Raw genomic sequence first — 125,853 nt, 5'->3', positions numbered from 1 at the left:
CAGGGGCGCCTGGGTGGCTCAGTCGGTTAAGCGTCTGCCTTCGGCTCAGGTCATGATCCCAGGGTCCTGGGATCGAGCCCCGCATCGGGCTCCCTGCTCGGCAGGGAGTCTGCTTGTCCCTCTGACCCTCCCCCCTCTCATGTGCTCTCTCTCTCTCATTCTCTCTGTCTCAAATAAATAAATAAAATAAAATCTTTAAAAAAAAAATTTTTTTAAAAAGGCTGTTACAGCAGCTTTGGTTGTTTCCAAGGTGCTTGGACGACTTGCCTCTGGTTTTAGCTTCACAGGGAACCTGGGACTGCGGTTGAGGGAGGTGGTTTTCCCCTTGGGACAGGCGAGAAGTGCAGGTGCCCGGGGGAGGGGCGGGGGGTGGTGATGAGCACCGAGGTCTCGCAGTAGAAGGTGAAAGAGCGAGGGCTTCCATTGCTCTGCCAGACCAAAAACCGGCCTGCCCTGCAGAACTTTCTAGTGCCCCGACCAGCGCGGCAGGCCCAGAAAGTGGCCCAGTCCAGGACGGGGGTGCAGCCTTTCTCAGCCTGCATCCTGTCCAGGGGCCCTGAGGGAAGGTGTCACCATAGGCTGTCACCGGGGAGTGTCCCTGCCCAGCGCAGGGGTACCCCCAAAGCTGAAATAACGCTCATGTGTGCTCCAAAACTACTCTGCTGAAAGCGCTAACCAGCCAGCACTGGAAATAACCCCGTCTGCTGGCTTCCCGCCCAGAGAAGTCAGGGTGGAGGCAGGGAGCCACACTTCCGGTCCCCACACCCTTTTATTTTGGGAAAATCAAAGGCTCCCCCCCAGGGGCTGTCTGTGGAGGGAGGGGTGGCACTGTCCCCTGCAGCTCTTGCTGGAGAGCGGTGGGGCCCTCCCTCCACCCACCCACTGGCTCCTTTACCAGCTCAGCTGCTCCGTCACCCTCAGGCGCGAGGCACGGTTCCAGGCATCAGGGAGCAGCCGGACCCCGGACCCCGAGCCCCAGGGGGGATCTGTTCTGCTGCTTACATGCTGTGACACCATGGGGACCAGCGTCCTCTACCAGTACAATGGGGACAGACTGGGGACAGGTCTACCGTGAGGACCCAAGGGGATGCGCGATGCAGACAAGGTCAGCGCCCCACGGACCGCCCTCACTGGGCCTTGGCCACACACTTCTGTAGGACACTTCTGTAGGATCACCTGCGGGCCTAGCTCAACAGACCGTGGGTTCCTTTCAGCAGCCTCCGACCTGCTGACCTCTGACCTATCCCCCTTTAAGGTCGCCGCCCCTGCTCCAAACCTTTCTCATTCCTCTTAAACCCCACGGCAGGCCCCCGCCTCCACCCCCTCCTGCCATTGGCCTTGGCTCCCTGTGGACCCCCTTCTCACCTGACCCCCCACTTCTGGCCTCCCAGCTCCTGTACCTGGCTCAGATGCTTTCTGTCTGTCTTCTGGAGCAAGCACCTGCCTCCTCCCCGGACCCCAGCCTCCATCTCTTCCTCCGTGGGGGCCCTGAGACCTCCTCCTGAGGACGGCGCCTGACCGTCTTGTTTTTCCCTAGTCCCAGCGCCTTTCCCAAATCACAGGGACCCTAGAACCAGCTTGGCGGGTTTGCCTTCGCCATGGACCACCTGCTCTTCTAGTTACTTAGCTTTTTCTTTAAAATGACTCTCTTTCCTCGCTTAATTTTAAATTAAAGAGAAAGCGTGATGTCTCCACCACAAAAGGAAAGCAGCCTGTGCCCGATGGTGCTAGTGTCCCCAGCGTCTGTCCACACCTTCTTTCCGGGAGGGCCCTGATGTTTAGCTGAGGCGTGGCTGCCCAGACTCCAGGCCCATTTCCCAGCTCACCGTGCAGCCGAAGCATGTGGCTGGAGCGGGAGGTGGATGCACGCTTCAGCAGCCCCTTCTTCTTCCTTCTGGAACGCAAGCATGATAACCAGAGCACTGGCAGCTCGGCTGGACCATGAGAGAAACAGCAAGAAGAGGGAAAGAGCCCGGGCTCCTGATGGCGGGGGAGCCTCTCCACCAGCCCTCGGAGTTTTATCTCAGGACTGCATTTGTTTGAGAGAAATAAACTTCTCTCACTGAAGCCACGGTGGTTCGGGGATTTCAGAAACACAGTATCACTTGGGGTCAGCAGACAGTGACTGTAGAAATGAAGGAAAGAATAATATTCGAAATTGTCCATAGAACCGGCTGCCTGTCGAGGCTCTGGACGCAAGGGCTGTTGTCTTTGTGAAAGAAGACATAAGTCATCATTAGCCCGAGACTGTCTCCGTGTATTCAGGACTGACCAGTAATTGAAACGGGAGCGACTTTCTCACCATGTGACTCCAAGCGGGTTAGTACCAGGTGCCTTACCTCACCGCTCCCTAAAACCAGCGGGCCGGACGCGCCCCGAAGGCTGGAGGCTCAGCGCGGCAGGAGAGAGCCTGCCTCCCTCAGCACCCCACCGACCGCCCCCACTTGCCACCTGGGGCCACCGGGCCGTCCGCCCTGCCCGGGGCCCGTGTGCTCGGCTGTGATGAGCGGCCCCGCTCCGAACCGCGGACATGTCCGTCACTCTCCGGAACTCCACGTCCTGCCTCTCCCTCGGCCGTGCGCCCCCCCCTCACGCCCCGCCCAGAGATGATGATGGTTCATCATCTCACACACACTTCTCAAGCACTTGCTGTCTGTGGCTACGAGCATCAGCCCCGGAGCCAGACCACCAGGCCTGCCTCCTGCTGGCTGGGGCACTGGGGGAGTTATGTCGCTTCTCGCTGCCTCAGTCCTCCCAGTCTGTAAAATGGGCCTGAAGGGTTAAATCACTCAATATGTATCAAGCCCTTAGAAAAGAGCCCAGGACAGGCTAAGCCCCCAGGACACACTGTTATTGTTATGTGTCAAGCGAGGGCACCACAGCAACAAGCCGGACAGGCAGGGAGTCTGTTCTCCTGGGGGTGATGGGGTGACCTGCCAGAGCCTCTCCACACACAGCTTCACCCTGCCTGTCAGCACGACTGTGCAGGGAAATCTATTCACCTTTGACTCGAGCGCCTAGCAGGAGCCTGGCATACAGCAGGTGCTCAGGAAACGGGACCAACAAAGCAATGAGCCCTCCACCCCTCCCAGCCAGGTCCCCAACCTGAGCCCAGCACTGTCCCGCAGAAGGGGCTTCCAGTGGCGTTTCCTTTACTCACGTTGGCGGGTAAGTTCAAGTGAGAAAATGTTAGCACTGTGGAGCCCGGGCCTGGAGGTCCGCACACTGGCTTTGGATTTGGACTCTCCTGTCTGTTTGCTGTGTGGCCCTGGGCAAGTTTACCTCCGCTCTTGAGCCTCATCTTCCTCAGCTGAGAAATGGGCTGACGGCCCCATGATCTGTTTGTGCAAGCAAAACTGCAAGACTCAGTGGCTTGAGACACTGACCACGCTCCCGTCTCCTGGTTCCTGTGGGATGGAACTCAGGAAGGGCTCAGCGGGTGGTTCTGGCTGCGGGGCTCCAGTCCCGACCTGGCGGCCCAGCGCTCGGGCCCGAGGCAAGGGCGAGTCACCGGCCTGCCCAGGGTCAAGAAGAGGGAAATGAGAGTCCCCTCTTTGATGGGGCTGTGGGAAAGTTCCAGAAGAGCATATGGGAAAGTACACTCACGCTGGCCTTGGAGGGCTTGTGGGTGGAAACACCTGAAGGCTTTGCCACGTGCCCGCTAAGTGATGTCTGCAGGCAGGGCAGCCCCGTTATTATCAGCTCGCTCTTGAAACCCGCCCCCGCTCCTCCTCCCCCGCTCAGGTCAGGTCGCATCCTGTTTGCGGCCCCCAGGAACCGTCAGGAGACAAAGACCTGTTGGTTCCCTCAGGGTGGCCAGGCTGCTGGGTGGAGGGTTGTGTGGGGCACTTGGCCAGCAGCGGGGCCCCCACGCGGGAGCCAGGCATTCCCGTCGAGCAGGTGAGCTCACCTGATGCTCCGTCCCCACCCCCAGCGTGGCAGCCTCTCCACAGGCAGATCCCGGCAGCGCCTTGCAGAGTGAGTCCCAGCCCCGCCGGCAGAGCGGCACCGAGTTAAGAATTTCTGCCTAAGGGAGACTGAGCGGCAGGGGCCAGAGGACGCCTCGCTGGACAGCGTTCCTGGCGTCCGGCCTGCCGGCCCTCTTGGTCCCTGGTCACGGAGAACATGAAAGGCTACAGAGGCAGGGAACCCTAGCTTGGGGTCCCTTCCACGACCTCCCTCACTGGGCTGAATGGTGTTCCACAAAAATTCACATCCCCCTGCGACCTCCGAATGGGACCAAGTTTGGAAATGGGGTCTTTGCAGTGTAACCAAGTTGAGATGAGGTTGCCCTGGAGTAGGGGGGACCCTAAACCCAGTGACCGGTGTCCCTATAAGAAGATAAATTTGGACAGAAAGACACACAGGGGAGAACACTGTAGGATGGCAGAGGCAGGCGCTGGGTCCATGCAGCTATAAGCCAAGGATCGCCAAGGACTCTCAGCACCCTCCAGAAGCTGGGCCAGAGGAGTGGAGCACGTTCTCCCCGAGAGACTCCGGAAGGAGCCAGCCCTGCTGACATGCGGGTTTTAGGACTGCTGGCCTCCAGACTGTGGGAGGATCCCCCTCTGTTGCTCTAAGCCATCACATCTGGGGGCTTGGGCTCCAGCAACCAGAGGACACTCACACATGCCTGCCCACCCCCTGTCCTCTGTGCCCCCGGCTTGAGACCACCCACTCAGCTGCTCTCTCTGGCTCACCAACCGTGGCGGGAAAAAAGAAAAAGCCATGAGTCTTTCAAAAGCCCATGGAAGACCAGATGCCGACCAAGTGTGACCGTGTCCACCATGTGATGGTCTACGCAGGTCACAACTACATTTGCTCGTGCAGCTAAGAAGCCTTGCTTCGTGCATTCCCTGCCTCTGCTCCTTAGTAGAGCGGGATCACCCCCAGGAAAGTATCCGGGTCAGACACGCCACATCAGTCCCCTTCTTTAGTGACACACACCTAGGAGGAAACCTATGGTTTTCTCATGGACAAAGCAGGACTCTTTGCAAGGCAAATTCCAAGATGGACTCACTATCAGGGGGCAGTGAGCCCTGGGTGCCAACCTTCTCAGGGAACAAGAATCAAGGGACAGACTCTCTCCTTGAGTGGAGAGAAGAGGGATGGGGCAAAGCCCGCTCTGTCTCCCTCCCCACCCTATCCTCCAGCCATCTGGATAGAGAAAACCTCGATCCCAGCAGACCCTTCTTTACGGTCCTGTCACCCAGAACCTCAAGGTTGTCCCATACTCCCCACTCTAGCATGTGGGTCAGGATCAGTGGTTCTGAACCTAATCCCCGCCTTTTGTATTCTGGTAAAATGCGCATGACCTAGACCGGACCATCTAAACCATTTCAAGCGGCATCAAGCATGCTCACACTGTTGCGGCCACCAGCACCATCTGTCTCCAGAACCTTGTCTTCCGACGCTGAGACTCTGTCCCCATTGCACACTGACCACCAGCCCCTGGTGCCCACCGTCTGACTCTGTCTCCGTGAATCCAACTGCATGAGGGACCCCGATGAGTGGATCCTACAGGATCTGTCCGCTGGTGGCTGGCCTGTTTCTCAGCACAGTGTCCTCCAGGGCCACCCACGCTGCAGCGGGGGTCAAATTCCCAGTGTCCCCTTTTATGACAGGCATCCCCTACCACCCTTTTCACCCTCCTGAAATGGGATTCTAGAATGATCTAGCACCCTGCCCCTCCCCCCACTAAATGTCGATAGAACCCGCACTCACCACAACAAGCAATCCCCATCCTGCATTTCCAAACGCCCTCCTGCTGTCCTGTGTGGCCTTTCCTGAGAGGTCAAGTCTCCTTGCTCCTCGTCCCCTCCCTAGGTCTCGGGCCCCTGACACCCCCATAAAGGCTCCTCCTTGTGGACTTCTTTCCTGTAAGCAAATCACATGTGCAAAAGGATGCAGAGGGCAGAATTGGCCCCACACCCCATCTCAGCAGAGGCTCAGCTGGGAACACCTCACAGATTTACCACCATCTTTAGCAATCACCCCCATTTCAGAGGTATGGTCATTGAGGCCCAGAGGAAAGGAGGCCCTGGGACTAATTGCACGGTGTGCCTCCCAGGCGCTGCAAACTGTCCTTACTGCTCACGGCATCCCTAAAGAGACACGTCGTCCCATTTTACAGAAGGAAACGCTGAGGCTCAGAGAGGCAGGCTCACATCACAGAGCTCCTTGGTGGCAAAGCCAAATCAGGAGTGAGGACTGTCAATTCTAAGTCGTTACAACCTCCCAGCCTCTGCGAGGAAGGGCCCAGGGGCTCAGATGCCCCTCATCCCTGACAGCGGCTGCAGGGCCACTTCCAGCCTCAGAAATGGGGCTCCGGCGAAATTCCTCTCTGCTCCCGGAATGTGCCATGACTTTAATGCCTCTGAACCTTTGTCTTTGAACCCCACCATGCCTCTGCTCCCCACCCCATTTCTCCACCTGGGCTGACAGGGCAGGTCTGGAGTTAGAGGAAACTCACTACAAACCCTAATTACAGACCCTAACATTGCTGACTTAGCAAGCTGTGGGACATTGGACAAGCTCCTGAACCTCTCCGAGCTTCAATTGCTTCACATGTAAAATGTCATTCTATTCAATACATGTTTATTGAGCTCCTACTATGTCCACAGCAGTCTGGGGATTCAGCAGTGGGGAAAGTGTGTTTTTTACTGTCTATCCTTTTCTACCTTTTAAATGCTATATCAAATGCCAGTGATACTTATTTAAAATTTGTATTAAAATATTAATTACCAATGACAAGGGACCTACAATAAGGGAAGGCATTTCACTCCAAGGGAGGGCTGCCATGAGGATGAAAGGAGGTATCACATGTAAAGTGCCAGGAGGAAGTGATCATTAAATTGCAGCTGTCACCAAAATGCTGCCCTCAAGTCCTCCAGTCTGCCTCCTGCAGTTAGACCTGACCCCCACCTCCTCTAGGGTCTCCTGGCACCTTTGTACTATTTCATCCATCCATCCACTCATTCACCCACCTATCCATCCATTCACCCGTCCATCGATCCACCCATCCTTCCATCTATCATCCATCTATCCATCCACTCTCCTATTCATCCATCTACCCATCCATCCATCCATCCATCCATTTTTCCATCCATCCATCCATCCATCCATCCAACCATCCACCCATCCATCATCCATCCATCCACCCATCCATCCATCCATCCATCCATCCACCCATCCAACCATCCACCCATCCATCCATCCAACCATCCACCCATCCATCCATCCAACCATCCACCCATCCATCCATCCAACCATCCATCTATCCATCCATCCAGCCAGCTAGCCATCCGTCCATCCGTCCATCCATCCATCCAACCATCCACCCACCTACCTATCCATCCATCTATCCATCCATCAACTGTCCATCCATCCACCCATCCACCCATCCACCTATCCATCCACCTATCTATCCATCAACCATCCATCCATCCATCCATCCATCCACCCATCCATCCACCCACCCAGGCCCAATACATTAGGAGATAAAGACAATATGGTCTCAGTCCTTCCCCTCATGGAGATAACTATCAGGTGGAAGAGAAATGCCATCAGAAAGTATTTACAGCATCTGAGCTTTGATAGATCGTGTACAGAGCACATGGTGCAGATGCATGACTTGCAGAAAGGGGGGCATTTCTAAGTTGATACCTGAAAGTTACAGGCAGGTGAAGATGAGGGACGTCCCTGTGAAGGGTAGGAGATGAGAAGGTAGGTGGAGAGTACTGCAGACCTGGAGAAGTAACAAAGGATCTTGTAGGCCATTTAAGGAATTTGAACTTTGTCCTGAGAACAGGCTTGCAGGGCTTCAAGCAAGGAAGGGCATGATAGGCTCTGGTTTTGGAGAGATCAGTGCGGCTGCAATGTGGACAGTGGGTTGGAGTGGATTGGAGGCAGGGGCGAGCAGGAATGGTGCAAGGAAGTCAGCTAGAAAGCTGGAGCAGAGATGGCCCAGACAGCAGCAGGTGGTGGGAGTCTGGAGCAGGGCACGGGCAGTGGGCTCAGGAGAATGGGCTGAGCTCTCCCCTCCACATCTCATGACATAGATGTTCACCCTGCTACAAGATGAAAGAACAGTTGACAAACACTGTCTCCACCTAGCTTCAGCAACCGTTAACATGTTTCTTGTTCTTTTGCTTTCTCTCAATAGGCAAATAGCAAGGCAGGGAGGTTTCCTTTTTCTGAACATTTGAAAGTAAGTTGTGGCATGATGATGCTCTGGCCAGGCCCTTCGGCTGCAGCTCCTGGAGTAAGGGCACCTTCCACGTTAACGACAGATCAGTGTCACACTGGAAATTCAACAGCAACAGCACGTACTGTCCCGTCTCTGTTCAGACTTCCCCAGTGACTTCAGGGATGTCATTTACAGTTGGGTTTTGTTTTGAAAGCCAAGGATCATCAAGTTTCCAGGGTTGCATTTGGTCACGTCTCTCTGGTCTGCAAGAAAGACGCGGGAGATGGAATGCACTAGGGCTCGATGAGTCACTGGGGGGGCAGGGGGAGGGCAGGGAGGGGTCCGGTGATGGCTGGGCTCTGGCCTGGGCAGCCAGTGGTGCAATCCCCCAGATGAGCAGTTCCAGAGAGGGAACAGATCTTGAGAGAGAGGAATTATCTGGCAGGCAGGCGGAAATGCGGGTGTGAAGTTCAGGAGACGGGTCGTGGCGGGATACAGACTAGGGACTGGCTTAGTGTCCCAGGGTGGCCGTAACAAATGACCACAAACTAGGTGCCTTAAAACAACATCTGGAGACCAGAAGTCTGAAATCAAAGTGACGGCAGGGCCACACTCCCTCCAAAGGCTCCAGGGAGGAATCTGTCCTCGCCTCTTCCAGCTCCTGGTGGCTTTCAACAACCGTGGGTGTTCCTGGCTCGCAGCTGCGTCCCTCCAGTCTCTGCCTCTTCAGGGGCACATGGCCTTCCTCCCTGTGTGTCTTCACACGGTCCTCTTACGGAGACATCAGTCACTGGGTTTAGGGCGCGCCCAACTCCAGTGTGACCTCGTCTTAACTAATTACATCTGTAAACACCTATTTCTAAATAAGTTCATATCCTGAGTTTCTAGGTTGGTGTGAACTTGGTAGTGGTGGGGATCACTGTTCAATCCTGGGATTTGGATGCCATTGCCCAGGGGGTACAGAGGAGAGGAGAGGCGGCTCGGGACCTGGAGCAGATATGGAGTGCGTGCGTGTGAACGGGCAGGCGACTGGGGCCTGGCCTCCTGGCAGGTGCTGGACTGTCATCTGTCCCAGGTCCCCATCATGGGAGAGGGCACCCCTGCCCACTGCTTACCCCATTACTTACCACCTTCACTCTCCATCCCTGGGACAGGGCCACACGTGCGGAGCATGGAGTGAGGAGTCCTAACGATGGTGGACCTGCCCCTCGAAGGGACACTTGGCTGCAGGGACCCTTGCAGAGAGGACCCGGCCACGTGATGGCTCTCATCCACCCCTGTGCGCAAGGCCTCCTTTTGACTTCTGCAGCTCCCAGGCCGGGCCTGCGGGGCACTCAGCCTCCCGAGAGTGTGCTCTGGGCCCCTGGGAGCACCATCCCCCGCAGGCACTGGCCCCACCGTGGACCCCTTGCTGCAGGCGGGTGGGGCACCGCGTGCACGCCTCCCTTGCGTGGCCTGGCACTATCGCTGCTCCTGCCCAGCGGCTAAGGAAACCGAGGCACAGAGAGGCAGAGTCACCCACCCACGGTCACACAGGAAGGGGGATGAGCTGGATTCCAGATTCAGACCCAGTGCCTCACAGAGCCACAGAGAGCATGGCCGGACTGACCCCTGCCACTCGTCCTCCTCTAACGGGCTGGAACGTCATCGGCCGATTTCAGGGGGACCGCGGAAGCCACCTTGCCCCGGCCCGTGGATCTGCTCCGAGGTTCCCAGGAGCTGTCTGGGGTCTGGCCTGGCCTGGAGCTCTGCCCTGTGCCCCCTGCGCCCAACGGGGGACAGGCCTGGGTGCTGCGGTCCGGGGGGCAGGTGTGGACCTGAAGCCAGGTGCCTCCAGGCCTCCGTGTGGCTGCGAGCTTCTGGAGCTGGACTTTGGCCCTGCCGCTCAGCCTACTTTTCCTTGGGTTTAGGGCGCGCCCAACTCCAGCGTGACCTCGTCTTAACTAATTACATCTGTAAACACCTTTGGCCCTGCCGCTCAGCCTACTTGTCCTTTCTCCACCTTCTGCCCCAGATGGGCTTTGTCCAGGGAAGGCACTGGAGAAATCACTCCTGGCTTTTCCCGGTTCTCACTTGTGCCATAGTGGTGAGGGGGTCTGGGCTGGGCTGGTTTTCTCAGTCTTTATTAGAAGGTTTCAGGACATTTCCCACGAGGGACTGAAGGCTGTTATCCCCGGCAAGTTGCTGCACGGCCAGTGGGAGGGAGCCCTCCCACACTCCCCGGGGGCCGAGCTGGTAGCTGGGGTGGGGTGGAGCCCGCTGTAGGCCGTGGGAAAGGGGGCCCCAGAGAGGGGTTGGCAGGGAGGAGCCCCTTCTCCCTCTTGTGGAATTTCTCTTCCCCAGATCTTTGGGAAGCAGGGATGAAGGGTGGAGTCGACTCCCAGCCTGGGAGAATGCTCGCCTCCCAGCCTTTGGGCTGGCTCGTCTCTCCGCCCGGACCTCCTGCCCCACTCTCCTCACAGGACTAACTCTTACTCACCCTTCCTGTCCCGCCTTCAACGCTGCTTCTTCCAGGAAGACCGCCCTGCTTCCCCTGAGCCTGAGGTGGTGACTTCCCCTGTGCTCCCAGAATACCCTCTACCCTGTCTCCCTACCCTGCTTTCTGTCTCTGCCAATGGAATTTAGGTTCCTTGAGGGCTGAGGCCATGCCTTCCTGCCCACCTGGTGTCCTCAGCACCTGGCCTCACACAACATCAGAGGCTTGCAATAGCTGGGACAGGGGTCAGCCTGTTATCTCTCTCTCCCCTTCCCCGGTGGGGACGAAGCTCACTGCCTCGCTGCCTGAAGCTCCCAGCTTCTCCCTCCCCCACTGGGACCGCATCCAGCCAGGAATGACGCAGAGGGCTTCTGTGCCACACAGAGCAGAAGCAGAAAGGCAAGGGGGACAAAGGGGGCTACGGGGCAGAGGGACTCCTGGAAGAGTGACTCGATGGTGTGGGAAATCAGGGACTGGGCGATGTCAGTCATGTGAAGGGACTGCTCAGAGTTCTGGGCAAGGAGGAGCAACGTGCAAAGGCCCTGGGGCAGGAACCAGCTTGGCAGGTTTGCGGGCCACACAGGCCAGGAGGAGTGGAGCCAGGCAAGCTGTGGGTCTTGTTCCAAGTGTGTCAGAAGCCAGGCAAGAACGTGCTGTGACTCAGCCCGCAGGCCGGCTTTCCTGGCGCCAGGGTGGCTTGCTGAGCTTGACAGCGCTTGGGGGACTCCCGGGGGTCCCATGGCCTCCCCTGCCCCGGCCACCTGGGCCACCCTGCTCGTGCTGGCTGTTGTTGGACATATTCGTGAAAGGCCCGGCCAGGAGGACAGCGTCCAGAGAGGGCGGCGGGGGCCGCGGGAGCATTGCTCACCTTCCCGTTCCCAGAGTTGACATGACCTGGCGAGAAGTAGGTCAGGGGCAGAGAGAACCTGTTTTTCAGCCACCCACAGGGATGTAGACGTGGCTCAATGAGCATTTTAGCCTTTGAGCGAAAGGGCCGAGGCCCGCCTCTGTCCAAGTTCGCGGCATTTACACAAAGATATGAGTTATATGGTAGAAAGGCATTAAGTCCTATGACAAAAAGGGCCATCCCTGTTCCCGCCTATTAGAAAGGACCGTCAGGATGCCGCCCTCCCCATGGGGTCCGACCCCGTCCCTGGGGGACCGACGAGGCACACCGACTGCTCCACTTCCCCCCACATGACCAGTGAGGAAGGAAACTGAGGCTCAGAGTGCTCTGGAGACCTCCCCAAGCCACAGGCCAGAACGCGCAGAAAATGAGCTGAGCATCTAACTCCGCGTCCTGCGCTGTTGAAAATAATCCCTTTTCGTGAAGTAGTTCATTCGCACAAGAGAACTGAGAGGGGAGAATAAAGGGGCACGGACACCGCATGTCCCCTCCCGCCTAAGACAGAAGTAAGACACGCCAGGACCAAGCAGCCCGGCTCCTGCCCTGGCCGGCGGCCACTCTGCCCCACAGGTAACCACCCCAATTTCACGTCAATCTTCCCCTCCTTCTGCGCCCCTCCCGCTTGGGGCCCGCTGCTTTCTGGTTTCACAGTGAATGGGATATTAATAGAGAGTTTGTGTTTCATGGATAAACACATAAATAGACCTGTATTCGGGTGTTTTAGCTTCCTCTAACAAACTAGCACACACTGGACAGCTTGAAACAACAGAAACATATTCTCTCACATTTCCGTGAGGCTGGGGGCACGAAATCCAGGTGTGAGCAGGGCTTCTTCCCTGGGGAGGCTCACGTGGCCTTCTCCCCGGCGAGTCTGTGTTCGCTCCTTTTTTTTTTAAAGATTCATTTATTTATTTGAGAGAGAGAGAGCAGGGGGAGGGGCAGAGAGAGACAGAGACAGAATCTCCTGCAGACTCTGTGCTGAGCACGGAGCCTGACATAGGACTTGACCTGTGATCTTGACCTGAGCTGAAATCAAGACTTGGACGCTCAACCAACTAAGCCACCCAGGCGCCCCTCTCCTCTTTTTCTAAGGATACAGCCATTCCATGTGGGACTCACCCTAAATCCAGGATGGTCTCACCTTGACATCCTTAACTTGACCACCTCTGCAAGACCTGTATTCTAAATAAGATTGCACTCACAGGGACTTGGGCTTAAGACATGGATGTATCTTTTAGGGGCTTCTGTTCACCCACTACATAGAGGAATGTGCTCAAAAATTTACTTAGTTGTTGGGGTGCTTGATCAAACAGTTTAGGGCCCCGATAGAGTGAAGATGTCCCTGGCACTGCCTGTCCTGGGGGGGGGGGGGGGGTACATCTTGTGTCCCTTGGTACCCTAGCTGCTCAGTGGGGTGGAGGAGGAGAGATGTGGTCCATGCTGCTGGGAGGTTCCTCAGGAGCCGGCTCGGGTTTAGGATGTGGATGGGCATGGAGAGGGGTGGCCAGTTCTTCCCATCTGCACCTGCCACCCACAGCACCCTGCTCTTGCCCACCACCCTCCCCCTTCAGACTAGCCTGGACTGTCCGGTGCAGTTTGCCACAGCCCTTGGTCCTCCTTGCATCCTGCCCTGTCCTCTGGGGCGTGTCTCGCCTTGTCATTAGAGAAATGAGGAGGGTAATGACTTGTTTAGGGCTCGTCTCCCCTGCCTTGCAGGCCCTCCAGAGGTCACTGTGGACCGAATGCATGATCCAGTGTGCTTGACCCAGACCCTTCTTAGCCTGGCCCAAAGGAGACTGCGTCGTGGGCAGGGTCACAGTGGGTGCCCCACCAGCCCAGGAGGAAGGGATTACTCCAGGCGGTCTACTCCAGACCTCTCCTCCAGCAGCCGAGAGGACCAGGCAAGCCACGGTCGCTGTCCCTCGCCCTGCCCCCTTGACTGGGCGGTCAGGAGGCTTCCACGGGCAGCAGCTGCTCCATACTGGAGATCAAGATGGAGGGACAGATGGCAGAGGGACAGGCTGCTGCCCCTCGGGCCCCTTCCCTGCCTGCTATAACCTTCTCTTGGCTCAGACTTGGGGAAGGACTCCTCCCTCCTCCGCTCTGCACCTCCCCATGTTGGGAAAACTGCAAGTCCTCGTAGAGAGCCCACATGTTCTCCTTGTGCCTAATGCAAAAAGCCAAGCCTCACAGCAAAACGCTATGAATTCTCGCGAACAGACCCTTGGCGGCGAAGCTGAAGTACCAGTGGGGAGGCAGCGCCCAGCCTGCACATTCCCGGGACCCGCGCTGCGAGTCTGCCCGCTTCTCTGGGAATCTGGGAATCCGCTCTTGGAAATCCATTGGCATAGCTCTCCCGGTACAACCTCAGCGTTGTTTGTGTTCGGTTGGAGCTGTCCGGTGTCGGCTGGTTGATTGGGAGGATGAGGCCCTCGCTTCTCCAGGAGCTCGGATGCCCCTTCCCTCAGCCCTGCCTCCCACAGCAGCTCCTCGTGTCCGGCCCGGGACCTCCGGCCTTTGGGGCTTCATCAGGACCCGGGGACGCGGCAGCCTTGTCTGGCTCAGGAGAAGCACTCTTCATAGGTGGAGATTTCCACCCTAATAATAATAATAGTAACAAATCCCCACCCCCACTGTCCAAGGATCAGGCCTCTTTCCCTTCCTGCATTCTGAATCCCAGCCAGCAGCTTCTGAGAATGTTCTCCCTCTGTCTCGGCCAAACTGGAAGCCCTCATTTCCTCATCATGGGGCCAGGAGAAGGTGCACAAGCCGCGGGCACCAAGCAAGGCTGGAATCGAAGGCAGTGGGCAGGGGAGGAGGGCGCCCGCATGGGAAGCCTGCAGCAGGCTGTGAGGCTCCGTTGGTGGGAAACACATCTGCCTCACACAGGGACATGTCTTTTTTCTCCCATCGGATCTGACCCACCCAACTATTTGGACCTAAACTCACGTGCTCCCTAAGGAGGCAGCCTGGAGTAAGCATCAGATGTGTGAAAATCAAGAAAGCCCAAGAAAATCACAGGTTCCTCCCTAAAGACACTGTGAACACACAATTAGAGGAAGTCAACAGCTGGGATAAAGAAGTTGCCCGCCAACTACCCATCAAGGCAAATCGTCACTAACTTATCTCTCCTCAGCGTTGAGCGAAGAGCACAGAGGGGCGCCTGCGTGGTGCGGTCGGCAGAGCGTCCGGCTCAGGTCATGATCTCAGGGTCGTGGGATCGAGCCCCAGTTGGGCTCCGTGCTCAGCATGGAGTCTGCCTGGGATTCTCCCTCTCCCTCTGCCCCTCCCCCTGCTCGCTCTCTGTCCCTCTCTCGCCAGAATAAATAAATAAATCTAATTTATTTTTTAGTTTTTTAAAAAGATTTTATTTGGGGCGCCTTGGCTCAGTCGTTAAGCGTCTGCCTTCGGCTCAGGTCATGATCCCGGAGTCCTGGGATCAAGCCCCGCATCGGGCTCCCTGCTCAGCGGGGAGTCTGCTTCTCCTTCTCCCTCTGTTTACCACTCTGCCTACTTGTGCTCTCTCTCTGTCAAATAAATAAATAAAATCTTAAAAAAAAATAAAATAAAAAGATTTTATTTATTTATCAGAGAGCAGAATGAGAAAGAGAGCAGGTGGAGGGAGGGGGAGGAAGGGGCAGAGGGAGAGTGAGAAGCAGACTCCCCGCAGAGCAGGGAGCCCGATGCGGGGCTTGATCCCAGGACCCTGAGACCATGACCTGAGCCGAAGGCAGACGCTTAACCGACTGAGCCACCCAGGCGTCCCAATAAATCTAATTTAAAACTAGATATTCTTCAGGTGTGAGTGAAAATATAATTTACTAATGAGGACTTAAGAATCTGCTCCCGGCTTGAGTGTTTCTAGATTCATTGTTACCAGTCTCTCGAGGCAGTAGAGAGCATCCTGCAGCCCTCGAATGCCACCCCGGTCCATCCAGTTCACACTAGTCAGCCGTCACCCCGAGACACTGGGAATGTGGGGGAGAGGCAAGAAGGCAACACTGCAGGTGGGGGAAGGACTGTCGATAGCAAAGGGCCCTGCGGAAGTAGGCTGTCGGGGGCTGAACTGTGTCCCCCAAGTTCCTAGGTTGGAGTCCTAACCTCCAGCACCTCTAAATGTGACTGTATTTAGAGTTGGGGTCTTTAAAGAGATGATTTAAGGTAAGATGATCTAAGGTCACTAGGGCGGGCCCTATCCAACATGACCGGGATCCTTACACGAAGAGGGGATCAGGACACAGACATGCACGGAGGGACGACTCCAGGAGGACCAGGGAGAGCACGGCCATCCACACTCGAGGAGAGAGACCTCGGGAGGACCCCGCCCTGCCCGCATCTGCATCCCCGGCGTCGGCCTACAGGACCGGGGGACGGTACATGTCTGTTGTTTAAAGTGCCCAGACTGAGGGACTTGGTGACAGTAGCCCTAGCAAACTAATACACAGGCGCCAGTCGCAAGCAAAAGGTTTTTCAGCTTCCCCCATTTGTTGATATATAAAATGCTAAGCCCTTGGTTCTAAATTAACTTGGTATTAGCCGTGAAGGTTGACAAGCGGGCTCTCCAAGACAAAGATCCAAAATGCACGTAAGAGCTCTTAGCTTGACAGATGGACTCATTAGTTAATCGACCCTGAGTTCACATCCATCTGCCACTCTGGCTTCTCCCCGGAAGCTCATTTCCTCTTCCACATAATGAGAGACGCAGAAGGCTGGAGAGGAGCCTGGAGCCACACGGTAGCCTCAAATCCTCTTCTTGACTCAGGGGATCGGCCGATGCGAGTCTGTCTCAAGAGCTGTCACTGGCCCAAACACACACTGTTTTCAAAGCAGATGCAGATTTTTTGCTCATTCATCTCTTTCTCCACCTGGACATGCACCAGATCGTTCACCCGAAGATGCTCAAATGTGACGCTCAGCTAGTGTTCCATGGAGCGAGGCCGCTTGGCATGGCCTCTCAGGGTGCTCCTCTTTCCCGGGTATGGCAGCAATCATGGTTTCCAAATTCTCAACACATACTCACCTTTAAGGCTTGGGAACCTTAATTATTCTGTAGCTTTCAGAACACTATATTTATGTGCTTTTAAATGATGAGTGACCAGAATACACAGGTTCACAGGTTTTCTGTAAAAAAAAAAAAAAATCACAAACACATGGCTTCTTCTTCTTTTTAAAAATATTTTATTTATTTATTTGACAGAGAGCAAGAGAGCTCGAGAGAGCACAAGCAGGGGAATGGTCAGAGGCAGAGGGAGAAGCAGGGTCCCCACTGAGCAGGGAGCCCAATGCAGGACTCGATCCCAGGACCCCGGGATCATGACCTGAGCCGAAGGCAGATGCTTAACCGACTGAGCCACCCATGAACCCCCCACATGGCTTCTTCTGATTACAAACCATTATTTTGACAATATTACATATTTTAATAATGTGAAAATGACCTCCATCTGTTAGACATTTAATAATAGCAAATATTTAAAGAAGGAATTAACAAAAAAATAATTACCAAATACAAATCATTAAAAACACTTAAAGATGATTCCACAAATGTCTAATACTTAAAAGGTGAGTTGCCCTATCTAATAATCTTGATCCTTTGTTTCATGACAAATATTTCAGTCGTGGAAAAATTTCTTTCACTGGGCACTGATACTGGTAAATCTTTAGGAGTCTGTACAACGCATCATCAAGTTGGGCAAGAGCAGGAGTCCTGGCTGCTTTTTTTTATTATTGTGGTAAAAAACGTATAACACGAAATTAACCATCTCAACTATTTTTAACTTCAGAGCTCAGTGGTCCGAAGCACATTCACATTGCACAGCCATCCCCACCATCCGCCTCCAGAACTTTCCATCTTCCCAAACTGAACCTCTGTCCCCCTGAGACACCGGCCCCCACCCTTCCCCCGGCCCCGGCGCCCACCGTCCACTCTCCGTCCCTGTGAAGTTAACCACTCCAGGGACCTCTTCTAGGTGAAATGTGTCCTTTGGTGACAGGCATATTTCACTCAACGTAATGTCCTCAAGTCTCACCCACAAGGCCATTTTTTAGTGATGAAACTATTTCATCAGCTTGACAAGGAACCGTAGCGTATGGTGAATATTCGAACCCTGGAAGACGCCCGCAAGCGTAACGGGGGGGGGGGGGGGGGGACGCAGATCCTGTACCATTTGGATCCCTCAGCGAGCGCCAGCCACAGCACAAGGCGGAAGCAGGCACCACTGTCGCCAATTTAAGTTGCTCTGCTTATTCCTTAAAACACCACTCATCGGCTTTGTTTGAAGTAGGCTGTGTGTATAAACTCCTTAATATTGATTTTATTTGCAAGAATGAGTCACCACTGGCAGAGGCCGGCGGAGCGCAGGTACCCACCCCCACCCCCATGCCACAGCCCCAAGCCAGCGAGACCGCCACCGTCCCCCGCGCCCCGAGCCGGAAACATCCCTGGTCTGCAGCTCTCTGCTGTCAACCTCGCCCTTCTGGTGACTCCACATGGCAGCATTTCCCGTCCTCGCTTTGACTGGACCAACCAGTAGCCCCTTCGTGGTGATCAAGTTTAACTCTACGAAGACAGTTACCATACTTTTCCCTTTTTCCAGATTTCTTTTCTTTTTTCTTTTGTTTTCTTTCCTTTTCTTCCTTCCTTCCTTCCTCTCTTCCTTCCTTCCCTTCCTCCCTCACTCCATCTTCCTTCCTTTTTCTTTCTTTCTTTCTTTCTCTCTCTCTCCTTTCTTTCTTTCTTTCTTTCTTTCTTTCTTTCTTTCTTTCTTTCTTTCTTTCTTTCTTTCTCTCTCTCTCCTTTCTCTCTCTCTCTCTCTTTCTAATAGGCTCTATGCCCATCATAGAGCCCAGTGCGGGGCTTGAACTCATGACCCTGAGATCAAGACCTGAACTGAGATCAGGAGTCCAATGCCCAGCTGACTGAGCCAGCCAGGTGCCCCCTTCTTTCTGGATTTCTGAACGGGTCTTTCTGGCTATTTGGGGTCGGGAAACACATAACCTTCCCGAGAGACAGTGGGAAGAAATTCCTGTCTGGAAACACGTTGGGCAGTGTCTCGGGACGTCTTGTGGCTCTCACAGCTGCCAGCCAAACATCCTCCAGGGCAGGCTGCAAACGGGAGAGGGCAGTGGCCTCGGGGCTTTCTCGGTCACCACAGAAGAAAACCCCAGAAGATCCTGCAGGCTGTCCCTTATGTGGCACTGATGAGAACAGGGGCCTGGGCCCTCTCTCAGCCTATCGGGGACAAAGGGGAATGAGGTACCAGTGGACTGGGACCAATCCCGCTTCCCTCCAGGGGGGTGGGCAAGGCCCAGATACAAGGGACTTCCGCTGGTGATGATCTCCCATATAGCCTTTCCTGACTCACTGACCCCTCACAGCCACCCTCCGAGGCGGCACTATCATCCTCACTTCAGGAATGAGGAAACTGAGCCCAGAGAGGTCGAGCAACTTGCCTATGAGTACACAGCCATGGCCAAAAGAAGCAGAGCCGAGGTTTGAACCAGACCACCTGACTCCAGAGTCTATGTTCATGACTACTGTGTGAAAGCACCGTTCAAAGAGGGGAAAGGACAGGGAGGTCACCCCAATGGGCATCCAGGGCACTCAGTCACCTCTAATTTCCAGCCATGAGTCTCCCAAAGCCCCATCATGGTGGTTCCTATGGCTGTTATTATCCCTGACAGATGAGGGTATTGAGGCTTAGTACATGTTACCACGTACCTTGCCCGAGGTCAAGGTAAAGGTAAGGGCTGGGGCTCCAGGGGCTTGAACTACCTCTATGGGCCCTTCTCCCTACAATAGCTGGGCATTGTTATGAATGTGATGAACACAATGAAGTTGTCAAGAGACACAAGTTGCAAGAAGTTTATGACTTGCTTTTAAAATATAATCATATAGAAGAAGGAGACAGAAGTCTTCACAACCGTGTGGGGAGCCTTGGGATGCTCCAGGAGCTGGAGACTCCCTGTGCTTGGCACTGTGCTGGGACGAGGTGGCCCACAGACCCTCGGTGGGCATCGGAATCAGTATCTTGGTGGTCCAGCACTGGTCCAGGGGGTTTATCTCCAGCTTTGGGGGCCTGGGGACACCTTTTGATGGAGCATCAAGAAAACTGTCTTTGGAGGCAGTCTTAGGTTCAAGCCCAGCTTCAGTGGAATCATAAACTGGGTAGGTAAGTTCATCTGTGGGGTCTCAGGGTCCTCATTGTACACCCATGAGGGTCGAGTGAGGTTATATGGGGGGAAGGGGTCTCCATAAATGTTCTGCAAATGTGATTTTTCCCTCCTGTGTTCTCAGGGATGGACACACCTCAACCAACCTCCCAACTGGCTCACACATGGATCAAAATTCCAGACCTGGTTAACAATGAAGAATAGAACTGCCGTGGCAAATGGAACACTCTGATTGGTGATTTTCCCAGCTCACCAGCCACTTGGATCTCTGTTTCCTCCTCCGTATAGTAGGAAGGATACAGGACAGATTGCGAATTACTTTGAGAACGAAACAAGAAAAGCAAGTACAATGGTTCTCTTTCTTTCCCTCTCTCCTCCTTTACTGCCTGCCACCTCAGCAGGGACACATGGGAAACCCAAGCAGGGTTGATGTAGTGGCTGAAGTCACCAAGCCTAGAGCCCCCCACCTCTTCCGAAGGGGACTGGACTACTTGGGCAGCACTGGAGACCCACTGATAGAAGGCTTACTCTTTGGTTGTCCCTTAAAGAGACCACTCTTTGGTCCCAACAGCATAGCCACTGGATCAGGAATCAAGAGCCCCCGGTTCACTCATGGCTTCAGTTCCATCTCTGCTCTAAACTAACTGGGTGCCTGTGGGCGAATCCTTTTTGGGATCCAAAAGGAAACTGGACTTCAGTTTCTTTCTCTTGAACAGAGGGCGACATCTTCTGCCACCCACCCCCAGCTCAGACCTTTGCCGAACTGTATTGTCACACCCCCCTTCATTAGGTTGTTTTCCATACTCTAGATAGATTTGGGACACACCCAGATCTCTAGGACAGAGGCAAGGCCACACTCTGATCTTATAGGAATGCGCCTCCTGAGCTGCTTACATCTCTAGAGAGGAGAGGTGGCCCAGGTCATGTTCAAGGTTGACAAACAACTACATCATCCAGAGAGCTGAGCTGGTGGGCACATTTGTGAAAACACAACCCTGGGCATAATACTGAACTATCTATCCCCTCCCCTCCCATGTTACCGGGTTTTCTTTATCAAACCTTCAACAGGAGAGCTGGGAGCGAAAATATTTCCCCTGTTCATTTTTTCCTTACAAGGATGCCACCCAATCTCTAAAATATTTTTCGGATACTTTGGGGAAATATTTAGTTGAACTGTATAGATAGACACATAGAAAAGGCATTTTAGCTTCCCAAAAGCCAGTTTTCATGATTCGTGCTTGCCTAGGTTTTACTAAAGGAACATCTGGGGGTGGGTCTTGCCTAATGATAGAAATAATGCGCATTTGTGATGAAGTATCTGGAAAGCACAAACCAGCACAAAGGAAATGAAAAATACCCACAGTCCCCCGCAAAGACCACTGCCAACATTGTGACATATCTCTTTCCAGGAATATATAAGTGTATGTGTATGTGGAGAAAGGTGGAAAACTAATTGACTATGGTCAAATATAAGCATATATGTTTGTTTTTTACAACTTTGAGACTTAAAATTTAATTTCGTTTTTCCAAAATATTTTATTTCATGTAAAACTCGTTTTCTTAAAATTTTATCACTTTGGTTAATAACATTCTAGAGTTTTTCAGATGTAAGATAAGAAATTTTACATGATACGTTCTTCATCTAAACACATTTTCTTCTTTGAATTTGGGCTCACACTGTCTATACTTGTTTGTAACTTGTTTTTGTTTTGTTTTGTTTTGTTTTTAGGTTTTTCTCCTCCATTTTAAAAATTAGAGCATACTTCCCATACTAATGCACAGTTCTGTGAGTTCTGACAAAGGCATATAGTTGTGTGCCTACTGCCACAATTGAGATGTGGAATTTTGCCGGTCATTAGCTAGTTATTGAAAACATGACTGTGAATGCCACCAAGGTTTCTGTCATCTGAAAGTGCAAAGATTTAATCAATCTCTCTTTTTTTTTGTTTTTTTTTTGGCCATTTAAGTTGTTTACAATTTTCCTCTTAATGATTTTGCAATCTGGGGGAATGGAATGAATGAAGGAAAATGAGTGAAATCTGGGATCTCATCTTCCTGGATCTATACCAAATGGGCTTCTCCCTTCTCTGCTTGGAGAACTGTTCATCCTTCAAGACCCAGCTGAGATGTTATGTCTTCTGTGGTCCCACGGCACTAAGTTACACACTTGTTAACCTGACATTCTAATAGTCTTTCTCCTCTCCCCTCCAGGCTGTGAACTGGGCCAAGTGATCTCTTAAACAGCTTTGTGTTCCCGAAACCTAGGCCATTCCTGGCTATGGAATGAACATTCCACAGGGTTGAACTAAATTTTCTCATTGTGTTGATTTCTTAGGAGACAGATACTTTATGGGTGGGGTGCAAATATGGGCTGGATGAATTAAGCTGGTACCCTTGAGGGGAGCTGGAAATTTTCCTCCATTCCAGACCCTGAGTCAGGGGTGCAAATTCGTATTTATGTGTAGTCAACATTTATTCGATGACTAAATACATGAATGAAAGAAAGGTGTGGTCCTGGACCCTAGGAGAGAAGGCCAATCAGAGGTAGCACCTGTTCTTGGTGAGCTCACAGTGGGAATCAAGGAATCCACCTTGGACGGGTTCACCTGCTCCCCATGCAACCTTCACTGAGACTGGGGTTAGTTCAGGGGTTCCTGGCTACCTCACCACCCGCATACAGGAGCCCAGTGGTGCCTGGCAGCAATGCCCTGACATTTTGGCCTGTAAAGAGTTTATCCTGCAGGTGTCAAACCGTGAGGGGGGAGCATCTGCTTTAATTTATTAAAGGTGTATTTATCATCTCTGTGTCTGCAAGATCTAGCACAGGACTTGACACAAAACAGGTGTTTTTGAAAGTTTAAGTACAAAATATGAATATGAGTAAGGACAAAGATAAAACTGACCAGCGTCGGATTCCACTTGTTATACCATCCCTGGGTTGGTCTGTGTCATTGTCGCATCCCACAGACGGGGCACTGAGTCGCCCAGCCCCACAATGCGGGGACAAGCATGTGCTGGGAGTTGAATCAGCTGTGCCTGGCTCCCAAGCCTACGGCGCCCACGAGCCTCCACATCAAACGCGGCCCACCTGGGCCTCCGCAGGTATAGCAGGTAAGGCTCGGTGAGTGGGCCCTGCGTAGAAACCGCGTCCTTCTGAGTCCGGTAAGGTTTGGTCCCAAAGAGGCTCCGGTCCCGAGGAGGCAGCCAGCAGGTGCCTCCGGTCCCGAGGAGCTAGCCAGCAGGTGAGTCGCGCCTGGGCGCGCCCTCCTCTAAGGTGTGTGGACGTGATGTCTGGTAAGGGTCTGGCTCAGAACCTGATGCACAGTAGGCGTTCGATAACGGCCTTTGGCTTCCCCGGCGGCTGTAAGGGGAGATCTGGGGGCAGATGCCTTCGGGGAGCTGCTACTGCGCGCAGACGACCCCCACCTGGGCGGGGGCGTGTCGGGGGCGTGTCGGGGCCGGGTTCCTCCCGCACCTAGCCAATCGGCGCCCGAGGGGCCCGGCCCGCCCACCTGAGGGGGCGGTGCTTGCGCGCTCGGCCTCCGCGGCGCTCCTCCCGAGGGGGCGGGGCCGGTCGGCGGCGCTCGGCGCTGACGCTGCGCCGACGCGCCCGACGTCGGGCACGTTGACGCCGGCGACGCGCAGCCGGGCCCGCTCCTCCTGCGCTCAGCCAGTGTCCGGCCGCGGGCCGGCCTTAGTGACTGGGGGCTGCGGGCCCGGGGCCGGCGGGCGCGGGCGCGGGCTGTCTTCGTCGGGCCCCGAGCTCGCCCGGAGCGAGCAGCCGCCCGCGAACCGCCGCAGAGCCTCCTCGCCCGCTCCCGCCGGCGAGCAAGGTAAAGGAGCGGGAGACCGAGGCAGGCTCGGGGCGGAGCGGGGCCGAGGTCGCCCCGGGCGCCGGCCCCCTCCCCGCGGCGGCTGCGCGGCGCTCGCTGTCAGCCCCCCGGGCGCGGGGGCGGGGGCCCGGGACCCCGGTAGGACCCCCGGCGGACGCGCCCCGAGGGACGGGCTCCTGGGGCCGCGCGGCGCCCGGGTCACCCCGGTGGCCGGGTCAGCCCGGTCAGCCCGGCGCCGGGCGCGGGGGCCGAGGACCTGTGGCGGAGAAAAGTCGCGACCTGGGCTGCGCTCCAGTTGTCAGCGGTTCTCCCCGCCTCAGGGTCCGGGGACTCTGCGGCGCCCGGCGCGGGTGCGAAGGGGGCGGAGGTCGTTGTGTCGCCGCCCGGCGCGCAGTCCTGGGCATCGCCTTCTCGGGGGGTCCAGCCTCGGGAACCGGCCCTCCTTCTCCTCGTGCCGGCGTTATGTTGGAGACACTTAATAGCGTCTCCGTTCTCCCCTTTCACTTTTCCTTCCTTCTTTCCTAGCCGTCCGCGGCTGTAGCACCAGCTTCATGTTCGTTGTGAAAGTTTTCTTTCTCTCCTTTTCTTTTTTTCGGCTGTAAACTTACATAAGTTCGGTTGCCTGACCGTCGCACCTTGCAGCTATTGAAAAGCACCTTTCCCAGTCCTTAACGAATCCAGTTCCTTTTAGCGCTCACCAAATCCAGCCCGAGAATTCAGGGAGCCGTCAGTCCTCCTCGGGAGCTGACTGCACACATTCCTGTAAGATGCCTGATGGATTTTGTACTTGTCAGTTTTACTGGCTGTATGCTCCTTCTGTGCTTTTCCTGAAAAATGATTGGGTGGCATGTGTTTTGACTTTCTCTCCCCCACCGGGAAATAGGAAAAAAAAAAAAGGTTACAGAAGCACACTTGTTTCCAACAACTAGAAAGTACAGCTTTGCAAACAAAATGCCACAGGGTTTGTTCTTTATGTGAGGGGTAGTCTCTGGGGTCTTTACCCTTCGCTGGTTATTAATGTGTTCATCTTGTGTGTTCCAGCACTCAAGATTCCTGGGTATATGTTTTCCCCTGCTTCTGTTCGGAGTGTAACAGTCAGATCTGAGAATAATGAGGCTTTCTGTCAACCTTCAGTTTATTAGCTACACATAACTATAAAGTTGCAGGTTTGTGGGAGCCTTTATTTTGCACTTAATGAATGGAGTCTGGGTCTTTTATTTCAAGATGATGTGCGAGGTGATGCCGACCATCAGTGAAGCAGAAGGCCCGCCAGGAGGAAGCGGGAGCCATGGGTCCGGCTCCCCTTCGCAGCCAGATGCAGATTCACATTTTGAACAGTTGATGGTGTCCATGCTAGAAGAGAGGGACCGTCTTCTGGACACGCTGAGAGAGACTCAGGAAACGCTGGCATTGACCCAGGGGAAGTTACACGAGGTTGGTCATGAGAGAGACTCCTTGCAGAGGCAGCTCAATACTGCACTCCCACAGGTATGGATGCTTTTCACCTGGAACTCTATAGATTATTTTTTTTTTTCTCTCTAAATGTTTTTTTATGGTATCATCTTTCACGGTGTTCATGTTTTAGACAAGTTTGTGAAATGGTGGTTCTGGGTTTCGTAAGTCACATGCAGAGAGCATTCCCGAGGGTTAAACCTCTGAGGGAGGAGGAACTCTGTGGTGCGCTTTACTTTAAACACCTCGTAACTCTTGTTCCCTTCCTCGGGCAGCAGAAGGAACTGTCTAGATTTGGGACAGTGCTCCGAAGATTTTGGACAAGGGCCATGAGGCATCCAAGCTGTGTGGGGCCTTGCGTTCTGTTGTCTCAGGCTTTCTTGCTGAACGTGTGTTTCTCATGGATTTTACCACGTATCTCCCATTTTCTAATGAAATTTAATGGGCACATAGGATTGCTCTCACAGGAAAGATATTTTTACAGTCCACCTTTAGAAGAACACCTGTGTTTTGTAAATGAACTTTGTCATGGGGGACATGAGATGGAGATTAATTCCTTCGGAACTTTTTCTTGGCTGATGAGAATTGTAAGCTTGAAGTGACACCAAAGTCGTTCATCTGAGTATATGACATTTGGACTGGTGTTTCAGAGCCTCTTCTTGTGGAGCCGAGTGAGAACGTAATGATAGGTGAGGGGAGAATGTCACCCATGAAAGTGTAAGGCAAGTGGCACTGAGTGTGCGGGAGACACCGGGGTTACTTGGATGTTCACGGCCGCCTAGGTGCCACTTGACTTACCCATAATGGGCGCCTTTGTGGTCCTTTCAGGTAGGCCTGCATAAGTACACGCTTGTGCTCCCGCCATCGGTCTGCAGTGCTAAATTAGTAAATGAGTAATTGCTAGCCCCAATGCGTTTCTTGGCTGTAGTCGGTTCTCCTGAAAGATTGATAAGCCAAGCGTTTGCGTTTCCTTTTTAGCAGTAATAATCTGGCGTTCATGCTCCTTTTCCGTGGGCTCAGAGAACCATCACGGTCTTTCTTGTGCAAGCCTCACAAATGATGTAGTTTGCGTAGGTCAGGTTTTATTACCACGAGCTCAAAAGCATGGGCCAAGTGATGCTCCATCAGGATTTTAGCGTACTTGTAAATTTTTCAGTGGTTTTTGTTTGTTTTTTGTGATTGTTATTTGTTTTAGTGAAATTTGAGGCCGTGTACCGAAGTGCGTATCAAATACTTAAGTATTTGATTATGTAGATTTTTGAAAGAATGAGCACACACGACCTAACAAGGGACAGGAGTTTTGTGCAGTGGAGGGTGTGACCCCACACCATTGCTCAGTGATTTGTTTTTAGCTACTGCTCAGTGTCATGTAGCCTGGAAGCTCTTCGTTGAGTGGAGAGTGCAACCTGGCCTCCCTGCCTCCCCACCTGAGCACCTCACCACCTCCCTGGCCTCCTGGCCTCTCCACCTCCCCACCTCCCTACCTCCCTGGGCTCCCCTCCTCCCTGCCTCCCCTCCAGGCCTGAGCACCTGAGACCAGCATTTCAGAAACATGGGAACCATTAGGTAAACCGTCTCGGACCTTCCTTTTCTCTGGTGTTTGACTCGTGTCCGGTGGCCGAGAGTGTGGCCAGACAGGATGTGAGTAAGGGCATTTGTACTACTACCACGTTGTATAAGCAAGTGATGACATACATTAACAAACCTTAACTGTAACATAATCAGAAAAACTCACAATGGCGAGTATACATCTCAGAGACTTTTCACTTAGTGAGCACATGCTTGTAACCACCACCTAGATGAAGAAACAGAACATTACCAAGTTTCCCAGAAGCCCCCTCCTACCCATTCCCCGTAACTGTGCCCCAAACCTACCCATGGTCTTGACTTTTCGTCATTGACTGGTTTGGTATGTTCTTGACTTCATATAAATGAAATAGTCATTCAGCATTATGTTTATGAGATGCGTCTGTTTGGCCTCGTGTAGCTTTGTTCTTTCTCATTGCTGTCTAGTCCCTGGTGTGTGAAAATACCGTAGTTTATTCTTTCTGCTGGGCATGGGTATTCACAAATGCTGCCCCTGACTATTCTTGCTTGTTTGTTGGTACAGATATGTATACATTTCTATGGAGTGTACTCAAAGCAGCAGCATCGCTGCGTGATGGCGTGTGTGTTTGTTCACCCCCCACGCACGGTATGTGAGCACTCAGTGGCTGTCTGACCCTTGGTTTTGTCGGTTCTTGCATTTTAGCTGTCTGGTGGTTGTCAAGTGGTAGGAAGCTGAGTATGGTGTGAGCTTGCTGCTCCCCGATGACCAGTATATATGCAGGGGCAGGACTTCTCTGTGTGTGTTCATTGGCCACTTGGATATCTTCTTTTGTGAAATAATTGTCTCTTGCCTATTTTTCGATTGGGTTGTCTGTTTTGTTTTTTTATTGATTCGAAGGAGTTCTTTTTATATTTTTGAATACGTATATGGATAGCAGATTTTTTTTTTTTTAACAGTCTTGTGTGTGTTTGCCTTTCATTCTCTCGGTGTATTTTGATAAGTTTTTTTTTTCTTTCCAATGCAATAATCATTTTTATTTTTCTTGCCTTCTTGTACTGGGTAGGCTCTTCAGTACAGTGTTGAATAGAAGTGGTGAGAATAGGTGTCCTTGTCTCACTGCCAATACCAGAGAGAGAGCTTTCAGGATTTGACCATCACATATGATACCAGCTGTGGCTTTATTGGTAGATATTTTTTTTTTTTTTTAAAGATTTTATTTATTTATTTGACAGAGAGAGACATAGTGAGAGAGGGAACACAAGCAGGGGGAGTGGGAGAGGGAGAAGCAGGCTTCCCGCCGAGCAGGGAGCCCAATGTGGGGCTCGATCCCAGAACCCTGGGATCATGACCTGAGCCGAAGGCAGACGCTTAACGACTGAGCCACCCAGGCGCCCCTTGGTAGATATTTTTTATCAAAATATGAAAATTCTCCTCTAGTTTGCTAAGTTTTTTTTTTAAATCATGAATTAAATTATATTAAATTTTCCTAAATGTGTTTTCTGCATCTTTTGGGATAAGTGATTTTTTTTTAATGTGGTGATTTAACTTTAAAAAAATTTTTTTGCTACACTACAATAATCCCAACTTGGTTTCTGTGTATTCTCTTTTCGCTGGATTTTATTTGTTAATATTTTGCTTAGGATTCTTTCATGTGTATTCATGAGAGAGGTTGGTCTGCAATTTTACTTTCTTGTATTGTCCTTGTTGGGTTTCGGTATTAAGGCTGTGCTGGTCTCATAAAACAAGGTAGGAAGTGTTCCTTGTGTATTCCCAGAAGAGTTTGTGTGAGCCTGATGTTTTCTTCCTTCAATTTTTGGAAGAATTGATTGGCAAAACCAGCTGATGTAGGGTTTTCCTTGTGAGAAGGTTTTTAATTTCAGATTCATTTTTTTATGTGGAAAAAGGATTTTTCTGATTTTATATTTCTTCTTGTATCTATTTAGATGAGGCATTTTTTTTTCCTAGGAATTTGCTCAGGCCACCTGAACTTTCCAAGTAATAAGTGTAAAGTAGTTCATAATATCTTTGTCATCAGCAGAATCCATTGTGATATTTCCTTTTAAAAATTCTTGATATTGGTAATTTGTGCTTTGTGTCTTAATCAGTCTTGGCTAGGGGATTATTAATTTTATTAGTCCTTTCAAAGAACCAACTTTGGGCTTTATTGATTTTTTTCTATTTGTTTTTCTATTTGTTTTCTATTTCATTAATTTCTGTCCTTTATTTCTCCATCTACTTTGTGTTTTGTTTGCTGTTCTTTTTTCTACTTCTTCAGCTAAATACTTAGCTTGATTTTTAGCCTTTCTTCTTTTCCAGTATATGTATTTTAAAGCTGTAAGTTTCCCTTTAAGCACGTTTGTTTATCCCACAAGTTTTGATAAGCCAAATTTTCATTATCTTTTATGTAAAAATATTTTCTAGTTTTCATTGTGGTATTCTTTTTTTATTCATAAAGTTTTTTAGAAGTATATCACTTCTCAAGGTTTAGGGGGATTTTCTAGTTATCTTTTTGCTGATTTCTAGCTTAATTCTATGAAGGTATCTGTCTTATTCTTTCGGGGTTGCTATCACAAAATACCACAGACTGGCTGGCTAATAGGCAACAGAAGTTTATTTCTCATAGTTCTGGAGACTGGGAAGTCCTCAAGATCAAGCATGGGCAGATTCAGTGTCAAGACCCGGTTTCCTGGTTCATAGACAGTCGGCTTCTTACTGTCCTCACGCTGCGGCAGGGGTGAGGGAGCTTGCTCCACCCATGACCTGGTCACCTCCCGAAGTCTCCATGTCCTAATACCATCACCTTGGAGAGGACGAATTGGGGGGGGGGGGATGTAAACTGTTAATCTGTTGCAGTCCCTAAATATGACCTGCATAGTTTCAATCCTTTGAAATGAGTTGAGCTTTTCTAGTGGCTCGGTGTACATTCATTTTCATTAAGTGTTCCTTGGGCCCTTGAAAATAATGTGTATTGGTGGGAATGCAGTGTTCTGTGTTTATTAGTGAGGTGAAGTTTGTTAGTCATGTAATTCAGATTCTAGTAGGCACATTAAATAAAGTAAGAAAGAGGTGAAAATAATTTTAAGAATATATTTTATCAGGGTGCCTGGGTGGCTAAGTTGTTAAGTATCTGCCTTCAGCTCAGGTCATGATACCAGAGTCCTGGGATCGAGCCCCGTGTCGGGCTCCCTGCTCCGTGGGAAGCCTGCTTCTCCCCCTCCAACTTCCCCTGCTTGTGTTCCCTCTCTTGCTGTCCCTCTGTCAAATAAATAAATAAAATCTTAAAAAAAAAAAAAGAATATATTTTATCTAACACAGATATCCAAAATATCATTTCAGTGTATAATCAACATTAAAAAATCTAATGAAATAGTTTACGTTCCTTTTATTATATTAAGTCTTTAAAATCTGGTTTGTATTTTATATTCGAGCACATCTCAATTTGGAGTAGCCACATTTCAGGTACTTGCAACATGTGACTACAGATTGGACAGCCCAGCCCTACACCCTGTTGTTAGTTGTGTCAATTACTGAGATCTGTATCTGAGGTCTCCCTCTATGATTGTGGATTTGGCCCTTTCTCCTTTTCTGTTTTCATCAATTTTTATGTAATTTGAGATTGTGTTATTAGGTCTATTCAAATTTAGAACTCTTGTTTTCTTAGTAGATGGAACTTTTATCATGAAACGTTCCTCATTGTCTCTAGTAATGGTTTTGGCTGTAGAGGTTACTTTATTTGATAGTTGTGTTTGCCATGTCAGTTTTCTGTTAGTTAGGGTTTACCTGGGGATCTTTTACTTTCACCTGTCTGTGAGCTTACATTTTAAGGTATACCTTTGTGAATAGTATATGCTTAGTTTTATTTTAATGAATTTGACGATCTGTATCTTTTGGCTGGAGTGTTTGCTCTGTTTAAATATACTGACTGATACGTTGGCTTACAGGTGCCATATCACTACTTGTTCTTTAATTGTCCCACCTGTTCTGTGTTCTTTTTCTCTCTGGCTTTCTTTTAGAAGTATGAAGTGTTTTTTAATTGTATAGTTCTCTGTTAGGTTGTTGGAATATATATTCCTAGATGCAGGGCACAGTTTAAACTTAGGCCTCATTTAGTACTTTTACTACTTCCCTGATACTACTGTTTCCTTTGACACTTGAATGGCATTAAACTCCCCTCCTCCGTTTTTGTCACAGTAATATTTTAAAATTTTAGATCGTTTTTGGCCCTGTCATCATTGCTTTGTGCTGTTAATACTTACTAAGATTTGGGATGCCTGGGTGGCTCAGTCGTTAAGCATCTACCTTCGGCTCAGGTCATGATCCCAGCGTCCTGGGATCGAGCCCCGCATCGGGCTCCCTGCTCCGCGGGAAGCCTGCTTCTCCCTCTCCCCCTGCTTGTGTTGCCTCTCTCTCTCTCTGTCAAATAAATAAATAAATAAAATCTTTAAAAAAAAACTTAACGAGATTTATTTTCCTAGTTACCCTTTTTGTCATAAAGTTGCTCTTTACTCCTTGTTTTTTTCATTTCTGTCAAAGACTACTTTTCTTTTCCCCAAAGAACTGCTTTAATATTTCTTTTAGTTCATTCATGTCTGTGGTTGGTGAGTTGTCTCTCTCTCTCTCTTTTTTTTTTTTGCCTGAAACATCTTTACTTTGCCTTTACTTTTGAAGAATGTTTCTGTCAGGCATAGACTTCCAGGTGGGTGGGTTTTTTTGTTCAACATTTTATAGATGCCAATCAGTGATTTTCTGGTTTCCTCTCTTTTTCTTGAAGAGTCAGCTGGCAGTTTTACTGTTATCCCATTGAAGGCAGTATCTTTTTTCCTCTTGTTACTTTTAACATTTTCTTTTTGCCTCAGACATTCTTTGAGTCAATGGCTTGGTTCTTTAATCAGTTTTGGAGAAGTTTTGACTGTATCTCTGTAGATATTCATTATTCCCCATTCTGTCTTTCCTTTACTTTGAGGGTCCCCATTAGACCTTTTTACCATGTCCCATGTGTCTTTTGGGCTCTTTTGTTTTCCAGACTTTTACCTGCAACTTCTGTCTAGATATATATATTTTTTTTAATTACTGACCTGTCTTCCAGTTCACTGATTCTCTCTTCACCTGTGTCTATTCTGATGTTAGGCCCACAAATTGAGTTCTTAATTTTAACTGCTATGTTTTTCAGTTTAGAATTTCTTTTGATTCTCTGAAAATTTCCCATTTGTCAAGTATATGTTTGAAAAGTTGATGTGTGCATCTGATAACTCCAGTATATGTGTCATCTGTTGGTCTGTTTCTGTTCTTTTTTCTTTTGGCCTATATGCTGTTATATCTGTCCATCCTTCCCTTGTTTCCTTCCTTCCTTCCTGAGTGTTGGGATATTGTGTATGAAAAGCTGTAGAGGCTCTGGGTGAGGCTGTCTTCCTTGAGCATCTCCTCTGACACACCCCAAGTGGGGCAAGTGTGAGTTACTTGACACTGGGGTTCAAGCTCTGTAAGCTGCCCCCCTCCCCAGCATGTAGCCCTCCGGGGTCTCCATCTGGAGGCCTGGAGCATTTACCAGCGCCCCTCCTTCTTGGCAGGTCCCGAAGCCCAGTTCTTGTCTCCTGAGCACAGGAGATGGTTGAAGGCCCAGCTCTCGGGGAGTGCTTGCAGAGTGCTGGGCTCACTTTCTGTGCCCAGCTCTTGGGGATCTTCACCTTTAAGACCTGGCTAACTTGTCAGGCCTGCACTCGAATTTTGTCTTCCCGTACCCTTGGAGCTGTCCAGAGCTCTGTTAGCCAAGACTTTCTTCTTGGCTTTCTGCTATGTTTTCTTTCTGGCTTATTCCCTGAGGAAAATCAGAATCGTCAAATGCCTTGAGGGAGAGAGTGGCACTCTAAATATTAGGGTCGCCTCAGTGGGTCCCTTTGTTTGGAATCTCCCTCCAGTTGTGGTTGCCTCGGTATCTCTTTGATGCCTTCAAACAGACTTAAAATTGTGTTCAGTTTTTTTGGTTCTTGGTGGGTTGACTTAAAGACTGTTTGTGTATATAACTGGAAGCGGGGGGAGACTGGCATGCTCTCCGTATCTGAAGCACATGTAGAAGTCATGGTAAAAATGTCAGTCATCATTATTTGGTACAGGAGAAACCAAACCCACTAGTCCTTGTGTAGTACCCATTGTTCTTTTCCTAATCTAAGTCTCCGGTTTGCCCATGCTCAGCCGCCATGCATGGAAAGATGATGGGGGCAGTGGCCCAGCCCACCGGGTGCCCTCCTCCTCCCTTGCCCGGTGCTGACCCAGGGTGGGCTTTGTGCTGACAGGCTGGCTGTGGCAGACAAGGCTAAGGAGGATGAGATGGCTTAAGTGACACTTATTCTGTGACTTGATCACAGTGTTTGATCGGTGTTTTTAAAAATTACTGCTCATTTAGTCTTCCCTCCAATTTCATTTAAAGTTGAAAATGCAGATTTTATTCTTCCAAGTTGAGTGCAGTGATTTCACACTCTTTTTGTAAGCAACAAGTGAGTTTCTTAAAAGACATCTCACCCAGAGAATTCCAAGAAAAGAGAATCTGTTCGGCTTGAATTGTGGGTGGGACCCCAGGTTTCGCCCGTGTCTCGCCCAGAGTCCGAATCCCTGGGAGAGTGTTTCACGTAGGACTCCGAGCACCCTGGAGAGTGAGGTCTTATGAGCACAACTTAGTGGCAGGTAAGGCCACCCGTGCAGGTGCGTTGATTGTCACCACAGAGGTGTCTGCTAGCTGGCACCTGGGCGGATTGGCAAGGGAGGAAGGTGGAAGCAGAGCCTGGCGGGGAGGATGAGTCAGGGCCAGGCCTGTGGCCAGGGCGGCCATGGGAGATGCTAACACTGGCCACCACACGGGGGGAGGGACGCCTCTGCACTCTGCCCTGCAGCCTCCTCTGGGGGAGAGAACCGCAGGCTTTTCTCAAGCACTGCTGTAATGCACAGTGGGGTGCAACACTCCACTGTAATTTCGTTGTTAGTGCTCTTCGCAAGGTTTGACCCCTTGCCAAGCTTAAGTTAGTGAGTACATTAGGGAGACTTTACCTCGTAATCCAAATGAGGTGAAGTGAGCTAAAAGACTCCTCAGCAAGGGTAGATTCTAGTGATACCCTTGAGTTTTGGTAGTCCCCCCTTATGGACTGATCTTCAGTAGGAGTAGTTGGAAAACCCCTCTTGGAAGACTACTTACTTCCGTTGTCTGGTTTATGAAACAGTTCAGCAGATCCTTCAAAGTATTTGGCCATTTGCCTCTCGTCAGCAGCACACTCAGTTTGCCTCTTTTTGCGAGCAGCCTTGTCTTCTCGTCTTTCTCTGTTGCTGCACCTGTGATCATCTGTGCAAGACAGGGCCATCCACTGCTGTTGGGCGCCTCCATGGCTCTACCCCGTTCCAGGCTCTGGGCTGTGTCCTCTGGGTGCCTGTCCTCAGCAAGCCAGCATACCTGCCCCTTCTCAAGACAGGTTCTCGCTGTGAGATGCACCCGAAAGCATGAAGCTGTCGAAAGGAAGGGCTGTCTGCTGGCACACTGTGGTCTGGGAGGGGCCTCTCGGAGGGGTCACGCTTGAGCCAAGGCTGAGAGAGTACTCTCCCGGCACTGCGACTGCAGGGACAAAGGCGAGGGGCAGGGACGAACTTGGCCTTGATTTAAGCCATGGAAACAGCAAGGTGAGGAGCTAGGCGTCAGTTGGTGGTTGGACAGAGCCTAGCCATGTCAAGAGTTGGGTTTTCCGTTTTATTTTTTAAGTACTGCTGAGGGCCCAGGGGCACTGTGGCCTCGGGGGGAGGGATTGGCATAATTTCATTGAATTTTTTAAGTAGGCTCTGCACCCAGCATAGAGCCCAATATGGAGCTTGAACTCAAGACCCTGAGATCAAGACCTGTGCTGAAATTAAGGGTTGGACACTTAACCCACAGAGCCACCCAGGTGCCCCCTGGTTGAATTTTTTAAAATCTCGTGCTGATGCTGCATGGATAATGGGTTGGGGGTGGAGACAAGACTGGACGAAGGGTAGACACCACTGGTTAGAGTAGTCCTTGCTAATGCATGGGTTGAGCTGTAAAGTTAGTGTGTTAGGCAAAAATTAAAACAGCTTAACATCACCCATCTCATAAAGCACAGAACAATGTATATTTTTGTGTAATATACAGAAATAGGTAATGTTAAAAGCAGTGTGCATGATATTTACATGTATGTGTCTAACCTATACGTTAAAGTATTTGGGTATGTATTGCGTATGTGGCAGGCACTGTTCTAGGTGCTGAATATTCAGTACATAGTAACAGTTACCTAGCCCAGATATTCTTGTGGTTGCACAAAGAAAACTAGAAGAGTAGAGAAAGTAGAGCTCAGTTGGAGCAAATGAAACGTGTGGACGGCGCGGATGCAGGGTGTAGGCCAGACTCGGGGAGGCAGTTTTCCTTGGGAGGTTCCGCTGCCCTCTGTTCTCCTTCATGCTCTCCACTCCGGGTCACAGATGCCTTGCTTGAGCGCCTTGTGATGTACCTCCATTTGGAGGGACTTCGGGCTCCTTAAATTCAGCATTGATCAAAACCACCTCTTCCCACATGTGTGCCTCTTCCTGTGAATTAAACCGTTCTCTACCTGGTCGGGTGGTCTGAAACCAGGGGGCTGGCTTTGCCTCTTTCCTGCACCTTGCTCCTCTTCCGGTCCCTTGGTCCTGTGGCCTGTACCTTTCCTGTCTCAGAGGCCATCTCTGAGGACTCTGGGGATTTGGACACTGTCTTCCATTCAGGTGGAATCGAGGAGGGGACAACTCTGGTGGCTTCCCCGGCCCCCTGGTCCTGTGGCCCCGTGGCCCCGTGCCAGTCATGCTGTGTTGTGGGTAGCTCATCATGCGCAGATCTGTTGTCCTCCTGCACCTTCTCTGTAAATGTGCTGTTCTGTCGGAGAGGAAGGCCTTTCTTACTGACCTTGTCTTTTGCTTGCTAGCCCTTAGTGCTGGATACCACTAAGTCATTTGGTAACTGACTCTTTCTGGGGAACCAGTTTTGCCCTGTGTATGAAGACCCTCAAAAATGCTTGTATTCTGACTGAGCAGTTTTCCTTGTGCTGAGGAAAGTGTTCTTACCTGGAGGAAACCATGCTTATGCTATTTACATTTCTTTTCTTTTTTTTTTTTTTAAGATTTTATTTGTTTATTTGAGAGAGAGAGAGAGAGAGAGAAACAGCATGAGAGGGGAGAGGGTCAGAGGGAGAAGCAGGCTCCCCGCCGAGCCGGGAGCCTGATGTGGGACTCGATCCCAAGACTCCGGGATCATGACCTGAGCCGAAGGCAGTCGCTTAGCCAACTGAGCGACCCAGGCACCCTGCTATTTACATTTCTGATTAGTTAGGACATCCTAGGAGTGACACCTGCCAGTTACAGACCATGTGAAAGTGTGAACACTGTGTAACGCCCTTCCAACGGGGGCTTGACGCCTCTCACTTTTGTCCCCCAGCCTTCCCTCATTCCCTCCATGCTTGACACTGCTTGGGGAGGCTCATGGTTTCCAGCAACCCATTCTTGTGGTCGGAGGTAGGAGTGGGCTACGGGGTGACCGCAGATCTCTCTGACCTGTGGGGAGCCACAGGAAGTCCCCTGGGGGCTGCATCGTCCACCCGGTCCTGTGCAGACCGGGTCCTGTTTGGAAGCTGCAGAGGGGATTGTCCAGCCCTCGGTCCTTCTTCCCGGACTGGCTGACCCTCTTCCGTGAAAAGCACCCCTTGTCGTCCTTCTCCCCCTTGTAATCGCTGTGCACACTTGCATTTGTGTTTATTCAGTGATCACACTCAATTATCATCATCATTCCTTAGATGCTCTGTTGTCCCCCTCATATTGGCTCCTGTGTCCTTTTGCCTATTAGTCTTTGAACATTTCACTGTTTTCTGGCACACTTTGTCCCGGCTTACTTTGTGTTTTTCCTGCCTCAGATCTGAAATCATTCCTCTGAGGAGCCCTGGTTCCTTTTAGTGGGGAAATGATGTTCAGAAATCTAAATGAGCTAGGTGTGCTCGTTGTCGCTGGGGTTAGGATCTTTTAGGTCCTTTTTGGAGACAGAGCTAGACAAAAATATTCATTGAAAGAGAAACCTGGATTTCATATTGCTATTCCATTCACAAATTAAAACTTAGTTTCCTCCTGATTTATTTTATATTTATGTCTCTTGTCTTATAATTTCTAGTGATGTCAGCATTATTTTCTTTATCCTATGATGGACATAAAGCAGTTTCAGCCTTCTGATACCATATTGGTATAATCATCCTACTGACTGAAGTTTTAGAATGTCTTTGCAGTTCTTCTGGATCTTAGAATAAATATGTCATAAGACAATACAGTTAGAGTAACGGGTTTTAAAGCAGTGTGATTGGTCACATAACCACATGAAATTTGATATACTATTAGATTCATTTGTTTCTGTTTATTCCTAATTTTAGGGTTTGGATTATTCTTTTGGAGTTGTTTCCAAATACCTAAAGCATTTACATGGTTTAACAGTTAGAACTCTAGAAAAAGGCACTCTCAGGAGTCTTGTCCCCCGTCACTGAGTCACCCACCTCTAACCAGTGGGGTGGCCATGTGTCCTGGTTTGCATGAGCTAGTCCTGGGTTTTGCCTGTTCTTCTGGAGCCATTAGTAACTGTGTCCTGTTTCACTCTCAGAAATGAGGCACAGCTAAAACTTTGTTGGCACTTGCTAATGCTCATTTAGAGATGTGGACAAAATGTTTCCACTTTGTAGGTTTTTTCCCTGTAGCTAGAAGCAAGCTCTTGGCTGAATTCTGGAGACTGGGATTGTGGTTCATTTGGCAGGCAAGGTCCATCCATGGAGTTTTTGCTCTTGGCTGTCAGGGTCTTATTCTCATTTGGAGTAGGAAATGTCATCTTGCTCTGAAAATAAATTTGGGAACTTGAAGCATATCTTGCATTTCCAAGTTTTTCTGCTTTGCAAATGGGCTACTTATCCCTCCTGCCTATGTAGTTTGAAACCTTTGCCAACGGTAATATAAAAATTGACTTTGGGCAGTGGCATGCTGAAGTTGAATTGTGTGTATGAAAGTTAAGATTCTCCGTGAGGCTCATCCATATTTCTGGGCCATTGATCTCTCTTGATATCTTAAGCTGCTGTTAAGAAGCGAGGGCACACTCTTCCCACACCTGCAAAATAGTTTATGGGGAAACATGGATGGCAGGTCAGGTCAGGGTGTCCTCTGTGCCCTGAAATAAACAGAGAAGTGGTAGGGAAGATGGTTTTGACAAGTCTGAGTGTTAATTTGAACAGTCTGATATGCTGTGAAGGGCCCCATTGGTGACATCCGTGATGCTAATGGTCCAGAAACTGTGCAGTTTACTGTGCTGTGGCTCCGCCCCCTCACCTCCAGCACCCACACGCACTGCAGGGAGGCAGTGGGCAAGCTGGCCCTCCCATCCTCCTGCTGTTTGGGCGGCATTTTCCCAGAGCAGGTGCATCTCCCTCCTCAAGCAGACGGATAGCTGAAAGCAGGCAGGCAGGTGCATGTCACCGCATCTCTCCTGCTCCGGCCTAAGTCTGCAGGCCGCTCCCACCCACTCCCCCTCGCGCCCCAAGCTCAGGGTGGCCCAGCAGTCTGTTCCCTGAGCCCAGGGCTTGTGTGCAGTCTCTCCCTCGTGACCCCATCCCTGAGCCTCCAGTGTCCTTGTCAGTGCGGGAGGGGCAGCAGCTTCAGTTTTATTTAGCAGACATTTACAAGTGTCTGCCACATACGGGGCACTGTCCGAGGGCCAGGAAGCTGGCTGTCTGGGAGGTTCAGTAAGATGATAGCCCACGTTGATGGCCTCGAAGCCTCCGGATAGGGATCGCCTCGCTGAAGCCTCTTCGCGATCCTGTAAAGTATACTTTGGAACTGTAAACAATACCGGAAAGCAGGTACCCTGTGTCACAGATGAAGAAACGGGGGCACAGAGAGGTTTGCGCGCCTCATAGGCTTTACCTCATGCTTTACCCTGGCCTTGAAGTGGTCCTGGGCCAGGATGTCAGCGGGGATCCTCCCTTCTGGCACCGCCTGCACACAGGACCTCGACATTAGTGATGCATGCGGAACAGCTTTCTCATGCGGTGTGACCCGCGGGTCGTGCTCAGAGCTTGGGCTCTGGCCAGGCTCTCACCCTGCCACTCGCCATCAGAGCGGCGTCCCGGGCTGTGGGGACAGTGGCGTGAGCGCCCCCGTGACCGCGTCACAGCACTGACTGCGAGCCCCTGTTCTGCCTGTCCCCACTGAGCCGCATAAGGAAGTCTGGTTATGGTGAAGAGTGCTTCTCTTTCTGATTCCCAGAGGGAGCTGTGGCCAGTAGGGGAGAGTGCAAACGATATGGACACATAATGATGTACGTGGTCCTCAGCGCCCCCCGGTGCCTGCAGTGTGGGGTACCGCCGGAGAGACAGCGTGCTGCGACTGAGCCACATGGGTGACATTCCACGCCATGGAGATAGAAGGCCTAGCTGCCCACTGCCCGGGTGGTGGGTGCAGGAGGGTAGAGTACTGTGAGGACTGAGTAGCTGGCAGTGTTTCTGGGAAGGTGGGAGAGCCCAGTCCTGCTGTGGGAGGCTCTGGTGAAGCCGCTTGTCCGCATGGCGCATGTTCCCTCCCATTCGTAGTCGGGCTCCGAGCGTGACTAGGGCCTGGGGCTGCCCTGCGCCGTCCCCACCTCCAGGAAGGCTAGGAGAGCCGGCGCCGGCTGCTGTCAGCCTCCCCGGGCCACGCGCTGCTCCTGAAGGGCGGGAAGGGGGCACAGAGGCTAGGTGGCCAAAGCTGGTGACAAATGGCAACAGCAGGACTAACGGATTGAAAGTGGTGCCTGTAAAACGGAAGGATGTGGTGTAGCATTTACCCCTGTGGCCGGTGTTCATGCGCACCCTGGCAGGATTGATCAGGGAGAATCGCTACGGCCGTCTACCCTCTGCCCCAACTTCCCTGGGAAGAAAAAGAACACTCAGCAAACAAGGATTGAACTGGGTGGATTGGAGTTTCTTCCTTCCATCATCTTTCTATTGTATCACTGTCCTTTTTACCCTTACTCTCTTTCCTGATGCCCTTCACTGCATTTCGAGGAGAAGGTACAAGAAAGGTCCACGGATGGGGGTGCGGCCTCTGCTGTCTGTAGTCCCCTGAAGTAGTGAGGCCCGGGGAGGACAGAGTAGGCGGTGCTAGCGGTGACATGTCCTGGTCGGAGGGAATGTACATTCCGAGGTGGTTTTCTTGTGCCAACTACTGAGATGCTTGCTCCCAGCAAGGTTCAGTGGTGAATTGAGAGATTGCTCAGAGCGCGTTCCCTGAGTGGCCAACGCTGTCCTGTGTGTCACTGCACAGGACTGCTCCTGAAGGGGCACGGTGCTCTGACGAAGTGAGGTTTTTTCCCGGAGACCCTGTGGTTGTTAGTAAGACAGCCTGTTTATGAGGCAGCCCCAGGCTGCTCCAGCCCGTGGGCTGGCCTAGAGGCCTCCGAGTGCTGCCCACAGGGCTGCGTGGTGCTCAGCAAGCACGTTGCTCCGAGTCCTCACTTGGAACGCGTGTCTCCTCTGCGCTGAAACACTCCCCGTGTTGCCTCCCTCGTCAGTTCACTTTGAGGTTCCCTCCTTGCTGGGCTTACAGGAGTCCGCAGCAAGCGACCCGACACATGCAATGCTAGCTTGAAGTAACTTTACAAACCGTCAGTCATTGGGGCGCCTGCGTGGCTCAGTCGGTTAAGCGGCCGACTCTTGGTTTCGGTTCAGGTCATGATCTCAGGGTTGTGGGATCGAGCCCACGTCGGGCTCTGTGCTCAGTGCAGAGTCTGCTTGAGATTCTCTTTCCCTCTTCCTCTCCCCCCGCTCGTGTGCACTCTCTTTCTCTCTCTCTCAAATAAATAAATAAAATCTTAAAAAAAAAAAAACTCTCTGTCATTTAGAGGGAGCTCAGATTGCCTGGTGCTCGTGTCCACTCTTTGTGGGTTCCCTGCGCCCACACAGTTTTCCTGTTAGGGAACCTCTGTGGAAAGAATTGAGGGAAAGGAGGCACGTGCTGCACAGAGACATGTGGAGGTTGTTTTCATTTGAAAACACGCCCAGGACTAGGAGATATATTACCCCTCTGCTCTTTTCTGTAGTGCTTACCTTGGAGATGCGTCCACTTTGTGGGGTTAGCCTCCCCTTTGGCAGAGGAAACTACGTTTGTGTCCTCAGCCCCATGTTTGTGATGTTCCCTTCCACGCCCAGCCCCGCCTTTTGTCATGGCCTTTACACACAGCCCAGAGATGCCCCGCTGCATGTTGAGTTCAGAGCTGTGATCTTCCTTCCTCTCTCAGCTCCCTGTCCACCACCCCCCGGCTTAAGCCCCCTCTTCCTCTCTCAGCCCGCCCCCCCGTCCCCCGTTTCAGCCCATCCTCCTCTCTCAGTCCCCCGCCAATCCCCTGGCTTCAGCCCATCCTTCTCTCTCAGCGCCCCCCATCCCCGGCTTCAGCCCCCGCATCCCTGGCTTCAGCCCCCTTCCTCCTCTCTCAGCCCCCTGTCCCACAGCACAGTTTCTCTCCCTGTTTTCTTTTCCAGTGTCATTTTTACTTCCTTTTGTATTCCAGTATCCTAGCTTGGGCCCTTTGTGCCTCAGGCCAACACGGTGAGGCTCTGCTCGCACCTTCTTCCTTTTCCAGTCCACCCAGCACACTTTCTGCCGCCCTCGGCTGAACCCAGACTTGCGCGGCCAGGTTTCCTGCAGTGTCTGTCCTTGGTGGCCGCAGGGGCAAGATCTCTTTCAGTTTGGCACTCACAGCTCCATGTTCTGGTGCAACTCCACTTTCCCACCCCATTTCTTCTCCAGACCCCCTCATTCTGGCCAAACCAGTCTGTTCGCTGTGCTCCCCTCCCCTGGGCCTACACGGCTCCCTTGTCGGGAAGTGCCTCCCCACCTTCCCTGTGGCACACCCCACCTGTCTCTCCAGGCTTGCTGTGGGCACCCCATCGATGCCCACTGAGGTTCAGGGGCTGTCCCACCTCTCAAAGAGGATGGGGCCTGATGCCCGGGGCTGCCTTTACTTTCTATTCTTTTATCTTTTCTCCACTGTTTAAAAATGCCATCAGGGGTGCCTGGGTGGCTCAGTTGGTTAAGCGACTGCCTTCAGCTCAGGTCATGATCCTGGAGTCCCTGGATCGAGTCCCGCATCGGGCTTCCTGCTCGGCAGGGAGTCTGCTTCGTCCTCTGACCCTATCCCCTCTCATGTGTTCTCTCTCTCTCATTCTCTCTCTCTCAAATAAATAAATAAAATCTTTAAAAAAATAATAAAATAAAAATAAATAAAAATGCCATCAGTTTTAAGGAAAACACAGATGAAATAGTATTCAGTGTGGGGCGCCTGGGTGGCTCAGTGGGTTAAGCGGTTAAGCACCTGCCTTTGGCTCAGGTCATGATCCCAGGGCTCCCTGCTCAGTGGGGAGTCTGCTTCTCCCTCTCCCCTCCCCCCACTCATGCTCTCTCTCGCCCTCTCTCTCTCAAATAAAATCTTCCAAAAAAAAATAGTATTGAGTGTTTATCATGGTCATCCTCGATTGGCAGAAGGAGTCACAGAGAGAGCGCTCAAGGGTCTGTGGCCTCCCTCTCCCTCCCCACCCTGCTGTCCCCCACTTCAAGCCTTGGGGCCCTGTATACTGAACTCTTGGCCAGGGTGTTTTACTTCTGAGACTGTCTGGTCACATGTAAACTCAAGAATCCTGTTGATGTCTCAGTAGCATCTGCAGGTTTAGTGAGCGCTGAAATGACCCCACCCACAGCAGCCTGCACCGAGTGGGTGCTCAGTAGGTGCAAGGCGTCTGTGTGCAAACCCCCCTTGTCACCTCCCACACAGTCGGAGCTGGGGTGACTCTGCCGGCATGGGGACTTGGTTTGGGTGCTTACCATCCTCTCGTCCCCCGAAGATAACATCCGTATTGAGTTCTGAGTCCCAAGCCACTTATTAAGCCAGTGACCTTTGCACATCACTGACCTGCCTGGGCCTGTGTTCTGATTTGTAAAATGAGGTAGTGTGTGTGCCTTACAGGGTGGCTGAGAATAACATGTGGTAAAAGGTAGGAAACAATTTTGAAAACCATAAAACATTAAGCAAATACAACGTTATTGAAATTAATGTTGTACCTTATAAGTACTTGGCATAGTATGTCACATATCTTGTTTTGCTCAGTAAGTTATTTGTCCAAATTAAAAGGGCTGCTCATTCTTAAGTTTGTGTATTTCTATCTACTAAGCCTAACAGAGCCACAGAGAAATTCCCCAATAAGGTTCCTTCAGTTATAGTTTTGTGCCGAGACCTTTGATTCATTCAGAGATACCTTCTTGATAAATTAGAGAGTAAAACATCTCTTTGGAAATATGGATTTTACACTACTCCTAATTTTGGCTTTAGACTGTGGAGGTCAGGCAGGCCATTTCTGATCTCATACTTTAAAGACAGTTTCTTTATGTAACTGTAATTTCTTGGCATGTGCATAGATCTATGAACTTAAATATTTGAAAATAAAAATTATTTCATACTCCAGTGAGCAAGAACAGCGCCAAAAAGCACATACTATATTGGGAAGCTTGAAACATAATGTAAACATAAAGTGGACATTAACGTACTTCATATTGTTTTCATTTTATTATTTTAGGGTGTTTTTAATTTTTTTGAAGATTTTATTTATTTCAGAGAGAGAGAGAGCATGAGTGGGGGCGGTGGGGAGAGGGAGAAGCAGACTCCCCACTGAGCAGGGAGCCCGACATGGGGCTCTATCCCAGGACCCTGGGATCATGATCTGAGGTGAAGGCAGATGCGTTATTGACTGAGCCACCCAGGCACCCTTTGGGTGTTCTTAATTTATCTGAAACTCTTCTTTTAAGCTAATAATGTAATGTTAATAAACAAAAACAAAAAAACTCTACCTAGAAGATTCATTCCTATTTGAATGAAGGATTTCTGCACTAGCTTTTTTATTACATTGGTTTGATTTTCCCCTGCCCGCCCCCCCGCCACCTCGGCTCAGTTTTAGAAATTTAACTGTAGGGGTGCCTGGGTGGCTCAGTTGTTAAGCGTCTGCCTTTGGCTCAGGCCGTGATCCTGGAGTCCTGGGATCAAGCCCTGCATCGGGCTCCCTGCTCAGCGGGGAGTCTGCTTCTCCCTCTCTTATTCCCCTTGCTTGTGCTCCCTCTCTCACTGTGTCTCTCTCTGTCAAAAAATAAATAAAATCTTTAAAAATAAATAAAAATTTAACTGTAATGTTTTTGTCCATGAATATTTCACTAATGTTATACACTTGTTTCTAAAATACATGAAATACAGATTTATACTAATATATGTGCGCATTCATATTTCAAATAGTCCTAATTGTAAGAAATTACTTGTGTTCAAATACTGAAATGCTAACAACAACCAAAAATAGTTTGGTTTGCTCTTTAGCAGAGAGATAAAAGTATGTGAAGCAATACTTATACCTACTGCCCGTGAGGAGACAGCACCTTTTGCCTAAAAGACATGCCTTCCAAAGAAGAAGGGAGCAATAGCTAAGCCAGCTGGACATTTAAACAGGAAGTCAGAGATGGAAATGGAGGATGCACTCACTTACCTTGTAAGGAAATGTGTCTCCTCCTAGGTGCACCAGGAGGAAAGAAAGCATAAGTCCACATAAAAACTCGTTCCGGAGCATTCACGGCAGCGTTCTGTGTGACAGCTAGAAAGTGGAAGTGACCCAGATGTCCATCAGCAGGTGAAGGGGCAAGCACGATATGCTGTGTCCACACAGTGGAGTATTATTTAGCCATAAACATGAATGAATCCCTGCCACGCGCTGCACCGTGGGTGAACCTGGAACGCGGGATGCTGAAGGAGAAAAGCCAGACAAGTCATGGAAAGTGATCAGATTTCAGTGCGGGCAGGCCAGGCGAGCCGTCACGTGTGTCTCTGTTCTCGCCACCTGGCGGAGCCCCTGTAGCGGGTACACAGACCACAGCCTCCAGCGAGATTTTCGGGTTCGGCCTTAAATGGAAGTGGTTTGGAAGTAGCGACAAGCAGCATGCACCCTCCCTAGCTGCCAGGCAAAATAGACTTGATGTTTTTTAGAGCAGTTTTAGGTTCACAGCCAAATTGAGAGGAAGGTACAGAGATGGCCCATGTGCCCTGCAGCCTCCCCCGCTGTGCGCATCCCCAGCAGGGCAGCATGCCTGTCACAGTCTGTGAACCCACGGAGACACATCATCGTCACCCACGGTCGCTGGTTTACACCGGGGCTCACTCTTGGTGGCGCACATTCCGTAGGTGTAGACAGATGTTGTCATACAGAGTAGTTTCATTGCCCTAAAAATCCCCTGTGTTCTGCCTGTTCATTCTTCCCTCCGTCCTGACCTCTGGCAGCCCCTGATCTCTTTACTGTCTCCATAGTTTTGCCTTTTCCAGAATGTCAAAGTTGGAATCCTACAGTATGTAGTCTTTTCAGATTGGCTTCTTTCACTTAGTAAGGTGCATTTTAGCTTCCTGCATGTCCTTTCTGGCTCAGTGGCTCATTTCTCTTCATCACTGATTACTACTCCATCGTCTGGATGCCCCACAGCTTGTTCATCCGTCCACCTGCTGAAGGACATCTTGGTTGCTTCTGGGTTTCAGCAGTTGTGGTTAAAGCTGCTCTTAACATTTGGCATAGTAGGTTTTTAACTTAGTCCATCCACAAATTTTAAAAAACACTACGGTGGTGTTTTTTTTGTTTTTCTTCTCCAAATGAAAATCACGTTCAGTTTTTTGACAGAACAAGTTCAAGCTCACATTGGTAGCAGTGGCACCTCAGTATTCAGCAAAGACTAGTTCTGCAAGACAAGACCGGGCCCAGGGGTGACTTGCATCCCGGGCACAGGATCCATTGCGGGAGAGAAGTGGGGGCCCGGGATCTGCAGGTCCTTAGCGCTGCTCAGCTTTGCTGATCCCTGAGAGCAGGTAGGGAGCTGTGAGGAGAAGGGGGGACAGGCTCCAAGAATTTAAGTGCGAGATGCGCAGAAAGTGGAGGTGGAGAATGTAGGCTGTTCCATGAAAAGTTTGTCTGGAAGGTAATGGGAGGGGGTGAGGGGAGGCTGGGACCCCAGGGCGTCCTTTCTAGACTGGGAATGCTGAGCATGATGTGCTCCTTTTCCATCTCATGTGTGGGGATGCTATTAGGAACCGAATTAACATTTGGTTATCATTTTAACAGTATGGCAGATTGAGTCAGTCTGAACCCTGAACCCCAGCAGCCGCCAGCTTCTGTGGAGTAGCTGGCTTCTGCTGAGCGTGGGGAGTGCCTGGGGAGGGGGCTGCTGGACAAGTGTCGGCCACGCCCTGCCTCGAGGACTGGCCCGTTGCCGGTGTGCTTATCTAGTTATTTCACCTGTGGGCTGGGATAGGCTGCAGGTGCTGCTACCTGCATTTGTAGATGAGTCACCCAGATGGAGAACTTGGAGACCGGTCTGAAGCTGTAAAGGTGAGTTGTTGCCCGACACACAAGGATGGTAAATTACCTGCGGAAGCTCTTCAAAATACGTATTCTCATGCGTGCTGATGCGCTGCTGGCGGGCCCTTCTCCGTGGGCCTCTCATAGTGTACCTGCACGTGCATCCCCGAACCATGGCCCAGCCTCCTCACTGCTGGGTGCTGAGCACCGAAGGGGGCTGTACAGTGGGGAAAAACAAAACAAAAAACAAAATACATATTCTGCCCCGCCCCCCACCGGAAATGAAACCTCCAGGGCAGACCAGCTGTGGGAGCTGGTCAGGGGAAGACTGGCCAATTCACAGGTCTGAGGCAGAGGGGCAACCGTGTGTCAAGGAGCAGCATAGGAACAAAACGTGTTTGGGAAACTGGGTGAGTTGGGACCATACACTGTGCATGAGGCACAAAGCAATAAGCAAGGAGGCTGGAGAGAGAAGCAGGGACAGAGCTTGCAGAGCTGACTTCTGGACCCACCCCTCCAGACCAAGGAGACATGGTGGTCTAGGCAAAGGAGGAGGCAGCAGAGACAGTCCAGAAGATACTGGCGTGAAGTAGAGTTAGCGTAGCCAGCAGTCAGTTAACATGGAGGGAGAGGAAGGAGGCAATGTGCCCAGGTGTCTTGCTTGGACGGCTGGGTGGACACAGTCCTGTACTGCACCAGGGTGGAGAGTCAGATGGGGACTGGAGCCCAGAGGACGCTGAGGAACTCGGTTTGGGGAAGATGGTTTGAGCCACCTGGAAGACATGGAGATGCATCATGGGCAGGTGGACAGTTGCCCAGAGTGGTGGGGGGAGGCGGTGGTGGCAACCTTGGACACTGGTCAGGCAGGCACGGTGTGTAGGGTGGGCAGGGGACCTAGGATGGAGCCGTGGGAGTACCAGCAGGTATGGGATGAGCAGAGAGCATGGGAACAGGCTGAGGCGGGAGAGAGTGGGAGGGAGCAAGTCAGGGGCTCGATCAGGCAGGTGGAGGGAGTACTGAAACGGGCCCAGGACCAGCCAAGATGAGGACATCGCTGGGGTCTCAGCCAGAGCTCTTGCAGTGAAGTGACGGGGGTGGAAGCCTGGGTGCAGGGACTGGTAAGAGCACAAGAGAAAGAACTGGTGACTTCAGGGGAAAGCTGTGTGTCCACATGGTCATGCTTGTGTCCTGTAGTTTTGCCATGTTTAGGAAGAAGAACAAGGAAGGGAGGATTGGTATTTTTTTTTTAAATACAAAGAAAATGCATACTTAAAATTGAATTAAAAAGGAGTACAAATTGGGGCGCCTGGGTGGCTCAGTCGTTAAGCGGCTGCCTTCAGCTCAGGTCATGACCCAGGGTCCTGGGATCGAGCCCGCATCGGGATCCCTGCTCGGTGGGAAGCCTGCTTCTCCCTCTCCCACTCCCCCTGCTTGTGTTCCTGCTCTCGCTATGTCTCTCTGTTAAATAAATAAAATCTTTAAAAAAAAAAGGAGTACAAATTGAAAGTCTCATTTCCAGCCCCCTTTCCCAGCCACAGTGGGTAACCTTCATCAGGTGGGTGTCCATCTGTATTTTGTCTTATATACATATAGAAAATACTAATATGTTTGCTTTTCCCCAAATTGAGAACACCTTGAAATACTGTTCTGCACCCTGTTTTTTTTGGATTCAGATTATACAGTCTTGATTATTTCATCGCTAAATACTCAGTGTGAGCATAAATTTTGTCAGTATCTGTTGCTTAGAGAAACTGACAAGGAAAAATAAATTATATATTGGAATTTTTTAACTGCTTATGAATTTTATTTTGATGCTTGCAGATACTAGTCTGTGTTTGAAAACGCAGTGCCCCTGCATCCATAGTGGCTCCGAGTAAGTCTAGTGAGCCCATGGGCCCCGTTCTACAAAGGTGCGAAGTTTGCTGTTTTCTCTCGGTGTCCCCGCCCTTCTCGTTTCCATAGATAGGTAGCTGTACATAACCTTTCTTTAAAAAAAAAAAAGATTATTTTGGAGAGAAAAAGTGAGCAAGAGAAGGGGCAGAGGGAGAGAGAAAGAGAAGCAGACTCCCCGCTGAGCGCAGAGCCTGATGTGGGGCTGGATCTCGTGACCCTGAGATCATGACCTGAGCTGAAATCAAGAGTCGGACACTCAACCGACTGAGCCACCCAGACGCCCTTATACATGACCTTTCTGAGCATACCTTTAATCAAGACACTGGGGCTTCAGAACTTATGATTTGCTCATTCATTTTGGTATATAAACTTCCAGTTTTCTTTTCAAAATTTGGCATGCTTTTAAGCCTCAGGCTGAGGCAGATAGCTTCTACTGACAGAAAATAATGCAAGCCTGTTCTGCAGGTCGGTTTTTCAGGTGTTCCTTTCTGTTTGCTAAATTAGAGCCCGTTTCTGTCTGTTGCACTCTGTGTCCCTACACGGAGAGGACATATATTATCTGCCTTCTGTGAAACTTTATTCTTGTTTCAGCAGGTTAGCAGAATAGTGAAAAGTCATTAAGAAATAAAATGGAGTCAGTGATGGAGAATGAAACCAAAAGCTGTGGAAAAGTAACTCGGGGTGACCAGGGGAGCAGGGCAGGAGAAGGGAGGGGTCAGGACCTGGGGGGGCGGGGCGAAGCACCACCTGCTTCCCACCCAGAGTCGTCCTACGGGAACCACTGGGACGACTGTGTTCGTCACTTTGGGAGCTGAGTGTCGAACCTGAGCCATGGGACTTAATTTAAAATTGGCCTGAGTGTGGATTTTGATCAGTGGTGTCGGTTTGTATGACCTGAACCTGTTACCCGGGTCTGAGTCTCTTGTCCAGAAATGACAAATATCAACATTTTCAAGCACTGTGTGAAACCAAGTTCTTAAACTGATTTGATGGTTAAATGTTGCTTTTCTTGTCCTCAGTCCTAGGAATGTCAAACAAACATGAACCTGCTTTGCTCAGACTTACAGTTTATTAAAATGAGAATATTCCAGGGATTGTCGTATCTATTCAGTTTCAAAAAGTACTTCAAACTTGGATTACAGTGAATAGAATGTCACTAGTAGTATGTTTGGCTTACTGTGTTTCTTAAATACACATTTTTTCCAAAGAGGAGAAAGTGTCCTTCTGCCAGGTCCATCAGTGCTGACCAGGTTGGTCACTCATGGCTCATGTTTAGGGCTGGTTCCGCTGCATTTGGTTTTCTCTGCAGCAAGTATACAAACAGTGCACATGTGAACATGCTTTTGGAATCTTTTTAAACTTTGGAATTTCCTGTCAAATGTTTATCTGAACTCCTAAGTTTAAATTTGTTTGATACTTTTTCACTTGAATTCTTTTGTCCAAAGAGAAATGTTTTTCTTTGAGTAAGCATAATTGTCAAATTTTAGAAATTCATTTTCTACCATAGCCAAAACAGTGTACTGTAGAATGGTTTGGGCTGTTGAATTTATTATAAGAAACACTTATATTTAACCAAAATGATGGGAAGTAAATATATTTTCTTCATAGGTGAACAAAGACAGTTTGGGATTTATGAAAAATGTAAGGGACTTTAGACTCAGACTTGTTTTGGTGATTGGAGGAGTTACAGGAAAAGTGAGCCGATGCGGGTGTGGAGTGAGGGGCTTGTAGCTGAGTGCGGATGGGGCGGGGCGGTGATCCATCCGTTTCCAGGAGCCCATTGCCAAGATCCAGGAGGCTCTGCAGTGATGGGTTCCTCCTAGCTGGGGGACACGGGAGTGACCAGCTCCTCCCTAACTCGGGGGCACGGGAATGATGGTCTCCTCTGAGCTAGGGGCTGCAGGAGTGACCAGCTCCTCTAGCCCGGGGGCGTGGGAGTGATGGGCTCCTCCTGGCTAGGGGGGGATACAGGACTCACCCAGGAGGCTTCGCAGTGGTCAGCTCCTCGTGGCTAGAGCGTATTGGAATTTTGGAGCACCATCTCACTCCTCCCAAGTGTTCGGTGTCTGCTTGTTATGTTTTGACTAGGTATTTCATTCAAAGCCAGTGAGATTTGTTCATAATAGAAAGACTTTTAAAAATAAAACGCTGATATTCGACCCTCCTGGACCCACAGTGCGGGACCCTACCAGGGTGTCTGTGTCGTGGCCCTCTGCCCTTCTCATGGCCCCCCCATCTCCCTCCCCTGCCTGAAATCCCACCACAGCTTTCACTTCATTGTCCTCAGCGGGCAGGACATCGGTGCCTTCTCCGTGCACATTCCTGGCCAGTGGCCCCGGGCCCCTCTACCCCAGGCAGCTCTCACTCCCCCTCCACAGTGTTCCTTGCCCGTCCTGTCTGCATTCCACTTCCAGTGGGCCTGGGAGAAATCCAAGGAGGACTCCCGTAAATTCCCACACACATCTCCCGATCCGGCTGGGTGTGTGCCCCCGCACTGGGCAGCCCTTCCTCTCCCCGTGGAGGAGCCGTGCGCTCCCAGGACAGGCCGCCCGCTGCGCTGCCCCGGTGCTCTGCTCTCAGCTGCTCAGAGTGGCCACTCAGTCAGTCCCCACTCTCCCCTGGGTTCTCACCACAGAGGGCCTTTCTCCACCCCGGCTCTTCCTCTTTCTGCCCTCTTTCTCTTCCCCCCCTTACTCACGGCTTTGCTGCCCCTCCTCCCATGCTCTGCTGACCTCCATGCCATCAGGCCTCCAGCTCTGCTGCTGCTCCGGAACCGCCGTGCCCACGGCCCCCGCGGCCCTCCGCCTCAGCGGCCCGTCTCTCGGTGATCCGTCAGCTGACTCGTCTGCCAGCATCCGCCAACCCGGGTGACTGTCCTCCTGGAAGCATTTGACCCCTGAGATGGCCCCTTCCTGGCTTCCTCCTGCTTGCTAACTGCTCCCACTCTGTCCCTCATTTCCCGACTGTTCAGTGTCAGGCACCTGCTTGAAGCTCGCCTCTTCTTATCTGCACTCAGTGCCTTGTGATTTGCCTGCAGTGAGACTGCTCTCCCACTTCTGCCGACGTTCCCAAGAGCTCCGGGCCGGGAGCCATGTTCTCTACTTGATCCTGCCCCTGACTGTCTTATAATACCCCACACGGAGCACGCCCCAGACCCGACTGCTTCATCTCCCCTGCACACGGGCCCTGCCCAGAGGCATGTCTTCTCAGGATGTGCTGACCTTCACTTGCTCCGGCCAGAACTCTTGGAGTCCTCCTGGGCCTTGCGCGCTCTCGGACCCGTCAGCAGGTTCTCCTGTACCCCCGGTCCAGAAGCCGCCCGCCTCCTGCACCCCAGCCCGCCTGCATTATGGCACTGCCTGATGGGTCTCCCCACTTTTGCCCCGCCTCCGTACAGGGGATCCTTTAAAACTGATGAAGGGCACAGCAAGTGGCATGTTGGTTACTTGTGTTCCGTTTTGAAAACTCTCTCTTGGCCTCTAACACGGGTCTTGATTCAGACCTTCATTTCTCCCAGGGTTGTGACAGTTCTCCATCTGGGGCCTGGAGCTGGCTTCTCACTGTTCACCTCTTCCTCAGCCCCGCTCTAGCACTGCTGCCGGGGCCTTCTCTTTTGATTCCGCAAACCCTTCTGAGCATGCACGCCCTGTGTCGAGCACCGCCTGCGCTCCACGTTCAGGGCCCTCAAAATCTGTAGATGGACAACTCCCAGAACCTTGGGGATAAAATCCAGACTCCTCACTGTGGTGCACAGGGGCCTTCCATCTGGCCTCTGCCCACTCCCATCCTCCCTTACCCCTTCCTGCACACTGCCCGGGCCACAGCCCACTGACACCCTCCTCCGCTACCAGACGCCTCTGTGCTTCTGTGAAGGGGCTCTCACCTACCAGAGAGCTGGTTCCTGTTCTGAATTCAACTGCAGCGCCCTCTCCTTCGGCAGACCTTTGGAGCCGCATGTCTGCCTCCCGCCATAGATGACCTCCATGCCGCTCCCATGGTAGCCTGGGCATTTCTCACTTGGAGCACTGACCACACTGGGGTCACTGCTCGCTTATCTGTCTGTCCTGCAGCAGCACCCTGAGGAGGGGCCGGGCTCGCCGGTCTGGTGTTCATCTAGAGTGGGTGTGCAGCCATCTCTGGAATAAACTGTGGCTTCCAGTCAGGATGGCAGCATAAACTCACTCTTTGACATAGCTCATCTCCAAACAGCAGTGCAAAGGTAAAATTTAAATAGAGAAACAAATAAGCCCAAATACATAGCCAGGCCCCCACAAGAGAAAAGTCCCTTTCATACAGAAACAGAATAGAAACCCAGTGTGGTAAGCATGAGTTGGCCAGGTTCCCTGGCCGGCCGCTCTCCAAGCACCAAGCATGCAGGGGCAGCAGGAAACTTGGCTCCTGCAGGTTGGGGTAACAGGGACTGGTGTGTCCAGAGGAATTAGAACTAAAATCAGACTCGCTGTTTAGAGCTGGGTTTAGATAAGGTTTCCCCATGTAAGGTCACTGTCCCTGGTACACTGGGGCTTTATAGGAAGTTGTGGGCCTCGGGAGGGTAGGACGCGATCCCTGGGCTGGGCCACACTGTCCAGTGACTCTCTCACAGGATCCTCACTGTCCGTAAGGAACAGGCAGCAGGAACCCTCAGTCACCATGGAAACCGAGTTCTGGCCTGAGGCCTTGGGATGCTCGGAGGGGCAGTTGCTGGACACAGGGCAGGGAGGGGAATGCCACCAAGAGAACCTGCTCAGGCTGAGCTGGAAACCAGATCCTCCAGCTCCCAGAGTCAGCACCTACGGAAGTATGCATTTACTTCATCTGCAGTAGCAAAACTGTCAAAATAAGTCTGCTTACACGCGTAACCAGATAAATGAACATCCCTGAAGAGAAACAGGAAATGATAAAACAGAAACAGAAGTGAAACAAGGGAAGGAGGGCATGGCAGAAAACCATCTAAAATCTAATACACGAAGAAGGTATTGGCTAGCACGATACACTTTGGGCCGGACATAATCAGAGACTGAATTAGTGAATTGACCCAGTTTGCTGCACCAGGGGACAAAGCGACCAAATAAAATCCGTGGCCCTGGCCTGGCGAGCCTGCAGCCAGCCCCCCCTTGGACAGGCCTACCGCGTGAAAGATCGCGGATCTCACCGAGGCTAGTTTGGGTCAGGTTCTCTTTCACCTGCAACACAAACAGTATTTTCTGATACAAGATCTCGATGATTAGATGCAAATCTCTCAACGTTAGGCATTGAATGACCTGATGGTCAGCTAGTTATTTGCTGGAGGAGATGAAAATCAAAGAATTTGGCCTAATTAACTTTGGCACATAGGAAAGGAATCTCTGCAGCTCATGAAAGAGCGGGACCCAATGGGAGAACAGGGCCCCCCTCCACCACTTCCCCGCCGCAGGCCCTCCTCTCAGCGCTCCCCGCTGGGTCTCTGAGATGGCCCAGCACTTGACACAACCTTTGTCAGGTTTGAGGACACGTTTGGATTATTCTCATATAGTTTTACTGTCATTTCTTTGTGTTTGTGGCTCTGCCTTGAAATACTGAAGTCAAGAGTTGTCTGTGATCTATCGCAGAAACAGCCTTGTCTGTAAAGAGCAGTGTGTGTGTTTGTGTGTGTGTGTGTGTGTGCGTGTCAGGGAATCGTGGTAAAATATATATAAAATTTAACATTGCAACCAGTTGATTGAATAGCTAGCTGGATGATTTCATTGAAGCCTCCCTCGCCCCTAGCCTGGTCCCCTTGGGTGACCACACTCAGCTGTGAGACCCCCTCTTGTTGCAGGCCAATTGCTCTGTTGTTTTCAACAATGCTCTGGGGTATAAATGTCTCTACAAACTAAACCGATCAAATTCTGGCTCCTTCCTAAGAATTGTACCTGAAGTCGGTGTTTGGTGTCTGTCCTAATCCTGGGAGGGCTCCTCCTGCGGCCGTCACCTCCTCCTCTTTCCTGCACACGCACCAGCCTGTCATCTAGGCTGCTCTCTGCCCACTTGATGTTCAGTACGACCCCTCTGCTCTCCAGAGCACCTGGGTTTAAACTGGCCTGTGAAGTCCATTTCCTTTGGGAAGAGATTAGGAGCTATCTCTTTTGCTGCCCTACCCCCCCACCACCACCACCAAATCTCTGCACCAGGCCTAGGGACAGAGGCAGGCTTGTCTGAACGACACCCCTGCTCCAGGAACTGAGCAATTTGGGGAGGGCGGGCAGCAGCCCGGGGCCCGGGGTCCTCTCCAGCCTTGCAACCACCATCTCCGAGACCAGGAGCAAAGGTGACCAGGACCCAGGCTTCTCAGCCTGCCCCTTCCACCCAGGGTTCCAACCTCTGTTCCCTGAGTGGGGTTGGGCAGAACCAGGGAGCCCCTGCCTTTCCAGAACTCATGCCCAGGATGTGGCCTCTGTACAAAACAGGCAGCTGGGGCATGATGAGAAACACTGAAAGCCCTTGGGCTTGGGGGCTGGGGGACATGGGAGCCCCTGCTCTTGTTCTTGGGGGGTGGTGGTGAGGGAACCCCATGCTCTTGTTCCAGGGTGGGGTGAGAGGACCCCTGTGCTTTTGTTCCTGGGGGGTGGGGGGGCCCGGTGGTCCTATGCTGGGGGGGTGAGGGAACCCTGTGCTCTTGTTCTAGGGGGGTGAGGGAACCCTATGTTCTTGGCTACAGCCCCTGGAGGGGAATCTCCACCTCCCTGAGCTGGGAGGAAGGGGGGGGTCAGTTTGGGTTCAAATATTGCAGACTCATCTTTCTTACTGAATCTTTGTAGATTTTTTTGAATAGATATTTCTTCATTTGTTGTGTGCCACTGGATGGTTTTGGAGGCTTTGAATAGTTGTTTTTATGTAGGTGTGTAGGGCTTTTCATGCTGTGAAGCTGGAAGCTGATCACCCATAATTGTGGGTTTTTGAAGAAGAAACTCTGATTTAGAAGGTAGATTAGATAAAATGACCATTAGTTTATTATACCCGTGAAAATGCTCAGTCTCTATAAATTACCTGTCTCCCCACTCCCTCCGGTTTGTCCCCTTGAAATAACCGCATCCAAGAGAAAATACTGCAATTTTACTCTTTTCTGTTGTTGATTATAGCAATACTGCCTGGTTCTTTTCATTCCCCATGGATGAGTACAGTTGACCCTTGAACAACTTGGGGTTGGGGTGCGACCTGCCCACAGTCAAACATCTGAGTGTAACTTTGGGCTCCCCCAAACTGAACTACTGAGACCCTCCTGTTGGCCTTCCTGGTAGCACGAGCACTCGGTTAACACTTACATTCTGTGTTGTATGTATTATATACTGTATTCTTAGAGCAAAGTACGCTAGAGAAAAAATTTTGAGAAAATTACAAGGAAAATACATTGACAGCACTGAGCTGCATCGATGGCTGTGTCGTCCGTTTACAAGATGACTCGTCAGTGCCTGCGGCAGGACTGTCTTCTGCAACACGCAGATGTGACAGTATTACTAACACCAGACATCAGAAACGAGAAGATAGTGTGAAAGGCTCCTCTTTATTTACAGACTGACGATTCTTGTGGTACTATGTGTGGTTGCTTTATGGTCACCCAGTGTCATCGGTACGATCACTTCATCATTGCCTCGCCTGTCCGCTGATGAATGAAGGTCATAAAACTGTTATAGCCTGCAGTATTACAGACATACTCATAATGTAGTCTGCATTAAAAAACAATTGTGGTAATAGGCTGATACACATTTTCTCCAGTGATGAGAGAAGCATTCTGTGAGGTAATGTAATTCTTCAAAAGCAAAGTTATAAAACAACTGGCACATGATTAATTTTATGTTAAATCTCACTCACCTTGTCCCTGCACACTTACTGGATTTGCACACACAGCAGATAAGTGTACGTGCGCCATGATGGTTCTCTACTGTCCATCAGGTAGAGGCGGATCATCATAAAGGTCCTCCTCCTCGTAGCCTTCCCGTGGAAGAGGCTGAGGACGGGGAGGAGGCAGAGGGGGGATGGTCTTGCTGTCCCAGGGGAGGCAGGCACACCTGGTGTCACTTTCTGGACGTACATTTCTGTCGGACGTGTTTTGCCTCTTCCTTTCTCTACAAATGTCTGTATATGCCTTGCCAGTACTCCCGCCCCGGGCTTTAGCTCCAGTGCCCGCACCATGGACGGGTCCATGTGGTACAAGAAGTCAAGCGCAGTCTTGAACAAGCGGAGCCCTCTCCAGGGTGCCTGATGTCACTGTGTTTTCTGGCACAGCGTCTTCTGAGTCTCCTTCCTCACCCCCCGGCGCTGGTTCGGAAGCTCTCCTCTCCGTCACGTCGTCCTCTGTTAACTCTGTGGGTGGCGTCTATGAGCCCTTGAATTTCTCCAAGATCCACATCTCGAAACCCTTCATCCCCTAGCTTTTTTGCCATATCCACAATCTCTTTTATGATTTCCCACATTGGCTGTGTCGTAAACCCTGTGAGATCACGCCCAGCATTTGGGCCGTTTTCTCCAGCAGGAATTTATTGTTTTGGGCTTGATGGCTTTCACGACGTTTTCTGTCACATCAGCAGCATCTTCGGTGGTGTAATCCTTCCAGACTTCCAAGGTGTTCTCTCTGTTGTGATTTGCTTTCATAGTGTTGACCGTCCTTTTCGTAAAGGATCGTGTGTAATGAGCCTTGCAGGTCCTCATGGCCCCCGATGCACAGGCTGCATTAGAGACATTGTGCTCCAGGGCACATGGGCCACTTGGACACGTTCGATGTCGAGCTCGTGGGGTTCTCCGTGGCCAGGATATTGTCCAATATCAGAAGAACATTAAAAGGCACTCCCTTACTGTCAGGGTACCTCCCAAGGTGAGGGACAAAGCATCAGTGGAACTGATCCTGAGAAAAGGTTCTGGTTATCCAGGTCTTCTTGTTGCACAAAGGACTGGCTGCTGGTGTCTGTGTCTTCCCATTAAGCCCCCCGGGGTTAGCTTCGTAGATATGGCCAGCCTGATCCCAAACTGCCCCCGCACATGCGCTAGCTTGCTCGCCCCTTCCTGCCTTCCTCACGAATAAGTGTCCCCCCAAAAGAGGGCACTTCCACATGCATGAAAAATCCTATCCTCAGTGATTTTCCCTCTTCTCTTCTCTTCTTGTCTCTCTCCTCGTCTCTTCTTGTCTCTCTCCTCGTCTCTCTTCTTGTCTCATCTCTTCTCGTCTGTTCTCGTCTCGTCTCTTCTCGTCTCGTCTCCTTTTCTCGTCTCCTCGTCTCTTCTCGTCTTTTCTCATCTCGTCTCGTCTCTTCTCGGTTGAAGTATAGTTGGCATGCAGTGTTACATTAGTTCCAGCGTCTCGGTGATTCTCTCCGTGGTGTCTGGGGGATCGTCCGCTTCCTCTTGATGGTGGAAGCTGCTTCTCCTGTTACCTTCACATGTGTTAAGGCCAAACCTCTTTCTAAAATTACCAGACCATCTTTTGCTGGCATTGAAATTCTCCAGCTTTAGATCCGTCACCTTCCTTTGGCTTTAAGTTGTCACATAATGACTTCCCCTTTTGAAGATTCATACTGGAGTCCGTAGGTATACCTTCCTATAGCAGTCCTGCATCCAGGGAAGGGCTGCATCTTCAATATGAGACAAAAAGGGATTTCACCAAAACTGCATGGTTTCTGTGTCTGCCAGCGTAGCCGCAGTGACAGCTTCACGAACTACCTGGATTCTCTTCTCTTGACCTGGCGGCAGCCGCAGCTGTGACCTCAGTCTGCTGTACGTGTCAAGCAGTTCACCTTGTTCTTGTGACGCCTGACTTTTCTCTGCTTCTGGGGAGCACTCCCAGCTGCACTAGTGAGGGCACTTCGTGTGAGTCCCAAGGTGTTATTCAGGGTTTATGGTGTTGCAGTAAACACAACCAAAAATACGCAAGAACCACAAGAAATCACTTTTTACTGCGATACACAGTACTGGAGAATGGAACTGCTTACAGGAGAGGATTAGCATCACGGTGTTTTTAGCAGATTCTTGCCACACTTGAGCTCGTCGCAGTAGCAACGGGAGGTGGCACAAAATTATCACACTGTACAGCATGTATCACAGTTAATTTTATGCAGTTATGATTTAATACTGCATCTTCACATTTGTTTACGTTTCTCTTGGCTGCAAATGGCACCATGTATGGGACTGTGAGTATTTGCATGTTTTATGGCAGCAAATGATAAAATAGGCTAGTACCTATATATATTTTATTCATTTATGACATGCTTTTTTCTTCAATTTTTTTAAAGATTTTATTTATTTATTTGAGATAGAACGCGAGCAAGAGAGAGAACAGGAGCCTGGGGAGCAGAGGGAGATGGAGAAGCAGGCTCCCCGCTGAGCAAGGAGCCCGATGAGGGGCTCGATCCCAGGACCCTGGGACCATTTCCTGAGCTGAACGTAGATGCTTAACCGACTGAGCCACCCAAGTGCCCCTTTCTTAATTTTTTGACATTTCTAGGCTACTCAGTTCATCTGCCAGTTTTTTCAAATTGTTGCAGATCCAGAACATTTTCCAGTGTGTTTATTGAAAAAAGCCAGATAGAAGTGGACCTGCACAGTTGAAGTCTGTGTTGTTCACGGGTCAGCTCTGTTTCAGTTCTGTATCATGGCTCAGTAGGCTTTTGTGGACCAGCCTTGTGAAGTCGGATCATAGGGAATGCTGTACATTCCGTGGTCAAGTTCCCTTTGAGTTGCAAAGGGTTAATTTATGAATGAACTTGAGGTATGCCACTTGTTTATAAATTGATTTTCTAGAATTTCTTAAATCAATCACTTTCTGTATTTTGAATGTCAGATTGTTAAGTGAACCTTTATTTCCTCCTTTGTCCTTTAAAGAGAAAACTCTTAAAATATGGAGATTCATTGGCAGAAGACATTAGTTATTTCAGAGGAGTTTTGCTTGTTGAAAAACGGACCGGAGAGTGTGTGTCCTCTTCCTTGGACCCTGCCTCTGTGTCTTGTCCCAGGGCAGCACTCAGTATTGCAGGAGAGCAACCCCACAGCAGGGTGGGGGGGACCCTGGCATCACCTCAGTGACACTTCCTCTAGAAAGTTCTCTGACTACAGAAATAAATCTTCAGCTGTCCCTCAGAGGCCTACCAGCATTTGTGAAAAGTCTATTTTATATGGTCAATTTTGAGCCAGTTAGGGCTAACAGACCAGCTTTTGGGTGCTATCAGCCTCCTCCTGGGGCTGCTCCAAGCCCTGTGGTCTTCACAGACAGGAACTGGCTTAGGACAGGAGGCTGGAGATGAGCGGTGGCCTTCTCAGCCTAACGTTCTCCCCTCGGCAGAGGTTCTGAGTTGCATATCTGCAAAGCACCTGAAAATGTCTCTGTCCCCTTGGGTGTCAGGCCCCAAGCTCCGTAAAATACCTGGGACTCAGGTGTGTCATGAGGCGGGGGCTTGTGTGCGTGCAAGGCTCTGGGGTGGCTGGTGGGCGTGGGGGCTGGGGAGGGCTGCAGAGGCTAAAGACCCCCCACTGTCTCCCTCCGTTTTTGTTGCCCCCTCCCCCAGGAGTTCGCAGCACTTACTAAGGAGCTCAACGTCTGCAGGGAGCAGCTCCTGGAGAGAGAGGAAGAGATCGCGGAACTGAAGGCGGAAAGAAACAACACCAGGGTCAGTAGGTGCATTCTCACTATTGGAATGCTGTCTGAGGGTCACCTAGGGAGCACTGTTGCTGTCTTTAAACTCAGGCGCCATCCATTCGATTGGCTTTTAAACACCTTGTCGACATTTCCCCGTGGAGTCGACCCTGACTGATGAGCTCAGTGTTCTCATACCTTGTTTGAGTCGTGATGAGAACTAATGCTATTTTAGCTCATTTGAGGGTGCATTTCTCTAATTTTAGACTGAATTGAAGGGATTCACATTTGGTCTAGCATGCGATTGAAAGGGGTTTTTGCCCCAAATTGACGTATGAAGTTGCAAGTGCTCTTTAAACATGGTTTTACCTTGGCCTGTCCCACCAGCTGCTGCTGGAGCATTTGGAGTGCCTCGTGTCCAGGCATGAGCGGTCCCTGCGGATGACAGTGGTGAAGCGGCAGGCACAGTCCCCGGCGGGCGTGTCTAGCGAGGTGGAGGTGCTCAAAGCCCTGAAGTCCTTGTTCGAGCACCACAAAGCCCTGGACGAAAAGGTGCCCTGAGCCCCAGTGGTTCTTGGTGTGGGCGCGCTGTCAGAGACACGCTTCGTGTGTGTGCGTGTGTCTGCAGTTCACTTCTAACGTTCTCGGGCTCCTGTAAACACTTGTTCTGCAAGAAGACAGACTTTTTTTTTTTTTTTTAAAGATTTTATTTATTTATTTGAGAGAGGGAGAATGAGAGAGAGCACATGAGAGGGGGGAGGGTCAGAGGGAGAAGCAGACTCCCTGCCGAGCAGGGAGCCCGATGCGGGACTCGATCCCGGGACTCCAGGATCATGACCTGAGCCGAAGGCAGTTGCTTAACCAACTGAGCCACCCAGGCGCCCGAAGACAGACTTTTGTAGGGTTAAAAAGTAGCGGTTGGTGTAAATGTGTTAAGATTTATTATATTCGGTATATCGATTTGCCATTAAGAATTGGGTAATATAACTTACTTAGGGGAAGACTTCTCTCAAATGTAAAATTTAAAGCTGTTACAAAGCAAGTTTTTTTTTTTTTAAAGATCTTATTTATCTGTTTGAAAGAGAGAGGGTGCATGAGCGGGGTGGGGGTGGGGAGCAGCAGAGGGAGAAGGAGAAGCAGGCCTCCTGCTGAGCAGGGAGCCCGATGTGGGGCTCAATCCCAGGACCCTGGGATCATGACCTGAGCCGAAGGCAGACGCTTCACCGACTGAGCCACCCGGGCACCCCAACAAGCCAGTTTTCTTGCCATTAACATCAGTGAAAGACATTGAAGTCATTCTGTCATGTTACCTTATGAGAACGGGACCCAAGGGTGACTGTACATTAAGAAGCAATTAAACAAATACACACCCACCCCTCTGTTTGCAGGTGAGGGAGCGGCTACGAGTAGCACTCGAAAGGTGTAGTTTGTTAGAAGAAGAACTGGGGGCTACACACAAAGAGGTAAGCTCCATAAATCACCAGAGGATTTGGTTAGAGGGATTCTAGTTTTTATGCCTTGTTTTTATCATTATGAAGCCTTCAGTGCTGGCCGTCAGGCGTCACTGGTCTTTCTGACCAGCGAGCCACCCTCGCGGGCCACTCCAGTGACCAGCGCACTAGGCTCTTACTGCCGAGTCACACGGTCCCTTACATTCCCATCGTCCCGTCGATAGCACCAACCTAGTTGTTGACCTGGTTGTATTCAGGCTAGACAACATTGCCGTGTATTCTCCTGTCCCGTGTTTACAGCTTGTAGTTGCATCTTTCCGAGAGGAGTTTCTCTTTATCTCCTCACCCTCACATTCAGTTCTTTGCTTTTAGCTAATGATTCTTAAAGAACAGAATAATCAGAAGAAAACACTAACCGACGGAGTGCTTGACATGAACCACGAACAAGAAAATACTCCAAGCACAAATGGAAAGGCAAGTGCTTAGGCTTTCTCTCTGTCTTTCTCTGATGTCCTCCGCGCGCTCCTGAGAGTGGTGGAAGCCAACAGCCGGCATAGACCATGGGACTTGACTCTTTCCGGGAAGTGGTCTATTCCCTAGCTCAGCAAACAAGGCTATTTAAGGATTTTTCCCCCACCAGAGATCTTCCGACGGTTCTTTAAGCCACGAGGAAGACCTTGCCAAAGTCATCGAGCTCCAGGAAATCATAGATAAGCAGTCGAAGGAGCAGAGCCAGATGAAGGAGCGCCTAGCCACTCTCTCTAGTCACGTGGCAGAGCTGGAGGAGGACCTAGACACCGCTAGGAAGGACCTCATCAAGTCTGAGGAAGTGAACACGAAACTGCAGCGCGACGTTCGTGAAGTGAGTGACAGTAGACGTTGCCGCGCTGTCGTCGAGCTGAATGTGGGGTGTTTGGTGGGACCCTTGTGTGTGGACGTCTCCCCTCTGCAGAGTCTGGCTGTCTGAACTTACTCTTTGGTAGGCTCACGTTTCATCCAGGGACACACATCAGTATCTGTTGTGCTGCTAGTCAGCGGACAGCGATGTGGGAGGGGGTGGTGCCGGCTGCCTTCTAGCTTTCTCACCTGCTGCTCCCAGAAGGGTCATGTGCTCTTGAACATTGGCAGTCAGACACACAGTGAGAGTGGGATTTGCTCACACCTGAGTCATCAGGATCGGGCTGTAAAAACATGTAGACATATACTTATTTCTGGCAAGCGTTTCTGCATTTAGAGTGATTTATGAGAATCTGATCATGTTTACAAAAACAGGTCAAGGGCAGGATACTTTCTCTGGCGCCGCCTCCCATCACTCACTGTAAGCTGTCCTTTGTAGACAGTCATCCCTCCCCCTCCCCCCCCAGGAAGACCCTTTCACACCCTTGAGTGTGGATGCACAGGCTTACTTTCTGTGTAGTAGCTTAGCGTGGGTAATTTCACGGAAGAGTTTAAAACAAATGAAAATATTTGCAGAAATTATATAACCTACTTAGTTAAATTATTCTTTGGCAAGGGTAGGAGATTCTGCAGCAGAGTTTAATATGCAAAGAATTTTGAAATTCTTTTTTTAAGACTCATCACTTTTAATGTTAAGACTTTGCTGACATAAGTTCCTTAGTAAACAGGGAGGGACCTAAGATGAATCTTTAGGGTGGAGGACAGGAAGGGCAGAGCAGAAAGTTCTGGGCCCACTTTCAGTGTCAGATACCATGTGATAGAATTTTGCTGCAGGATTAGGCTTCAGAAGGTCGCATCCAATTATATCAGACTTGGAGTTTTGTTTCCATTTGTTAATAGTATTGCTTCCATTTTGTGGTGATTGGAGGAGATTTCATCCAGCTTTTACACAGGGAAATGACAGCCATGTCTCACTGCTCTGTCCGTCGAGAGGCCACCCCCTGATCTATGGAAAGCCCACTTGTATCGGGGACAGTAGGGGCTGCACCTTCACTGCGCACACCTTCGGCTCCTGGCAGTCTTGCAGTGTTGGGATATTTGATCCCACATTTCTTTTGTAACATTGTGTGGGAAAGAATAAGCTTGGTAAACTGAGTGGCCAGATGTATTAAAACAGTATTAAAACAGTCTTTACTGGTCATGTAGGGGAATACTTGGGATATTTGAGGTAGGTATATTTTCATTCATATTGGAGACAGTTGGCATCTCTCTCAATTTAGAGGACACTGATTTTATATTTGATTTGAAAATTAGGAACTAGTCCAGGTTTTGTGTCTGGAGTATATTGATGTTCTTAGCCTTTAATTATTTGCCTTTTTTCCCCTTGAAATACTTGATGTAGGCCATGGCCCAGAAGGAAGACATGGAAGAGAGGATCACAACTCTTGAAAAACGCTACCTCGCGGCACAGCGCGAAGCCACCTCTGTGCACGACCTCAATGATAAACTTGAAAATGAGATTGCAAATAAAGACTCTATGCATCGGCAGGTAGCGGCTTTTGTTGAACTTCGTTCGACTTTTATTAATTACTAATAAAGTTCAAGACCTTTTTCCTGTGACTTTCATGTTGGAAATCAAGTCTCAATATAAAGTTTTTATGATCTTAGAAAATTATGTTCAAGAATGTGGGTTACTTCAACTTGCAAGTTTTTAATTATTTAGGATTTTATGTAACCTCGATTCTTTCTTCTGTTTTGTTTTCATTGTATGTTAATCTGTTGCTTGTTAGCATTTTTACCAAAGGAGGAAGGAGTGGCCAAGAGCGTGGAGGCTGTTGGCAGTTTGTTGGTACCTGGGATGGGGGTGAACGGCAGGTGCAGAAACGCAGTCTGTCATGTGGATGGGAGCCTCCTGTGGGTTGGGAAGCCAGGCTGGCTTCTCTGCTTGGGTAGTCTCAGGTCATCCATAGTTAAACAGGAAAACCAAATCCAGCCTCTTGGAAACAAAGTTTGTGTGATACGTTGTAAAGTGTATCAATGGACCCAAGATAATAACAAAAAGTAAAATACTAGGAAGCCATTAAAAATTACATTTGTGGAATGCTACTTAAGAGCGTGTAAGATGTTCCAAATAATGACCGTAAAAGGTAGATGACAAAATACTGCATACAGTGTGATGTATCTTCTGAGGGTGTGTATATATAAACACAGAGATATGCGCACAGAAGAAAGGAGGCTGCATGTAAGCAGATGTTTGCCTTTCAGGAACCTCAACTTACACATGATTTTTCAAATTGCTTTTAAAAAAATCTTGTCTAAATTTTCTTCATTGAAAAAAATATTTTAGAATGAAGAGCGTGTTTTTAAAGAATTATTATACATTTATGAAAATAACCTGACTAGCATTTCATTAGGCATCCTCTTAGAAGGTCTATATTTCAGAGGAGGTGTGAGCTCTCTTGTGGTTCACATGCCCATGGTCTGCGAAACACAAGGAGTCTGATTACTTTTTAAGCAGGGTTAGGACCGAACCCTTCTTTCCTTAAGTTGTCAAGAAGAATGAGCAAGCTTCTACAGAGTATGGGTTTTCTTTAATGCATGGGAACTTTTTGCTTTTTAAAGACTTCGTTGAAGATCTTTAAGAAGAGCAATACTTTGGCAAGAGGTGTTTTGCACATTGAAATCGAGCCCAGGAAAGTGGGTGTATATTCCTCGCAGGAAGAAAAGTTTTACTCTGAAGAAGCTACCAAAACAGTTGGCTTCTGTCAGAACTAATTTAGTAGATCTCTGCATTTAGATTTTGTTTCATTTTATTAAAAATAGAAACGGATAGAAGGTTGGCCACATTCTGATGCTTTGCCTTCCGTTCCTAGACTGAGGATAAAAACCGGCAGTTACAAGAGCGCCTGGAGCTGGCGGAGCAGAAGCTGCAGCAGACTTTGAGGAAGGCCGAGACGCTCCCCGAGGTGGAGGCCCAGCTGGCCCAGAGGGTGGCGGCGCTCTCCAAGGTGCTGCCTGGCTTTCGTTCGGGGTCCCATGGCGGGGTTTTGATTTTGACGGTGGTTGGTTCGTGTGCCTTACTTATCCTCGTTCCTCATGTCAGTGTGCCTAAATCCGTGAAAGAGCTCAGATCTGTGTTCAGTGCTATTTTGTCTGAGATCGGAACGCTTTTTAAATGTCAGGAATCATCCCCTTTTTTGTTATCCGTACATTAATTTCCCCCCAATTTTGTCAGGGTTGTGTACTGTTTCCGGTGGGCTTGATCTAAGGTTCACTGCTTTTCAGAGTTATTAAGTCAACAACTCAAAGCTCAAGATAGAGGCTTTGGATAAAATTGGGTAAAATAAGGGTAGGGGTGCCTGGCTTGCTCAGCCAGTGGAGCGTGCGACTCTCGATCTCACCATTGTGAGGTGAAGCCCCACGTTGGGTGTAGAGATTACTTAAAAAAAAAAAAAAAAAAAAAAGAATTTTCCCAGAAATAGGAAAGTTCTATTCTCTTTTAAAGATAAAGTAAATTTATAATAAACGAATTTTTGAGTAATTCATTCATGGGTTCGACGAATAGGGGCTGGGCATGTGTGAGACACAGCCCTGCCATCCCAGTCCTCACATCTGCGGGGGTCGCCAGCAGGCAAGGACGCAGTGTCAAGCTGCGATGTGGTAGGTGCTGGGGTTGGGGGGTCCACGTGGGAAGAGGAAGCAGACAGTCCGTCCTTCCGGGGCCCAGGGAGCCTGTAGGAGCGCGCCCTTCGGTACTTCCATCTCACCTGGCTCCAGTTTGCTGAGGGCCCGGGTGAGAAGGGGGCAGGACAGGCCCAGGTGCTGTTCTTGACAGGTGATGTCGGTCGGTCACACGGCATCTGGCACTCACCAGACCGTTCCTGAGAGCGAGGTCATTGCTAACAGCTGTAACAGCCTCTCCTTGGTGATCTGCGTGTAAAGTCTCCATTTCTTTTCTCCCCCTGTCATCTCTCCTGTCCCTGGTCGGCCTTGTAGTCTGATCTTTTGTCTCCTGGAAACTCTGCTGCTAAGGAAGCTAAACTGTTCGAACTCACTTCCCAGCTTAGGAAGGTAGCATGTGTGCATTGCTCTGTGGTGCTTGCTGCTTCCTGCTGTTCATGCTGACTGAGCACAGGCCGTCTGAGGGTGGGGAGAAAGCCCCACCTCTGGAGACGGGGCCGGGCTGGGGAGAAGCCCCTCTCCTCTGGCAGAGTCCGTCACCAGCACCGGCCGGGCCTCGGTCACCGGCGTGGGGAGGCCGGCTGCTTCACACTGTGACGCCTGAGCCCGCACAGGGTGTGTTCCCGGCGGGAGGAGAGGATGTCCACGCCAGCCGGTGGGAGAGCCCGCATAGAGCATGTGGTGCTTGTGGCTACCGCGGTCGCGCATAGCATGCTGGCACTGACGGGGGGCCGCCCGCCGAGCTGACGGTGTTTCTGCCCACAGGCCGAGGAGAGGCACGGCAACATCGAGGAGAGGCTCCGCCAGATGGAGGCGCAGTTGGAGGAGAAGAACCAGGAACTGCAGCGGGTACGTGTCCGAGCAGAAAGACTGCACGCCGCGCACTGCTTGAGCACAGGGCTCAGGTAGGGGGAGGCGGTGCCTCGTTCCCCGCCTCTCCCCACCCAGATGCTGGTCCCCTTCTCGATTCCGTTAGGTGCAGCGTTAGGGGCCTCCTCCGCGAGCTTTCTGCTGGTGGGGGCACCCACCACATGAACAGTGTTATGTCAGCATTGGTGGCGGGGGAAGAGAGCGGTGCCCCCTGGGCAGCGCTGCCAGGGTGCGGGGACCCCACGTCCCGCTGCTCTGACGAGCTTGTCAGCGGAACTGCTCCACGTGCAGGTGGGATCTCACAGGTGCCCCTCAACCAAACTGGAGGTGCTGGCTGGGGGCCCCTGAAACTTAGGGGAAGGCGCGTCATCCTAGAGGATCAGTCTGCTCGGCTAGGACATGACATTGAGGTCCCGAATTCAGGTCACGGGCCTGACCTCCATCCTAAAATACTGAAGTATTGCTCCAGACATAAAGGCATAGGTCAGGACGGATATTCCTAAGAAGAGGAAACCCGAAATTGAGCTGTGATAGAGAGGAGGTTCATGTCCGTTGAGTCCCCGGAGAGTTTTTGCTGGAGGAGTTGCTCAAATGTCAGTGTGGACGAACCAGGAACAGACTGGGCCGTGGCCCCAGGCAGCTGGCACCTCGCCATAGGCTGTCAGTCAAGGCCATCAGGTTTTGTTTTCACCAGAAATATATGTGCTTGGCCACTGGTTGCCGAGGGTCCCACACGAGCTTCTGGGAAGTGAGGATTCTGACTCCCATCACAGGACTGCGTGTTGGTCAGCCCATGCCCCCTGTCACACACGCACACGCGTGCACACAGGCAGGCGCTCGCCTCTTAGAGAATTAGACTTTGGCTGTTTCGGGGGTGCACTTCTTACTTTTCAAGACTGGATTGTCGTTTGAAAGGACAGGTGTTGAGATGGGGATTCTTTTATAACTAAGGCAATTCAAAGTAAACTTTTAAACTGTTTTGCTTTAAAAATACTCGAATGCTGATTCCTTCTTGTGGGGTGTGCTGGGTCGTTTCCAAATGATGGTAGTTGCTGTGGGCGAGGCGTGATTCTCTGTGCTCTCTTTCATCCTTGCAAGAAGACAGGTGCCAGCACCCATGTTTTGCAGATGAGGCCAGAGCACAGAGGATTTGACTCTCTTGCCCAGTCTGTGGTGCTTCCTTGTGGGCTCACTCCTCCTACGTGGGCAGTGCGGCTGGAGGGCCCATCTCTACCCCGTCCCCCCTGCCGTCCACCCGGGACAAGCCCCTGAGCCCTGTCCCCTGGCCCAGGTGATGCTCTCAGTGACCGTCCTAACCGCTGCCCTGAGTACTTCTTGTTCCCACGCCTCAGGTTTCGTCTTCCTTCCGGAGAGGGGGCAAACACAAGCTCTTTAAACCAGGAAATGGATGATGGTTTGATAAACACAGACCTATCAGCTTTGTTACTGCATTTTTAAATTCCTTGAGGCAATTAGTTGTAATCTTTGAATGTAAGTTTTCATTACAGAACATTCGGGTGATGTAAGAACATAAAGAAAAACAGGTGAAAGTCTCTGTTGCCACTGAATTTTTTCCAAAATTTTCTGAAATTTTGCTATGTAACTTGATTCATTACCCCCCCCCCCAAACCAGACCCAAGCTTCTGTTTATACACGGGAAAATTCCTCCCCCTTCCGGTGTGTAAATAAGCTGATCCCCTTAAAAATATGCTCGTTCCTGCATGTAAATCTGCCTTCCGAGTCATCTGAGAGTTAATAACTCGTGACATTCCCGCGGCCCCGTGAGTGCTTTGTTTAACAGAAATAGTGGGACCTTCTGATTAGTGATCTTGGGGACTTGTCCCTGCATTTCTCTGCCGATACATCGGTGCTGATGCACGAGCGGCCCAGGGATGGCAGTGGGAGAGGCCAGCCCGGGGTGGCACACAAGCGAGTCACACCATTGCTCTTTGGCACTTCGGAAATACTGATCATACCTTTTTTCTTTTGGAAAAAGTTTTAAATTTAAATTCAATTTAGTTAACAACATAGGGTATTACTAGTTTCAGAGGTAGAGTTCAGTGATTCGTTGGTTGCATGTAACACCCAGTGCTCATGACATCACGTGCCCTTAATGCCCGTCACCCAGTTACCCCAGCCCCCCACCGCCCTCCCCTCCAGCAGCCCTCAGTGTGTTTCCTAGAGTGAAGAGTCTCTTATGAAGAGTTTGTCTCCCTCTCTGATTTCGTTTTATTTTTCCCTCCTTTCCCCTATGTTCATCTGTTTTGTTTCTTAAATTCCACATGAGTGAAATCATATGGTGTATGTCTTTCTCTGACTGACTGACTTCCTTTAGCATAATACCGTCTATCTAGTTCTGTCCACGTCATTGCAAATGACAAGCTTTCATTCTTTTTGGTGGCTGAGTAATATTCCACACACACACGCACACACACACCCCGCATCTTCTTTATCCATTTATCTGTCACTGTTGGGAATGCAAACGGGTGCAGCCACTCTGGAAAATAGTATGAAAGTTCCTCAGAAAGTTAAAAATAGAGCTACCCTATAACCCAGCAATTGCACTACTGGGTATTTACCCCAAAAGCTATAAACATAGTGATTCAAAGGGGCACTTGCACCCCAATATTTATAGCAGCAATATCCACAATAGCTAAACTATTGATTATACCTTTTCTTGAAGTTTGTAAACTTTTGTTTCTTCTCTCTTAGGCAAGGCAGAGAGAAAAAATGAATGAAGAACATAACAAGCGTTTATCAGACACTGTTGACAAGCTTCTTTCTGAATCCAATGAGAGGCTTCAGCTTCATCTTAAGGAGAGAATGGCTGCTCTGGAAGACAAGGTGGGACATTGAGAACATGCCCCGGGGGGCTCCCAGCCTCCACAAAGAGAGTGTTCACACTCTGCTCCTGAGGAGTAATGCAGAACAGTGGGTGACAGACATTACAGAAAGTAGAAATTATTCTTTGACGTGGAAACAAGACAGACTGTTATCCACTCACTGAATTGACTTCCAGTGTCCTGTCCTCACTTGACATGTGTGTATTACTCTCAGTCTAGAGCAGAAGTCTGTAAACTGGGTCTGTAAAGGGCCCAAATTGTAAGTATCGTAGGCTTTTATTAATTGTGAATATGTGTAAAATAACCTCATGCTAGTCAATAATTATCACAAAAGTAGCCATAGACCGTAGGTGACAAGTGGGTGTGGCTGTGTGCCAGTGACCCTTGATTTCCAGCACTGGGCAGTGGCCGGATGTCACCTCCTTCACCAGCCCTGCACAAAACTGTGTTCATCCTTCAGCCGCGATGCTCTTGCTTCGGGGGCTAATTTCTGTCCCGCTTATGAAGATGACAGTGTAGGAGCCTAGTGTTATATAAGGGGTTTAATCAGCTGAAAACAGACATTCTCCTTTTCCATCTCCTGCCTTCTCTCTTTTCATCTGGTTTGGAAAAAGTCTGAGCCTGGGCTCTTACAGCTGTCATCTTGGAAATACCTGAGCTGTAACCGGAGTGAAGGAGTGTCCTAGAATCTATGTCAGAGAAGTTCTGATGGCAACAGTTGGATTCCGGCTTGATAAAATCTATTCTGGCTACAGCCATGTCCCTAAAGATGGGCCCAGAATCTTCCCTGAGATTGGCACTTGGAGTCATGCTCATTTCGGAGACACCAGTGATCACTGCTGATTACATGACACATTTGTTTTACGTAAAACCCATTATGAAATGCATAATTACCACGTAGGGTGGTTACCGCACTTCTCCTTGATCAGTGGGCCAGCCTTCATGTAGGAATGTCTTTATCTTAGATTTGAATTATACATTTGAAACTTACGTCAGGATTCCCAAGTAACTGATGAATTACAAAGCCTAAAATCTAGTACAAACTGGTTTAACTGATTAAAATAAGATTACTCCGTGAACTCGTCATTCTTACATTTAGAAAATAGATCGGTGAAGAAATTTTACACGGACTCATTGTTAAAGATTATGATGTCACTGTCCGCATTCGCTCTGTGGGTGTGTAGGCCTGCTCATTGGTGTGGTCCTGTGACCCATTACTTTTCTGTGGTACCGTATTATTTTACACAGAGGCGTGGCCATACTTGTATTACGTGGAACATTTTCAAGAACCAACAGTAAAGTACTGTCTATATGTTTTTCAGAATTCTCTATTGAGAGAAGTTGAAACTGCGAAGAAGCAGTTGGAAGAAGCGCAACATGATAAGGTACTTTCCTCTCTAAATCCTTTGGAGAGCCGCTGAGACATGAGTGGAGCAGAGTTCAGGGCTGCTACAGTGGCTGCAGATGTGCTCCAGGGGCCACAGTACCCCCGCGGCAGTCCGCTGCCATGAGCTTTCCAGCAGTCCTATGCGGGCATGGTTCAGGATTCGAGTCCTTTGTGGTTCGTTTGAAAGCGAACTGTTCCCGTAAACCTCTCATCTAGTGCAGTGCTGGCCAGCAGGAGGTTAACATGAGACACATGTGTCATCTAAAATATTCTCGAAGCTGCATTTACAACCGTAAAGAGAAGCTGGTGAAGTTAAAGTTTACTTAACCCGATACGTGCATCTGGCATGTGGCTACTGCGTGGGCCGCACGGCTAGTGAGCTACTGGGTGACCTAAGAGTTCTGTCGGTTTTGCTCACTGTTCTGCGTGGACAGAAGTGAGGCTGGGCTACAAATGCTCTGTGCAAGACAAAAACAAAACAGAGAAGTATGCACAGTAGAGCGTGAGCATCGTTCTCCCCACCACCCAAAAAGTTCTGCTTCTTGCTACAAAATTAGTAATTATTAATGGCTTGGTGTTTATCCTCTAAAAGCTGGCTATGACTGAGACCTAACAACTCTTTGTCCACTAGGGTTTATGCAGGTAATTTGGTGATTTGAGTGTTTATGTTATGTTGGGTGTACAGCACATGGACGCACGAGTCTGTACGTCACTCAGTGCTCACCACTGCGGTCACCTCCTATCCCCAAACAGCATCACTGTAGGATCACTGGCCGTGTGCCCTGGGCTGTACTCTCCATCCCCGTGACTTACTGATTGTGAACTGGAAGCTTATACGTCTTCACCTCTTCATCCCCTTCATCGATGCCACCCCCACCCCAGCCACATCCCCTCTGGCAACCACCAGTGTGTGCTCTGTGTTTAAGAGTCTGTTGATGCAGGAAAAAGATGGCGGAGGAGTAGGGGACCCTATTTCAACTGGTCCCCGGAATTGAGCTGGATAACTACCAGACCACTCTGAGCACCCATGAAACCAGCCTGAGATGTAAGAAGATCTGGATCTCTACAAACAGAATATCGCAGGCAGTTGGTTGTGAGGTACGAAGCGGAGAGCCGTGATCCTGTGGGCAGATATTGGAGGATAAACGGCGGCGGGAGGGTGCCTGGACGTGGGGATCCTACACCGCTGGTGAGTGACAGCCTCGCGCGCTGCGGAGGGGGCACAGACTCGCAGACCAGTAGCGTCGGGGAAAGGACTCTAGGGCAGCCCCCGGGGTGGAAAACCAGACCGGCGGGGTCGTGCGCACGTGAACTGCAGCCCCCCCGAACAGAAACCAGAGCGACAGTCGCGCGCACGCGAACTGCAGCCTCCGAGACGGAAACCCGGTGCGCCAGGGTCGCGCAGGGGAACTGCAACCCCCGGGGTGGAAACCCCAAGCGGCGGAGTCGCGCACACGTGAACTGGGAGCAGCTGGCAGTTTTAGAAGCACAAAGGGCAGAGACGCGCCCCGACCTGGAGGCAGGACTGGGAGCGCTGCGGAGGGGCGCACAACCCAGGATGCTGCAGTTTATAGCAGCACGGACAGAAATGGAGACAGTGTGGCCTAGAGAGCTCACTGAAGAACAGACTGAGGTCTCTCTGCTCTGAGGCAGAGGCTTGGAAACGGTCTCTTCTGCTCTGACTCGTGGAAGAGACGCGGAAAGCCGCCAGGGAAAGGCGCCGGAGAACAAAAGCCCCAGAGACTGATTCCCACTGAGCCCATCCCCTGCCACAGGGGCGCAGGGCGACTCCGCCCAAACAGGGTTGCCTGAGTAACAGCGTGGGAGACCCCTCCTGCAGAAGACAGGCTGGGAAAACAAGAGGTCAGCAACCCTAAGGTCCCAAGAAAACAGGTGCATCTTGCTTGGGTTCTGGTCAATAATTTGGACTCTATACATCCCCTCAAACACCCATCAACAGAATGACTAGGAGGAGGAGCCCCCAAAACAGAAAAGACTCAGAGATTATGACTTACGCTGCAGATTTACAAATGGATGCGGACATAACCAAGATGTCAGAGATGGAATTCAGGCTAGCAATTGTGAAGACAATGGCTAGAATGGAGAAATCAATTAATGGCAACATAGAGTTTTTAAGGGCAGAAATAAAAGGTGAATTGGCAGAACTTAAAAATGCTATCAATGAGATCCAATCCAATCTAGATAATCTAACAGCTAGGGTAACTGAGACAGAAGAGGGAATAAGTGATCTGGAAGACAGTATAATAGATAAGAGAGGAAAAGAGGAGGCCAGGGAAAAACAACTCAGAATCCATGAAAATAGAATCAGAGAAATAAGTGACACCATGAGGTGTTCCAATGTCAGAATAATTGGAATCCCGGAGGGAGTGGAGAGAGAGAGAGGGCTAGAAGATGTATTTGAGCAAATCGTACCTGAGAACTTCCCTAAATGGGGAATGAAACAAACATTCAAGTCCTAGAGGCAGAGAGGACCCCTCCTAAGATCAAGGAAAACAGGCCAACACCCTGGCATGTAGTAGTAAAACTTGCAAATCTTAGAACCAAGGAAACCATCTTAAGGGCAGTTAGGGGGAAGAGATTCCTTACGTGCAGAGGGAGGAACATCAGAATAACGTCAGACCTATCCACGGAGACCTGGCAAGCCAGAAAGGCCTGGCAAGACATATTCAGGGTACTAAATGAGAGGAACATGCAGCCAAGAATACTTTATCCGACAAGGCTTTCATTTAGAATGGATGGAGAGAGGCAGAGCTTCCACGACCGGCAGAAGTTGAAAGAATATGTGACCACTAAGCTGGCCCTGCAAGAAATATTAAGGGGGGTTCTATGAAAGGAGAAAGACCCCAAGAGTGATCTACAACAGAAATCCACAGGGACAATCTATAAAAACAACGTCTTCACAGGCAACATGATGACAATTCATATCTTTCGATAATCACTCTCAACGTGAATGGCCTAAACGCTCCCATAAAACGGCACAGGGTTGCAGATTGGGTAAAAAGACAGGACCCATCCATATGCTGTCTACAAGAGACTCATTTTGAACCTAAAGATACATCCAGACTGAAAGTGAAGGGATGGAGATCCATCTTCCATGCCAGCGGACCTCAAAAGAAAGCTGGGGTAGCAATTCTTATATCAGACAAATTAGATTTTAAACTAAAGTCTGTAATTAGAGACACAGAAGGACACTATATCATTCTTAAAGGGTCTATCCAACAAGAAGATCTAACAATTGTAAATATCTATGCCCCCAGCATGGAAGCAGCCATCTACATAAGCCAACTGTTAACCAAAATAGAGTCATATTGATAACAATACGTTAATTGTAGGAGACCTCAATACTCCACTCTCAGCAATGGACAGATCATCTAAGCAGAAAATCAACAAGGAAACAAGAGCTTTGAATGATACATTGGACCAGTTGGACCTCATAGATATTTACAGAACATTCCACCCTGAAACAACAGAATACTCATTCTTCTCGAGCACACATGGAACTTTCTCCAGAATAGACCATATACTGGGTCACAAATCAGGTCTCAACCAATACCAAAAGATTGCGATTATTCCCTGCATATTCTCAGACCACAATGCTCTAAAACTGGAACTCAATCACAAGAAAAAATTTGGCAGAAATTCAAACACTTGGAAGCTAAAGACCGCTCTGCTCAAGAATGTTTGGGTCAACCAAGAAATCAAAGAAGAACTTAAACAATTCATGGAAATCAATGAGAACGAAAACACATGGGTCTAAAACCTATGGGATACTGCAAAGGCAGTCGGTCCTAAGGGGGAAATACATAGCCATCCAAGCCTCACTCAAAAAAACAGAAAAATCCCAAATTCACCAACTAACTCTACACCTTAAAAAACAAACGACACCTAAGCCACGCATTAGAAGAGAAATAATTAAAATTAGAGCAGAAGTCAATGAATTAGAAACCAGAAACACAATAGATCAGATCAACGAAACTAGAAGTTGGTTCTTTGAAAGAATTAATAAGATCAATAAACCACTGGCCAGACTTACCCAAAAGAAGAGAGAAAGGACCCAAATTAATAAAATTATGAATGAAAGGGGAGAGATCACGACTAACACCAAGGAAATAGAAATAATTATTAGAAATTATTATCAACAACTATATGCCAATAAGCTGAGCAATCTGGATGAAATGGAGGCCTTCCTGGAAACCTATAAGCTGCCAAGACTGAAACAGGAAGAAATTGACAACCTGAATAGGCCAATAACCAGTAACGAGATTGAAGCAGTGATCAAAAACCTCCCAAAAAACAAGAGTCCGGGGCCTGATGGATTCCCTGGGGAATTCTACCAAACATTCAAAGAAGAAAGAATACCTATTCTACTGAAGCTGTTTCAAAAAATAGAAGCAGAAGGAAAACTTCCAAACTCATTCTATGAGGCCAGCATTACCTTAATCCCCAAACCAGGCAAAGACCCCATCAAAAAGGAGAATTTCAGACTGATATCCCTGATGAATATGGATTCCAAAATCCTCAACAAAATCCTAGCTAATAGGATCCAACAATACATTAAAAGGATCATCCACCACGACCAAGTGGGATTTATCCCCGGATGCAAGGGTGGTTCAACATTCGCAAATCAATCAATGTGATAGAACACATTAATAAGAGGAGGGAGAAGAACCATATGGTCCTCTCAATTGATGCAGTAAAAGCATTTGACAAAATACAACATCCTTTCCTGATTAAAACTCTCCAGAGTATAGGGATAGAGGGAACATTCCTCAAGTTCATAAAATCCATCTATGAAAAACCCACAGCGAATATCATCCTCAATGGGGAAAAGCTGAGAGCCTTTCCCTTAAGATCAGGAACACGTCAAGGGTGCCCACTCTCACCACTGTTGTTCAACATAGTACTAGAAGTCCTAGCAACAGCAATCAGACAACAAAAAGAAATAAAAAGTATTCAGATTGGCAAAGAAGAAGTCAAACTCTCTTTTTTCGCAGACGACATGATACTTTATGTGGAAAACCCAAAAGACTCCACCCCCAAATGACTAGAACTCATCCAGCAATTCAGTAATGTGGCAGGATACAAAATCAATGCACAGAAATCAGTTGCTTTCTTTTTTTTTTTTTTTTAAAGATTTTATTTATTTATTTGAAAGAGAGAGAGCACATGAGAGGGGGGAGGGTCAGAGGGAGAAGCAGATTCCCCGCCGAGCAGGGAGCCTGACGCGGGACTGGATCCCGGGACTCCAGGATCATGACCTGAGCTGAAGGCAGTCGCTTAACCAACTGAGCCACCCAGGCGCCCCAGAAATCAGTTGCTTTCTTATACACTAACAACGCAACTCTAGAAAGATAAATTAAAGAAACGATTCCATTTACAATAGCACCAAAAACCATAAGATACCTCGGAATAAACCTAACCAAAGAGGTAAAGGATCTATACTCTAGGAACTACAAAACACTCATGAAAGAAATTGAAGAAGACACAAAAAGATGGAAAAATATTCCATGTTCATGGATCGGAAGAATAAACATTGTTAAAATGTCTATGCTAGGGGCGCCTGGGTGGCTCAGTCGGTTGGGCGGCTGCCTTCAGCTCAGGTCATGGTCCCTTGGTCCTGGGATTGAGCCCTGCATCCGGCTCCCTGCTCGGTGGAGAGCCTGCTTCTCCCTCTCTCTCTGCCTGCCTCTCTGCCTACTTGTGCTTTCTCTCTCTGTGTCAAATAAATAAATAAAATCTTTAAAAAAAAAAAAATGTCTATGCTACCCAGAGCAATCTATACCTTCAATGCCATCCCGATCAAAATTCCAATGACATTTTTCAAAGTGCTGGAACAAACAATCCTAAAATTTGTATGGAATCAGAAAAGACCCCGAATCGCCAAGGAGATGTTGAAAAAGAAAAACAAAGCTGGGCCATCACGTTGCCCGATTTCAAGCTATATTACAAATCAGTGATCACCAAGACAGCATGGTACTGGCACAAAAACAGAGATACAGACCAGTGGAACAGAATAGAGAACCCAGATATGGACCCTCAACTCTATGGTCAAATAATCTTTGACAAAGCAGGAAAAAACATGCAATGGAAAAAAGACAGTCTCTTCAATAAATGGTGCTGGGAAAATTGGACAGCCACATGCAGAAGAATGAAACTCGACCATTCTCTAACACCACTCACAAAGATAAACTCAAAGTGGATGAAAGACCTCAATGTGAGACAGGAATCCATCCAAATCCCAGAGGAGAACATAGGCAGTAACCTCTTTGACATCGCCCACAGCAACTTCTTTCAAGATACATCTCCAAAAGCTAGTGAAACAAAAGCAAAAATGAACTTTTGGGACTTCATCAAGATGAAAAGCTTCTGCACAGCAAAGGAAACAGTCAACAAAACAAAGAGGCAACCCACAGAATGGGAGAAGATATTTGCAAATGACACTACAGATAAAGGGCTGGTATCCAAAATCTATAAAGAACTTCTCAAACTCCACACCCAAAAAACAATCAAGTCAAAAAGTGGGCAGAAGAGATGAACAGACACTTCTCTGAAGAAGACATACAAATGGCTAACAGACACATGAAAAAATGTTCATCATCATTAGCCATCAGGGAAATCCAAATCAAAACCACACTGAGATACCACCTTACACCAGTTAGAATGGCCAAAATGGACAGGGAAAGAAACAACAAATGTTGGAGAGGTTGTGGAGAAAGGGGAACCCTCTTACACTGTTGGTGGGAATGCAAGTTGGTACAGCCACTTTGGAAAACAGTGTGGAGGTTCCTCAAAAATTTAAAAATAGAGCTACCCTATGACCCAGCAATTGCACTCCTGGGTATTTACCCCAAAGACACAGATGTAGTGAAAAGAAGGGCCACATGCACCCCAATGTTCATAGCAGCAGTGTCCGCAATAGCCAGACTGTGGAAAGAGCCGAGATGCCCTTCAACAGATGAATGGATGAAGAAGATGTGGTCCATATATACAATGGAATATTACTCAGCCATCAGAAAAGATGAATACCCAACTTTTACATCAACATGGATGGGACTGGAGGAGATTATGCTAAGCGAAATAAGTCAAGCAGAGAAAGTCAATTATCATATGGTTTCACTTATTTGTGGAACATAAGGAATAACATGGAGGACATTAGGAGAAGGAAGGGAAAAATGGGGGGGGGGAATCGGAGGGAGAGATGAACCATGAGAGACTATGGACCTGAGAAACAAACAGGGCTCTAGTGGGGAGGGGGGAATTGGTTAGCCCGGTGATGGGTATTAAGGAGGGCACGTACTGCATGGAGCACTGGGTGTTATACGAAAACAATGGATCGTGGATCACTACATCAAAAACTAATGATGTAACGTATGGTGACTAACATAATATAATAAAATTAAAAACTACAAAAAAAAGTCTGTTGATGCAGATCATTTTGAATCCTGAAAGAGATGGCTACAGTGGATGTCCTTTGCTCTTTTGTAGGATCAGCTTGTCCTAAATGTGGAAGCACTGAGAGCTGAATTAGACCAGACAAGACTGAGAGGCGCGCCCCTTCATCACGGGTATGACATGTACCAGTTCACGGAGATGTTCCAGATGAGGCCGAGGGCCGCTTCCCTTTGCCGTGCGTATGACCCGAACCAGCCCACAAATACAGACTAGATGAACCGTGGGCCTGACCTGAACCAGTTCACACATACCTGTTTTAGCACTTGTGTGTGCCCGTTAAGAGTGTGCCTTTGGTCATATGGAGCTGGTAGCTAGCTTAGTGGCAGGCAAGAGGGAAAGGTTAGGTTTGGGCACCTAGGGGGACTGGGAGTCCTGTCATCGACCAAGCTCACAGCTGCGGGCGGAGGTTTGGAAGGTAGGGGATGATTAGTTCCTGTGTGGGCAGGTGAATTTGCAGGCCCCCGGAGTGTGGCGCTGCTGGTGTGGGGCCAGGGGAACGGAGCCCAGCCTGTCAGATGAGGGCCCTCTGCACCTGGGCGCGGTAGGCCCCTCCACAAGGTCGCTGAAGTCACCAAGGGAGCGGCTGCACAGCCAGAATTGTGGGGATGCCTTGACATTCGTGGTCTTGGCATAGCGCTTGTAGTTTTCTACATTTTTTAAGGGACTGAAGGAGAATGATGTGTAGTCGCCTTAACCTATTGGGACAGCTCAGAGTTGGCGGCTGTGGGAGCAGGTCACCCAGCCCGTGGGCCTAGCAGGTTGCCCTGCATCCTACAGGTAGTGCAAGTGCCGTGAAGGTGCTGAAAGGTTTGTTTGCCCCGTTGTAGGACGTAGTCATCACGTGAGAGTCACCCTTGAATGAGAGCTGCTGGAGTAGCTGATGGGCCCTCCCTAGTCTGCAGGAAGCCGGCTCCTGCTCGGATCGCAGGCGTACTCAGGCTGCGCAGCTGTTTCTGCGATTGCAGACGTGGGCTCTCCGGAAGGTCGAGGGTATCTTGCGGCTGTCTCCGTTGAGCCTGTATGTAGGAAGGAGAAGGACGCATCAGGGAAGGCAGAGTCACAGAGAGGCAGAGCTGTGTCCCTGTCTGTGGAACCACCGGAGGGAGAGCTTGGAGGAGCGCGAGTGTGTGTCCAGAGAGGGAGGTGTGCAGGATCAGGGCACAGAGCACGTTTGCTGATAGAGAGCCTCGCTGGTGAGAGGCCAGGGTCTTGAGTGTCGCTGCTCAAGGGCTTGCAGATATGTGTGTGAGGAGGCCCGAGGGAGCAAACAGAGGAGGACGAGGTGGACACAGCACCCACCACTCTTGCAGAAGTTGGAGTCCTGATGGGAAGGGGTCGTGCGGGAACCTGAGGGGTGGCACCGTGGGATGGTGTGACGACAGAGAGGTCTGCGCGTATCTGCCTGTCCTGTGTGTGCTAGCAAACGTGAAGGATAGAGGGGCAGAGGGAGCGGCCACGGTCACGGGCGGCTGTGTGGTCCGAAGACCGTGGGCAGGAGGCTGATGGAGGAAGGGGTGTGTTCCAAGCAGTCTCATGTAGAGGTCTCACCCCTGGTGGCAGATGAGAGGCTTGTAGGAGCTGAGACGGAAGAAGTGTCGCGGTAAGCACGGGCGGGCCATGGGGTCAGGACTGGAAAGATGGCTGGCGGCTGGCAAGCCCGGCCCCCCTGGTCTTGTTGGCGTGACCTTCACCAGCAGGAAGATACAGTCTAGGTTGCAGAGACAGGCTTCCACACACAGATGGGGCCGATGGGACAGAGCTTGGGGACACGACCGGATGCAGGGTGGCGAGCTCGGGAGGAAGTGAGCCCTGGAAAGGGGTCAGAATTCAGTGACACTCGTGACCTTCGGAGGATCTGCGAACCACCCCACATCACACTCGGGCGGTTTTGTGCGTGTAGCTCCCACCAATTTTGCGATGTGCCGTGGCCCCAAAGCGGCCGTGCTTGAACTCCTGCTGAGCGCGGGCGGGCGGCTTCAGGAAGCAGGGACTAGAGGAGGGGAAGGGAGGCTGTGGCCAGCAGCACCATCTGGCACACTGGACGAAGACGTTCCTTTAAAAGCCACAGGGAGGTGTGTGGAGTGCAGGTGGAGGAGGCAGCCTGTCGGAGCGGCCCTGTCTGCGGACCACATGGGGAGGCACCAGGGGTCCCCTCTTGAATTGACCTTAATCAGATGAGTGGGTCCTGTCGCCCAGGATCTTAAGGATTTCTGAAAACGAAGGCAGTCGCTCCTCTTTCCCAGGGAGCAAGGAGCCACTGGACTCCGTGCCGGGGTCAGGGCGCAGGGGGTGAGGCCGAGGCCGGGCGTGCGGGCTGGCAGCTGCCGCCCTCCTTCACTTCTGCTGACCAGTTCTTGTCCAGAGCCTTTCCTGAGGGGAGCCGCTAACGGCCCGCTTCAGCATCTCCCTCCTAGGTGCCCAGGGCTCCATCTGCCTTCCCTTGGACTTCTCCAGCCGAGGGAGTGGGTTGTCTGTCAGTCTAACTGCACACAGGTCTGTGCTTTTGACCTGGAAACACCAGGTGTGCTGCCAAACACAGTTCACATAAGCTGTGAGTTGGGGTTCAGAAGGTTTCTGCCGCCGGTGCCCTCAAAGCGCCTGTCAGTGGCAGGTGTAGGGATCCCTGTGGTCGCTAGGCCTCGCACCGTGAGACGCTGGCAGTTGAAGGCCAGCATGATGGGTCGGTGCGCTTCCTGGGAGAGAAGGGGGCGCGGAGATGCAGGACAGCGGGCCTAGGGCTGGGTTCTGAGCTGGAGAGCACGTCCACCCTCTGGCTCCCAGACAGCTGGGCCGTGGCGCGCTCACCTGCCTGTGCAGGGCATCTGCCCTGCTTTTCCTGGGTGTCCAGGTGTTGGACCTGCTGGGACGGAGACACTCTCCACAGAGCGTGGGCAGTGGGCTATAGGAGCAAGGGGAACAGATGCCCTCCTTGGAGACCTTTTTCTGTGAAATCCAAACGGACAGGTTCTGGCTTGGCTGACAAAGCTCACAGTCATTTTTCTTCCAGTAATGACCTTTTTTTTCCCGTGTTTCAGCCGACCGCACTTGGGCAGTGTCCCTGATTTCCGGTTCCCTGTGGCAGACGGCCCCATGGACTCCTACAGCAGCAGCGCGGTGTTGCGGCGTCCCCAGAAGGGCCGTCTGGCCGCTCTGCGAGATGAGCCTTCCAAGGCAAGGGCCTCCGTCCCCAGTGGGCTCTCGGGCCCCCCCACCTCCGTGAAAGTCACCTACCTTGTCCCCTGGCTTGGAGGCTGTTCTGGAGTCACACTGCCGATAGGTCACTTTCTCTCTCTCCTCACCCCATTCTTTTTTTGCGGGCTAAGAATCTACTTTTAGGGCTTTCTTTCTTTCTTTTTTAAAGAGTAGAAATGTGGATAAAGCATGACTTACGGTTAAGCATGGCACAGTGCTAATTAGTACTGTTTTGAGATATTAAGAGTAAACACGTGTTCATCCTTAAGCAAAAAGAATTCACATTTGGAAGTTTACATTCATGCTTTTGTCTGGTCAGCAGCATGTGTCTTTATAGACGTGTCTGTGTTTTGAGCGCCCGTCCTCATTGAACGACTTTGGGCCAGGCGTCACGGTAGCCCCGGGGCTGCAGCGGTAAGGACAGACGAGAGGCCGGGCCGTCTGTGTGCACAGCCTCTGCGTGCAGCGAGGGGAGGCCAGGCAAGGGAAAGTCAGATGCGTACATCTATCAGTTACCTGCTGCTGTTTAACAACTTGCTGTGAAGCTTAGTGGCTTAGAACGAATAGTCAGTAGTTCACAGTGTCTGTGAACTTAGGAGGGTTTAGCAGGGTGTTTCTGGCTCAGGGTCTCCTGAGGTTGTACCACCGGAAGGCCCACCTGGGGTTGGAGGGTGCGCTTTCAGCTCCCTTGCGTGGCTGTGGTGGGAGCCCTCAGGTCCTCGCCACGGGACCTCTCCACAACAGGAAGTCTGTCTCCTGAGGTGAGGAAGACCACAGGGTCGTGGAGGCTAGCATGGGGCCTCGGCCCAGCACACAGGTCGGCGGGCCCATCAGACACCCGGGGGGACATGTCGGGTGGGCAGTTGGATACTCCAGTCTGGGCCTGAGGAGGCCTTGACTGGAGAGAAGGATTGAGGCCAGGACATGCCTGTGGCATCTAGAGGCACAGGCAAGATAAAGTCACCAAGTGGGCGCCTGTGGATAGACCCAAGGTCCAAGGATAGCACTCCGGGCGCTCCCCAGTGCGCAAGTGGAGACGGAGCAGTGAACCCAGTGCGCAAGGTGCTCAGGGGAAGGGAGAGCGGCAGGCCCGGTCCCACCGCCGGGCCGGGCAGCGTGGAGGTCAGGGGCAGTGGTGGACTAGTAACATGGGGCTCGCTGGCGAGCTGGGACTAGTTCTGGGGGAGCCCGCTTGCGATAAGCTCCAGTGTCTGGAGGCGAGGATGCGTGGACGGAATAAGGCCAGTGTTCTGGAGAGCGAGTGTTCTGGTTGGGAGCAGAGACACAACGGTAGCTGGAAGCAGCCCTGGGGTAAAAGTTCAGTGGTTTCTGTTTTCGTTTGGAGGGAGAAGGGAGAAAACATTTTTAGGCTGATGTGAATGAACTGGTAGAAAGTTGATTATCCAGAGAGAGGGCAGAATGATGTCCTTGGGTACGTGAGGGCCGGGCCTTGTGCCTACAGGTGGGGCTGTCCCCGGGGATGGGGGGCAGCGCCCCGCTGAGAGTGAGGAGGGGCATGGCAGGTGTGGAGGGAGGGGGGCAGGAAAGCCCCAGGAGAGCCTCTGCTCGCACCCCCGCACAGTGCTGTGTGCGGTCGGTCCTGTGTGTGGTGCCTGCAAGCACCTGCTTGTTCGGACCGGGGGGTTTGGGCTCAGTGTGTCGGCGCCTCTGCCGCCTGAGGGCACGTGCTGCATCCTCACCACTCAGCCTCAGGAAGGGAGGGCGGGAGCCTCGGGCAGCTCCAGGTCCCCCGCGTTGGGACACCGGTGAGACATGAGGGCCACTGAGGCGCGCCCAGCCCCCGGGGATTTCATGGGTTTTTTACTTCCCATGAGAGTGGCTGACTGGCACCGAGATCCTGTTTTAATTTTCAGATTCTGTTTCTGAGCTGGTCGTCCCACCACGTGAATGACGTCACAGAAATGCGTCCACCGCGGGCGTGAGCCTTGCAGGCAGTCTAGGCGATAGGCCGCCCCCCTCGCCCTTCGCCTCAGATACTGCTTGTTGCCCCGCAGATGTCAGCAGCTCGGAGGGACAGCCGTTCCCCATTTCTTGGGGGCTCCCGTTTGGAAACTTCCAGAGTTTCGGATAGATTTCTTTGAAGTTTCTGTAACTGCTGTTGTTACTCTCCGTCTTGGCTGAGATTCAGTTTCCTTATTTATAGGTACAGACTCTGAATGAACAGGATTGGGAACGTGCCCAGCAAGCTAGTGTGCTGGCAAATGTGGCACACGCGTTTGAGAGCGATGTCGACGTGTCTGATGGCGAAGACGACAGGGACGCTCTCTTCAGTTCGGCCACTCTGCTGTCGCCCAGTGGGCAGGCCGATGCCCAGACGCTGGCCATGATGCTTCAGGAACAGCTGGATGCCATCAACAAAGAGATCAGGTACAGACGAGCGTGTCTGGGGAGTGGATTCACACTCAGAAAGTCTGGAACAAATACTGTGAACGCTCTCTCAGTGTCCCGCGATAATAAAACTACTTCCGTTCTGTTGTAAGAATTAAGTTTCAAGATTGCCCTCGATTATAACAGTTAACCAGGGGAGAAGAGTGTTCACCTCGAGTTCCAAATTAGCAGACAATGGTTGATGTGAATCCAGAAACTCAGAGGAGGCTGGCTGAAAATTCCATCAAATAAGACTTTAGTTTGAATTCAGCCTTAAAAAAAATCACTCCACCTTTTCATCTGATCTAGACACCTAAGTGTTTGGGAATTCCCAGTTGCATCATGGATTGGTTCTTCAATTATGTCAGGGTTCCCGATTTCCAGTTGAAGAATTTGATCTATAAACATGCAGCTTTGCTCTAAGAATTGTAAGATTCACATAGCCCATTGTTCAGGAAGAGAGTTGCCAGCAGGCCCTCATCAGAATTTCAGTGTGCATAAGTAAAATCAGACGTAAATGATGGGAAGCAACTTTGTAGGACTCAGTGGAAGGTTTACTTCGTGGTGTTCTAAAATCGAGTCTACTAAGAAGGTAAGTTAGCGTTGGTGCGAGTGTTTCTGGAGTCTGTTGATGGGAATATGGTCGAAGCAAGCAGAGATTTGTTGGGCAAATGCAGTCATGTGTTTGCTGGTGGAACCAGGCTGACTGTGCACTTTTGTTCTAGGCTGATACAAGAAGAGAAGGAGAGCACGGAGCAGCGGGCAGAGGAGATTGAGAGCCGAGTGGGCAGCGGCACTTTAGAGAGCCCGGGTCGGTTCAGATCGGTGGGCACCGCCCCCCCACATCCCACGTCCACGCTCACAGGCCCCTCCCCTCCGCACAGCGGGCGCTCCACCCCGCGAAGGGGCCCGCACAGCCCCGCCAGGGAGGTGGACAGACTGGGGGTCATGACTCTAGTGAGTATTTGCCAACTCTTCTGGCTGATGCACTCCCCACCCCAGCCCCTGACTTCTGTCTCAGACTCGACAGATACGCTTTGGTCTGGTTTTTTACCCAGAAAGAAATCAGGTTCATTTGTTACGCTCAAAGGTTCAAGGTTTTTTGTTTTTTTTTTTTTAAAGATTTTATTTATTTATTTGGCAGAGAGAGACACAGCGAAAAAGAGAACACAAGCAGGGGGAGAGGGAGAGGGAGAAGCAGGCTTCCCGCCAAGCAGGGAGCCCGATGCGGGGCTCGATCCCAGGACCCCGGGATCATGACCTGAGCCGAAGGCAGACGCTTAATGACTGAGCCACCCAGGCGCCCCAGGTTCAAGATATTTTATGAACATGCAACCTTCTGATCTGGAGTCAGACGCGCTACCGTTGCGCCACGAGGCCTTCCGGTTCAAGATATTTTAAACTGGCTAGTGTTTAATCATTCAGCAATAGCACAGGGACAAGTTAATTGTATTGTTTGGTTGACTGGTGTAGCATGTCATCATGAACTCATCAGAGTTTTTATTTGTGTAACCGTGGGCCCGTGCAGCTCGAGGGGGAATATTCTTCTAGGAATAGATGGTTTCATAAAAGTCAACGCAGATAGTCTTCGTAGTGTGTAGAAAACTTACAGAGGGAGTCACTGCTGTCCTCTGCATTAGAGATGCCTAACTGGAGGGTACAGGACGCACAGTCAAAAAAATAAAGCTTAAATTGGTTCTCTTGATGATGCGCTCGACCGCATGCTTGACACCAGCTGTGTGTGTGAGGCCAGGACGGCCCCAGCGCAAGCCGCACGCCTGCACGGCTTCCTGCAGAGGCCTGGGCTGTCCTCGCTCGTCAGGGTCTGGAAATGCAGTGACCCTACGGTTTTCCGTGACAAGTGTGCAGCTCTAGAGAATGTTTTATAACTTCCCTGTGTGTGTAGCTTAGGTTTTATGAGCACGTTGGCTTCCCACACAAACTCATGTTTTCAGCATTCTGCTTTTCAACTGCACTTCTGTCTGTCAGGATCTTTCCTGTCCATTCTTGTTTTTAGCCGTATTGGTTGCCAGCATGTAATTAAATCAGCCACGAATCACTGTAGCGGCATCTGGAGCGGTAGCGAGTCGGTTTTGTGGTATTCCGACGTGCTATTTTTATAATTCACATCATTAGCTAATTAACTAATATTTTCAACTGTTTGATGGTTTTGTGCTTTCATGCTTCCTTCCAGAGAGTTTGTAAGAGTAGTTATAAAGAATAGTTGTGTTTATTTTTTCTCCCGTTTTTGTGATTCTGTGTATGCTGGCCGACAGTGTATCTGCTTCTGTGGCTGGTTTCGGTGTCCTGTCTCATCCTTTGGTTTCTCACTGTGAGTGCAGACCTCAGCCTCCTGCCCCAGCCAGTATTTGGTTCATCCGGCCCCTTGCCGTAATGCCCTCCACAACATGCGCAGGTGGCAGGGACTCTGTGGTCCATGGTGTGTGTGTGTGGTCAGTCGTGGCTCATTAGTGTGGTTTCTGCCTGATCTTCGTTTCTCATTAAATAGTGGGGTTTTTCCTTCCCCCCGTAGTGATAACGTTTTAATTAGTGTGTCACTGTTTTATAGATGTGGAAAAGGGCATGATACAGGTGAATCAGGAGTGTTTTTACTCAGAGCTATGTAGGAGATATGTAACTCGTAAGTGTTTCGAACATAAAAAACTAAGGCGCTAAGCATAGATTAATGGAAGCCTGACACAAACGGCGTACGTTCTGGGTTTTTTTTTTTTTTTAAAGATTTTATTTATTTGACAGAGATAGCGAGAGCAGGAACACAAGCAGGGGGAATGGGAGAGGGAGAAGCAGGCTTCCCGCTGAGCAGGGAGCCCGATGCAGGACTCGATCCTGGGACCCTGGGATCACGACCTGAGCCGAAGGCAGATGCTTAACGACTGAGCCACCCAGGCGCGCCCTACGTTCTGGTTTTGATGCTTGTATTCAGCTGGAAATCTCATCAACTTACCGGCATGTGTACTTTCTGCCTTCACAGACTGGTTTTCACGTCGTACAGAGTCATAGAAGGTAGAGGTGCCACGTGCTGTTAGGCTGGTGCCTGTTCTTACAGATCCGCACGGGGCACTCTGCTTTAAACAATGCACTTATTTTTGGAAAGGTTTAAATCAGTTCCAGGTGAGGATTTGACATTACCGTCCCGCAGGTCATTCCCCAGAGCAGGTTTGCTGGGTGCTGGAGTAGGTATGCGGGAACTTCGGCATCAGGAGGTTGATACTATAAAAGTGCAGCATGGTTTTCAGTAAGGAAAACAGACTCAAGAAGAGTTTAGAACACAGCTGTTCGGTCCCTGTATTACGCAAAATGCCGTATTTTAATCAGTTGTGTGTGTTAAAATGGAATTTATCTCCCCACGTAATAATTTATAGCATTTCTCTAGTAAATCTTGAATAACCTATTATGTTTAAATTTGTCGTAAGAAGAAGTTCTATTTCCAGTTATGTCGTTCCTGAACAAGTTTTATCTCACTTATATCTGTCCTGTTTTTCTTTTTTTAATATATTTGCCTGTTCTGGTCCTTGAATTTCTAACTTCAGCGTGTGCAGTAAATCTGATTTCTCTTCATTTCTTTGCATGCCTCTATCAGCCTAGTGATTTAAGGAAACATCGTAGAAAGGTAAAATTTTCAGTAGCTGAACATTCCTCTGTTTGTCTGTGACATGGAAGAGTGCCCCTCACTCCCCAGGAGCGCGCCCTAGTGCAGCGCACAGCACGTGCGTCCGAGGGAGTGCGTGGCGGTCGCCCTCGTGAGCCGAGCTGGTCTTCCCACAGCACCGCGACAGACGGGGGCGCTCTCCTTTCTCTCACGGGTGTCTGCTCGCTGTATACTTAGTTAGACCAGACACCATAGTTTGGTTTTTTAAGATTTTATTTATTTGTCAGAGAGAGAGAGCACGAGCAGGGGGAGAGGCAGGCAGAGGGAGAAGGAGAAGCAGACTCCCCACCGAGCAGGGAGCCGGATGTGGGGCTCAATCCCAGGACCCCGGGATCATGACCTGAGCCGAAGGCAGACGCTTAACTGACTGAACCTCTCAGGCGCCCCAGACATAATCGTTTTCAAAAAGAGAAATTATGGAAGCAGAGCCATAGATTTTAGAGCTGGGCACCACCATCATAGCCAGCAGCAGTGAGCCCCTGCTGTATGCCCGGCGCTGCGCTGAGTGCTTTATGAGCCTGTTCCTGACCCTTGCACGCATCCCCGTGAGGCACAGGTTATGTTGTGACCCCATTTCCCAGGTGCGGAGACCGGGGCCTGAGGCCGCGGTGCGGTAACGGATTTGTCTGCTCGCCTCCCGCACGGGCCTCGGGGCTTCTCCTCTGTACACATGACCGTGGGGCGGGTCTCCCCATTTTCAGAGGAAGTACAACTCCTCAGGGGACAGATCCCTTGACCAGAGTGTCTTCCTCGTAACTGTTGTGCTTTGCTCCCTGGACTGTGTGTACCCCCACCCCAACCCCGCCTGGCCGTGCACTGACAGGGCGGCGCCTCTGCTAGGTCGGGGGCTCGGTGCTAGGAGCTGGGCGGCGGCCGGGGGAGCCCCTCCGCTGCGCAGACCGGTGTGGCCATTTAGTGAAACTCCTGGGTTCAAGCTCCAGCTCTGTCACTGACTGTCTTGTGACCCGGGTGTGCTCTTCACCCTCTGGGTGCCCTGGTTTGCTCTCCGGTTACGTGAGGAGGACCAGGGGATCCTGTTCCTCAGGCCGGCCGCAGACTACGCCTTTGTAAACACCGTCCGCAGAGACCGGGAGCCCACAGCAGAGCGGGGCCCAGCACAGCCTGAGTCTGTTAGCTTTTGGCTCTGCAGTTTTCTTGGGAGCAGGACTTTCTCAGTGAAAGAAGGGGCGTGCTCCTGAACCCAGGCGGGACGGCCGCTCCTGTTGCTTGTGGTCACTTGAGCTCGCGGACTGCTTCTTGGAGGGGCATTGTTTGGAGGTTTTGGGGGGATGAAAGCAGGTGCACATGCAGAGTGCCGGGTCGGCACGGACAGGGCCAGCACGTGCCGTGCACCGTGCCCCCCTCCTCCTCCTGCTTTTCCTCCTCGTGCTTGGCGCTGGTGCGTGCTGAGCTAAGTCCCAGCTCTCGTGGAGACTCCCCTTCTAGTTGAGGCTGCAGCAGCCATAGGCGCAAGTCTGGTGGCCCCAGTGCTGGGCGGGGTGCACTTCCCCCGGGAGCGCAGGGGAAGGGCAGGCCTGGCTGGGGCTTGCCGTGTGGCCCGGGCTGCGGCACAGGGCAGGCTAGCACTTGGAACTGTGTCTCTGCTGACCTCATTGTCAGCACAGCCCCAAGTGTTGCTCCCCCATCCTGTTCTTTTTTGTTATTTTTTTTACAAATCATTGCTTTAACCTGGATTTGAAATCTATCCCTGTTACTGAAATCTGTCCCTGTTAAATTTTATGTTGATAATTTCTAACCAGTTAACATAACCTTTTGTTGTCTGATGACGGTGATGGGAGATCAGGGAAGGATGAAGGACTATCCAGCCATTGGTTACAGTTGTGTCCTACCTGAGCTCAGCTCCACTCGGCGCTAATGCACACGGGTGTCCCCAAGCCCCTGCGCAGCTGCCGAGGTCCTGTCACAGAGCACCACGGCTGCCCCAGTCTCACTGTTCATACAGGGGTCTGCCACGCATGTCTCATGAGACCCAGCCCTGCCTTAGCCAGCCACAAAGCCCAGATCTGTGAGTGAGACCTGCCCGGTGGGGTTAAAGCGCGGGCCACGCTGTGGCCCCGCCCTCCTGCCCGAGGCTGCACAGATGCAGCACGGCAAGTAACACGGGGACTCTGAAGGGGGTCATCTTGTCGTGATGGCAGCCTAGGGCCACTTCATCCCTGCCCTGTGGAACACATCCATCCTCAGGTTATAACGTCACTGAGAGACGTGGGCCAGACACCTGTGTGGGGTGGAAGGGGGGTGCCTGTTCACTTTGAAATTGACCTTAGGGACTCCACGGCTTGCATCATTACTAGAATTGATGGATTATGGTACAGGCTATTTCCTTTTCCCCCCAAAACAATAAGCTGTGGACAGTTTTGCACGAGAGGGTTCTGCACTCGCCGGTGCTTGTTTTGAATGGCATCAGGGGATAAACGCGTTCCTTCTCAGCACTCCATCAGGGAGAGCTCCTGAGGGCCCAGTTTATAGTGATGGGGTTGGGGGCATGGCCCCGGTCTCTGCCATCCCCTTCAGTGGCTGTCCTCGCGGTGGGCAGCGCAGGGTTCCGGGGAGGGTGAGCCGCAGGCTGCCAGGAGGCTCGGGAAGAGGGGCGCCCTACACTCACATGCAGGTGGGCGGGGGTGTCCACGGGCTGCTGCTTGTAAACTGGACCACCCCGTAGCACAGCCTCAGGCTAACGTGAGGCTTTTTGTACACCCCGAGGTTTTCAAATAAGGTTACGGCTACAGTTTAGAGCCTTCGCGATTGTTCTGTGGTGGAGTGTCGCTAACTGGTCTCCCTGTCTGCCCCACAGCTGCCGGCTTCCCGCGAAGAGGTACGAGATGACAAGGCAACGATAAAATGTGAAACGTCCCCCCCTTCCTCCCCAAGATCCCTCCGCTTAGACAGGCTGCACAAAGGAGCGCTGCACACGGTCAGCCACGAGGACATCAGGGACGTCAGAAAGTAAGGCGCGCGCGGGCGCTGCGCACCCCACGGGAAACACTCTCCAGTGCTAGTTGGCAGTTTTAAGAAATCCTTGATCTTTTCTTGGGGGAGAAAAAAAGGTCAGAACAATGATTTTAAAGAAATACCAGTGAATTGAGTGGAGTTTACGTGAATGATGTTCTTGGGATGCCCGCGGGAGCTCGGGGAGCCGTGTGGGGATCGGGCAGAAGACGCATGGCTGTTTGCGCAAAAGTCAGTTTGGAAAGAAAGGGGCTAAATGGTGTCAGCGCTTTTAGGACAACTTCACGTTTTCAGAGTCTGCACACTGACTGTGGAGAACTTTCCCTTCCTGAGGGAGCTGTGCCAGCGTGGGCTCCCGACGGTTCCTTCTGTCGGCGGCGCTCTGTGCCCTTCCGGGCCGTCCAAGAGCCCTGCCCTGTGCTCACACCCAGGCCACTCCGTAGACGCTCTGTTGCTCATGCACCCCATTCCAGACCAGCACCATTTGCGTTTCTGTTCCACGCCAGGCGGTGCTCAGTGAGGGCTGTGTGCGCCTCTGTGCCGTGGCCCTGCTCCCACCTTCGCTGGCTGCCGGGAAGGGCCTGCTCGGGGAGGAGCTCAGGGCTCCCGAGGGGCGGAGGGCCAGCGTCTGTAGGAGCGCCTTCCCAAGCTCTCGGCCCCTTTGGCTTGGCGCCGCAGCCTCCCTGGGAAGGAGACGGTGTCAGCCTCCTGGGGACAGCCCCCCCGGGGAGTGCTGACGGCAGCTTGTGCTTCTCACGCACTCTGTGAAGGCGAGACCTCACGTTTGGCCATGAAGCATGAAGGAATATTAAAAACGCCGAGTGTTCTAGGTCACGTGTGTGGGATGGTGTGCTGTGCTGAGCGCTTGTTCAAGATCCTTTCCTGTCCCCAAGCTCCACAGGCTCACAGGATGGCCCCGTGAGCAACCCCAGCAGCAGCAACAGTAGCCAGGACTCGCTGCACAAAGCCCCCAAGAAGAAGGGCATCAAGTCTTCGATTGGCCGGTTGTTCGGCAAGAAAGAGAAAGGCCGTCCCGGCCACGCTGGCAAGGAGCCCACGGGACCAGGTTGGTGGCGCAGGCGTGCCCGCTGGGGCGAGCGCGGGCACTTCCGTGAGCCGGCTGCCCGGGCAGAGGCGCGCTCGGAACTGCTCGCGCTCCGCCTGGGGACGCGCCCCCCCTGACGGGGGGAGCCCGCGCGGGGCCGCGTCCGTTCCTCTCGGTGCTTCAGTCCCTCTGCTTCCCCACAGCTGCTGCTTCAGAGACAGAAAACTCCTCTCAGGATGCCCTGGGGCTCAGCAAATTGGGAGGACAGGCCGAAAAAAATCGTAAACTTCAAAAAAAGTAAGCATTTTTTATTTGTCATCTCACTGAGTGGCTGTCAGTTGCACCTGATTTTTAACCAACAGTTATTTATTAAACGTGCCGTCCAGCTGAGTGTAGCGTGTCCAAAAAGATGCACCTGAGGCCTTTATTAAACGGTACCTCCTGGAGGTGGTAGAGCACTTAGGAAGTTTTGAAAGGACTCAAACATGGGTTCCCGGCCCACCTTGGGAATTGTCTTAGCGCGTCGAGGTCTGCACTCGGGGCTTGGCCTCGCAGCACTTGACTCTGAATCCCGGCTCTGGCCCCGGCCCGCCTTGGGGCTCTGGGCGCTTCCGCTTTCTCCTCTGTACGTGGGAGCAAGGGGGGCACTTACCTCCCTTGCTTTCGGGAGCACGAGATACACGTCTGTGTCTTTGTAAATACGCACGCAGTACTTTCCACACAAGATGCACTAAGTGTACGTCTGACTGTCCGTAGGACTAGAGCCACTGTGAAGACTCGGCCACCAGCATGCAGAATTTGCTGTTCGTACCAGTCATCTGTCAGGAAATCCTCACTGTGTTGTCCTTCTTTCCTTCCCCAGGAGAGTCTGAGTTTTTATCTTAAATAGATTTTCAGTTTTGTAGTCTATTTTTACATGTCAGTTCTAAATTGTCTTGACTCTGGAAACGAGTGATAACAGTGGGGACAGTTTCCTGCCGAGGATCTCTGGTGGTGTGATGCCTCGGGATAGGGGCGCGAAGACACAGTGCTGACATGTTTCTCTGGGACTTTCTGATCCAGAGCACGTTGTGTGTTGGCTCACCATGTCCCAAACCAGAGTTAAGTGGATGAACTGGACAAGCTGGGACCATATCTCAGTGATCTGACAACTGAAAAATAAAACTGATGCTCTTCAACAGAGGAAGGCGGTGTGTAGTCTAGCGGGGAGGAGCAGGACGTGAGCCCAGGGAGGAGGATGGGGCCAATGGCAAGAGGCAGGACGTGGTGGGCTCTGAGATAAACCTGAGAACGGGAAAGGCGTCGGCTGCCCCGAGAGCCAGCACTGGTTTGGAGCCTGGGCCGCACGTCCCGCCTGAGCCCACGGGACCCTCTCTGCTAGAGGCTGGCTCCCCTTTAGCCCCCAGAGCTGCCAGCTGGTTTCTCTTTGGTGAAATGTGCCTCATTTTAGTTTTCTTTTCAGAAGTCATAAAAATGATCTTGACTGACATACCGTGGATTCTGTTTCAGGTGAAATGCTATTATTTTTGTTGTTGCTCACAGTACCGTAGGAATACTCAGTGTTTTGGTTCTCTGGGAATGGAAATTTGTAGAAACCGCTTAACAGTGGTCTGATCTGAATGTTGCTATCTTTGAACTGTATAAAAATGTTTTAAAATATCTTGGGGAGTTGCCATTTGGCTGTGTGAAATTTAATATTGAAGCTAGGCCTTTTGCTCCTGGAACCACGCTAGGAAAATTCTGTCCCTTAGATTTTGCTGATGTGTTTTATTTCACATCTTATATTTTCTGTAATGAAAACAGTAAGGTTTGGGGCAGTGCCCTCTGGCTCTCCCACCCCACTGCTCCCAGAAATGTGTATTTCACATAGGAGCATAAATTGGCCAAACGTTTCCTCTGTTTCCTGCATTTATTTTGTCACTGTCAGGAGGTATGCTAAAGTACTTAGCCATATGAGGACAGCCTTTATGGAGTTACTTGCCCCAGCATGTGATTAAATTTCACACTGCATGTGCGTGTGCACATGTGTGTGTGTGTGTGTGTGTGTATGTAGGTTTTTCTGGAGCTGAGACATTCAAATTGATGGATTTGGTTCTGTGTTACCATAGCTATAACTGAGTACCTAAGGGTGGGTCATACTCCATGCTCTGTTGTCATGCATGGCAAGTTGTAGAATGTACAACTGACCTTGAACAACACGGGTTTGAATTGCGCAGGTCCACTTAGATGCAGTACATATAAACACGGTATAGCACTGTAGGTATATTTTCTTTATGATTTTTTAATAACCTTTTCTTTAGCTTAATTTGTTAAAGAATGCAGCCTATAATACATATAACATATAAAATGTGTGTTAACTGTTTGTTATTGATAACAGTTCCAGTCAGCAGTAGGCTATGAGTAGTTAAGTTTTTCGGGAGTCAGAAGTTATTTTCGGGTTTTTGAGAGCGGTGCTCTGTGTGGCTGGCAGAACCGTGGGGGGGGGGTGGGTAGGGCCCCATACGCCTGCATCCGAGCTGCCGGTCTCAGAAAGATGAGGCACGGGGCGCCTGGGTGTCTAAGTCATTAAGCATCTGCCTTCGGCTCAGGTCATGGTCCCAGGGTCCTGGGATCGAGCCCCGCATCGGGCTCCCTGCTCAGCGGGGAGCCTGCTTCTCCCTCTCCCACTCCCCCTGCTTGGGTTCCCTCTCTCGCTGTCTCTCTCTCTGTCAAGTAAATAAAATCTTTAAAACAAACAAAAAAAGATGAGGCACGATGCCTGTTGTCATACCGTATTTGATGAGCAAAGGCTCACATGCTTCTTGTTAGGAAAGGCGACTTTACTGTCGTATTTATGTCCTAATTCTAAAAACACGTGTCATCTGTCCTAGGTTATGTGACTTCTCACATACGTACGCCTGCTCCCCACAGGACTGAGCAGATTTCTAAATGTCTTTCTCCTGCAACTCTCATTGTAAGGCTTGGTGTTCCGCATCAGTTTACTGTTAGAACAGGCGTTTGGAAAATCAGGTGTGTGGGTCTAGAGGGAAATCAGGTCGCAACTAAGTCACCCTGCAGCCCCCGTGGGGTGGCTGAGCCAGGCCTCTGCCCATGCTCAAGGGCCTCCCCTGTCAGTGAACACCAATGGGACCCAGGTGGGAACACTGGCATCCCTGTGGCAGGTGCAGGGCTCCTCCATCTTCCTCCGCAGAGGGGGCAGCCCCTCCGGTTGGGCTCCCAGGTCATACACCGAGGAGGACACAGCCACAGCGGGGAATGCGGCGTCCGAAAGCGGAGGAAGGAAGTAAATGACAGCAGAAGCCAGACGAGTCTTCTCACCCCTCCAGGAGACTGGCTCGTAACCCAGGTTCTTCAGCACAGAGTTAGGTGCAGAGAAGCGCTGGACATTTCAGAGTCCCACCACCTCACGTGTTGTGTTTGAGGCTCTGGAACTGGTGGCAGAAGAGTTTTGTTTTCTGGGAAATTGACCTGGACAAGAATCCCTCATTTCCTTCCAGTAAACTGTTATCTATCATGCTTGTTTTTGTAGTCGTAGTAAAGAAGGAGAAAACCAGATGGTTCTGTCACTCATTAGAGTGACCCTCTGGGTAAACGGGCAAGTTCGTAAGTTTACACAGCCGCTTAATTTATACCAGCCACAAATGAAGGAAGTTGGCTGTGTGCAGTAGGCTGTTCCCAGTGGCCAGCGAAAGAAACACAGTCCCTAGATCCGGCGGGGAAGGGGTGTGTACCTGTGACAGGTGACAGACAGGACGGCAGTGGAGCTGGCCCTCGCGTCCTGGGCATGCCCTCCCCATCGGCGCGGTGTCCAGGGGCTCTGCGTCATCCGCTCTCACGTGGGAGGCCTGCTTCATGTGAGGGGGAGCAGTCACCCCTGCGAGAAGGAAGGGATGCCAGTGTTCCCACCTGGGTCCAGTTATTGTTCATTCTTCTGCGCCGTGCATTGATAGGGGAGGCAGGCGAGCACAGCCAGAGGCCTGGCTCAGCCACCCCACGGGGGCCCCACCTTCCTGCGGGCTCCTGCATCCCTTTGCTGCATGGTCCTGGCTCCACTGCCTCATCTCAGTCTCAGCAGGACCATGGGCCCGAGCTCAAAGCACATCCATGCTAGAAAAGGCTTTCCATGCACAAATGGCCACTGCCAGGAGGAAGGTGCCGGTAAAGTCAGAATCGTGTGCACCAACCTCCAGGTCATGGGATTCATAGTCCTTGTTTACAACAAATAACTATTTCTGATTTTTTTTTTTTTTTTTTTTATGTAGGCTCCACGTCCAATGTGGGTCTTGAACTCACAACCCTGAGATCAAGGGTTGTACGCTCTACTGACTGAGCCAGCCAGGTGCTCCTGAATAACTATTTCATATTAAAAGACAAAGTGTGGCAGAGTGTCCTGGGTTCGGTCACTGTTCAGTGGACTTGGAGAGTGCAGGGCCTCTGAGAGGCCTCCTGGCCTGGGGCAGAGCCCCTCCTCGGCTGGGCCACACTGTTTAGGACTTAGCACCTGACCACGCTTCGGCAGCACAGGCCTTTCCCCAGCCCATCGGCCAAGGAAATACTTGTATTGATCGTAGGGCTCATTTGGCTTAAGTAAGTGTTCACGTAAAATATAGACACTGTCTTTGAGAATTTGTCCTTAGAACACGGAAGTCAGCATTTAATTGAGCACGTTGATGACTTACTCCACCCAGAGAGGCCCCTCCTCTGACCTCTTCTATGCAGTGTTCGGCCACGGAGCAGGATGCCCACAGCCCGGGGGGCCTCTCTTTCTTCTTGGTTTATGAATAGCTTTGCTTATTTTAATGAGAAAAGGTTGCCTTTTTTTTTTCCCCCTCAAGCTATTAAGATTTTTTGCCTTCTGGGGCGCCTTCTGGGGCACCTGGCTGGCTCAGTGATGGAGCATGTGACTCTTGATCTCAGGGTGGTGCGTTCCAGCCCAATGTTGGGCATAGAGCTTCCTTTAAAGAAAGAACAAAAAGAGTTGTTGCATTCTCTGATGTAATCATTCCTGCATAATTACAATATCTGTTACTCCAAGGAAACCCAAGGTTGGTTAAAGGAACACTTACTTGAAATTTTATGTGAAACATTTTGAGCTTTAATTTTACATAGATTTCACAGTCTCAGGAAAAGTCTAATAATATTTAAATATATCAAAGAGCCTATGTATATTTTTAGAAATAAAAGACTCACTGGACTGCAGAAATTATTAAAGAGAAATAACACTAAAAGTGACCTAGGGATTGAAAAATGCCTCAGGATGCCCAGGCATGTAGGTTAAACCGCCCCCAGTCCAACCCCACCTTCTCTGGGAGGCTTTTCATTTTTAGGAAGAATTAGTGTCTTTCAGAAAGCCTTGTAAGTACACAACACAAAAAAGTAAGATAAGATTCATAAAGATTGTTGTGTTGCCCCTTACATAACTACGTTGTCAGTAGACAGTCCTTTTTAAAGATGCTAATAAGGTAAAGTCATGGTTTGGGGGGTCTTAGAGCCAGGCCTACAGAATATTTCCGATGCTTCCTGCTCGCCACCCTGTGGGTGTCGGCTCCTGACGACATCTGACTCTCACGGTCTGCCCTGTGTGCGCTGATATGCATAGTTGGGATTTAAATTTTCTGGGTATGAAGCCTGGGGGTGAAACCACAGGATGACGTAGCATCTTAACTTTTAAGTACCTGATGAACCTAAATAGCACTGTAGACTGGAAGCAGCCAGCACCCGGCCCATGACTTACTGGCCACATCAGACCATTCCTGGTGCGAAACTCTGTGATGTTGTTGTCCATGCGGAACCCTTGAGGCCCTCACAGAGGCTTCTTCGCTCTCCCGGCTACAGCTTCCTCTCCTACCCAGTTTTCCTCGTTATTCAGATAGTCCCTTGACTCTCCTTCCTTGGACATGAAGACTGCTGGGATTGTTAATGTTGGCAATAAGTCTCTGCCAGGAGATGACTCGAGGATACTTTTAGAAATGTGTAAAGAGAATAGCTCTGTTCAGCTTGTTTTATATACGCATGCGCTGGTGGGTCTTTCATGCTGAATCTCTTGTTATTTGTAGGCATGAATTGCTCGAGGAAGCCAGGAGACAAGGTTTGCCTTTTGCACAGTGGGATGGACCGACCGTTGTTGTTTGGCTAGAGGTATATCTTTCTTTTCCTCCTGGGTGGAGTATGTTCCATATGTGAGTGTGTTCATCCATCCGTGCGCTGTGCATAACCTTCTGGCCTTAACGCTTCTTGTCTCCAGCTGTGGGTTGGGATGCCCGCCTGGTACGTGGCCGCTTGCCGCGCCAATGTGAAAAGTGGGGCCATCATGTCGGCCCTGTCGGACACGGAGATCCAGCGTGAGATCGGCATCAGCAACCCTCTGCACAGGCTGAAGCTGAGGCTGGCGATTCAGGAAATCATGTCCCTGACAAGTCCGTCAGCCCCTCCTACTTCAAGAACGGTACGTGTCTGCAGAAAGAGTGTACCTGCTGTTTCTGTTGCCTCTGCGGTTCTTACAAACATACCAGTGTTCCAACTTAAAGGTTTAGCATTCAGAAACATGACAACTTTTAATTGGTGACGGTTGGGTGGTTCACAGATCCTTTCCTGAATGTTCTTACAACCGCTTGGCTGCAGTGGCTTTGTGATATAGAAATACAAGTTTTTAAAAGTGTAGAAAAGTAACTATCTCTGATTTAATATGAATTGACCGAAAGTGAAGGGGAGAAAGCTTCGATTCCCCACTTGCACTGTGACCAGTGTTCTACTGAGGGACGTGTTGGGCCCGTTCCGGGAGCCAGAGGCCCTGGGGGCTCTGAGCTCAAAGCAGCCTGTGAATTTGCAGGTGCACTCCGAGCCTTGTCTGTGCTCGCGAGGTTCTGCTCCACGTGGGAGGATCGCGACCGTCCTTACGGAGGGTCCCACTCACGGAGTGGGCGGCAGTACCCTAATGCAAACCTGGATGGTTCCTGGGAGACAAGACAGGCCAACCCCTGGTCTGTAGAGTGCGGGTTCTTTACGTTGGCTTAGTCCCTGCTCTGCTCTTGATCTGCTCTGAGGGAAAACCCGATGAAGAGACCGAAGAGCCTCATAGACGTACTGCTCCGAGCAGCAGGTTAGGGCCCAATTCGGGGCTTGCGGCCCCTCTACACAGAAAGGGGCTGCCAGCTGGCTTGTTTTACTTTGTTTCTTAGGGGAGGAGTCGGAATGAACCGTCAGTCTGTGCTCTTACCTGCGGCCCAGGGAGCTCTGTGCTGGGAATGTTCTGTCACAGCATCTGACCAGGTCCTCATTGCCCGGTTGTTTCCAGTTAAAGTGACCTTTCTAGAAATGAAGGTGTAGGGTGGTTTTCCCAAAGTCTTTATGAACTGTCCAGTGAAGGCTGCTGCTCCTGGATGGAGTCAGCGACAGGCACGGCGAGCCTCCCCAAGCAGGGAACTGCACCGTGAGACGGGGTGCGCCCGCTCCCGGAGGGGCCCGGCGGCCGGCACGGCGCCTTGATGGGCCTCAGGTCCGTGGTGGCGCTTCAGTGGGGCCAGGATTTTGGCTCCTTGAAGTCACTGGCCATTCTGTTGGACGCACTCAGCCCTGTGCCCTGCCTCTTGGGTTTCCCCAGACAAGGTTGTCCCGTCCGCGTGGCCCAGTCACCTCAGAGCACCTGCTGGGGACTGTTGTCCCACAGTCCAAAGCTAGACCTGGGGACTGTGCTCTTTGTTGTGCTCTGTTCGGGTAAGACTGTAAATGTATCAAGTAAGACTTAGTTGAGAATCATTCACAGTTTTCAGAAGTACAAAATGTGTTGTTTTTATATTTTACATACCTCAGGTGGTAAGCATGGCAAATGAAGCACTAGGAATTATGGGCTGTTCCTGGGTTAGTGACAGCACAGTGTTCATATGGTGTGGTTATTCTTGATGAAGGGGGTGAGCTTGTTTTAATGTTCTGTCATTTTCCATATGGGCATCTAAAATGAAAAGGTGAGAAGAATGGCCTTGGCCTCCACCTGCTCCTTTTATGTGCCTGAGGCTTACGTATCTGCCACCTTTCCTCTTTGTTACTGCTTCCCTTGTCCTGGATGTGGTTGGTCACTGGGGTCACCCTAGACCACAGGAAATGTCTGGTTAACGCATGAAGAGATGGAAACGCTCACAGCCACGTCACAAACGGTCAGTCGCAGCCCCGAGCCCACCTCCCCCAGTGCTCCCCACCTACGAACGGCACGATTCTCGGCTTTCCCTTGGGAAGCAAAAATGTCATTTCACATTAAATTGTTCCGATAAGTATTTCCATTAGGTATTAGTTAAACGTGTGAAATGGAATTCTATTTTAGATTTCTTTTTCAGGACCTTAAAATTGGTAGACTCGCTCTATTTAGAATAGATTTAATTTCTATCTCCTTTAAGGAGAGACGTCAGTTTGGCGGTCAGTCTTCATGTTCTGGCCCTAGTTTTCTCCTTATATGGACATGCTTGCCATGGGAAATTGGCTCTTTGCATGAGAAATTGGAATTGTTGGTTTTGCATGAGTTTTGCATGATGCTTTTGTTTTTGTTTTTTTTTAACTTTTTCACTCAAGTCACTCTGCACCTTCCCTACAATGTTAATTTGCTTGCATCACTAAGCTCACCAATACTAATAGTTATGTTCTTTTGCATTCCTAACCTCGTAACACCAGGAGGATGAGGAGGGAAGCTGGGCTCAGGTTGGAGACTCTCTATAATATACTCTTCACTCTATGTACCGCAGCAAAAGAGCTGGAGTATGAAAGCTTGTAATTGACTTTTCTTGACATTTTTAACATCTTAATTTGTGCAGAATATCATTGATGACTTAAAGCGTTAGTCAGAGTGAAGCATAGGATTAAAGAGTACGTCTCATGGACAATTTTGAACCTTTCTCATGTGGCACCGTGGTGGTGAACTCTGTGTGACAGAGATTACTTCGTTTAGCCCCACGGCTGTCGTACGGTGTGCCGTGGCTCTGGCAGCTCCTGGGGTACATACCCAGCACGAGAGTTGGCACGGGGACTGTCCCCGCCTGTCTGTGTATCAGGGGTTACTAAGTGGTGCCCTGCTGCTGTGTTGGTCGAGAGGCTTTCTCACTTGTGGGATTCTCAGAAATCAAGCCTCTCCTTGCAAAACGTACATTCGAATTTTCAGCTTCCTGGCTCTTCAGCTCACAAAAAGCTCTGTCACGACTGTTTCGCAGCCTTGATTTGAGACAGCTTGATGAAAAGCAGTGGTTCCCTACCTGTGCTTCTAGCCCCATTGCTGCCTGACTTGCTGTTCTGTTTTAGCGCCAGATCGGAGGCTGCAAGGGCGCGGCCAGGAGGTTCTTCCCGAGGCTCTTACTAATGGCATCATGTTCAAGGATCTCAGAAGGATCATGGTACAGCTGAAGAAAATCAAACTAATCTTAAATCTGAATTTTTCTCATTTCCAGTTGATGGTTGAAACCACTGTTTTCCTCTGTTTGTACTCCTAAAATCAAACCGATGTTACCACTTTTTTAAAAAGCAAAAGAGGAGAGTGCCTATAATATTCTGTGAGCTCCCTCTCCAGCCCTTTGATTTAGGCACTCTGTGCCACTACTCCAGATAAATATCCTCATTAATCATTTAGCCCGCTCAGATATCCCTTTACAGGGCCAATAATGACCATCAGTGAATTAAAAAGGGTGCATTTCATGATTGCTTAAACATCAGTGTTTTACATTAAGAAGGAGAACTTTGGCAGCACCCCGGTATGAGATTCCCTATATCGGGGCGTGACTTGTAAGGTAAACCAGCTGAACGTTTGCTCTTTGCAGTGGAAACATAAACAAGGATGAGCCATGCCAATGACACCAGAATTAGCCAGCATCGGCCTTCATTATAAGCAAGGACGGTTTCTGCTCCATCCCTCTTCTAGATGGGAGGAGAACGAAGGGCAGAAGTCGGACAGTGCGCCTTCCACGTGCTATTACGTAGTCACCGGCTCTAACACCAAGGGCGAGTTTGAGATGCCCTTGGGCATTCAGGGCAAGAAAACAACAAGGTGTGGTCAAGTCATCGATGCATTCACTTAGCAAGTAACATCAGTGTGCTGTCTGTGCAAACCGAGCTGCCTGCTCTTGACACCTGCCATCATCCCTCCCATTTTACAGAATTGTATTTGTGATCATGTCCGTGCTGGAAACAATAGAGCCTGTGCAGTGGCAGTTTCTCGCAGCCCAGGTGTTCTCTGACCAAGAGGGATCCCTGTCCTGTGCTTTTTCAGAAGGCTGTGATGGCAGCCCAGGAGGTGTGGGTCTCCTGGCTTTGAGCTCCCTCGGGAGCTCATGTTATGGACCACTTAAGAAGTGGGACTGGAGTACGTGATGAGTAAACAACATTAAGGAGGGCTCTGCTCCCATGGAATTGTCTGTTTAGAAATTTCTTTGCATTTTCTGTCCAATTAAGAATACATAAACAGAGGCAAGAAAGCAGTGATGGATATTCACACTCTAAGTGTCAGGTGTGTGATATTGAGAGTGAGGTTTGAAAGAATGAGAAAACATGACATTGTGACAATTTTCTAAAAATGTTTGCTGCTTTTCTCACTCATGGTTGTTCAGAGAAAGTAGTGAAACAGTTTTTTTCTATTGAATTTGAGCATTCTTGTTGAAATTTGAGTCGTTTCTTCTAGCTTGTTTGGTGTAAATAATAGATTAGAGGTAGTATTTTCAAGCCAGAACATCGTGGTAGTTGAGAGTTACTATTTCCAAGGATTCTGTAAGGCAACTACAGAATTCCTGTGACTGTAACTTAGCCTTCTTGGACTGAAGAACATCCGGTACCTTTGTTTGGATGTGTATGCATGTACTTGTATTGATTTCTTTTTCATGGCACAAATCTGGCACATATTCTGTTAGATTTATCCCAAAGGGTTTCATCGGTTTTGATGACATTATAAATGGTATTTTTAAAATGTCCATTTCCAGCTCATTTCTAGTATTTAGAAATACAGGTCACTTTTATATATCGATCTTATTACATCCTGCAACTTTGTTAAACTCACTTTAGTTCAGATAGCCGCTCTGTATTTGTTTTCTAATACTGATAATCAAGTGATCTACAAATAAAGACAGTTTTATTTCTTTTCCAACTCATGCTTTAATTTCTCTTTCTTGCCCTGTCACCGTGGCTGAGAGTTCTAGTACAGTGTTGAATGAAAGTGGTGGGAGCAGATATCCTTAACTCTGTTTCTGAGTGTAGGGAAAATGCATACAGTCTTTTACCACTAAGTGTGCTGTCAGATCTGCATTTTTTGTAGAAGCCCTTTATCAGGGAGGCCATTGTTGTCTGTGCCTAGGTTGCTAAGATTTCAATGAATAATGATTTGGTCACACACCTTTCCCACATCTCTGGTTTTTCATTTTAGTCCTTTGATTCAGCGAATTTCTCTGATTTTCTTTAATTTTATTATGTTATGTTAGTCACCATACAGTACATCATTAGTTTTTGATGTCATGTTACATGATTCATTGTTTTCGTGTAACACCCAGTGCTCCATGCAGTACGTGCCCTCCTTAATACCCATCACCGGGCTAACCCATCCCCCTACCCCCCTCCCCTCTAAAACCCTCAGTTTTTTTCTTGGAGTCCATAGTCTCTCATGGTTCGTCTCCCCCTCCAATTTCCCCCCGTCATTTTTCCCTTCCTTCTCCTAATGTCCTCCATGCTATTCCTTATGTTCCACAAATAAGTGAAACCATATGATAATTGCCTTTCTTTGCTTGACTTATTTCACTTAGCATAATCTCCTCCAGTCCCATCCATGTTGGTGCAAAAGTTGGGTATTCATCCTTTCTGATGGCTGAGTAGTAGTCCATTTTATCTATGGACCACATCTTCTTTATCCATTCATCTGTTGAAGGGCATCTCGGCTCTTTCCACAGTTTGGCTATTATGGACATTCAAATATTGACCCCACCTATGTTCCTGGGATAAACCCCACTTGTCCTAACATCTTATTCTTTTAATTTATTACTAATTTGATTTGCTAATACTTTGTTAAGGAAAATTTGCTTCTGTGTCTATGAGGGATATTTATTGGTCTATAGTTTTCTTAAAATGTGTCCAGTTTTGGTGTCAGGACAGTGCTGCTCTTGTAGAATGAGTTAGATATTTCTTCTTCATTTTTTTGTAATAGTTTCTATAGAATTGGTAATTTTTTCATAAATGTTTGGTAGAGTTCACCAGTGAAGGCATTTAGAGTAGAGATTGAGTGTATGTGCATCATGTGTGTTTGTGCTTGTGTGGTTTATAGCTACAGATTCAAGTTCAGGTACGGGTTACCTGTTTCTTACTGAGTGGCTCTCATAGATTATGTCTTTCATGAAATTTGCCCGTTTTGTCCAGGTTGCTTACAGCTGTCCACAGTTTTCCCATATTACCCTTTCAGTGCCTGTAGGGTCTGTACTGATGCCCCCTCTTTAATTCTTGATGTTGGTGATTTACCTTTCTTCTTTCTGGGTAGGGGCCCGTCAATTTCAGTGATGTTTATGAAGGTCCAGGTTTTACTTTCATCATTTTATTTTCTGTCATTTTTTTTGTTTCTGTTTCACTGATTTCTGCTTTTATTTCCTTCCTTCTGCTTGCTGTGGATTTCATTTCTTCTTTTTCAAGTTTTTAAAGGTAGAACCTTACTTTATTGATTTATAACCTTTTTTCATTTATAAGTACTTAATACTGTAAATTTCCTTCAAGACACTGCTTAAGCCGTGTCCCACAATTCATGATTGTGTGTGCACTTTCTTTCTTCTTTTTTTTTGAAGATTTTATTTTTAAGTAATCTTTACACCCAATGTGTGGGGCTTGATCTCACAACCCCGAGATCGAGTCGCATGCTCCACTGACTGAGCCAGCCAGGTGTCCCTTGCATGTTCATTTTCATTTAGTTCAAAATATTTTCCCATTTCCCTGTGATTTCTTCTTTTGACACGTGGGTTATTTGGAAGTATGCTAATTCCAAATATTTGGGAGTTTTCTAGATGTCTTTTATTATGGAGTTCTAATTTAATTTTCTTGAGGTCAGAGGAGATATATTTGGCAGGATTTTAGTCTCTTTGCATACATGGAGCTTTGTCTGTGTTGGAGAATATTCCGTGTGCGCTGCTTTTGGGTGAAGTGCTCTCTCACATCCAGTGGGTTAGTTGAGGCTACTGCTTCCGGGCTTCTCCGTCCATGCAAGCCAGTTGTTTGGCTCAGCTGCTCAGTCCGTTACCAAACAATGGGAGGGGTGGGAGGTCTCCTGACCATCTCTCCTCTCAGTCTTACCGTGTTCATCTTCTTTCAATTTGTGTTTTAATTCACATTTTTAAACCTGATTTTGAAATTAACGTGTTTTATTAAGGAAATACAGAAAACAAAATGTTAAAAATAAAATGAAAGCCAGCCAGAGATATTTTTACTGAGTAGACTTGGATTGATCCTTCAAACTTGTTCATGAGCCGTGATCGTTCTTTGTGGTTGTATCATTATACATGAAAACTAGCTCAGAGAGACAATGTGTAACCAGTTTTATTGTGCTTTGGTAAATATGTTAAATTCATTAGCATAAGTAATAGACTGTTCATGGTATAATTCCCTTTGTAGAAAATGTTACTAACAATTTAAGAGTAAATAGATCAAATTATTTTGAAATTATAAAAAACAATGTTATTAGTTTAGCCTTTGAGAATATGTAACAGATTGGAAGATCCAGTTTAAAAATTATTTAAATGACCCTTGTGACCTCTTCCATGGCTTTTCTTCTGAACTGATGTGCTTAATTATTGCAACCAGACCCTCGCCTACGGGGACATGAACCACGAGTGGATTGGCAATGAGTGGCTGCCCAGCCTGGGCCTGGCGCAGTACCGCAGCTACTTCATGGAGTGCCTGGTGGACGCACGCATGCTGGACCACCTGACCAAGAAGGACCTGCGCGGGCAGCTGAAGATGGTCGACAGTTTCCACAGGTGCGTCCCACAGGATGGTCCTGACCAATTAGCTCAGGGAGTTTGCACTGTTGCCACGGCTAACTTTTTTTTTTTTTTTTTTTGTAATAGAAACAGTTTCCAGTGTGGAATTATGTGCCTGCGGAGGTTAAATTATGACCGAAAAGAACTGGAGAGAAAAAGAGAAGAAAGCCAGAATGAAATAAAAGGCTAGTACATTATGTGTAATGGATGCAGCATATTTCTGCTTCCCACGGTGCTAACAGTTCAATCACTGCCTATTAAAAAATAAAACTGGAAGGAAAAAAATTAAAAATAAGTTAAAAAGATCACAAGGGGTGCCCAGCTGGCTCTGTTGGTGGAGCTTGCGACTCTTGATCTCAGGATCATAGGTTCAAGCCCCACATTGGGTGTAGGGATTACTTAAAAACAAAATTTTTAAAAGAAATTAAAAATAAATAAAATAAACAAAAATTAGGAAAGGCTTTAAGTGGAGAAAACTAGTCTGGCATCATTACAGAGGAGGGAGGGATGAACTGTGTGCCTCTAAAGACCCTCCTCTGTGCCCATTTCCTTGTGCTGACGTCAGTCTGTAAGGTCGGGGTCTCAAGGTAAGCATTTTTCCTGTGACCTCAGACATTTCCCCTTGTGACGACACATGTCCTTTTTTGTTCAGAAATGCTGCTACACAGCGCTAGATAGCAACAGAGCTAGAGGTGAACAGGCCCCCACCATGTGCTGCTTGGTGGAAGTCTGGAAAATACTGCCCTGTCTGTCCTTGAGAGGCCCGGAATAGAACAGTGTGGTTCTGCTCCCGTGGCTGAGGGAGCAGCGCAGGGTTAACATGGCATTTGGGCCCTGAAGACAGGGTGGGAGCCTCTTCTTGGCGTCAGGGGGCAGGCAGAGGTATTTCAGATAGAAAATAGGCCGGGGGTGTAAGGGGACAAGGGTGATCAGCCAGGAGACAGCAGATGCTCTTCTCTGCTGGGGAGCCACCCACCCAGGACACCTCTCAGTGAGCAGGTGTAGTAGTTTGCTTTGAAATAAGACGTTAACGATTAAGCTCTAAGTAAAATCTCCCCAAATTTTCAGTACAAAGAAATCACTAAGAATGGTAATAGCAGATGAGACCTATTGACCAACTCTAAGCATATAGGTTAATTTATGTAATCCTTACAACCACAGTCCTTTAAGTGCTGTTTTTCATCTCTTGTCTTTATTAAGACAGAAATTAAAGATAAAAATATGGTTGGGGAGATGGTCCATTAGAAGGATAGTCTAGCCATGATTGAGTTAGTGTAAATCACAAGAAAAACCATAAGCTAACATTTGTAATACATGTTCTATACACACATAATACGTTTAACATATAAATATAGTAATGATCTCTAAATATTTTATGGCTGTGTGTGTGTGTGTGTGTGTGTGTGTGTCTGTCCTTTTATCTAGAAAAGGAGGTGGGAAATGAGATACGTAAATCTGTTCCATTTGTTTTGTATTTCCATGTTAAATCTTTTCAGAGTTGACAAAAGCTGCCTCTGAAAATAACTGGTGATCATCTGGATGTACTTTTACAGGGTGGCTATTTTTAGATCTCTACTAGAACAAATTTAATAATTTATTACTTTGCATAAATACAAGATCTTCCCCCAAGTCCCTAATACGCTGGAGAATATCTTCCAATTTCTGTATTTTTAAAGTGCGACAACAGGAAAGTCTTAGAGATTGTAAGTGAGGGGTTTGCGTTGAATCACAAGGTGCCCAGCTCCAGGGCCAATGCCTCTGATGGGAGGAGAGTATTTCAGAAGGCCTGAAGTCTGTAGGCGGTGCACATTCGTACCTGGTGGGCGTTCAGGTTCTTGGTGTGTCCTTTTGGTTTCCGAAGCCTGGGCCCCGTCGCTTTCTATTCTCTAGAAACTCGGTGTGTGTAATAACTTCCTTGCTCCAGGGTTTACTCGAAGGGTGAGTTCCAGTAGGACGGTCTCCATTGGACAAGCCAAGGGCCAGGACGGTGGTGTGCGAGTGCAGCCGAGGCCGTCTGCCCACCTGGCAGCGCCCCCGGGGCCCATGCGGCTTGCGTCTTGTGTCGGGAACTGGAGGCTCGGGGCCTGCGGGTGGATCTTTATCCTGTGTTATGGGGCGAACGCGGTGAAACGAGCTTCCTGCAGCCACTCTGAGCATTGTTTTCACTCGTCTGCAGATGTGCTAGTTTGGAGCAATGATCGAGTGATTCGCTGGATCCTATCGATCGGCCTTAAAGAATACGCCAACAATCTCATCGAGAGCGGCGTTCACGGCGCGCTGATGGCCTTAGATGAGACCTTCGATGCCAACGCCCTGGCGCTCCTGCTGCAGATCCCGACACAGAACACGCAGGTGATGCCGGCCACGCCCGCACCCCGCCCTCCGACCGGCGCTGCGCCCGCACCCCACCCTCCAGCCAGCACTGCGCTCCGCATTTGAGTGGATGCAGAGAGAGCGTAACCAAACCCCCAGCCAGCCAGTCCTCTCTTCCCCTGCCTCAAACACGATGCGGCGGCTCAGAGCCCACAGTGCTTGTTAGCTCCTCCTCGTGTCTGCCTGTCCTTCCATGTCCTGGTGCACGCAGGAGTCCTGGCATAAACCACCTGCGGGAGACCTGCGTCCACACCGGCTGCTTGTAGAGCGGCAGAGGGGAGAGAGAGAGAGAGACGCTCTTGCGAAAGTGTGCCGCACGCAGGTCTCAGGAGTTCTGTTTCTCATTTCCCTGCGTCCTTCTTTTTGACTCATGGGCTCATTGGAGAATCAGGAATGTTTTTATTCTTCTACAGAACATGTGTATCTTCTGCCCGTACCCTCAAGCTCCCCACCAGCAGCGGCCCCCACGGCACACTTGTTACGTAATGTCCCAAGAGCTCACGGGTCCCACCGCCCAAAGCCCGCAAATGCATTCCCCATTAAAACCCCTGACTTAAAGTACCCTGTGATGTTCACAGCATTCGTCCCTTGAGTTATTGTTTGTTTAAGTTTTGGTTTAAAAATAACTGTGATATGCTAACATCCTTAGCGTATCACTAAGGGGGGTTGTTTTGTTATGATTTCAGGCTCGTGCTGTCTTGGAAAGAGAGTTTAACAACCTTTTGGTCATGGGGACTGACAGAAGGTTTGATGAAGTAAGTTTACAGTCTAATGATTTTTAAACTTGCATTAAATGTAAATTGTTACATTTGGGGGCACCAACCTGGCTCAGCTTGGTAGAGTGTGTGACTCTTGATCTCAGGGTTGTGGTTTGGGCCCCACGTCGGATATAGAGATTACCTAAAAGTAAAATCTTTAAAAATAAGTAAGTAAATAAATAAAGTAAATTAATATGTTTGTAGGAGCCATGTAGTCTGGATAACTCTTCCAAATGTGGAGATAATTTTACTTTACAAGTTAAGCTTTGCTCTTAATTTATTAACAAATGAGCTATTAAGAAAGCAATATTTTCACTAAGATGGGGAGGTTTTTTTTTAAATTTCTGCTATTTAACTTTTGATATCCTTCAAAAATGTTTTTCGCATCATAAACCATTGGTTGCGGTCGAGGCATAGTCTGTATAAGTTGTGTTTTGGGACAACTGGATACCTCAATCCCATCCAGGACCCCCTGTGCTCTGGCAGAATGTTTCAGAAGTTTATTTAAAAACACAGGACACATTCATTTCTTCTCATTCGAAACCATGACTCGTGTCCTCTCGCACCGTGACGTGTTACTGTCTCCGTCGCCGTGCGAACACTTGAGTGTGGCGGGAACAGGACACCTGACGGGCATCGCTGGCCTGTCCCAGCCTGAAGACTGTTTTGAAGACAAAAATGCAGTATCTTACATAGCAAGAAGGTGATTTCTGCAGGATAGGAAGCGACACATGGTGGCAGAGCACACCCAGGTGGCCCAGGATTGTCCTGATTTGTGCCCAGCTGGGGTCCCAGCATGAGGGTGGCCCTGTCTCCTTTTACTCTGAGAAGTTCCCAGTGTGGGCAGGGAGTCTGATGGTTATCAAGAATGGGGTCAGAGGGGCACCTGGGGGGCTCAGTTGGTGAAGCGTCTGCCTTCGGCTTAGGTCATGATCCTGGGGTCCTGGGATTGAGCCCCGAGTCAGGCTCTCTGTTCAGTGGGGGAGTCTGCTTCTCCCTCTCCCTCTACCTGCCGCTCCCCCTGCTTGTGCGCTCTCTCTTTTTCTCTGTCAGATAAATTAAAAAAATCAAAAAAGAATGGGATTAGATAGGGCGCCTGGGTGGCTCAGTTGGTTAAGCGACTGCCTTCGGCTCAGGTCATGATCCTGGAGTCCCTGGATCGAGTCCCGCATCGGGCTCCCTGCTCGGCAGGGAGTCTGCTTCGTCTTCTGACCCTATCCCCTCTCATGTGTTCTCTCTCTCTCATTCTCTCTCTCTCAAATAAATAAAATCTTTAAGAAAAAAAAAAAAAAGAATGGGGTTAGATACATGTGAACAAAAATGCAGGGACAAGGACATTTTAAAGGGTTGGTAACTTTACTGTGTATTTTGTCCTGTATTTTAAAATCAGTCTTGTTTTCTGTTCTTTAATTTACCAGGACGATGATAAAAGCTTTAGGAGGGCACCTTCTTGGAGGAAAAAGTTTAGACCAAAGGACGTTCGTGGCTTAGCTGCTGGGTCAGCAGAGACTCTCCCCGCAAACTTCCGGGTCACTTCCTCTCTGTCCTCCCCCTCTATGCAGCCAAAGAAGATGCAGCTGGACGGTACGTGATGCACTGTGCTCTCCCGGCCACCTGTCGGCAGCACGAGCAGCTTTTTGGCTGGAACGTTAATAAGGGTCACGATGACCTCTTTAATACGTAACAAGCGTGTGGGTGCTGTTGCATGCCCAGGTTTACATGCTGTAAAATTAATCCTAACATCTGTGTAGAAAAGTTTAACAATGATACAGATATTTTAAGTTATCTGGTTGAACATTAGCATATTCTTCCAACTAATAAAGCTAAGCAGCGTGTGTGTCCTCAGAGCGTTGGACCGACGTCCACACTTGCAGAGATGTGTTCGTGTGGCCCTCAGGGGCTCTGCCCTCGGAGAGCAGCACAGGGGCTTTCAGACCACGTCCTTTACCCCTAGGACTTCTCTCCGCGCTGGAGGAGTGACTGAGTCCGTGGTAATCGGCACAGTTCCCACCTTCGTCCTTGCACTCTCTTGTCCGTGTCATTACGTAGTAAGAGGACGGGGAAAAGGAAGAAGGGGAGCCCGGATGTGCTCACAGGGCAGGGCTGGTCTTGTCGAGGGCGCCAGTTGTAGGGTCATTGTGTCAGATCAGGGTGCAGTTATCCCTGGACGGTCCCTCTGCTTTGAGACCACCGCTAGTGAAGTGTTGGTCAAGGTCTGCGGAGGGACCTCTCCGCTCTGACCGTGTCCCACTCAGTGACAGGATGGAGGGCCACACTGCCTGGGCTGGAATCTGGCTCTGCCGTGCAGGAGGCGCATGACCTTGAGCACTGTGCCTCAGTGTCCCCATCTGTAGAGTGGTTTTCGCATGAGTGTCTTCCTCACTGATGGCTTGTGGCGGCGAGTCCTTTGCAGGAAGCTGTTGGCAAGTGTCCGGCGCGTCCCGAGTGCTGTTGTGTGTTGGCCGCGGGAGCCCTGCGTCGTAGGCCTGTGACGGGCGGCCGCACGCTCACTCTCGGTGGACATGGGTAGACGGGCTGTAGGGAAGTTGTCCGGTGTGGTTTTTACCATTTTCTTGCCTGAGCTCTGCCTGAACCTCGGTTGTGAGTTCTGCTCTCGCTGCCCACGTACAAACCAGAGAAAAGTAATTTCTATAAAGCCTTGCTGAGCTTTGAGTGAGGGCAGCTTATCGGGCAGTGTTTTTATTTAAAAAACTGCATCTCTTCGCCAGACTTCAATATTATGCTTAATGAAGGAAAAACCCAACTTTTTGGAAAAGAATAGCGTTTTCCTTCAAGAAGCCTGTAGGTAATTTCTATGGATTCTAGTTGTAACTTAAGTCTTCGACTTCTTGGGCAATCGGCCTGCGGTCCTGGTCTCCTCAGCTTCATTTCACAAGTCGCCTTTTCCTTATTGTAAATGTTAACAGCGGCATTTGGATTACAGTTCAGGTAAATGAAACATAACCGTGGAAAAAGGCGTAGGGAGCGTAGCCCGTGGAAGGTGAGATCTTACCCCCATTGCTAACGGAGGCAGAGGCGGAAACCCGGCCCAGCGGGTGTTCTGGCGGCTGGGGGCAGCCACGGGCCTCCCGCTCTCTCCAAGTGCTCTCTGGCCCCGGGGCAGGGTACCGGCAGCCTGTGGGGAGACAGGGCTTGTAGTTGGGAGCAGCCCACAGCTGCTACAGGGCTGGAAAAACCCAGTGAGCCCCCCGGGTGGTTTCTTGATAGAACAAAAGCATCTGTGGTGTGCGCTGTTGGCGGCTGGAAGGGAGGCTGGGCCTGGGCTTCCGTGGCTCGGTCGTCGTCCCGCACCCGCTGCCCGGAGGGTAAGGCCGTCCTTCTCAGACAGACGGGGGAGGGGGGTGGGCAGCGGGACAGGCACCCGACTCCCTTTAGCGGGCTGGTAACGCTCACATTGCTGCTGGGCTCCAGAAAAGTCCAGAAAAGTCTGTAAGTCTGGAGGCTTTCCGGAGAAACAGTCACCGTGTTCATGGTTGTTGCCAGTGCAGATGTGTGTGGCAGAATTGCCTTCCCGTCACCTGCTGCCCCACAGACCCCGGGCTGCTCGGGGGGTGGGGACAAGCCCACTCAGTGACTCAGTTCCCCTCCTTGGGCGCCTCCGTTCCCGCGCGGGAGCCCCCGGGAGCCCCTCCGTGGGTGCTGCTGTGGGCGTGAATGTGCGTGTGTGCGCTCGAGCGGCCACGCGGCGCTGAGACTAACTGCATGCTGTGTTTGCACACCTCCCGTCGTGGTCGTCGGAGCAGGTGGCGTGTCAGGACCGCAGAGGCTGGATTCGGCCACAGTCAGGACTTACTCCTGCTGACGCCCCCTGTAGGTGAGTAGCCAGGAGAGCCGGCCCCGCGAGCTCAGGAAGCTGGCTGGACGCACGCGCACAAGCCCTCGTTGCCCGTGGAGGGGACTTTGGTGTTCTGGATGCTCACGCTTAACCTGGAGAGGCTAGTGTGTCACTGATTCCTAAGGGAAGAAATGTATTTCCATTCTTTCCATTCCTTAAACACAAAGATGCTGGCTCCCACATCTGCTACTGTCTTGTGGGGGCGGGGGAAGGCAGGAGAGCGCAAGAGAGTGTCACCTGGCTCTTAGCTGACTGTCCCCAGCGGGTCACGGCCTCTGCGTCTTTGTGCACCTGGTGGGACGCCCGGGCCACTGCTGCTGGCCAGCCTGCTTTTACAGACGCGGTCTTGAATGAATCAGGCCCCAAAATATTAAGTTTCATGAGACCGTAACCACAGTGTGACACTGATAGCCTCTCAGTTGGGAGATTGGGGTTTCTTCCAAGATACTTACTTGCGGGAGAGCGAGAGCACATGCACAAGCACGCGTGAGGGGTGGGGGAGGGCAGAGAGCGGGACTCTCAAGCTGACTCTGTGCTGAGCCTGGAGCCCGATGCTGAGCTCGATCCCACGACCCTGAGATCACGACCCAAGCCAAAACCAGGAGTCAGACGCTCCACCGAGTGTGCCACCCAGGCGCCCTAAGGGGTTGATCTAAAAAAAAACCCAAAACAAAAACCAAGTGCATTAGCACAAGAGGGGCTGAGTTTGTGGATTGAGATTTCGGGTGCAGGCCTGCGAGCCTGGCCCTCTTCTCCCTGCCCCGAGGGCCCTGGGGAGCTCTGTTTGCTCTCAGTGTTTTCCTGTCTCAGCCAGAATATGTGACTGCTGGGGGCTCCCTGCGGGCTCGGTCAGTGGAACAGGCAGCTCTGATCTCGGGCTCCTGAGTTCCAGCCCCACGTTGGCTATAGAGATTACTTAAAAATAAAATCTTAAAAAAAAAAAAAAAAAGAATACTTGTTTTTTCCATCCTTTTTAAAAATTGGTTACTTTTGGACATAGGCCAAAATGAAATCAATCAAAGGCCAAAATGAAGTCAGTCATTGATAAGCAAAATGCTTGATGCTTTCTCTGGCTTCTCAGAGGGGCTAAAGCACAGGGCGGGAGGGGAGGTGTGCTGGGGCCTGCCCGGGCCGGGAAGTCACTGTTCAGGTGGCTTAAGACTGATTCTTTTGTTTTTGTTTTCCAGTTTACCCGCACTACTTCTACAGATGATTATGCACCACTTCGAATCCCACAAAGACTACATTTTAAAATGCAACGGAATCTTTAATCTGTTAATACTTGTTATATGGACCCTGAGATATTTTATTACAGAGTTTTTAATTAGCGAAAAATTCATGAATACTATAGAGAAAATATTTTAGAACTTAATGTTTCTTATATTTATGTAAACTTATGACTTCATTTATATAGTTACTTACTTTTTCATGTATATCCAGGCTATAAATATCCTTTCAAATCAATTCGTGTTCTTATATCTAATTTAGTCTTTCAAATGAATGTACTGTAATGCTTGTATGTATAAATCCTATGAACAAATATAGGGCTTTTGTAAATTGTGCATTGTAATTATCATTACTTAATTTGTTATTAATAAACCCTGACAGAGAGAAGGATTTTACCGTACTTGTAAAATCATGACACAGCGTGTGTTATCAAACAAAACCTAGCTCTACAACAATCATTTTGAAATAAGCAGACTTCATTTCAAGCAACTGTTGTATTTTAATGACTGACCTTAACTATACTTTTTCTAGCAAGAAATGCTTTATTCTATAGCGTGAACAGATTAAAAATATCTGGTGTTAAATATCAGCTTCTGAAAATTTGGACTGGAAAGACTATGAAAATCTCCTAGGACTGGTGAACTCTTCATAGGCTCGTCCCGGTGGGCTCGGGCAGCTCGTGTTTAGCGACTGGCTGAAGCCGCGAGCTGAGGACCCTGAGAGCCTGGGGGGGCCCTGGGCGGGGGGGCCTGGGCGTCCTCCTGGTGCGGAGCTCGCTGGCGAGAACTCTTAGAGGACCAATCAGGAAGCACTGCGCCCCCCCCCCGCCCCCCTCCCCCCTGGAAATAATGTCGTGCAACTCTAACAAAGGCCTTACTGTTCTTATGTAAATCATCTTTTTACATTTGTTTGTAAACATGTTTAAAGAATGGACCTAGTCGTACATTTTTAGATTTTGATGAGATAGCCGTTTTGGATTGTATAAGTAGCAAATGTAACTCTTACTTTCTACTTGGCATATTAAAAAGCCAGCAAGAAATGTGTTCAGATCATGGTGCATTATTTATTATGCAGCTGAGACAGATAGAAACGGCATGTCTTTACATTTGGTTTCTGCTTTTAATTTACTTGTACAATTCACTGTTACCGTCCTGTTTTTCTATTAATCTTTTGTGAACTTCCTGATTATGTAACAAAGTATGTACAGTCTACTTTTGAACTGTTTTTATCACAGTATTATTTATTGCTGTCTTTCAATACAGTCCTGAAGCATTTTCCACTGCCAATAAAGGATACTGAGAACCAGCTGCCCTTCTTCGCCAACTCCGTGCTCCCCCGTGCGGGCCCCGGGCATCTAGCGTGCAGAGCAGCTCGGAGACCCAAACAGCCCCGAGGTGCAGGATGCGGTGCCAGCCACAGGAGGACCGGGTGTCTGTGCCCTCGGTTCCGGAGGCGCAGCGACTCCATCTCACAGTCTCACCGGCCCCTCCAGGGCCCAGAGGAGGTGGGGGCAGCGTGTGCGTGGGCCTGTGCGTGTGTTCAGCACTGTTGCTCGTCCCCGGGCCGTCCTCCGTGTGGGCTTTACTCTCCTGCTGCTCTCCTCATGCCCTCACGAGAGGTGCCCAGGGCTGCGTCCCTCCACTTCTCTCGGCCCCTGGGAACCGGGGTGGGGGGCGCCTCCTGCAGCGGGCAGAGGGGAGGGGGCAGGTGCGCCGGCTCGGGCGGGGCCCACCCGCCTGCAGGGCTGGAAGTGGATTCCCTGGGGGGCGGCTCACGCATGGCCGCCGCCCCAGCTCTCACGCAAGAGCTCGGAGGGCTAGCCAACTCCAGGACCCCCTTTGGGGGTCTCCGGGGGGGTGGGCGCTGAGCCCAGTGGCTGACACCACCCACTGTGGCCCGTGGGGCGGGCCCTGCAAAGACCGTGGCTTGGTGTTCACCGTCCCGCTCTGCCTGCGCCACCAGGGCTGACCGCTCCCGCTCTGGACGAGCGTGTTTTCCTTCTGTGGGTGAGTCCGGCCCGTCTCCGGCCCGGCCCGGCCCGTCCCATCTCCGTCTCCGCCAGCGCACAGCTGGGTTCTCTCGCGTCTTCCTGTGTCGAACCTGTGCGGCTGAGCTTACCGAGCTCAGGGGAAGCCTTATTTTCTGCATTTCCTACTTCTTAACGTTAAGTGTGAGATCTGGAACAGTGCAGAGCCCCCTTGCTTTTTAAACCGCACATTCCATTGTCCCCGACCACAGCCAGGCAAGCCTTGGGCATTTCTAGAAACCCAACTCGTCACAGATTCATTAAGGCGCAGGTGTTTTATTTAAAAGATTTGGTGATTCCATTTATGCCTGAAAGACAAACGTCAGTTGAGAAAGAGAGCAGCAAGCAGACATCTGGGAGGTTCTGCTGCTCCGAGAAGGCGCGGGCTGCCGGGCTCGGGTCTGCGCCTCCCACACAGATGTCCCCGGCTCCCCGTCCTCCTGCCGCCCCACGCGCTCCCACGAAGGACTCCTCCCACTGCTGCTCCTAAGCTCCTCGTTCACGTCTCGCGTCGGGGGTTCTGAAGGTAACTGTGGGCTTGGGTTTTGCTCCTGGCTGTGTGCTGCCTCCGTCCTGTGTACGTGGACGGGTTCTCCAGCTCCTGTGGCTACCGTCTCCACGCCGTCCTCCTGGCCTCGCTCACCTTCTGCCCCCCGTAAGAGCACTTGTCAGGGGCCCGCCCGGGGAATCCAGGACGGTCTCAAGCTCCCTTGCGTATTTGCATCTACAAAGTCCCCTTTTCCAAATGAAGCCCCGTTCACAGGTTCCCGAGGTCTGGACAGAGAGGTATCTGCCGGGGGGCCGCTGGTCAGCCTGCCTCACCCCAGACATTTCTTCTGGTGACATCAGGGTGGGGAGGACGGGCCCCACCCTCGCACGGAACAGGACTGGTCACACAAAGGGCAGGGTGAGCGGAGATTCGGGGAGGGAGTGGCTCAGAGACTGGCCGGGGAGAGAGCGGAGGACTGTAAGATAATCAAGGGACCTCTGCGTGCAGACGGGTTTACTCGTGGTTGATCTTTGAACTCGAGCGTGCCGAGCACAGCCCCGCCACAAATTGGTGGTGGTGAAGTGGGGAGGGTGTCTCTGCTCTATTTAAAAGCAATTTCGGGGCGCCTGGGTGGCTCAGTCGTTAAGCGCCTGCCTTCGGCTCAGGTCATGATCCCAGCGTTCTGGGATCGAGCCCCGCATCGGGCTCCCCGCTCGGCGGGAAGCCTGCCTCTCCCTCTCCCACTCCCCCTGCCTGTGCTCCTCTCTCACTGTGTCTCTCTCTGTCAAATAAATAAATAAAATCTTTTAAAAAATAAATAACTAAATAAATTTTTTAAAAAAAGCAATTTCAGTAACCACCTGGAGGTTATTGTGGAGGACCTGCTCTGGGCAGCCACTTGGACGTGCAGGGGAGAACCTGACGCCCCAGCTAACGGTCCCGCCCGCTGGTGGGAGGAAGCAGCGCCCGCCTGGGCGCCCAGGGCCCGCCCGGATGCCGGCTGTGCCGGGCTGCGGGAGGCCTGCGTCCCGTAGAGCCGCTGCTCACACATGCAGGCACGTGGGGGCCCCCCGGACGGGTTTCGGGGCGCACCATGCAGATGGAGCTGTGCGAGGGCACCCGGACTGCCTCCACGTGGCCGCTGTCCCGAGGCCGGGCCGAGGTGGGGCTCATCTTGAATACTTTAAACGGGTCTCACTGGCCCTCTTCCGAGGAAGCCAACAGAACACGGTTCTCTGCTCGCGATGAGGGGCAGCCACCAGCCGGGGCTTCCTGGCTTCCGCTCCACGGCCCAGAATGCTCTCCTAAAATTAAACAAAAGCAATTTTTATAATGTTTAATTAAGATAAAAGTAATGTAAATTAATTTGAAATTTTTTTAATTAAACAAAAGCAGTGTCACCGAGGAATTGTGACATTACACAACCTATAGGGCTGAAGAGATTTGAGTCGTCAGTTCTCCATCACCCGATTTTCTTTTTAATTTTTAATTTTTATTTTTTTAAGATTTTAAGCAATCTCTACACCCAACGTGGGGCTTGAATTCACGACCCCCAAGATGGACGAGTCGCATGCTCCACTGATGGAGCCAGCCAGGTGCCCCTCTTTTTTAATTTTTTTTTTTTTAAGATTTTACTTATTAATTTGAGAGAGAGCACAAGCAGGGGGAGCAGCAGGCAGAGGGAGAGGGAGAAGCAGGCTCCCCGCTGAGCAGGGAGCCCGATGCGGGTCTCGATCCCAGGACCCTGGGATCATGACCTGAGCCAAAGGCAGACGCCCAACGACTGAGCCACCCAGGCGCCCCTTTAATGTTTTGAGCAAAGTAACAGCAGGCTCATCATTTCAAGAAGAACAGCAGCAGCCGCTGTCCTTGTTCCCACTCCTCCCCTCCTGCCTTCCTCCTACGTAACGTGTGCTTAGTGTGGGCTCCTGGCTCATCAATCAGTCTTAGGGTTTACCTACTGGCATCTCTTTAAGGGCAATGAGAATTTTAGCATTACTTATTGCCAGCCAAGTGGATTGCTGGCATTACAACACAAAGGGCACGTGGTACCACTGTATTCGCCGGGATTTATGGATGAAATAATACAATGCCTGGGACTTGCTTTAAAAAATAATACTGGGGGGCGCCTGGGTGGCTCAGTCGGTTGAGCGACTGCCTTCGGCTCAGGGCATGATCCTGGAGTCCCGGGATCGAGTCCCACATCGGGCTCCCTGCTCTGCGGGGAGCTGCTTCTCCCTCTCCCACTCCCCCCCTGCTTGTGTTCCCTCTCTCGCTGTGTCTCTCTGTCAAATAAATAATAAAAATAAAATCTTTAAAAAAAATAAAATAAAAATAATATTGGGGAAGGGGCGCCTGGGTTGATACGTGTGAAGGCAGGATGGGTCCTGGAAGCAGTGATGTGTTAGACTTGGTGAAGAGTGTCCCCCGTTATGAGGGACCACAGGTCCTTTGTGACAACTCCCGTCTGGAGGTGGAGTCTAAGCCCTCCCCTTAAGCCTGGGCTGGCCTCACCGGCGTGGCTGACCACGGGATCGTGCAGAGGTGACGCTCAGGGGCCACTGAAGTGAGGCCATCAGAAGCCTTAACAGAAACCAGCCCCCAAGTAGGAAGTCCAACCACCCAGAGACCAACCACCCTGCTGTAAGGGAGCCCAAGCGAGCCGCATGGAGGGGCCGTGGACGGTGAGACCCCAGAGGTTCCTCCCATCCCGTTGTATGTGCCCAGCTCATAAGTGAGGGAGCCACACTGGACATCCCGGTACCCGAAGACAGGCCAGGGAGAAAGAGCGAGAATCTCCCCCAACAGTGAGAACCAAAGCCTCAGACATACGGCCAAGCGTCTGAGCCAGCCTGGCCGAGGCTCCACCGGAAACAGAAATGAGCCGCTGCCCTGTGCCCTGTCCAAACTTGCCATCCCCGACGTCCCAGCACGGTACGCTGGTTGGTTTTTCTCGTGAACTTTTGGGGTGCTTTCTTACATGGCAGCAGATGATTGGAATTCTGTGTCCCACATGCACTGTTACATGTTCTATTCTGCTGCCTTCTATTTTGTATGCTGTCTTTGCCCCCAGAAAATTGATTTCATAATCCACTGAAAGATCACCATCTGCTGTGGTTTCTTATCTGCTGCGATGTAAAAATCCACCCCAAAACTTCATGGTAAAAAAACGATTTATCGTTTCTCTTGACTTGGTGGCTCGCCAACCCGGGTGGACCCTGGGCTGCTCTTTCCCGGACTCCCCCACGTGCTGCAGGCTGGGGGGGGGGCGTCCCCACTCACGTGGCTCGCTCACACCCCACCGTGCTGCTTCCCAGCAGCGCAGCCTCCAGCTCCAGGAGCACAAGATCAGAAACAAAGGGGGACCCAGGGCCAGACCCCTTGACGTTGTCCACAGAACTCACACCACGTCATCTCCTGCCACATCATACTGATGAGAACAAGTCACGAGCCCGGCCAGGACGCGAGAGGCTGGAGGGACAGACTCCAACCGTCTCTGGATGGGAAGCACAGCTAGGTTGCCCTTGCGGAGGGTGCGCTTGTGTCCCCCCCAAACTCATATACTGAACCTAATGCGCGATGTGATGGTGTTTGGTGGTGGGACCTTTGGGAGGTGCTCAGGTCCGGCGGGGGGGAGACCTCACACCGCTGCTCTTGTAAAAGGGACCCCAGAGAGCTCACTTGCCCCTTCTGTCATGGGAGGACCCACCGAAAGGTGGCCGTCTGTGAACGAGGAAGCCGGCTCTCCCGATACCAATTCTGTAGACGCCTTGATCTTGGACTTCCAGCCTCTAGAGCTCTGGGAAGTAAAGCTTCTATTGTTTGTAAGCCACCCCTTCTGCGCTTTTCTGGGACCCAGACACCAGGACAGTCCCCTTGCAAAGAGGGGTGGACACAGGAGCATGGTTACTGGACACTTCCCATTTTCCCCATGAGGTTCCTCAAAAAGTTAAAAATAGAACTATCCTATGACCCAGCAATCACACTACGGTATATTTAACCAAAAGATACAAAAATACAGATTTGAAGGGGCACACGCACCCCAATGTTTATAGCAGCATTATCAACAATCGCCAAACTATGGAGAGAGCCCAAATGTCCACTGACTGATGAATGGATTAAGACAGCATGTATGTACAATGAAATATTATGCAACCATCAAAAAGAATGAGATTGGGGTGCCTCGTGGGTCAGGCGGTTAAGTGCCTGCCTTCGGCTCAGGCCATGATCCTGGGAGCCTGGGATTGAGCCTGGGGTCAGGCTCCCTGCTCAGCAGGGTGTCTGCTTCTCCCTCTCCCTCTGCTGCTTCCCTGACTTGTGCTCGCTCTCTCTCAAATAAATAATCTTTTTAAAAAAATGAGATCTTGCCATTTGCAGCGACATGGATGGAACTAAGTATTATGCTAAGTGAAATGAGTCAGTCAGAGAAAGACAATGATCATATGCTCTCACTCATATGTGGAATTTAAGAAACAAAACAAATGAGCAAAGGGGTAAAAAAAAGACAAAGAAACAGACTCTTAGCTATAGAGAACAGACTGATGGTTACCAGAGTGGAGGTAGGTGGGAGATGGGGATGAAGGTGTGCACCTTTGTGATGAGCACCAGGTGATGTATGGAATTATTGAATAAGTGTATCATACACCTGAAGCTAGTATTACACTGTATGTTAACTGGAATTTAAATAAAAACAATGAAAAAATATTTAATCATACATTTTAAGTGAGTGTATTTTATGTAATTGTATCTCAATAAAACTGCTCTTGTGGGGCTAGGCGGCTCAGTCAGTTAAGTGTCCGACTCTTGATTTCAGCTCAGGTCATGATCTCAGGGTTGTGGGATCAAGCTCTGTGTTGAGCTTCAAGGTGGGCATGGAGTCTGCTTGAGATTCTCTCTCTCCCTCTCCCCCTTCCCCACCTCAAATAAATAATATTTTTTAAAAGCCTGCTCTTAAATAATTTTTAACTCACAAAGCTGTTTTGAGGGGAAAAAATGAAACACCTTCTATATAGTTTTTAAATCTCACAATGGTGCCTGATAAAGCCAGGCTGTTGCCAAATGTCAGGTCCCTACTCCAGTTCTAATTTCCCTACTTAGCCTACAATACCCTCCTCCTTCCCAGTCACTCAGACAAGAAATCACCTTTTGGAGCCTTCAATTATCTGGCTTTTTACTCTTTTTAATCACTTTGCTGTCAGATTTGGGTTCCTTGTGAGCTGGTTGGAACTCTGATTTTCAGGGGTCCTATGCACTTTGTATTGTAGACTCCTTCCTCTGGGGGAAAATTATATTTTTACAAATGTATTGGTATCAAAATGAATACAGCAACTACGTATGTTTTCCTCAACATAAAAGTTCAATTTTTTTCCTTCTGATTTTAAAACATTTTCAGAACACCTGGGTGGCTCAGTCAGTTAAGTGTCTGACTCTTGATTTCAGCTCAGGTCATGATCTTGGGGGTCCTGAGATGGTAGACCTGCTAGGGCTCTGGCTCAGTGGGGTCTGCTTCTCTCCCTTTGCCCCTCCCCCCACTCTAACTCGTACACAAACAAGTAACTCTTTAAAATAAAATAAAACATTTTCGGGCGCCTGGGTGGCTCAGTCGTTAGGCGTCTGCCTTTGGCTCAGGTCATGATCCCAGAGTCCTGGGATCGAGTCCCGCATCGGGCTCCCTGCTCGGCAGGAAGCCTGCTTCTCCCTCTCCCACTCCCCCTGCTTGTGTTCCTGCTCTCGCTATTTCTCTCTCAAATAAATAAATAAAAATCTTTAAAACAACAACAACAACAACAACAACAAAACATTTTCATGGGCCTTTGTGGTGGGCTGAATGGTGGCCTCCAAAAAGGTAAATCCAGGGCGCCTGGTTCCCTCAGTCCCTGGAGCATGCAACTCCGGATCTCGGGTTTGTGAGTTCAAGCCCCACCTTGGGTATAGAGATCACTTATAAACAAAATCTTTAGGGGAAAAAAAAGGTAAGTCCATGCCGTAATCCCTCGCACCTGGATATTCCCTCAAACGGCAAAGATGGGATTCGGTAAGGACTGGAAGAGCTTATCCTGGATTATTCCAGTGGGCCCTAAATGCAATCCCACCTCTCCTTTTAAGAGTGGGGCAGCGTAAGATGTCCATCGACAGATGAATGGATAAAGAAGATGTGGTATATATATACAATGGAATATTATGCAGCCATCAAAAGGAATGAGATCTTTTATTTTTTTTTTAAAGATTTTATTTATTTGACAGAGATAGAGAGAGAGAGAACAAGTACACAGAGAGGCAGGCAGAGGGAGAGGGAGAAGCAGGCTCCCCGCTGAGCAGGGAGCCCGATGCGGGGCTCGATCCCAAGACCCTGGGATCATGACCCGAGCCGAAGACAGCCGCTTAACCGACTGAGCCACCCAGGTGCCTTTTTTTTTTTTTTAAAGATTTTATTTATTTACAAAAGGAATGAGATCTTGCCATTTGCAACGACGTGGATGGAACTGGAGGGTATTATGCTGAGCAAAATAAGTCAAACAGAGAAAGACATGTATCATATGACCTTACTGATATGAGGAATTCTTAATCTCAGGAAACAAACTGAGGGTTGCTGGAGTGTGGGGTGGGGTGGGAGGGATGGGGTGACTGGGTGATAGACACTGGGGAGGGTATGTGCTCTGGTAAGCGCTGTGAATTGTGCAAGACTGTTGAATCTCAGATCTGTACCTCTGAAACAAATAATGCAATATATGTTAAGAAAAAAAAAAGAAGAAGAAGATAGCAGGAGGGGAACAATGAAGGGGGAGAAATCGGAGGGAGAGACGAACCATGAGAGACGATGGACTCTGAAAAACAAACAGGGTTCTAGAGGGGAGGGGGGTGGGAGGATGGGTTAGCCTGGTGGTGGGTATTGAGGAGGGCACGTTCTGCACGGAGCACTGGGTGTTATGGACAAACCATGAATCATGGAACACTACATCGAAAACTAATGATGTATGGGGATTAACATAACAATAAAAAAATTTTTAAAAAAAAGAATGGGGCAGTGGGATTTCGGGGACAGACACAGGGGTCACGTGCAGTCGGTCGGAGGCAAATGGTGTGATGCAGCCACGAGGCTGGAAGGCGCAAGAAGGGTTTGTCCTCCAGCGCAGCCAGAAGGGGTGCGGGCGGGTTCACGCCTCGACTTCCCTCGTGGCCGAGACTAAGAGCCAGTCTCCGGGTCCTGGTCCCAGCCTATGCAGCAGCCCCAGCAGGTGCGCGCTGGCTCGCGCGTCCCGCGCCTCCCAAGGAGGGCCCTCGGCCCCCGCTCGGACTCCGGTGGGGACCGGGAGCGTGCGGGCTCGCAGCGCTGCGGGAGAAGGACGGCGGGGCCGCAGCCCAGACCGCACCCCAGCCAGGGTACAGACGCGAAGCCTCCCAAGCGCCATGCTGCCCAGGTCTGACTTTCACTTCCGGAGGAACGGCACTTCTGCGGCGCTCCCGGATTCCTAGGTGAAGTCCCATTGGGCCAGGTTGGAGCACGTGCCCACGCCTGAGCCAATCAGAGCCAGAGCATTGCGGTGTGCTGATTGGCTGAGGCCTGGGTCGTGGGCGGTTCCCTGGCCCTAGGTGAGGATCCTCCCGCAAGTTGCAGGAGAGGAAGGTGCGCGGGAAATGTATGGGAAACCCAGGCGCAGAATCTACGACTTTCCTAGTGCACGAGGGTGGTCAGGATAATTGCCCAGGCCCCGCAGTCGCCCACCTGCTGTGTGGCTTCAGGAGGCGGGGTGCTTGGCCAGCCTCTCGGATCTCCATCTCCTCTGCCTCACCAACTTTCTCCCCCTGTTACTGTCAACTGAGGGCCCACACTTATTGGGCACTCCCTGCATGCCCGGCCTGGGGCCGATAAAATGACATTCGGTCTCCATAGTACAACTCCAGGATGCAGGTGCTAGGTGCACAGCTGGGGAGACTGTGGCATGGAAACGCACAGTGACTGTCCACTGTCATGCAGCTAGTAGGTGGGGAAGCGAGGATTGTAGTCAGGTCCTCAACCTCCACAACCTTTGTGCCAGAGTACCCATTCTTGTCCTCAGGGAGTAAAATCCTCTATGGAAGACACCACCAAAAGGGAGTTTTCCCTTTAGTCCATGGAGCAACCCACACACCGCTGCACTGTGCGTAGTAATGATGGACGGGAAAACCCTTGAGTTCTTTCTCTCTCGCTGTTCCCCGTGTATATCTGGTTCTTTCCCACCTCTGTGCCTCTGCTTGAATGTCTCCCTGTTCCTGGGACCCCTTTCCCATCTTTTTTTACATCCTTCTCCTGCTTACTTTTAAAGCCCCCGCTGAAGAGCCATCTCGCTGACATCACCTCAACTTGATGGTGCCTCAAATGTACCAAGTCAGGATACTGACTGACCCCTCCAGCTGGGTGCTCTGTCTTCCCCCTCCTCACCTCCCTCCGTTTTCCTTGTCTGAGCATCTATGCAGGGGCTAGGGCCGTCCTTTTGTAAGGAGAGCTTTCAGACTTTAGAATGACAAAAGTGGTTATTGGATATTCTTTCAACAGAACTCAGAGCCTCTGATAATCATTTGATTCCATGGGCTGTGTGCCTTTGTTTTTGCCTGCATTATATCATACTTCGGAAGGAAACAGACAGCAATGCAAATAATTCTCGTCTGTAGATACACAAATTAGCTGAGTGTAGTGAAATACCGTTGACTATTGCCCTATGGATAGACTGGTTTTTGCAAATTCATTTCAGCAGTCCCTTGGCTTCTCCTTCGATAAGCTGCAACATCTTATTGCTTCGTTCATTATTAGGTTGCATAAAATCTTTGACATGCGTTCACTTTACCGGTATATGTGTATGAAAATCACTTTATTTTTTTAAATTATCCTTTGACACCTGACATCTCCTTCCCCACCCCTAATCCATCCTCAGACCTGACAATTTAACTTTCTAAATGTCTCTTGTATCTACTTGCTTCTCTCCATCTTACCTGCTACCACAGGTTTGCCTGAACTGGCTGTCCTAGGCTCCTACCTGGCTGTCTTCCCATCTATTCCCCACACAGCAGCCAGAGAGATCTCATTATAATTCAAACTTTATGATGTCTCTTCTCTGCTTAACTTCCTCTAAGGACCTCCCATTTATTTTAGAATAAAGATCAAGGTCCTTGCTGTGCCCTGCCAACCTCTACATGACCTGGCCCCATCTTCCCCCACTGCCCTGCTTCATCACCCTACTTCTGCTACCCAACTTTCTTCAGTTCCTCTGCCTCAGGGCCTTTGCACATGCTGTTTTCTCTGCCTGGAGAATTCTTCCCGCCTGACCTCCTTACTCCTACTTGGCCTTCAGATCTTGATGCAAATGTTAATTGCCCATAGAATCCTTCTCTGGTGAGTTAAGGTCCCACATTCTCCCCAGTACAATTTCACAACACTTTTTACTTCTTTACAGCATTCATCTTGTTTCCTAATTACATTATCTGTGTGATTATGCCTGACTTCCCTTCTAGGCTGGAAGGTCCCTGAGAACAAGGTCCATATTTATTTTGCTTACCATCTATTCTTGATACATATATGGCCTTCTCTGGATGGATAGATGGGTGGATGGATGGATGAGGGATATCTGATGGATGGGTAGATGCATGAAGAGCGGATGGATGGATGGAGACGGATGGATGATGCACCGATGGGTGGACGGATGGAAGATGTGGGTGATGGATGAAGGTTGGGCAGATGGATGGATGGATGGATGATGCGTGGATGGGTGGGTGGAAGAATGGAGCGTGGGTGGACAGATGGTCGGATGGGTGGATGATGAAGATGCTAGTACCC

General features: G+C 50.1%; 1 protein-coding gene across 2 annotated transcripts; it reads left to right on the top strand.

The window, feature by feature from the left end:
* The first annotated feature begins 23,329 nt into the window (after positions 1-23,329).
* On the top strand, positions 23,330-114,834 carry PPFIA1 (PTPRF interacting protein alpha 1). Of its 2 annotated transcripts, XM_044919746.1 has the most exons (32): positions 23,330-23,573; positions 24,798-25,061; positions 59,414-59,515; positions 59,869-60,033; positions 60,870-60,944; positions 61,305-61,406; positions 61,573-61,794; positions 63,232-63,378; positions 64,703-64,837; positions 65,826-65,900; positions 66,276-66,359; positions 69,093-69,224; positions 70,546-70,608; positions 78,117-78,196; positions 81,119-81,254; positions 83,440-83,663; positions 84,389-84,620; positions 87,265-87,294; positions 90,149-90,300; positions 91,197-91,369; positions 91,552-91,645; positions 97,405-97,486; positions 97,593-97,793; positions 99,436-99,498; positions 100,007-100,033; positions 105,137-105,312; positions 105,403-105,500; positions 107,492-107,667; positions 108,375-108,443; positions 109,865-110,030; positions 112,211-112,281; positions 113,490-114,834. In XM_044919746.1, exons 2-31 carry the CDS (start codon positions 24,798-24,800, stop codon positions 112,267-112,269), a joined length of 3,804 nt encoding a protein of 1,267 aa, XP_044775681.1. In that variant the 5' UTR covers positions 23,330-23,573; the 3' UTR covers positions 112,270-112,281; positions 113,490-114,834. The 2 variants fall into 2 exon arrangements, with proteins under 2 accessions (XP_044775681.1, XP_021541275.1); XM_021685600.1 differs by lacking the exons at positions 65,826-65,900; positions 87,265-87,294; positions 99,436-99,498; positions 100,007-100,033.
* Positions 114,835-125,853: the final 11,019 nt, after the last annotated feature.

The sequence above is a fragment of the Neomonachus schauinslandi genome, chromosome 11 (assembly GCF_002201575.2).
Source record: "Neomonachus schauinslandi chromosome 11, ASM220157v2, whole genome shotgun sequence".
Taxonomy (NCBI): domain Eukaryota; kingdom Metazoa; phylum Chordata; class Mammalia; order Carnivora; family Phocidae; genus Neomonachus; species Neomonachus schauinslandi.
This window is presented reverse-complemented; position numbering and strand designations above follow the sequence as displayed.

What these genes read in the sequence shown, in the direction of transcription:
- PPFIA1 (XM_044919746.1), top strand. Translation starts at nt 24,798, where the DNA reads ATGATGTGCGAGGTGATGCCGACCATCAGTGAAGCAGAAGGCCCGCCA. An exon ending in AAGACTCTATGCATCGGCAG is followed by an intron (nt 63,379 to 64,702) that starts GTAGCGGCTTTT and finishes TTCCGTTCCTAG; the next exon opens with ACTGAGGATAAAAACCGGCA. An exon ending in TGGCTGCTCTGGAAGACAAG is followed by an intron (nt 69,225 to 70,545) that starts GTGGGACATTGA and finishes TATGTTTTTCAG; the next exon opens with AATTCTCTATTGAGAGAAGT.